General features: G+C 43.8%; 7 protein-coding genes across 11 annotated transcripts; 5 read left to right on the plus strand and 2 right to left on the minus strand.

Annotated features, from left to right (window-relative positions):
• Nucleotides 1-22,861: 22,861 nt before the first annotated feature.
• LOC138969572 (complement C1q-like protein 3) lies at nt 22,862-39,164 on the plus strand. 3 transcript variants are annotated; one of them, XM_070342415.1, is made up of 4 exons: nt 22,862-24,140; nt 33,760-33,995; nt 36,057-36,238; nt 38,670-39,164. In XM_070342415.1, exons 2-4 carry the CDS (start codon nt 33,782-33,784, stop codon nt 38,892-38,894), a joined length of 621 nt encoding a protein of 206 aa, XP_070198516.1. In that variant the 5' UTR covers nt 22,862-24,140; nt 33,760-33,781; the 3' UTR covers nt 38,895-39,164. The 3 variants fall into 3 exon arrangements, with proteins under 3 accessions (XP_070198516.1, XP_070198515.1, XP_070198517.1); XM_070342414.1 differs by having other exon boundaries at nt 22,863-24,140; nt 33,763-33,995; XM_070342416.1 differs by lacking the exon at nt 22,862-24,140 and adding an exon at nt 30,556-30,697 and having other exon boundaries at nt 33,763-33,995.
• Nucleotides 39,165-40,257: 1,093 nt separating this feature from the next.
• LOC138968059 (uncharacterized) lies at nt 40,258-43,922 on the plus strand. Its single transcript, XM_070340623.1, has 3 exons — nt 40,258-40,273; nt 42,572-43,434; nt 43,701-43,922. Exons 1-3 carry the CDS (start codon nt 40,258-40,260, stop codon nt 43,920-43,922), a joined length of 1,101 nt encoding a protein of 366 aa, XP_070196724.1.
• Nucleotides 43,923-51,571: 7,649 nt separating this feature from the next.
• Nucleotides 51,572-61,208, minus strand: LOC138969573 (uncharacterized). Of its 3 annotated transcripts, none has more exons than XM_070342417.1 (4): nt 61,059-61,208; nt 54,937-55,847; nt 53,904-54,085; nt 51,572-53,045 (listed from the first exon to the last, which is right to left on the minus strand). In XM_070342417.1, exons 2-4 carry the CDS (start codon nt 55,817-55,819, stop codon nt 52,821-52,823), a joined length of 1,290 nt encoding a protein of 429 aa, XP_070198518.1. In that variant the 5' UTR covers nt 55,820-55,847; nt 61,059-61,208; the 3' UTR covers nt 51,572-52,820. The 3 variants fall into 3 exon arrangements, with proteins under 3 accessions (XP_070198518.1, XP_070198520.1, XP_070198519.1); XM_070342419.1 differs by having other exon boundaries at nt 54,937-55,844; nt 61,059-61,207; XM_070342418.1 differs by having other exon boundaries at nt 61,066-61,206.
• A 38,569-nt stretch (nt 61,209-99,777) lies between these two features.
• Nucleotides 99,778-100,440, plus strand: LOC138968060 (uncharacterized). The gene has a single exon (XM_070340624.1). The coding sequence runs from the start codon at nt 99,778-99,780 to the stop codon at nt 100,438-100,440; it is 663 nt and encodes a 220-aa protein (XP_070196725.1).
• A 9,334-nt stretch (nt 100,441-109,774) lies between these two features.
• LOC138968061 (uncharacterized) lies at nt 109,775-110,146 on the minus strand. The gene has a single exon (XM_070340626.1). It carries the CDS (start codon nt 110,144-110,146, stop codon nt 109,775-109,777), a length of 372 nt encoding a protein of 123 aa, XP_070196727.1.
• A 2,347-nt stretch (nt 110,147-112,493) lies between these two features.
• LOC138968210 (uncharacterized) lies at nt 112,494-113,441 on the plus strand. Its single transcript, XM_070340763.1, has one exon. It carries the CDS (start codon nt 112,497-112,499, stop codon nt 113,391-113,393), a length of 897 nt encoding a protein of 298 aa, XP_070196864.1. The 5' UTR covers nt 112,494-112,496; the 3' UTR covers nt 113,394-113,441.
• A 2,329-nt stretch (nt 113,442-115,770) lies between these two features.
• LOC138968062 (mucin-19-like) lies at nt 115,771-133,898 on the plus strand. The gene is made up of 9 exons (XM_070340627.1): nt 115,771-116,017; nt 116,207-116,373; nt 117,354-117,465; nt 117,985-118,123; nt 118,876-118,930; nt 120,266-120,523; nt 120,943-122,198; nt 122,256-131,928; nt 133,815-133,898. The coding sequence occupies exons 1-9, from the start codon at nt 115,771-115,773 to the stop codon at nt 133,896-133,898; spliced, it is 11,991 nt and encodes a 3,996-aa protein (XP_070196728.1).
• The last annotated feature ends 10,281 nt before the right edge of the window (nt 133,899-144,179 follow it).

Consider the following 144,179-nt stretch of genomic DNA (forward strand, 5'->3'; position numbering starts at 1 on the left):
GTAGCTTAACATTTCCAGTTTCAATGATGTGTTGTTTTTCCTCATTTAGGGAGCTCTGGGTCTGGAGCTTTGGTCCATGTCTGACGAGATTCTCTTTGACAATTTCATCATCACGGATGACCTCGAAGTGGCCAAGGAATTTGCAGCCGCCAGCTGGGATATCAAGAGCAACGAAGAACGAGCAGCATCTTCAGCAGGGGTATTCATTCACCGCTTTTTAACTCAAAATAATTTCCAAAAAAATACACAAGACGTTGAGATTGACCTGTTTTGACTGAACAAGCTATCTAACATGTGGACCATGAATTTTTGTATGGTTTATGAGATTGATATGGAGGCTTTTGATTCATTTGAATTTTCTTACTAATAACAAAAAGCTCAGATTATAGAGTGGATTGTTTTTGTTTAAAACAGAGCTAGTGTCAATGAAAAGGTGTTTCAGTTTGTATATATATACGCTTAAACATGTTAACTTTTCTAAAGAGCCTTTCAGCCTTCTCTGTCAATAGTGTAAGAAGCACACGTTGTGTTGAAGAAACAGTGTTACATGTATTTGCTGTGTATGGTGGGCACACAGTATTGACACAGTTCCATGCCATGCTCTAATGTCACCCCCCCTGTTCCAGCGTACGATATTTGAAGCGATAAAAGAGGCGACGGACGAGCGGCCGTGGCTGTGGGCGGTGTTCATCATCGTGGTTGTGTTGCCGGTGGTGTTGATAGTGGCGTACTGTTGTATGGGCAAGGTGAAGGACCCGGACTTTCTGGATGGCGCCTTGCGTTCATACCAGCCTTGGCTTTGGATGTTGTCGGTGTTATCCCCTGGCTGGCTTTCTTCTCTTTGACTCGCCCTCATGTGTATTCACATGGCTCTTTGTGGCTCTCTTGTGTATTCACATGGCTCTTTGTGGCTCTCTTGTGTTTGATTTATCTTCGTGCTTCTGATGTGTAGCTGTCGTGAGACTTGAGCGGGCCTGACCAGCAATGCTAGGCATAGTGAGGATAAACTGATTTTTGAGTCACTTGAGAAAAAGTGACTCTATGTAATCGGTCAGTGTTAGTCTGTCCGGCCGGCCGGCCGGCCGGCCGTCCGTAGACACCACCTTAACGTTGGACTTTTCTCGGAAACTATCAAAGCGATCGGGCTCATATTTTGTTTAGTCGTGACCTCCAATGACCTCTACACTTTAACGATGGTTTCGTTGACCTTTGACCTTTTTCAAGGTCACAGGTCAGCGTCAAAGGAAAAATTAGACATTTTATATCTTTGACAAAGTTCATCGGATGTGATTGAAACTTTGTAGGATTATTCTTTACATCAAAGTATTTACATCTGTAGCCTTTTACGAACGTTATCAGAAAAACAAGGGAGATAACTAGCCTTTTCTGTTCGGCAACACACAACTTAACGTTGGGCTTTTCTCGGAAACTATAAAAGTGACCGGGCTCAAATTTTATGTGAACGTGACTCATTGTGTTGTGAATAGCAATTTCTTCCTGTCCATCTGATGCCTCATATAATATTCAGAACTGCGAAAGTGACTCGATCGAGCGTTTGCTCTTCTTGTTATTTATTTGAATTGACCTTACTAATCTTGGTTAATGCTCAATTTTTGTTAGTAATTGATAGCTGGGGGGGTCGGGTCTGCAATGTCTTGCAGCTCACTGAGTCAAGCAATTCATAATCTTTGTGCTTGCTTCAAAGTTAGTTGAGTGGAATGCGGAGCTGCTCTGGGACTAAAACATTAGGCGTTAACTTCTGAAAATGATACGAAACCCCAAAATGAAATTCCTGGAAACAAAAATGTTATAAGTTTCACATGCTTACCAAGTATTGTTGGTCAGACCGGCAGTGAAGTCAACCAAGTATTGTTGGTCAGACCGGCAGTGAAGTCAACCAAGTATTGTTGGTCAGACCGGCAGTGAAGTCAACCAAGTATTGTTGGTCAGACCGGCAGTGAAGTCAACCAAGTATTGTTGGTCAGACCGGCAGTGAAGTCGACCAAGTATTGTTGGTCAGACCGGCAGTGAAGTCAACCAAGTATTGTTGGTCAGACCGGCAGTGAAGTCGACCAAGTATTGTTGGTCAGACCGGCAGTGAAGTCAACCTGTTCAGTGTTGTTTCCTTTCCCCTTTGGCTTTCGTATTAGTTTGGATGGTTTTTGTTTGTTTGTTTGAATTGAGTTGTGTGTGCCCAGTTACTTGATGTTGTGTGGTTGTACAGTGGGTCTTGCTGTGGCAGTCAGTTTTAAGAGCAGAAGACACATAACTTCTCAAAGATGAACACTTACGGATAAGAACTTGTGCTGTTAACATGTGTCTAAAAGACCGAGCTTGATTAACGATAACGGTACCCCCGGTAATGGAGGGATAGTATTGGTAAACCCAGGGTTCGAGTATACAAATATTTGCCATTACAACTGAAGGCGGACTCATATGAAATGTCAATGTACATGGAAGTTGTAGCCGATGAAAACAAGTGAGAAGAAGAGGTAGGGGGAGAAGAAACCACAGCAGAATTCACTATGCAATTTGTAGACCGTTCACCACCTTGAATTTCCAGCACGGAGGTTGCAGCTGAGATGGCGGCCTGTCTGAATACTGTGTGCCTACCCCCCTGTTGAAGTGTGAGATGTGTTGTGTGGATGCCGTGTTAGCATGGTGTAGAGTGTTTGCTGTGACGCACAGGGCATCTGGCAGACCCTGATGTCAGCGGCCGAGCAGCGCCAGTGGCTGTGGGCTGTGTACGTTGTGGTTCTGCTCCTGCCCATCGTCCTGCTCTCCATCTGTCTCTGCCCCAAGTCAGGCCCCATCAAGGTGCTCGTCCACACAGAGAGATCGGCTTTTGTGTGTGTGTGCGTGTGCGTGTGCGTGTTTACAGTGTGTGTATTTTGGGTGATCGTGTGTGTGAGAGATGTGCGTTTGCACGCATGCATGTGTGTGTGTGTGTGTGTGTGTGTGTGTGTGTGTGTGTGTGTTTTCATGAACTGAAGTGAGAGCAAGAGGTGTGTGTGTGTGTGTTTTCATGAACTGAAGAGAAAGACTGTGTGTGTGTGTGTGTGTGTGTGTGTGTGTGTGTGTGTGTGTGTGTGTGTGTGTGTGTGTGTGTGTGTTAACTGAGGAGATAAAGAGAGATGTACGTTTGCACACATTCATGTGTTTGTAGATATATATATATATACTAGAATGAATACCCGCTTCGCCGGGTAGCCGGCTTCGCCGGGAAGAAGTACTTAGAGCCGTACGCCGGCTTCGCCGGGTCCGAACAATGGACCCGCCAAGCTTAGGTCCCTCCCAGATTCGTGGAATGGGAACAGCACGAAAATGATTCAGTGGCCATAATGCCATTCCTGACCATATCGAGTCCCATCCTTGTCGACGAATGTAACCGTGTTAATCACCTTTGGAGGCGAACTCCACTCAAACAGGACTGAGCAAGTTATGGCTACTAAAAGGAAGGCCAGTACATAAATTTACACAAAAGCCGCCAGACCACATCACAAACAGAACTGAACAATGCACAGGTGTTGCTCACATAGAGACACACACACACACACACACACACGCACACACAAACGCACTCACGCACACACGCACGCACACACACACACACACACAAACACACAGAGAAGCCGTATCTATAGAGAGATAGATGACAGTGTATTTTTCGCGTGGCTATAAATTGATTCGACCTTTGCACTTTTACAGTGAGGATAATTTACGGGTCCAATTTACGTTCTGGACACTGCGTTGACCTTCTAAAAATAGTAACAGTAACAGAACGCCGGGAATATCCGAAGACGCTCCACTCACACTATAGTGCACCATTACGAAGGAAGGGAGGTAAACGCTGAAAACCTGGAGAATATGAGAAGATAAGGAAGAGTTACTTATAATGGTGAAATGAACACAAAAACCAAAATCGATTCAGCGCTGCGCGCTGAGAGCACGTGTTGAAATATCTCATCGATGATATTGTGTCCGGGGTGTAGCTGAATACGGTGTCCAAATTTGAAAAAGATCCACCGAGAACTTTGGCTTTGGTGTGTCGGTATGGGGGCCCGGGTAGCTGAGGTGGAACCAAAATAGCTGAGGTGGAACCAACATCGGTTCAGCGCTGCGCGCTGAGAGCACGTGTTGAAATATCTCATCGATGAGGTTGTGTCCGGGGTCTCTCTGAATAAGCCCACCAAATTTGAAGCAGATCCATCGAGAACTTTGGCCGTGCATGGCGAATACACAAATACACAAATACACAGATACACAGACACACAGACACACAGACACAAGTCGTATATATATATAGATATATATATATATGCAGCTGTGTTTGTGTGTGTATGTGTATGCTCATGCATTATTTGGACAAGTATGATTGTGCATGGGCATGTTTGAGTGTTTATGCAGAGTATCTGACCATTGGTGCAGGTCTAGTTTAAATGTGTTTTATTTGCTTTTGTGTGTGTGGACATGTGAATGTAGCTTTCTTTAATGTCGCACAACTAGATTTGTTTTTCACACTCACTTGGACGTTCATTCCTTGCTGTTGTGTATGTTCTCCTGATTGTTGCCGTTGTTTTTTCGTTCAGAATCTGTATTCAACTATTCAGCCTTTTGTAAAGATAGACTTTGGGATTATAGAACTTCTTTGTATTGTTTTCTTCAGTTTTTTAAAATTTCATTTTTGACTCACATGCGAAGCAAAAGTGAGTCTATGTACTCACCCGAGTCGTCCGTCCGGCCGTCCGGAAAACTTTAACGTTGGATATTTCTTGGACACTATTCAGTCTATCAGTACCAAATTTGGCAAGATGGTGTATGATGACAAGGCCCCAAAAAACATACATAGCATCTTGACCTTGCTTCAAGGTCAAGGTCGCAGGGGCCATAAATGTTGTCTAAAAAACAGCTATTTTTCCCATTTTCTCTGAAGTTTTTGAGATTGAATACCTCACCTATATATGATATATAGGGCAAAGTAAGCCCCATCTTTTGATACCAGTTTGGTTTACCTTGCTTCAAGGTCAAGGTCACAGGAGCTCTTCAAAGTTGGATTGTATACATATTTTGAAGTGACCTTGACCCTGAACTATGGAAGATAACTGTTTCAAACTTAAAAATTAGGTGGGGCACATGTTATGCTTTCATCATGAGACACATTTGGTCACATATGATCAAGGTCAAGGTCACTTTGACCCTTATGAAATGTGACCAAAATAAGGTAGTGAACCACTAAAAGTGACCATATCTCATGGTAGAAAGAGCCAATAAGCACCATTGTACTTCCTATGTCTTGAATTAACAGCTTTGTGTTGCATGACCTTGGATGACCTTGGGTCAAGGTCACATGTATTTTGGTAGGAAAAATGTGTAAAGCAGTTCTTAGTGTATGATGTCATTGCTAGGTTTAGTTATTTGACCTTGACTCTGAAGGTCAAGGTCATGTCAAGGTCAAGCATGTGAGTCGTATGGGCTTTGCCCTTCTTGTTCTTTTTTTTTCTACCCAATTCACATTCAGTAAATGCTTTAGGTATTTATTCAATTTTGGATAACCTTTATTTATATTTCATTTAGCAGGTAAAAGCAGAAATAGAACGAGTCTCTTACATATTTGGAAGCTTATTGCCTGATGCTCACATTTGACAGACTGATGAGTCATCTAAAGTTAACAGCTCTAACTGAAGAACTGATACAATAATATGCAGCAGAAAGAGTGATAACATTTCTGCTCGTAGCTTCTGCTTCTTTCTTCGTGTTTCTGATAAGAAAGAAATCTACAGGCACAGATTATATTCTTAACAATGAGAAATCCAATACAAGACCTGGGGGTAAAAAGGAAGAAAATGTACATGTATCTAGTGTGAATCTTTTGTCAGGTTTAGTTGAAAGACAGCAGTAATGTGAAGACATGAAGCCATCGCTCCTAAAGACAGTGGCAGTAATCTTGTGTTCTCTCATACAGCCGGAGGATGTGAGTGCGCGGCGAAAGAAGACTGACGAGGCCTCCCCTGATGACGAAGAGGAAGAGGAGGAGGAGAAGAAGAAAGACAAGGAAGCCAAGAAAGCTGACGTAGGGGCCGGGGGAGACGGTGAAGGGGATTCCAAGGTCACCCAGGCTGACCTTGAGGCCACAGAGGTGGGTGACGAGACAATACAGAGGAACCTTCCTTTTATGACCTCCAAAAATGTGAGAACATTGGGTCTAACAATGAGGGAGTCTTAAAATGGAGGTCAAGGTGCAGAGGTTATGGAGGTCAAGTTGCACAGGTTATGGAGGTCAAGTTGCACAGGTTATGGAGGTCAAGTTGCACAGGTTATGGAGGTCAAGTTGCACAGGTTATGGAGGTCAAGTTGCACAGGTTATGGAGGTCAAGTTGCACAGGTTATGGAGGTCAAGTTGCACAGGTTATGGAGGTCAAGTTGCACAGGTTATGCAGAGAAAATCTTAAAAAAGCAAGGTCTTAAAGAGGGGTGGTCTGAAATTGGGGGTCTTAAAAAGGAGGGTTCTACTGTACCGTACAATACAACACCACACAATAGTCCAATGGAAAATCACTGTGCAGTACAGGACAGTTCAGTACAACACATCACAGCTTTATTGTCTGTTATTTAGGATCCATGGATAAAGTGTATTTGGCTCGTAATTTTCTTGAACGTTTTTGAGGTTGGCCTTGAAACTTCCTAGGCTTCCAAGTTTTGAGGACTTCACGCTCAATGTAAAACTTCCTACTTTTTATTCGATCCTTGAGTTTGGAACATATTTTTGAAAGAGCATAAAAGTCGGACCATTTGACGTATAACATGAAACTTTGTGAATTGATCATCCATAATTTGAAGTTGATGTAAATCAAATTTGCAGTATTTTGCTGAACACATGAAGGCAATATTGGGGTTACCCTGCATTTCCAGCTGACAGTAGGGTCAAGTTTGGGTCAGAAAGTAGAAAAGTGTTATTTTCTTAATGTCCAATGAGCTACAGCCGCAGATAACTTGTTTGAGGAAGGGGAAGTCACATGAGCATTTGCTTTCCTCAGTGAAAAGGGAACAAAGAAAAGTGAAGTGTGTGTGGTGTTGTGTTATCAGGACGATGTTGACGAAGGAGAGGAAGCTGATGCAGAGGAAGATGAAGATGCCAAAAAATCTCCATCCCCAAAGTAAGTAGTGTGGACACATCATTCGGCTGTTTCCTTCTTTGATTCTTGTCTATTCTGACTTTACTTATTCAACTTGTCACATTGGTTTTCCTCTTTTCAAGCCCTTGTCACATTGGTTTCCCTCTTTTCAAGCCCTTGTCACATTGGTTTCCCTCTTTTCAAGCCCTTGTCACATTGGTTTCCCTCTTTTCAAGCCCTTGTCACATTGGTTTCCCTCTTTTCAAGCCCTTGTCACATTGTTCTCATCATTCTTGTTCTATCTTCTGATCATTCCTGCTGTATTTTGACTTTTCTCATCATTCTTGTTCTATCTTCTGATCATTCCTGCTGTATTTTGACTTTTCTACTTCTTGAAAGCTTCTTACATCAACACAAGCCTGCCTGAAGTTATGAAGTTTCTGTCTGTCTGTCCATCCCTCCCTCCCTTTTGTGTGTGTGGGTGTGAGAGAGAGAGACAGAGAGAGAGAGAGAGAGAGATTTAAACCATTGATGTTTTCTTTCCACAGAAAATCCCCCAGGAGGAGAAAAGCACGCAAGGAGTAGTTAGATCCTGTGCATGAGAATGCGCACGCTTATTCTCAACAAGCCATCAGGAGAGAGAGAGTGAGAAAGTGGGAGCGCTGTGGTTGTGAGCCGTGGTGAGACTGGACCTATTCCCGCCTGTATGAACATCCACCATTTCCAGTCTGGCTGATAGAGCTGTTTGAGTGTTTTGATCAGTGTACATGTAGCTCTGGGTGTTTGTGTCCCCTTCTTTTTATGCAAGCTGGAGGATGGGTGTTAGTGGCTGGCTGTGTAGGCAGCGACCATCAAAGTGTTGTCTCTTGTGTGTGTCAACTTCACTGACTGCGTTTACAAATCTTGAATAAATGATCTTTATGATATTCTATCAAAAGAAGAGTAACAGTGCATTTATTTTGTAAAGAATTGTGAATTACATAGAGAAGTTGAAGTTGTTGTTACACCAGGCAACAAATCTTAAATAGTGAATTACATAGAGAAGTTGAAGTTGTTGTTACACCAGGCAGGGAAGCCTTATTTTATTAAGGTGTTTTTGATGAACATGCAATCCTATGAAATTAAGTGTGGGGAGAAAATCTGTTGTTGTTGGGGGGAGGGGGGGGGGTTGGGGGGTGAGTTTGTGTGTGCATGAGAGAAGGAAGGAGGGGAGGGGGGGGGGGTTGGGGGGTGAGTTGGTGTGTGCATGAGAGAAGGAAGGAGGGGAGGGGGGCTTGGAGAGAGTAGCACGAAGAGAAAATAAAGGAAAAAGAAATGTCCAGACGCTCATTATTTCTTGTCTTTTACATGATACACGTTTTCTGTAAGCTTGTTTCCATTATTCTGTGGATGAGAATTATTTTTGTTTTTGTTGTGTGCAAAGAATGAGGTGTGGATTCTAATAATGCTTTTCATATTTCTAGTGCTGGTTATGTATGACCTAGCTCATATTTACCAGAGTTAAACTGATGAGTTTGATCTTCTAGCTGGTGAACACACTCAGGTATATTAATGTTGGTTTTAAACAAGAAACGATGTACACAAAATACACACAATTCATTCACACGTCCATTGTTGGATGCATTGAAAGATGTGATACACTGATAAGTTAGGAAAACACCCCCTGTTGTCATTATTTCCAACAAGAATAGGGGATATATGGAAGACTTGTGACGTTTTCCATGGTACACTGAATAGCAGTGCAGAGCTCTTCAAGTGTCACATGTAGGGGGGGAAAAAGTATACTTACCTTTTACAGATTTGTTTTATTTTTAAAAAGGTATTTTTGTGTGAAAAGCTTAAAACAGTTCAACAGAATACCAATTCGACTTATGTGATACGTTAACCTCAGTTCATTGTATCATACTTAGTATTTATAGAAAAGAGGTTGTGATCTACTACTAGATCATTTCCTTAGAGGGGTGGTGTATGCATGTTGATGTTCACTTGAACACGATACTTCAGTTACTGCTGCACTTTATTGGTACAGTCCAACCTGTCAGTAACAGCCACCCAAGGTGCGGACCAGCAGAGGTCGTTTTCGACAGGCGATTACTGTGAAGAGGGGAATTTGAGAAAGAAAAAAAACCTCGTTTGAGATCCTTTGGGTGGTGTTTGTGGGCAGGTGGTCGTTATCAAGAGGTGGTTGCCAGGGCAGGTTTGACTGTGTACGTTTTTGCATTTTATTTGAAAATGGAAAGTATTTTGCTTGCTGGGCTAATGTTTCCATTTTAACACTTGACATAATGACAGCAATAAAAGTTAACACGAGATTGACCGAGTGTTGGTGGAAGTACGGCGAACCTGATGAAATGTACACATCTTAGATCTGTGAGGGTTTACTTAGCTTTCTGTTCATGCCTGGCTTAATGCCAAATAGGATTCAGCTTGTGCAAAGATACGTCGTACTATAAAACAGAGATTGCTTGCTGGAGCCAGAAAATGAAGCCGTCTTCAGCACCTAATAATTGAAAATAATTGAAAGGACGTTGAAAAAGCGTCATCAGCTGTCTCATTTCCAAATTACAATGTGCTGGCGAGAAAATTTGGACATACTGAAAGTGTATGATGCCAGGCCGAAGCTGGTCTAGACTGCATTGTGTTACAATTCCTCAGGACACATTTCATGACTTAGATGTCCCCGGGTTTGGCTAAAACTACAAGTTGTGGCTTCCAATTCCGTCATGAAGCCTAAGAGATAGCGAGCAATATCTCTTTTATTGTATTTGTAGCTTGTGTCACATGACGGTCATCTTTGCATTCGGCTTCACTCCTTAAACCTTGCGCACACATATTGATGGTGTTCTCAAGATGAAACAGTCAGTGGTGTTCTCAAGATGAAACAGTCAGTGGTGTTCTCAAGATGAAACAGTCAGTGGTGTTCTCAAGATGAAACAGTCAGTCTTGTTTCATAGTAGGAATACAGTTACAAGGTTTAAACATAAAAACACCCTCCGCATGTAAATCCCACCAACCCTAAAACTATTTTTTCATTTCTAAAAAAAACACCCAACTTTTGACACATTATGCGAACCATACCGAGGCTAAGGGAAGTAACCTTTAAACTCCACTAAATACAAACAAGAAGGGCAAAGCCCATACGACTCACATGCTTGACCTTCTGCTTTACATATTTTTCCTACCAAAATACATGTGACCTTGACCCAAGGTCAAGGTCATCCAAGGTCATGCAACACAAAGCTGTTAATTCAAGATATAGGAAGTACAATGGTGCTTATTGGCTCTTTCTACCATGAGATATGGTCACTTTTAGTGGTTCACTACCTTATTTTGGTCACATTTCATAAGGGTCAAAGTGACCTTGACCTTGATCATATGGGACCAAATGTGTCTCATGATGAAAGCATAACATGTGCCCCACATAATTTTTAAGTTTGAAACAGTTATCTTCCATAGTTCAGGGTCAAGGTCACTTCAAAATATGTATACAATCCAACTTTGAAGAGCTCCTGTGACCTTGACCTTGAAGCAAGGTAAACCAAACTGGTATCAAAAGATGGGGCTTACTTTGCCCTATATATCATATATAGGTGAGGTATTCAATCTCAAAAACTTCAGAGAAAATGTGAAAAATAGCTGTTTTTTAGACAACATTTATGGCCCCTGCGACCTTGACCTTGAAGCAAGGTCAAGATGCTATGTATGTTTTTTGGGGCCTTGTCATCATACACCATCTTGCCAAATTTGGTACTGATAGACTGAATAGTGTCCAAGAAATATTCAACGTTAAAGTTTTCCGGACGGCCGGCCGGACGGACGGACGACTCGGGTGAGTACATAGACTCACTTTTGCTTCGCATGTGAGTCAAAAAACAATCATGTAAAATAAAAAAACGACCTACCGACCCTATCTTTTTTGGTCACGTTACCCTAAACCAACATATATTTTTGCTTGGCCTTAGCCCAGTAAGTGTTTGGGCACCATGAAAGGGGTCTGATGAGGATTGGTGTTTGTGTACAAGTGTTGGTTGCTACATGTAATGATACATCATTTTCATAATGCTGAATGCAGCATGATATTGTCCAGAAAGGCGCAGATGATATGTGTATGTGTGTGTGGAAGGTGATTTTTGTGCCCGTTGAATGGATGGTTTTACCTATAATTCTATTAAGCAGTGAATGTGGAATTGGAGTGATACATTGGTGTGTGTAAGCAGAGAGAGAGAGAGGTGTTATCGATGTACACATGTATCTGTATATAGCCAGACATTGGGTGTCATGTTTCCTTTACTTTCCTCTCATTAGCAGGCTGTAAGCTTTTTCTCTTACCCTAAAACAAGCTTTGCAAATATTTAGTGGTCAAAACATGCTGGAGCTCATTTGATGGAATTTGACTGATCTGTATTTGGGTCCTTGAGATGATTAATTTGACTGATATGTATTTGGGTCCTTGAGATGATTAATTTGACTGATCTGTATTTGGGTCCTGAGATGATTAATTTGATGCTTCTGTAGTTCCCCCAGCAGTGTTGAACTGGAACAGATTTGCTTGTGTCGTTCCTAAACTTCTCTTCATTTGCATCCTTATTTTAGTTGTGGCCTGGTTAGTACCTGCTTTGTGCATGCAGTGCACCCGCTCTGCCGTTTAGTTATGCTGCAAATGGCTTTAAACAGGTCCCCATTAACCATACATTTATACATTTTCTTGAAGGTAAGATATATCAAAGGTACATGGGCCTGTTGAAAAAAGTTCATTATGTCCGAGTTCATTATTTCATCATTGTCTAGTTTGCATCTGCTCTTGCTGTCATCTCGTGAATCAAATTTCAATGCAAGTCACTGTTGGTATCGGCCAAGGAACATATTAGTCACCCCAGTCAAGTTTGTTTTTTGTCCACCTCACTAAAAGTTTTGATTGGCACTCACATAATCACTCTCTTTGGGGAGGTCATAAACAGATTACGTTTTCTCATATATTTTCTGGCCTGAATTTGTTGTCATTTAATGTAGGTATTCCTGTGTTGATTTTGATTCTCATCAATCCTTGTATGGAGATTGATGAGATATTTTCCTGTGTGCGTCTCATGGAGTGTGTGAATTGGTACTTGCTGTTGTACAAGTAGGTGGCTGTTTTTCTGTTGTTGAGAGCGTTAAGTTTGAGAGTTCACACACTTGGTGACATAGATATTTTGCACTATATCAAACTTCTGAGTGTTGATGTTGAGAGACAAGGAATTCCAAATTATTCTGCATAATTTTAATTTAATCTTAGCTGCAAATGTGAATATGTTGTAAAAACAACTTCAGGAAGCCAATAGAAGCCTAGAACTTTCAGTTGGTAAGAATTGGACATCATTGTGCTTTCAGATACATGTACTGTTAAAAGCTTGAATTGGTTTCTGGGAAGATTATATCCTTGCAAACATTGTGACTGATAGTGATAGCATTTATGAAAATCTTACTAATTCATCTCTGAGACTGCACAAGACTTGGAACGACGAGAAGCACTATACCGTAACAGTCCCAAAACCTGAATACTTTAGTCCTGCTGAAACAGCTGTTTGGCTTGAACCCCTGTCCCGTGTGCTGGCTTGAGTGTGGTGACTGATTGTGTGATATCGTGTGAGGCAGCAGTAGCATCATTTGTAATTACGCCAAAGGTATATTTACCACGTCCTCTCATGGCGTAAAGCTAGCATGCAGTTAGGTATGACTGTGCTCACATTCTCGTTTGTTTTGAATGCCTTCCATTTATACATTACATTTCATTTGTTTGTGTTGAAAATAAAACAGAAAAAAGCCACTTTTTGTGACAGTTGTATGTATGCATGTTCAGGGTTTATGATAGTTCCTGAAGGAGTTGTACGATGATGTGTATGTTATTTCAACCAAACACCAAGCTCAACCTGCTGACACAAAAACACAGAAAGAAGGTGATAGAAAAGAAGTCATGCAAAACGAATTCAAAACTGTGAGTCATCTGTTTGCCTTGAAGAATGAAACTTCGCTCACTGGCTAGTAGTTATACCACAACTACAGTAGTACGGCCTGGGATGGTCAAAACTCTTCAATTAAGACAACACTGTCTCTGTGGTCTTGGTAACAAAAGCCAACAGCAAAAAACGGATGTCTGAGTGCATTTTCAATTCAAACACAACACATCTGTGGAAGATAATAATTAATTATAAAGAATGTAATGCAATACTATTTTTTAATCAGGTTGAATTTATAATTTCAAGCAACATTTTATTTACCTAATCAGTAAAATAAAATGTTAGGAATCCAATATACCAGACCGGTTCCAAGATTGCTGGGGGAAAAAAAATTCAACAAATTTTATTTGAAAAATGCGGCGCCACAGTGCGGCCGCATTTTTGTTAGGATGGATATGACGTCATAAAAGGCATTTATCGGAAAAAAAGGGAAAAACGGAAGAAGTCATATTGTTAAGTGTCATGAAGATCTGCTGTGTAATTTTCAGTAAATCGCTGGCCACACACAAACACAAACACACACACTATCACCTCGTCTCGATTCCTGGTGTACTCTAAATTGGGTACATCACGAAGCGTCCCGGTACCGAAGCGTCCCGGTACCGAAGCGTCCCGGTGCCGAAGCGTCCCGGTACCGAAGCGTCCCGGTGCCGAAGCGTCCCGGTACCAGTCACCACGCACATCCTCGGCTCGCATGCCAATGTATTATATAGCAAAGGGAATGCCTGTAATTCACACAGAGCAATCACTTGGTCTTAAACGTGCACAAGACAAAAACTTTCATACTGGTGGAGCGAGCCAGTCTGAAGAGTACTCGGGTCCAGCGCGAGCGTTCTTTATTACCCAAATGAACCCAAACAAACCCAAATTAACCCAAATGATACAATTTAAAAGTCGGAGGCAGAACTGAAAAGACTTTTTCCGAAGTTCACGCTTAATGAAGCCAGAAAGCGTGTGTGATAACAGACATATCCCTCTTGTGAACGGAAGCCTACGGACTTTTCCCCCGAACTTGTACACACGGGTACAGTATTTCCAAATTGGTGTGTTGTGAGTACAGATCTAAAGTAAAGTTGGGGAAAAGTTGGACAAAAAGTGATTTTTTTTTACCGAAAGCAAATCAAGGTCTGTGCAAAATTAAAAAAATCAGTGAAGTCAAGGTCAAATCAAGGTCAAGATTAACCCATATCCTACCAACATTTTTTTTTAGATATTTTTTTATTTTTTTTCGCTTTTTCCCATCACAAACACACTCTCTAACACAAATATAATCATAACATTTGAACTTTTATTTTTCTTATGAGTTTTTGAGGACGCACGCTTGAAGAGTGCATGGTAGCCAACGGGTACGTATAAGTGTTCTCATGATGCACGCTCAGAGAGTGCATGGTATCAAGAGGGTACGTGTTTTTTTATCTCCAAAACTTCACAAACAAATGATACGAACAAACACAAAGTAGTGATGACAAGACCTACAGTTCACAAATAGTTTCTCAAACTCATAAGTTTCAACTTTGAGCTCTGTAGACATGGCAAGTTGAGCAGAGCGTCATGGAAGACCTGCACGCTCAGTGGATGCCGTGAAACGCATTGAAGCACTGATTGTGAAGTCCAACTGTGCATTTCAGGCAGAGTTTCTTGGTGTTCTTCTTGCACAGTGCGCACCGCTTTGTTGTCTGCGATGGACCAGCGAAATGACCGACGCCATCAAACCTGACTTCGTCTGGCACTCTGTGGACGGCAGGCAGAGCAAGTCGAGCAGCACGCCGTGGCATGGCAATGGCTCCATGCCGCATCAGGTAGACTTGCACAATGCGTCGCCGGAAGGCAAGCAAGTCGAGAGGCTCGGCGGTGTGTGCATCTGTTCTCCGGAACAACAGCCACGCATTCTGCATCACGAGTTCCAGCACATGTGCAAAATATGGCCACCACCACTTTTTGGTGCGCAAAGAGATCCGATAGGCATTGATATTTTGATCTGCCCTGTCAACTCCACCCATGGTTGCGTTGTACACTCTGATCAGATCTGGCTGCTCTATCTGAACAAACTGACGTTGTGCTCTTGACCAGCGCCGAACTCGTGCAAGCGGCATCACACGATCGCAGTTGCTCGCCACGGTCACTACACTGTTGTCGTTCCATTCCACAACCAGTACGTTGCTGCGTCGGTCATGACGGAAGTCTAGGGCACCACGGTCTTCTTTGGCGAACCGGGTGGCATCTCTCATTGGGCAGTGTTCTATGCGGTTCTTCCTGATTGTTCCTGTTGCCCCTATGCAGCTCACTCAGCAGTGGAAGAGATGTGAAGAAGTTATCAAACGTCAGGTGATAAGGGCGTTGTGGAAGCTCCGAAATCAGATCTTTGACCACCGTTCCCCCGAGACCAAGACGACCGTATGGTTGACCACCGCCAGCCCCAGTGTACGGTTCGAATTGAACAACGTACCCAAGCGGGTCAGCGAGGGTCCACAGTTTGAAACCAAATCTAATTGGCTTCCCTCGGATGAATTGTTTTGTCAAGTGATGTCCGAAATAGGGGACCATGCTCTCATCGATTGAGAGATGTTGCTGCTCAGGGAAATGCAACAGACACCTCTCGTTGATCATCGAGACGAATGCCCTGACTTTGCTGACCTTGTCGTTTGGGTCCAGTGTGTTGTTGTCTGCAAGGTGGAGAAATCTCATGTGTTCATCGAACCTGTTCCTGCTCATGGCACCAGAGACAGCGGTGTTGTGACAGTCAGTGTTTCTCTCCCAATACATGGTTCTGCGTGGAATCTGGTTGTATCCAGAGAGGAGCAGTATGGCCATAAATGTGCGGAACTCTTGCCTGGTGGTAACAAAGGTGTGGTTCCCTTTGTCTCTCCTCGCGTAAAGATTTGTCTGATCCACGATGTAATCAACCACGTCATCGTCAATAAAGAGTTCAAACATCTCCAAAGGATTGAGGTTTTCATTGAGAAATTGTGCTTGTGGAAGGACAGGCCACTGTTGTTGGAGATTTAGATTTCTTGCAAGATCTTCTTGTCTCCAATTACGCACAGCATGTTGCTGCAGGCGCTGTTGCCTCTGATTCTGTAGCAGGCGGCCTGCAAGCTGTTGCCGGGGCACCGGTACCTGAATAGGAGCAGGTTGATTTCGCTGGCGATTATGTAGGTTACGTAGAGCAGGTGCCTGCTGTGGAGAGGTGGGTACTGATTGTGGAGAGGCGGGTACTGATTGTGGAGAGGCGGGTACTGATTGTGGAGAGGCAGGTACTGATTGTGGAGAGGCGGGTACTGATTGTGGAGAGGCGGGTACTGATTGTGGAGAGGCGGGTACTGGTTGTGGAGAAGCGGGTACTGGTTGTGGAGAGGCAGGTCGTCCAGGCGGGTCTTGACCTAACTCAGTCTCGTCGTTCGGGCCACCCATTCTGACTACCTGTCCATCACTGCGAGTCACTACTCCTTCAGCCTCAGCGTGAAGCTGACGACGGTTCAAATTGTTTACCTGTCCACCCCCATCTTCCTCTCCGCTGTCTTCATCAGATAATTCCCCATCACCTGGGGGAGTGATGTACACAGCTGCATTGAAGAATCCATCTTCCTCGAGTTGACTCAAGACATCATGTACGTTCATCCGTCGTGGGAGTCTGAAAAAGAATGCAAAGAAATAGAGTAACGTCAGTATGTTTGAATAACTTGCAAAGAATTTAGTGTGTTTGGTGCAAGCGAGAGTGTATACAATGTATGTATGAGCCTATATGTAAATGCATGATTGCATACAGAAATATGCACACTTACAAGAATGTATGCATTCATAACCCACAACACCATGCCAGACGGGGAGGGGGACGGGGGGGGGGAAGGACATTGCAGGGGCCCGGGGAGAGCAGAGACACGAACATAGCGTCAAAAGAACACAATACGAACATAGCATCAAAAGAACACAATATTATCATCAAAAGAACAAAAAATAGTGCCCCCCTACGCCGCACCACTGGATCCGCCACTGCATGTTTATTTGAAAGTCAAAAGCATTTTACTATGTGCATGTTTATAGAGTATGTAAGTACACAACACCCAGGGGTCTCTCGCTACCATGCACGCGTGAAGCGTACGTAGCCCAGCACTAAATACAGGGGCCTTTCACTACCATGCACGCTTGGAGCGTGCAGAGACGTTACCTTTTACTTCGATCAAAAGTTCCATGGAACTTTCATCCTACACACAAATTGAATCTAACATGTTTTTCCATAGATGTCCATGCAAATAAAAGTGCAAGCTTTAGCAACATAACTGCTTTTGTAAATAAATGGCACTTACTGAGATTGACGTGAAGATTTCGAAGTCATTTTTCCGAGTCTGCTGCAGAAAAGATGTTTCCACGTGTGAGTTTTGCAAGCAGGAAGCGGGAAGGGGTGTTGGAAAGGTAGACAACTCTATCAGCAATCGCGGCACATCAAAATCAAAAGTGATCTCGCTTTCATTGCCACTAAAACCATCAACTTTTTTAATGCACGTGTGAAGGGTGCATGGTAAGATATGGGTTAAATTTAAAAAAAAAAAAATATGGTTAGTCAAGTCAAGGTCAAATCAAGGTCAACAAGGGCGGATCTGGGGGGGTTACACGGGTTACGTAACCCCCCCCCCCCCCACACCCCCAAAAAAGAGGTAATTTATTGGCTCAGGATGCACCAGATAGCTCTATTTTGCTTCTTTGGATAAAAAAAATTTCCGGGGGGGCATGCCCCCGGACCCCCTAGAGGCTTAGGCGCCTTCGGCGCCGTCAACTTGTATCTTCGCAGTCATTTTGTAACCCCCCCCCCCCCTCCAAAGTGAATTGATCCGCCCTTGGACTCAAGGTTTAAAAAAACCAAACACTCTAAGTCCTGTGACGCGTTATAGTGGGACGCTTTGGTACCGGGACGCTTTGGTACCGGGACGCTTCGGTACCGGGACGCTTTGGTACCGGGACGCTTCGGTACCGGGACGCTTTGGTACCGGGACGCTTCGGGGTGTCCCCCTCTAAATTTCATAACCTTTTAGAATATTATTGGAAATACATATCATGCAATCCTTATTGTATCGTATACAGTCACTGGCCCTTCCCCTTCTTTGCCTTGACTAATCAATTGTATGGGTCATAGTAACCTGTGAGGGCGTAAAACATAAAATAGTCTGTCAGGCTCACTTGGCAGTAGTGATGATCGCTTGTCACGCACGCACATCATATACCAAATGGACCGTTGACGAAGATAAATCGCTGAGACTATGCGATTCAAAACAACACAGGCATACTTTGAACTTTTTGCAAGGCACGGCTGCTTCAAAAACACATTTTTGACTCACGTGCGAAGCAAAAGTGAGTCTATATGACTAAGTGCCAAAAGGTGCGCACGAAAAGCGGACAAAGGGGCTAAAAAATAAAAGTTGACAAACACGACTGATATTGTGATTTTTGTTAAGACAACAGATGCTGGAACCCAATTACGAAAAGAAAAGATAAATTTACCCAAATGATTTTACAAATAACGATAATTTTGTTCGTTATATCATTCAAAACGGCACTGAGTCATAGCATTAAGGTTATCTCGCACGTTTTTAAAGCTAGGGCTTTGAAACTTGGCACACAACCAAAGTATAATGACCTCCAGGTATGGTGCACATCACATTAAACAACATTGAATTTCAAGGTCACAGCGAGGTTACATTTCCTTTGCAAACTGGAAAATTGTCGTTGTCACGCCTTACATGTTTTAATACTAGATCAGTTAGACTTTACATACTTCACATACTTTCAGCATTTTTATAAAACCTCATTAAAAGTGACCTGCTGGTTAATCTTTGTCAAAGTTCAAGGTCACAGCGGGGTCACATCTGGTCCAAATGTGGAATATTTTCAATTTATTCAGCGCGTTTATAGCACGAGCTTTGAAAATACACACAGTTCTAGTGTATAATGTTCACACACGATTAAAGTCTGGTTGAAAAAGTCAAGGTCACAGCAGGGTCGCGTTGAGGTCAAACATATACATTTTTCAATGAGGTTTTCTCATATGTTTTTGAAGCTAGGGCCTTGAAACTTGGCACACTACGCAAGTTAAATTAAACCTCATCAAATTCCAAGGTCACAGTAAGGTTAAAGATCCTTTAAGGATATTTTCTAAAAAAGGTGACCGCCTGGTTAATGTTTGTCAAATTTCAAGGTCACAGCAGTGCCATCTGGCTTAAACTTTGAAAAATTGTCAATTTCTTCAACTAGTTTTATAGTGTTTGAAGTCATTCACACATGATGAAAGTCTGGTTGATAAGATCAAACGTCAAGGTCGCAGCGGGGTCGCATTGAAGTCAGACACATACAATTGTCATTTTCACGAACGCCTTTTAAGCAACACCTTTGAAACTTCACACATTCCAAAGTTTTGATGTTGTTTGGTTATAATCAAAGTGTGGTCAATTTCCATGATTGAGAGCATTCAGAGGGGTCAAGTTGAGGTCACACAAAAGAGATTAAATTGTCGACACAACAGATGAGACTGGCTACCACTGTTTATTTTAATACACTTTTATGCAAATTTTAAATTGTGTTCAACCATATACACCAAACTCACCCAAACTCCTGAAACATCCAAGAAAAGGAAAAATGTGTCCAAGCAAGGAAAAACGCCATTTCTTCAAAGGCTGGAATAACTACAGAGGCAGCCGCGTCATTACACACAATGCAATTACGTCATACATCATACATTTCTATGAGTCATGTTGAATGGAATGGTGGCATGTGCCTCTATTCTAGCTAACAACAAAGCTGAAAAAATGAATATTATCTGTTTGTTTTGTTTGTTTTACCCGTACGAGACCTTTCTGTGACCTTGACATGTGACAAGGATCTACCTTAACTTCTTTAAGTCGGAGTTGAGAGTTGTGTGATGTTTGAAGGCTCTCCCTTTAAAAACAACTGAGATAATGATGCATTTTCGTGTTTTTGATTTGCCCATGTGACCTTGAGATTCGACAAAGGTCAACAAGACTTTAACCGTGTATGGAGGCTATTAAGCCCAAAAATGTGAACTTTCAAGGTTCTTGCTTTGAAAAACTCTGAGAAAAAGGTTATGTTTTTTTTTTTTACCCACACGAGACCCTGCTATGACCTTCACATTTCTCAAGGATCAACCTTGAATTCTCCATGTTGAACAATCATTAAGCAAAAGCGTTGTTTGAAGTTTGAAGGTTCTAGCTTCAAAAATCTCTGAAAAAATATGTTTCATCCGTTTTCTGAACCACATGTGACCCAGCCGTGACCTTGAAATCTGACAAGGGTCAACAAGACTTTTACCATGCATGGGGGCGATTAAACCCCAAATGTGTGTGAAGTTTCAAGGTTTCAACTTAAAAAACGTCTGAGAAAAATATACATTTTCCTTTTTGGACAATGTGTTGCACGCAAGACAACACGACAAACGCTCGTGTTATCATTCTTTTACTTTAAGGTCGACTTGCGTGCCCGCTCTTTCGCTAATCTCAATTAAAATTCATCTTAGAAGTTCGGTTTTATTACGCTTTTAATTAAGAAGATTAAACTAAGACAACAAATAGTTAGTTTTACCCATTAAACTCGATAAGGTAGTGACATTTTATGTTGAACGCAAGAAGGTGTCGCACGCAAGATCTGAAAAGATGTTGACGACATAATTTCAACACTTGATAGCGCAATCGTGGTTCGTGATTTCTTCACAAATTTTGAACACAGAATGTGTCACGTGGTTCCGTAAATGAAGTAGATCTTTGTACATGTAAATTTTGTTTTTAAAAGAAAATAACCGTTAATTACCGAACATTTTGTCGCACGCAAGATATGACGAAATTTTCAAATCGTTTTCAAAAATGCTGTTCAAAAGTTCTGCAGTCTTTGCTGGATTACTTGAAAGACAGCAGTTTGATACACCGTTATCGCTTGACGTGTCGACATCAATTCCAGAGTTTTTGAAAAAGAAATTTAGTAAATATCTGCGATTGAAAAATGTATGCCGTGATGACGAATCATCTTGCGTGCGACACCTTAAAATTCGGTTATCGAAAAAAAAAATTCTCTCGAGATTTAGATTTGACGTTTGGTCTCGTCTGTAAAGCGATGTTTCAGGCATTCAATCAAACTAAATGCAATTCATTTGTGCTTCTTGTTATTTTTCTGTGGCATATTCAAAACACGAGGTATCACGATGTCCTTTTTCAGATGGCCGGTTTTGGCGTTATTTTTGACTTTAAACAAAGATAACTTCAAAACCGTTCAAGTCAGACACACGAAATTATGTCCACTATCTCTTCGCACATTCATCCACACACACACCAATTTTCAGCAGACACACGTTTTTAGAAACATTTTTATTGTAAAACAAAGTCGTCTTCTGTTCTGTGAGCACCTTTTGGCACTTATATGTACTCATCCGAGTCGTCCGTCCGTCCGGCCGTCCCGCCGTCCGGCCGTCCGGAAAACTTTAACGTTGGATATTTCTTGGACACTATTCAGTCTATCAGTACCAAATTTGGCAAGATGGTGTATGATGACAAGGCCCCAAAAAACATACATAGCATCTTGACCTTGCTTCAAGGTCAAGGTCGCAGGGGCCATAAATGTTGTTCAAAAACCAGCTATTTTTCACATTTTTCCCATTTTCTCTGAAGTTTTTGAGATTTAATACCTCACCTATATATGATATATAGGGCAAAGTAAGCCCCATCTTTTGATACCAGTTTGGTTTACCTTGCTTCAAGGTCAAGGTCACAGGAGCTCTTCAAAGTTGGATTGTATACATATTTTGAAGTGACCTTGACCCTGAACTATGGAAGATAACTGTTTCAAACTTAAAAATTATGTGGGGCACATGTTATGCTTTCATCATGAGACACATTTGGTCACATATGATCAAGGTCAAGGTCACTTTGACCCTTATGAAATGTGACCAAAATAAGGTAGTGAACCACTAAAAGTGACCATATCTCATGGTAGAAAGAGCCAATAAGCACCATTATACTTCCTATGTCTTGAATTAACAGCTTTGTGTTGCATGACCTTGGATGACCTTGACCTTGGACATGTATTTTGGTAGGAAAAATGTGTAAAGCAGTTCTTAGTGTATGATGTCATTGCTAGGTTTAGCTGAAGGTCAAGGTCATGTAAAGGTCAAGGTCAAGCATGTGAGTCGTATGGGCTTTGCCCTTCTTGTTCTCTTATGTGTGTACATGGCTATCCAGTTTACGCCGGTGGCTGCATGTACATTTTGTGGACGTAAAGTGAACTCACGCACACCTAACCACACATTGAAATCTACACACACACACACATAACACATCACACACATCATCACACACATCATCACACATCCGCACATAGATAACAACCCACGTACACTTAATTACATGTCCAGTATCAACTAGAAATGTATACTTCATCGATTTAAGATTTGAATAAAACACACACACACACACACACACACACACACACACACACACACACACACACACACACACAACGCATGTATTTGGTCGTACCAGAATCTGAGTTAGGACTGAATGTTGTTTAAACTGCTTGTTAACGAGCCCAAAGTGGTCAATACGCTTGATTGAACACAGACATGGACGCTCTTCAGTCAGTTGAGCTCAGTCATGCTTCAAGGTACTGAACTTGTCAAATCCAGGTGCACGGAGCCCCTGGGGCTTTTAGTCATACCTCAGGCAGCTATCCGTTAGAAGAACTACCAAGTTTCATAGAGTCAAGAACTGCGATTTTTTTTACGAATTAATTTCGTACTCAGACCCGGCTGGTCTTGACCTATTTTTGGATCTAAATTTAGATCAGGTAGATCACCACATCATGCACAAAAAGACACGTCACTAGCAAACTATGTCAGACGTCATCATGAGTTTGTGTAAAACAAAATGGAGGCCGGAATCATTCAGTTGAATCGAACTCCGACCAAACAGCACGTAATAACTAGGTTAATTTATGCACTCGCGTGAAGAAGAAACTGTCGAGCTTCAAAGATGTCGTCGTTGGGTAGTTTTGGGTTTGTTTTACTACCTTAGGAGGATTTTTGAACTGTAAATGCACTCAGCTGCAACAAAAACGCAAAACGAAGACTGTGAGCTGCACTGACCCACTGTGCCTTTCAGGCTCGCTCCCCGCGGGTTAGGGGGAGTCTCATATTGGTTGGGACCAGAAAGAATTTGCCCGATGCTCCCCAGCATGTCGTAAGAGGCGACTAACGGATTCTGTTTCTCCTTTTACCCTTGTTAAGTGTTTCTTGTATAGAATATAGTCAATTTTTGCAAAGATTTTAGTCAAGCAGTATGTAAGAAATGTTTAAGTCCTTTGTACTGGAAACTTGCATTCTCTCAGTAAGGTAATAATATATTGTACTATGTTGCAAGCCCCTGGAGCAAATTTTTGATTAGTGCTTTTGTGAACAAGAAACAATTGACAAGTGGCTCTATCCCATCTCCCCCCTTCCCCCGTCGCGATATAACCTTCGTGGTTGAACTGAAACGACGTTAAACACCAAATAAAGAAAGAAGAAAGCTTCAGGCTCAACCAGCGCGGTGTGGCCGCGACTATGCCCGACCTTGGGATTCAAGCCAGAGATTCTGTTCAAGCCTTGATTTGAAGCACGCTACTGAAAACACACCAAGCCGACTAACACACACACGGGTGTAACGTTCACTCACAAATCCTTACCGCCGTCACATGTTTCGTGACAAGGGGCGAGGGTACACAGGTACTCGAAATTTGATCGGTTGAGTTATAATCAAGGCGTGTACCTTTGCTGTTGATGTGATTGTATGAGGGGTAAGATTGCTGACGAGTTAGCAAGTGAACCCTTGTGATAATCATCTAGTGGTGTCGTTGATAACAACTTGAGTTTCGATAATCGATAATTTAGTCAATCTTTGTGCCATTTGTGAAACAGAGAAAGGACCGTTTCGCTCTGTGTAACCGAAATACTGATACTTTGTGTCGACCGAACACCAACCTGGAGAGTGACACGAGGCATTCATGACAGGTTAGTATCAACTCAATCTGTCAGTATGGAGTGTGGAAAACTGCACAGCTGTTTTCAAAAATAAATAGCTTGCTTGTCTTCTTCTTCTGTCGTCATCTTCTTCTTCTTCTTCTAAGTTCTTGGGCTTCCCCTTCTGTGTACACTCGAATTCATCATGAGTTGACTCTTGCATAAACAGCTGTTTTGTACCCCGCCTTTCAGGCAGCTGTACTCCGGTTTCGAGGGGTAAGTTTGTCTGTAAAGTGGTCTACGGTGTAGCGATGTCAGCTTTCCGCCTCCGTCACCTTTCCGACTCGATATGACTCGAGACTGAAATGTTGTTTCCTGGTCAAATTAAAGATGTAAACTTATTTAAAGACGAAAAGCATGTCAATTTCTTGCATGTGAATGGATGTCACCCAAAATTCGATTTCTTCGAAAACGTCTACCGAATGGCTACTTCCCCTGAATGAGCCATGGAAACTTTTTAGGATGAATCAAATTTCTAAGTTTAAATACAAAAATTGGTTGGACAAATTTGACCCCATGAATGTAAAGTACCCAAGGTCGATCGTCAATACCATGGGTGGGGTTTTGTTGAGTGTTGAGTTTATACAAGATCAACGAGGCCGAATCGGAAAGGTGAGAGTGGCGGAAAGCTGGCATCGTTACACCCGCGTAGTTAGGTCATCGCGCCTTGGTGCTGCCTCGTTATCTATAGTGTGTGTGTGTGTGTGTGTGTCTGTCTGTCTGTGTGTGTGTGTATGTGTGTGTGTGTGTGTGTGTGTGTGTGTGTGTGTGGTCTGTGTGTATGTGTGTTTGGTCTGTGTGTGAGTGTGTGTTTGTGCATTAGTGTGTATGTGTTGTCTATGTCAGTATGTGTGTGCGTCAGTCAGTGTGCGTGTATGTGTGATCTGTGTGTGTAGATCTGTGTATGTGTGTGCGTGTGTGGTCTGTGTGTTTGTATGTGTGTGTGTGTGTGTGTGTGTGTGTGTGCAGGGTTTAGCTTGGAAGAAAAAGACAATGGGACAATTGTCCCCCTCAACCATGATTCTGATGGAACATTACATAGTCGAAGGCAAAACGCACAAAGCAGGCAAGGCGGTCCGAAAATGCTTTTGTCGAAAGATGCAAAATATTGCTATTTAGTGCCATATCAGATGGATGATATGAGAATTTGTCAGTGTATCCGGTTAGTGTGTATGTGTGTGTGTGTGTGTGTGTGTGTGTGTGTGTGTGCGTGTGTTTGTCTATGTTTCGATCGATGATATCGCTTCTGTTGACAGTTGACACAGAGGTAATCGCGCAAGCACACATAGTTCTCAGAATTGGTTGAATACTAATGAATTACATTTTAAAAGCAAATCACATTTTACAAACTCGCGAGTTGCTTGGCTTGGCGCGCATTTTTGCCACTAGCTCATTCCGAACATTGTACTCCCGTGAAAAGTGTGCATGGCATGGGGTGGCGCAGTGGTACGTAATCTCAGTGCGCCCTTTGACGCACTGAAGGCAATTCCAATGGGACATTTTGAGATGCTATGCGCCAGTGCTGCAAGGCGCACTAGTAAATGAAACCCTGCACTGTGTGTGTGTGTGTGTGTGTGTATATAATTATGTGTTTGTGCGTGCGTTCGTGCGTGCATGTAAATGCCAGCGTACGTGCGTGCGTGTACGTGCGTGCTTGCGTACGTGTGTACGCGCGTGCATGTGCGCGCGCGCGCGTGTGTGTGTGTGTTGGTGTGACACACATGTTACAGTCCAACTTTGAGTCAGGCTGTCGATAGCTTGCCTGTAGACACCTCGCCCTAAGTCAATACACAGCCGCTATGAAAGGAGCAGTCAGCACACCTGACGAAGGCACAGGCTGACAAGTGCGAGGGGCAATAGGGTATCGACACACTCCAAACAGGCTGACAAGTGCGAGGGGCAATAGGGTATCCACACACTCCAAACAATAGTTATAGTGATGGGGATACACTTGACCTCCCTACACAACCAACTTAAAGCTGGAATGTAAGCGTGTATTTGTGTGTGTGTGTGTGTGTGTGTGTGTGTGTGTGTGTGCGTGCGTGCGTGCACACGCTGTTGCAAGTGTACATCGTCGTGAGCTCTGATGAGAAGGGGCGATTAATAAGTGTTCCTTATCATTATCATTATCATTATCATTATCATTATTATTATCATTATCCTTATCCTTATTATTATCATTAACTTTATCATTATCTTTATCATTATCATTATGTTATGTGATGCAAAGCACGGCCTTCAAAGACTAAGCCTCTCCTACGTCAGGAAAAAGGACATTTCAGTCAACAGATAACCTGTAAACCTAAACGCGTTGCAGATAACGAGGAGTTGAGCCACGGTTGGGGAACTGTTCCGCACCATATTAGTTGGGATCGACTGTGTTTCAGTTGTGATTAGTCGCACCTGCCACCTGCTTCTGTTCACATGCACTCAACTAAAACACACTCGGGGTTTCTTATTTCGAGTGGTTTGGTTGGATTATTTGTTTTCGTTCAACCCACACGCACGGGTGGGTAACTGTTCCGCATCATTTTGGTTGAGATCTACCGTGTTCGGGTTGTGATGAGTCGCTATTTTCCAGTTGCTCTGGATCGCGCGCGAAATTAGGTTCGTCGACCAGAACTGCCTGACAATACCTGGCGTAAAAACACTAAAAGAAAACCACTAAAACATGCACTTTCGTCAGATTGTGAGTGCTTGTTGATCATTTAGACCCCCGAAACTCATATCCGCATCATTTTAGGTTAGTCCAACCATCCAGTGACGTGATACAGAATACAGAATACACAGAGTAACTTGAAAAATAGTGACTAATCACAACCGGCACACGGTCGATCCCAACCAAAATGGCGCGGAACAGTTCCCCACCCGTGTGTGTGTACGTGTGTGTATTGAACGACTAAAAAAAACTCAATCCAACCAAACCTCTCAAAATAAGAAACGTTTAGTGTGTTTTAGTTGAGTGCATGCGAACAGAAGCAGGTGACATATGCACAAAGCCGGCGAGGTAACATCTTGCATGCGAGATTCATCGACGATATTGATATTGGGCCTAAGCTCAGTATTTGTACCATAAGTGCAAACGTTCCAATAACCTACAGTTCTTGTTTTTGTTTTTTGCTTCTGCAGACAAAAATGAGAACAAAAGACAGACAACTCTGACTTGTCTCTCCTCGCCTGTACGGCTACTTGTATAAAACACAAGACAGACAACTCTGACTTGTCTCTCCTCGCCTGTACGGCTACTTGTATAAAACACAAGACAGACAACTCTGACATGTCTCTCCTCGCCTGTACGGCTACTTGTATAAAACACAAGACAGACAACTCTGACATGTCTCTCCTCGCCTGTACGGCTACTTGTATAAAACACAAGACAGACAACTCTGACATGTCTCTCCTCGCCTGTACGGCTACTTGTATAAAACACAAGACAGACAACTCTGACATGTCTCTCCTCGCCTGTACGGATACTTGTATAAAACACAAGACAGACAACTCTGACATGTCTCTCCTCGCCTGTACGGCTACTTGTATAAAACACAAGACAGACAACTCTGACTTGTCTCTCCTCGCCTGTACGGCTACTTGTATAAAACACAAGACAGACAACTCTGACTTGTCTCTCCTCGCCTGTACGGCTACTTGTATAAAACACAAGACAGACAACTCTGACATGTCTCTCCTCGCCTGTACGGCTACTTGTATAAAACACAAGACAGACAACTCTGACATGTCTCTCCTCGCCTGTACGGCTACTTGTATAAAACACAAGACAGACAACTCTGACATGTCTCTCCTCGCCTGTACGGCTACTTGTATAAAACACAAGACAGACAACTCTGACATGTCTCTCCTCGCCTGTACGGCTACTTGTATAAAACACAAGACAGACAACTCTGACATGTCTCTCCTCGCCTGTACGGCTACTTGTATAAAACACAAGACAGACAACTCTTGACATGTCTCTCCTCGCCTGTACGGCTACTTGTATAAAACACAAGACAGACAACTCTGACATGTCTCTCCTCGCCTGTACGGCTACTTGTATAAAACACAAGACAGACAACTCTGACATGTCTCTCCTCGCCTGTACGGCTACTTGTATAAAACACAAGACAGACAACTCTTGACATGTCTCTCCTCGCCTGTACGGCTACTTGTATAAAACACAAGACAGACAACTCTTGACATGTCTCTCCTCGCCTGTACGGCTACTTGTATAAAACACAAGACAGACAACTCTGACATGTCTCTCCTCGCCTGTACGGCTACTTGTATAAAACACAAGACAGACAACTCTGACATGTCTCTCCTCGCCTGTACGGCTACTTGTATAAAACACAAGACAGACAACTCTGACATGTCTCTCCTCGCCTGTACGGCTACTTGTATAAAACACAAGACAGACAACTCTGACATGTCTCTCCTCGCCTGTACGGCTACTTGTATAAAACACAAGACAGACAACTCTGACATGTCTCTCCTCGCCTGTACGGCTACTTGTATAAAACACAAGACAGACAACTCTGACATGTCTCTCCTCGCCTGTACGGCTACTTGTATAAAACACAAGACAGACAACTCTGACATGTCTCTCCTCGCCTGTACGGCTACTTGTATAAAACACAAGACAGACAACTCTTGACATGTCTCTCCTCGCCTGTACGGCTACTTGTATAAAACACAAGACAGACAACTCTGACATGTCTCTCCTCGCCTGTACGGCTACTTGTATAAAACACAAGACAGACAACTCTGACATGTCTCTCCTCGCCTGTACGGCTACTTGTATAAAACACAAGACAGACAACTCTTGACATGTCTCTCCTCGCCTGTACGGCTACTTGTATAAAACACAAGACAGACAACTCTTGACATGTCTCTCCTCGCCTGTACGGCTACTTGTATAAAACACAAGACAGACAACTCTGACATGTCTCTCCTCGCCTGTACGGCTACTTGTATAAAACACAAGACAGACAACTCTGACATGTCTCTCCTCGCCTGTACGGCTACTTGTATAAAACACAAGACAGACAACTCTGACATGTCTCTCCTCGCCTGTACGGCTACTTGTATAAAACACAAGACAGACAACTCTGACATGTCTCTCCTCGCCTGTACGGCTACTTGTATAAAACAAAAGACAGACAACTCTTGACATGTCTCTCCTCGCCTGTACGGCTACTTGTATAAAACACAAGACAGACAACTCTTGACATGTCTCTCCTCGCCTGTACGGCTACTTGTATAAAACAAAAGACAGACAACTCTTGACATGTCTCTCCTCGCCTGTACGGCTACTTGTATAAAACACAAGACAGACAACTCTTGACATGTCTCTCCTCGCCTGTACGGCTACTTGTATAAAACAAAAGACAGACAACTCTTGACATGTCTCTCCTCGCCTGTACGGCTACTTGTATAAAACACAAGACAGACAACTCTGACATGTCTCTCCTCGCCTGTACGGCTACTTGTATAAAACACAAGACAGACAACTCTGACTTGTCTCTCCTCGCCTGTACGGCTACTTGTATAAAACACAAGACAGACAACTCTGACATGTCTCTCCTCGCCTGTACGGCTACTTGTATAAAACACAAGACAGACAACTCTGACTTGTCTCTCCTCGCCTGTACGGCTACTTGCATAAAACAAAAGTACATGTATATGGGAACGACATTTTTCTACCGGTAAATCAGCGGGAGAGACTGAGCCGCTTCGAGGGTAGAGGTACTAGGTGGTATGAACACTGAGCCGCTTCGAGGGTAGAGGTACTAGGTGGTATGAACACTGAGCCGCTTCGAGGGTAGAGGTACTAGGTGGTATGAACACTGGGCCCACTGTTCACCAGGAAACCGTGTTTGAAGATTGGGCCAGACCCTGTTCATGTGGCCCTGTTTGTGTTAACCGGGCATTTGTCATACTTTACCCGTTGTTGTGTGAACATACTGGTCAACAAATCGTCGGCCGGTCAGGTTTTGTACTTTACCCGTTGTTGTGTGAACATACTGGTCAACAAATCGTCGGCCGGTCAGGTTTTGTACTTTACCCGTTGTTGTGTGAACATACTGGTCAACAAATCGTCGGCCGGTCAGGTTTTGTACTTTACCCGTTGTTGTGTGAACATACTGGTCAACAAATCGTCGGCCGGTCAGGTTTTGTACTTTACCCGTTGTTGTGTGAACATACTGGTCAACAAATCGTCGGCCGGTCAGGTTTTGTACTTTACCCGTTGTTGTGTGAAAATACTGGTCAACAAATCGTCGGCCGGTCAGGTTTTGTACTTTACCCGTTGTTGTGTGAAAATACTGGTCAACAAATCGTCGGCCGGTCAGGTTTTGTATCAGACAGTATCGCTATGGCTACTGTTGTCTTATTTCGCCTTGGTTTGATTGATTTCTGTGATCAAGTGAACAGTTGTTTTGAGTGTGAGTGTATTCTTTTCGGTGATACGGCTGTAGATATAAAACAGCTAGTCCAATCACGAGTTGACTCTTGCATGGATGACTATTCAGGCAGCTGCACTTCGTTTTCAAGGGGTAAGCTTGTCTGTAAAGTGGTCACACCGTGTTTTGTCAGATGGTGTACATGCACGACGAGGACAACCAAGTTTGGACTGACCCAGCCATTATCGCAACAACACGTGTACTCTACACCAAAAGAAAGTGCACATTTTAAAGTGTACATGTTGCATTGACCTAAAATACATTTGAACAGTTGTGTGTGCTCTTAGTGTAGTTTGAGATTGTTTGACGGCGTCTCGAGAACTAGGCCTACATATCCAATCAACTTTGTTGTTGTTGTTTCATAACGATAGCTTCATATTGGTGTGTGTTGTTGTTTCATAACGATAGCTTCATATTGGTGTGTGTTGTTGTTTCATAACGATAGCTTCATATTGGTGTGTGTTGTTGTTTCATAACGATAGCTTCATATTGGTGTGTGTTGTTGTTTCATAACGATAGCTTCATATTGGTGTGTGTGTTGTTGTTTCATAACGATAGCTTCATATTGGTGTGTGTTGTTGTTTCATAACGATAGCTTCATATTGGTGTGTGTTGTTGTTTCATAACGATAGCTTCATATTGGTGTGTGTTGTTGTTTCATAACGATAGCTTCATATTGGTGTGTGTGTTGTTGTTTCATAACGATAGCTTCATATTGGTGTGTGTTGTTGTTTCATAACGATAGCTTCATATTGGTGTGTGTTGTTGTTGTTTCATAACGATAGCTTCATATTGGTGTGTGTGTTGTTGTTTCATAACGATAGCTTCATATTGGTGTGTGTTGTTGTTGTTTCATAACGATAGCTTCATATTGGTGTGTGTTGTTGTTGTTTCATAACGATAGCTTCATATTGGTGTGTGTGTTGTTGTTTCATAACGATAGCTTCATATTGGTGTGTGTTGTTGTTTCATAACGATAGCTTCATATTGGTGTGTGTGTTGTTGTTTCATAACGATAGCTTCATATTGATGTGTGTGTTGTTGTTTCATAACGATAGCTTCATATTGGTGTGTGTTGTTGTTTCATAACGATAGCTTCATATTGGTGTGTGTTGTTGTTGTTTCATAACGATAGCTTCATATTGGTGTGTGTGTTGTTGTTTCATAACGATAGCTTCATATTGGTGTGTGTGTTGTTGTTTCATAACGATAGCTTCATATTGGTGTGTGTGTTGTTGTTTCATAACGATAGCTTCATATTGGTGTGTGTTGTTGTTTCATAACGATAGCTTCATATTGGTGTGTGTTGTTGTTTCATAACGATAGCTTCATATTGGTGTGTGTGTTGTTGTTTCATAACGATAGCTTCATATTGGTGTGTGTGTTGTTGTTTCATAACGATAGCTTCATATTGGTGTGTGTGTTGTTGTTTCATAACGATAGCTTCATATTGGTGTGTGTTGTTGTTTCATAACGATAGCTTCATATTGGTGTGTGTGTTGTTGTTTCATAACGATAGCTTCATATTGGTGTGTGTTGTTGTTTCATAACGATAGCTTCATATTGGTGTGTGTTGTTGTTTCATAACGATAGCTTCATATTGGTGTGTGTTGTTGTTTCATAACGATAGCTTCATATTGGTGTGTGTTGTTGTTTCATAACGATAGCTTCATATTGGTGTGTGTTGTTGTTTCATAACGATAGCTTCATATTGGTGTGTGTGTTCCTTTGCTGGGGCCGGTGTGACGTTTTCATCTTTCGCCGTGTTGATATTTCGCTTCTCGGCCTCGTTGATCTAGTATAAACTCTTCACTGAACAAAAAAACACCCTTCGATAGTACTGATGAGCGACCTTGTGTACCTTACATTCATGGGGCCAAATTTGTCAAACCAATTTGTTTTATTTAACTTAGAAATTTGATTCATCCTAAAATGTTTTCCTTCTTACTCAAGGGACGTAACCACTCAGTACACGTTTTTGAAGAATTCGATTTTGGGGGTGAAATCTATTACATTTTACCACCAATTTTCTTCACATGCAAGAAACTGACATGCTTTTCGTCCATAAATAATTTCACTTCTTAATTTTACCAGGAAACAACATTTCAGTCTTGAGTATATGTCGAGGGGGAAATATGTACATAGGCGAAAGATGAAATCGTGACACCGGCGTGTGATTTCAAGGTCTAAGTTTCATTTAGTGAGCTGTCAGTAGGCTACGTGCTCAGTAATTCAAAGCTGACAAAACATGCAACAGGTAGACTGCACATGAAGACTACATGCATAGTACATTTCACTTGTTTATAGTGTGTGCGTTTGCTTTAGTTGTTGGCAGAACTTATTTCCTGATGAAGCTGCAACAAATTACTTGCAATCACGCGTCTTCATTTTCAGAACTTTACTTGTCGGCGTTGGGGTTTAAGTAAAGGATACGTTTTGTCCTGCAGGAACTTGTTATTTGTTCTGAATAGGTATCAGACAAATGAAACGATAATCGTGATTTCGCCCCTTGTGTGTGTGTGTGTGTGTGTGTGTGTGTGTGTGTGTGTGTGTGTGTGTGTGTGTGTGTGTGTGTGTGTGTGTGTGTGTGTGTGTGTGCATGTGTGTTTCTATACAAGGGCTAACAAACAAACAAACAAACAAACAAACGAATACACAAAGAAAAACAACAACATCGAAAACATAAACAAACGGGAACGGACACTCACAAATACAAACTCAAGTTTAAACCTTGCCAGCTGTTGAAAAGAAGTACGAGGGTTGATCAATAAATACTGACAGGTGTCCTGGTCAAAACATGTTTTACGTGTTCCTTTCACAGTGCTTTCAAGGACATGTGTGTGTGTGTGTGTGTGACCGTTTTAATCTGCTATGTTCACAGCCTACAACTCCCACGTACACTGTCATTTCTTTGTTCCTGAATTTTGAGCAAGAAGTTTGCTTGTATCACAAAATCTAACCTAATTTACCTGAACTGCAATGACATCGACTGTCAGAAAATAACGCCGACTTCCCATGCAGTGAATTTTATTTTAAAATTGAAATGCCACTCTGATGTTTGTTACAGCAGACGATTTTTATTATTTATTCTATTCTCAACATTTACTAGGCAAATCATATCCATTGACGTTACCTAAACTCTTTTCTTTTTTGAGCAGGATGCAGTGAAAAGACACCATGAATCCAGTCGCCATCACTGTCGCGACCTTGACCCTGACCTTGACCTTGATCAGCCACGTGACCTGTTTTCCCTACCTGCATGGCGGATTACGCGCAGAAGACGGCATACCCCTGGACACTGTGGCGAGCGACCTGTCGGACAGACTGACCAAAATGACCGCTCAGCTACAGGCACAGGATGTTCTGATCACCGACCTCAAAACACGACTAGGTAGGGAATCATCCGAAGTGGATAGAAATAGACGAACAGGATGTTGTGATCACCGACCTCAAAACACGACTAGGTAGGGAGTCATCCGAAGTGGATAGAAATAGACGAACAGGATGTTCTGATCACCGACCTCAAAACACGACTAGGTAGGGAGTCATCCGAAGTGGATAGAAATAGACGAACAGGATGTTCTGATCAACGACCTCAAAACACGACTAGGTAGGGAGTCATCCGAAGTGGATAGAAATAGACGAACAGGATGTTCTGATCACCGACCTCAAAACACGACTAGGTAGGGAGTCATCCGAAGTGGATAGAAATAGACGAACAGGATGTTCTGATCACCGACCTCAAAACACGACTAGGTAGGGAGTCATCCGAAGTGGATAGAAATAGACGAACAGGATGTTCTGATCACCGACCTCAAAGCACGACTAGGTAGGGAGTCATCCGAAGTGGATAGAAATAGACGAACAGGATGTTCTGATCACCGACCTCAAAACACGACTAGGTAGGGAGTCATCCGAAGTGGATAGAAATAGACGAACAGGATGTTCTGATCACCGACCTCAAAACACGACTAGGTAGGGAGTCATCCGAAGTGGATAGAAATAGACGAACAGGATGTTGTGATCACCGACCTCAAAACACGACTAGGTAGGGAGTCATCCGAAGTGGATAGAAATAGACGAACAGGATGTTGTGATCACCGACCTCAAAACACGACTAGGTAGGGAGTCATCCGAAGTGGATAGAAATAGACGAACAGGATGTTGTGATCACCGACCTCAAAGCACGACTAGGTAGGGAGTCATCCGAAGTGGATAGAAATAGACGAACAGGATGTTCTGATCACCGACCTCAAAACACGACTAGGTAGGGAGTCATCCGAAGTGGATAGAAATAGACGAACAGGATGTTCTGATCACCGACCTCAAAGCACGACTAGGTAGGGAGTCATCCGAAGTGGATAGAAATAGACGAACAGGATGTTCTGATCACCGACCTCAAAACACGACTAGGTAGGGAGTCATCCGAAGTGGATAGAAATAGACGAACAGGATGTTCTGATCACCGACCTCAAAACACGACTAGGTAGGGAGTCATCCGAAGTGGATAGAAATAGACGAACAGGATGTTGTGATCACCGACCTCAAAACACGACTAGGTAGGGAGTCATCCGAAGTGGATAGAAATAGACGAACAGGATGTTCTGATCACCGACCTCAAAACACGACTAGGTAGGGAGTCATCCGAAGTGGATAGAAATAGACGAACAGGATGTTGTGATCACCGACCTCAAAACACGACTAGGTAGGGAGTCATCCGAAGTGGATAGAAATAGACGAACAGGATGTTGTGATCACCGACCTCAAAACACGACTAGGTAGGGAGTCATCCGAAGTGGATAGAAATAGACGAACAGGATGTTCTGATCAGCGACCTCAAAACACGACTAGGTAGGGAGTCATCCGAAGTGGATAGAAATAGACGAACAGGATGTTGTGATCAGCGACCTCAAAACACGACTAGGTAGGGAGTCATCCGAAGTGGATAGAAATAGACGAACAGGATGTTCTGATCAGCGACCTCAAAACACGACTAGGTAGGGAGTCATCCGAAGTGGATAGAAATAGACGAACAGGATAGTCAAAAGACAAAATCTGTAATAATCTAGTAGTCTAAGTGTAATAATCTAGTAGAAGTGTAATGCCTTTGGCATAGTCGTCAAGCATACCCCAAGCGACGGACAAATTGGCCGTCTCTCTCTCTGTCTCTCACACACACCCACACCCATTCTCTCTTTTCTCCCTCTTCTTCCTCTCTCTTTGCCACACACACACACACACACGTACACATACACGCACACACACGAAAACGCACGCTATATCCTTACCCCCCCCCCCCCCACTTGTCCTCAAGGAGACATAAAATACCCCTTTCAAAAGCAAAATGACAGCATCCGAGGGGCCCTGACTCCAGTCGTTGTCTTGACGGCCACGTTCTCTAGAGCTGACATCCGGGGTTCTTCCCTTAATTGTCTCCGTCTGTCCCCTGCAGCCAACGTGCTGACTCCAGCCGTTGTCTTCACGGCCACGTTCTCCAGAGTTGACATCCGTGGGCTTGACGACCAGCAGGTGCTCAAGTTCGACAAGGTCCTCACCAACGTTGGCCAGGGTTACAGCCCGGACACAGGGCTCTTCACTGCCCCGGAGCATGGGACGTACATCTTCAACGTTCACGTGAGTTGGTGTGTGGACAGAGAGTGAAGGGAATCGATTCAGACGCTGGTTATTGTTGCTTGTAAATGTTCATGAATGAAGCTTGTTAAACATGCTCTTCGCTGCACCACAGTCTGGCATTTACACCGTCAACGTTTATCATGTGAGTTGGGTTGTATTAGGAACAATGGTGTCAATTTTGGTATGAAAGTACAAGGTTGTTGGTGCATGTCAAGACAATAGCAATGGCTGGTGCTCTGGGTTGTGGCTATTGTGCATGTCAAGACAATAGCAATGGCTGGTGCTCTGGGTTGTGGCTATTGTGCATGTCAAGACAATAGCAATGGCTGGTGCTCTGGGTTGTGGCTATTGTGCATGTCAAGACAATAGCAATGGCTGGTGCTCTGGGTTGTGGCTATTGTGCATGTCAAGACAATAGCAATGGCTGGTGCTCTGGGTTGTGGCTATTGTGCATGTCAAGACAATAGCAATGGCTGGTGCTCTGGGTTGTGGCTATTGTGCATGTCAAGACAATAGCAATGGCTGGTGCTCTGGGTTGTGGCTATTGTGCATGTCTGCGAGCAGCGAATGGAGGAAATAGATTCACATGCTGGTTGCTACACGTTCATGAATGAAGCTTGTAAAACATGTTAATTTCACACTCGAGTATTTCAATCGTTCTGTAAAAATCGAACTGATCCGTGCATTGCTGAGAGTGTACAATGACGTATTTGAATTTCTCCGGGAGGAAATGTAATCCCCGTGATACAAACACGACAAACAAAGAGTGCATGCACTGACATGATGACAGAAGTATTGAAAGCCCCAGTCCGTCTCAAATGGTTTACAGAACGATTTAAATCTTCTCATGAAAAAAGCAGTTCTAACCTTATCGAACACACTTGCAATAGCATCTAATAGAATTAAATGACACAGTTCGTTTGAATGGCCGCGTAAACCACACACCTGTTGTCGTGGTTTATCTAACCCCTGAGCCATCGTGAACACTTTCCTTTTCTTCACACTTTAGTAGTCAGTTTGTGATTTCAATGCGACTCGCTGTATCTGCAATAGCACGTTATTGTGTACCTCTGAATCTTCTTCTCTTCTTGTCGTTTGCCTAAAGGGCGAGCACCATATCGATGTTCAGTTCTGTCTCCACGTGTCATGCTGGCAGATAATGCGTGATACAGTGATTTGTTCGAGAAGCGCCATGCAGGCTCCATACCTCCGTCTTCAGCCCTCTATGTTTTCTGTAGGGGTTGCCCCGCCCTTAGCTCCTGGCCCATATGTCCTACCCTGAGAGCGCAAGGGGGATTGTTTCTCTGAGGATCCCACCCCGTAGCCAGAGGTTTTACCGCGCCTATTGTCTGCGTGATGAACCCGCCATACTAGATGCATGGGGTATTTCATGGATGAAAACAGAGCCACCTGTTGCCCCACCCGTCTCCTGGTAGGATCACCGCCAGTTCGTCTGCGACTGCTTATTCGTCCAGTCGAGCCTAGCTAACCCCCATATCTGTGGGATATTCCCCTATCCGCCACCTGGGGACGCATTTGGTTGGGGACGGTCGCCCAACCGAGAATTCCCCACACAAGGTGTGGAGAGACTCAGCCTGTCCAAGAATCTAAAACGCAACAAACGGCTGAGAGTCACATGACCTGAGCGGTGGCGGTTGACCGTTCAAAGAAACTGGCGACATGCATAACATTCGTCTGCTACGAGAACCACGTTTTGCCGGACACACTTCCGGGCTATCTTTTTTTAAACTGTCAAAACTTCGAGTTGTACTGATCTTGTCTTGATGAAAAAAGAAATCTTTTATGATTTAAGAATGTTTGTGTAACAAGCTGTCAATTTATTATTTAGGTTTTAAAAGTTAGGTCTAGCGCCAAAACGCGTCGTCCGATTGTTTGATCAGACAATTCGGCTGGCCAAGCAAAAATAAATTCTTTGAAAATTGCTTGCTCTTTACGTAGGGCACCTAGGATGTTCTCAAGCGGTGAGTGTTTAAGCGAAAGGGTGTTTGTACTGTGTGTAAAAGCCTGACAGTGTCTGTGATGGTTTACGGGAGGCTGACTGTGCCTTTAAACACACAAGCGTGCTCGAAATGACAACACTAGAAACAGCAAATCGAATCCTCCCGAGGAGTATAATGACTTCATATTCTTGCCCGCTTAATAGTTTTATTGATATTTTGTTGGTTCTTTTTAAAGGACAATTGTATAAACTCATATCCTGTTTGTTTTCAATCTGATGACTGGAATAAAAGGAACTTTCTCTAACGAGCAGACCCCCCCCCCCCCCCCTCTATTTGTTTTTGTTCTTGGTGCGCGCTAGTGCTTATTGTTCGTGTGTCAAACGCAACCTCGTCTACCCTTCAGCACAATATGCCTACAGGACCTTCATCAGCTCATATATATATATATATACATGTCTTGACTGTGCCAGGTGGCCCGTCACCCGTCGGACACACACAGCTGTGTAGAGGTGGACTTGTACCGCGGCCTCCAGCACCACGTGACCACGGCCTCTTCCTGTGCAATCAACGACACCCGGGCCTCCAAGATGGCCGCCTTCCAGCTGGAGAAAGGTGACACGGTGCACGTCCAGATGAGATCAGGTGACCTGCTGCTGGGAAACCTGCACACCTCCATGTCCGCCATCAAAGTCTAGCTGTTGTCAAAGTTTGCGTCGTGTCTGCAAAACTGAACGCTTGAAAAACGTCGACAAGTGTGTTAACGAGATTAAGATGTGTGTGTGTGTCAGCAAATCTGTGACAGCAAAGTTTCATAACGGAGGCAGGGAGGAGGAAAAGGGGGGAGGGGATTGGAGGGGCGTCACCGTACACAATCACTAGTTATCGGTTCTTTACTGCCAAGGACAACGCGCAGCATGTGACTTGACACCACTTCAAAAGATGTCTTGACAGACGGCAACCTTGAACTGTCCCTCTCCCCGCCTCTTAACTGTGTGTGTGTGTGTGTGTGTGTGTGTGTGTGTGTGTGTGTGTGTGTGTTAGCGTGTTTGATGGTCGTACACTCCTGTGTGCTTGCTATGAAGCTCTTGTCGTGGTGCTTACAGTCCTGTGTGCTTGCTATGAAGCTCTTGTCGTGGTGCTTGCAGTCCTGTGTGCTTGCTATGAAGCTCTTGTCGTGGTGCTTGCAGTCCTGTGTGCTTGCTATGAAGCTCTTGTCGTGGTGCTTACAGTCCTGTGTGCTTGCTATGAAGCTCTTGTCGTGGTGCTTACAGTCCTGTGTGCTTGCTATGAAGCTCTTGTCGTGGTGCCTGCAGTCCTGTGTGCTTGCTATAAAGCTCTTGTCGTGATGTTTACAGTCCTGTGTGCTTGCTATGAAGCTCTTGTCGTGGTGCTTGCAGTCCTGTCCAATGCTCAGAGAACTGAACGCCACAAAACCGTCATCTATGCAAAACTAAACGAGATTCGTGGACGGGCTTTTTTGATGGGTATATATATACTTTTACATGTATGTCTGGCATGAAAGTACAGATGTGGTGCTAAGAGTTCTGGTATATGTCCTCACTCCGTTATGTATGTGTTCCATGTCTGAGTAAAGTTCGCATGTGCTTATTCAGGAAAAGCAGGGATTAGCCTGGAAGAAAAAGACAATGGGACAATTGTCCCCCTCAACCAAATTCTGATGGGACATTACATAGTTGAAGGCAAAACGCACAAAGCACGCTAGGCGGTCCGAAAATGCTTTTGTCCAAAGATGCAAAATAGTGCTATTTGGTGCCATATGATGATATGAGAATTTGCCAGTCTATCTGGTTAGTGTGTGTGTGTGTGTGTGTGTGTGTGTGTGTTTGTCTATGTTTCGATCGATATCGCTTCTGTTGACAGTTTCAACAGAGGTAGCCTAATCGCGCAAGCACAGATAGTTATCAGAATTGGTTGAATACTAATGAATTACATTTTAAAAGCAAATCACATTGCATTTTACAAACTCGCAAGTTGCTCGGCTTGGCGTGCGTTTTTGCCTAGCTCATTCCGAACATTGTACTCCCGTGAAAAGTGTGCATGGGGTGGCGCAGTGGTACGTAATCTCAGTGCGCCCTTTGACGCACTGAAGGCAATTCCAATGGGACATTTTGAGATGTTATGCGCCAATGGCGCAAGGCGCACTAGTAAATGAAACCCTGCGGAAAAGGGTACCTTGGCACAACCAATGACTAATCATCTTATAATGCTTTCTGTCTATCATGCTTCTGGATGAGATTGGAATTCTGAGTCCAGAAAGGCCGGTTGTTCTATCCAGTGAACTTCTGGATGAGATTAAAAATTCTGATTCTATCCAGCTAGAATTGGAATCTAGCCATGACATACATGAGTTTACAGACAATTTAAAAAAATTGTGAATCACAGTACCATGTTTTTGACGGTTTTGTCTAATATCCTTGCAGCAAGTATGGTTTTGCATGATACAAAAGTTGCTGCTTTTCAAGCAAATACAACATAAAAAAAAACATAAAAAAAGGCATTTCACGTTTTAGCCAACATTTTCATTTTCAAAGATACAACCGATTCCAAAGCACAGTATGTTATTGTTAACTTCTTCTACAAGTGTTAGTAAAAAAAAAAGATAGTTATCTTCTTCACAAAAACACGCACTCGTACTCAAACCATGATAAAAAATGTGTGCCGATACTCACTTTTCCCTGTTATCCCAGTCAGCAGGTTTCTTGTCGTTAGGATCTTCAATTTCTTTGGGAGGGTATATGTCCTCACTCAGTTATGTATGTGTTCCATGTCGACAAGCTGACATCTATGTAGCCTACGGCTGGATACTAAAATTTTAAAAAAGCGTCACCCATGCAAAAGTGTAGGAGATTCCTAGACGTGCTTTTTGGATGGCTGTATTTTACTTGTAGAGTGAGTTTTCTTTTTTCGTTCCATGTCCACAAAAACCACACGCTACAAAAACAACACCTATATTTTTTATATACACAAACCTGGATGCCAGAAAAGCGTCATCTATGCCAACGTATACGAGATTCGTGAACGCGCTTCGGATAGTTATATACTTCAGTGTGTGGTAACATGTAAAACAATGTACTTGTGGCACGTAAAACTCTTCTCCATTGCCACAGAAGTGAACACTATGCCCGGTGTAACACGAGAAAAGTACTCCCACGAGATTTTAACTCCGTAAATAATAATAATAATAAGAGATTTTGGTTCCGTTTTCGAAAAAACCCACCCAGACTATTCTTGTCATTCGATCGTCTATGTGTGATCTGATGACCAAGATGTAACTGTGACTGTGAATTCTGCAGTTTATGTATTGGTTGGTGTGTTTGTTTGTTTGTTTGTTTGCTTAACGCCCAGCCGACCACGAAGGGCCATATCAGGGCGGTGCTGCTTTGACATATAACGTGCGCCACACACAAGACAGAAGTCGCAGCACAGGCTTCATGTCTCACCGGATCATAAACTACTCACAAAAAGTTAAGGATCACTTGCACACAAATTCGTAACTTTCCAAATAAGAAAAAATCTTGTTTTCGACCGCTCTTGTGATCAATACCTTCATCAGTAGGCATTCCATAATGATAACCCAAGAAATGAGCAAGATAACTAAACAAAACAATTTGTCCCGAATAAACAACAGATTTGACTTTCTCATCAAATGCAAAAGTACAAAGTTTTGCCTATTCTGAATTTTCGTCGATTTTTTAATTGGTACCTTCCGTTTTTGTCAGTTCGAATTTGGGGTATCTTTATTTGTGAGGCGGCCACGTGACCCCTGTAAAAGGAAACTTTTATTCGAAAAGTGTTCCAGATAGCCAAGTTAAATTCGTGTGATGGTATATTGAAATAAATTACAAGGGAATGAAGATTTAGTAGAAGTACAAAAATGGTGCAATAATTGTTTGTTTAGTTAACTCGTCTCACCTTCCACAAATACACGTGTGTGACACAGGCCGTAAGAACTGCGACACATTTATTTTCTTATAATTAGTTTATTGTGTTATATAAAAATGTAAAAAAAAGGAGGTGGGTGATTTGCCCCAGAAAATTATACGTTATTTGAATTTTGGACCAACATATGACATTTGACACAGATCTCGGCAGTCATTATTCTATCTCGGCAGTCATTATTCTATCTCGGCAGTCATTATTCTACGAGACCGTGCTCGCGGTCCAAGTTATGATTATCCAGATCTGCGTCAAATGATCGATGTATCGATCCAATTTTGTTAGAATTCCTTTTTATACGGTCGAACTCACACGAACATGCCCTCTTCTGTAGCCAGACGTCAGATGTGAGTTCCAGTCGGCTTCACATCGTAGCTTAAAGAAGGGAACTCCAATGTTATCGATACATTTTTAGATGCTGTGGAAACACCGGTGGCTTTCACCGCGTACTTCACGGCACACGCCATCACCGGACTAGGGAACGGACAGGTCCTGAAGTTTGACACAGTTCTGTACAACGCGGGGTCTGGCTACAACCCCGTCACGGGGCTCTTCACGGCCCCTTCCTCGGGCACATATATCTTCTACTTCACAGCCCCTTCCTCGGGCACATATATCTTCTACTTCACGGCCCCTTCCTCGGGCACATATATCTTCTACTTCACGGCCCCTTCCTCGGGCACATATATCTTCTACTTCACAGCCCCTTCCTCGGGCACATATATCTTCTACTTCACGGCCCCTTCCTCGGGCACATATATCTTCTACTTCACGACCCCTTCCTCGGGCACATATATCTTCTACTTCACGGCCCCTTCCTCGGGCACATATATCTTCTACTTCACGGCCCCTTCCTCGGGCACATATATCTTCTACTTCACGACCCCTTCCTCGGGCACATATATCTTCTACTTCACGGCCCCTTCCTCGGGCACATATATCTTCTACTTCGCGGCCCCTTCCTCGGGCACATATATCTTCTACTTCACGGCCCCTTCCTCGGGCACATATATCTTCTACTTCGCGGCCCCTTCCTCGGGCACATATATCTTCTACTTCACGGCCCCTTCCTCGGGCACATATATCTTCTACTTCGCGGTCCCTTCCTCGGGCACATATATCTTCTACTTCGCGGTCCCTTCCTCGGGCACATATATCTTCTACTTCGCGGCCCCTTCCTCGGGCACATATATCTTCTACTTCACGGCCCCTTCCTCGGGCACATATATCTTCTACTTCGCGGCCCCTTCCTCGGGCACATATATCTTCTACTTCACGGTGAGAAAACCATGTAACATTAATCGTGTGTGTGTGTGTGTGTGTGTGTGTGTGTGTGTGTGTGTGTGTGTGTGTGTGTGTATGTATATGTTGTGCGTGTGGTGTGTGTGTGTGTGTGTGTGTATGTATGTTATGCATGTGGTGTGTATGTGTGTGTAGGTGTATGTATATGTTGTGTGTATGTGTGAGTATGTAAACAAGCGTACGTGCGTGCGCTCATATCGACGTTTCTTTACCCATTTTGCTTTGTGAATGCATGCAAACAGGTGATGCGACAAGCCGATGATAATGCAATGTACGCAAGCCTCGTGAAAGGCACCAAGACTCTAACAGGGACCCAGGTCTGCTGTTCAAACTACGCCTCGTCGTCGTCTGCAGCCACACTTCACCTCCTGCAAGGAGAGACAATCCACGTACAGACAAGTACTGGCAGCGTCAATGGGGAGTCGTACACGACCTTTTCTGGGGCAAAGTTGTCCCCCTTGTAAAGAAGTTTATACAGATACCTCCCTTTCTAGCGCAAACGATGTGAGCCACCACGGATCTGTCCAGTCTTAATCACGAGATCTGTCCAGTCTTAATCACGAGATCTGTCCAGTCTTAATCACGAGATCTGTCCAGTCTTAATCACGAGATCTGTCCAGTCTTAGATCTGTCCAGTCTTAATCACGAGATGTGTCCAGTCTTAATCACGAGATGTGTCCAGTCTTAGATCTGTCCAGTCTTAATCACGAGATCTGTCCAGTCTTAATCACGAGATGTGTCCAGTCTTAATCACGAGATCTGTCCTGTCTTAATCACGAGATGTGTCCAGTCTTAATCACGAGATGTGTCCAGTCTTAATCACGAGATCTGTCCAGTCTTAATCACGAGATCTGTCCAGTCCTAATCACGAGATCTGTCCAGTCTTAATCACGAGATGTGTCCAGTCTTAATCACGAGATCTGTCCAGTCTTAATCACGAGATGTGTCCAGTCTTAATCACGAGATCTGTCCTGTCTTAATCACGAGATCTGTCCAGTCTTAATCACGAGATCTGTCCAGTCCTAATCACGAGATGTGTCCAGTCTTAATCACGAGATGTGTCCAGTCTTAATCACGAGATGTGTCCAGTCTTAATCACGAGATAAGAAACACGCTGTATGTGGACACAGACCCAAACTCCACAAGTCTGGTTTTTTGCACCCCGCACGCGGGAGCGGTAAGTTGAGTGGGGTTTGTGTCTCGATAAAACAGCTTCTTCTATAAACATTTCGTAACTTTGCACATTAAGATATGTCTTGTTAGATCTGTTAGTGTTTCTTCTACACGCCGATGTACTTTTTGGGTGCATATTTTGTATATTATAGCCGTGATTCTGTAAAATATCACGCCTGTAACTGCACAGAAGCAAATTTCGTAGCATTCGCAACAAATTACTGGTGTAAACTTTAATGTGAAGAACTGCCATCAGTTCCACAAAAACCTGAACCTTTCTGCAGTACTGAGGCCGAGTTTTAAGCTTCTAGGACCTTGCAGACAACGAAAAGCATTCTATTGGAGAATGAGAATTATCCTACAACTTCTGTGTTTGCCCCCCGAAGCTGCCGTGTTTCTCCCCCGCAGCTGCCGTGTTTGCCCACCGTTTGTGTTTGACCACCGACCCTGCACACTCATGTTTATGTGTTTACTCAGGTATTGTTTTTATAAACACATTTTATAATAATTGTGTGTTTCAGCACGTATGGATTATAAATGCTACCGGTGTGGAACAACTTTTGTCATCTTCCATGAAATTATCGCCCATAACGTCGCCTGAAGCGACCAGTTCGTGGAAAAGAATATATGTAGGCCTATCCAACTGTCCACTTCTTTTTAGTTGGGTAATTACGTCTGGCAACAGTTTCTGAACCTGTTGTTGTGCATTTGCTTCTGTAGGATCTTCCTCAATTGAAGAATCGTCATTTGAAATGAGAACAATATTGTGCGAATCCTTTGCAACTATTCTTTGTCCGCCTTTCAGAACATCTGCCGGAATGACTTTATAATCGTGCCCTGCATACGATTGTTTCCCAGTGTTACTGTTGACGGTCAAAATTCTAATTTTGAGCTGCTTATCGGGGTGTTCATTGACGTTATGGGCGATAATTTCATGGAAGATGGCAAAACTTGTTCCACACTGGTAGCATTTATAATCCATACGTGCTGAAACACACAAATATTATAAAATGTGTTTATAAAAACAATACCTGAGTAAACACATAAACATGAGTGTGCAGGGTCGGTGGTCAAACACAAACGGTGGGCAAACACGGCAGCTGCGGGGGAGAAACACGGCAGCTTCGGTGGGCAAACACAGAAGTTGTAGGATAATTCTCATTCTCCAATAGAATGCTTTTCGTTGTCTGCAAGGTCCTAGAAGCTTAAAACTCGGCCTCAGTACTGCAGAAAGGTTCAGGTTTTTGTGGAACTGATGGCAGTTCTTCACATTAAAGTTTACACCAGTAATTTGTTGCGAATGCTACGAAATTTGCTTCTGTGCAATTACAGGCGTGATATTTTACAGAATCACGGCTATATTATACAAAATATGCACCCAAAAAGTACATCGGCGTGTAGAAGAAACACTAACAGATCTAACAAGACATATCTTAATGTGCAAAGTTACGAAATGTTTATAGAAGAAGCTGTTTTATCGAGACACAAACCCCACTCAACTTACCGCTCCAGCGTGCGGGGTGCAAACACCCGTGCGGCACGCAACACACCGCTGCGAAGGAGTCTACAGTGTGAGATAGGCTTCGATGTTTGAAGTTTTCGTTTCAAGGCATTTAAATGTCATATCTTTCCATTCGTTAAATTAGACAAAGAAGAGATTGGGCGACTTCTGTAAAGGACAACCGTTAAGTTTCAAGTCTTGTGTCCACCATTTGTGAAACTGACGTCAAACTGCTTCAGGTCTAGGTGCAGGATAATACGTTTGTCAGTTTCCAAGTCGGACACGTGGTTTCGTTTGCCATGTAACACTGCTCTGTTATTTTTTTCACTTCTGCGATGTATAATTAATATTCGTCTTTATAAAATGGGCCCTTTGCTCATACTACTCTTTATCGCTGATTGCTTACGTGTATTTGTCCATACAACTAAAATGATCCTCGTTAGTATCTGAGGCAGAAGCAAATAAACAAACCAAGTTGGTTGATGTTCGAAATAAAGAGCTAAATAAAAAAAAAAATCAGTGTGCATCCTTGCGTTGTAAGCATTTTTGTTTTGTGTGTGTGTGTGTGTGTGTGTGTGTGTGTGTGTGTGTGTGTGTGTGTGTGTGTGTGTGTATGTACAGGTGATGGCATGGTGGTTGTGATTCTTATCAATCAAAATATTCCTTACCCCGATATTTTCTTGTCATCTCCAAAGTCAAGGGATCTACATGATTTTTTTTATATATTATTTTATTTTATTACTTTATTGTCCCATCGCTGGAAAATTCGGGTCGCTTCCTCCCAGTGGAAAGCTAGCAGCAACAGATTCGCGCTACCCCAAAGTCAAGGGATCTATTAGATTAAAAAAAAAAATCATTACTTTATTGTCCCATCGATGGGAAATTCGGGTCGCTTCCTCCCAGTGGAAACCTAGCAGCAACAGAGTCGCGCTACCCCAAAGTCAAAGGATCTATTAGATATTTTTTATGACTTTATTGTCCCATCACTGGGAAATTCGGTTTTTTTTGTAATGCTAAAAATCGTAATATTTTATCTATCGGGCCCAAACCACCCCCACCACCCAGCATAGAGGCTCTAAACAACAAATATTAATAATAATAAAAGGCATGTATTACTTTGTGGAATGCGATATTTTTACATTTTTACAAATCGCGGTTATAGGTTCGACGTAATTTGTTAAATATGTTTACATTTTGACAAATCACAGGTTAACAGCAACACCAAGGAGAAAATGTGTTTGTGAAAAAGACTTGGAGGTCAGTGTCCTTTCGGAAACACACACACACACACACACACACACTAGCGCACGCAAACATACTATCAAGCTTTTTAAAAGCATAATACATACACTAGGATATCACGTTTTGTAAATCAAATTCAAAAGGTAATTGAAAGCTAATTTCTGGAAGTGCGACGCTTTGTTTTCTGTCTCATAATTCTATGCCTGCTGATTACCAGAATAGGAGAGTGCATGGTATGAGTAACTATTACCCTTTTACGTTCATGGTATGAAGGAAAGCTCTTCGGGGAGATAACAATTATGCATGTATCCTATTCGACATAGTTCTGACCTGCAGCTTGCGCACAGCTGATTGTACAACATTTGTATTATCAACAAACGATTATGTGACCCGTTCTCATAAAATGATAGATAGGTCGCTGGTGGTCAGCCGCTCAGCGAGCAGAATAAGGTGGTGAGGGTCAATATGGTTGAAATTCACTTTATCCCCGAGTACGCTAGTACTAGGGTCCAGCAGACTTTAATTGTCTGTGTGTGTGTCTCGACTTAACAGCTTATTGCTGGGAAACTACTGGGCGCAGTTCGTTCAAAAGTTGATACACTAACTTGATAATAGGTCCGATTGATCGTATTAAAACTTCATAATGTTACCTGGGACCTAAATGCGAAATAAACCACAAAAAAACGACTTGGCGGTGGGAGGAATTCGCGGTGCAACAGCCAGCCAGGCAGTCTGATAGAACGGTGCAAGGTCTCGGCAAACCAAGACTATGCCATACTCGTAGCAAAGCCGCCGAATGGTACCGTAAACCAAGAATAGTGACGTAAGAAAATAGAATGTCGTCTTTTGATTTGGAACGTGACGTGTTTTAGAATGGAGATGTGGTAGTGTGTGTGTGTGTGTGTGTGTGAGAGAGAGAGAGAGAGGGAGAGAGAGAAAGAGTGAGGGAGAGAGAGAGAGAGAGAGAGTGTGTGTGTGTGTGTGTGTGTGTGTGTGTGTGTGTGTGTGTGTGTGTGTGTGTGTGTGTGAATGTCTGAAGAGTACTCGGGTCCAGCGCGAGCGTTTTTTTATTGCTGTTTCCGCGAGAACTGTGCTTCATTTGCCACATACTGCCTGCATTTAGTCAACATTATCCTACAAATGTGTTAAACTTGATTTGTAATAATAATAATAATAATATAATAATAAATGAGCATTTATGTAGCGCAACATCATAACTTTACAATTATGCTCTTTGCGCTTGACACATTTAAAATTAAAGCACAGTTATACAAGCATTTACATCTACATTCATAGTCAACAACGCTTAATTAAAAGCATACACCATCAATCATACATTACAAAAAATTCTTCCACAAACTAAGTAATAAAAACATGAATAAAATAGGTAGTGAAAACAAGGAAATACCAGCTGAAAACCCTTAATCAAACAAAACATGTTATCAACAATACTGAAAACAGCCCTAGATGTTTATATACATTATCACTAAAACAACAAATACACCACATGTAGCCTACTGATGGACTGAGAAAACAAAATCAGGGGTTGTATTTCTTGAAGAGGTGTATTTTAAGTGCTCGTTTGAATGCTTGGGGTGACTGAGAGTGGCGGATGTGAAAGGGGAGAGAATTCCATTGTGTGGGTGCGCAGAAAGTGAAAGTGCGTTGTCCGTATGTTTTGGTTTTGGTGTGTGGAATGGTAAGGATGCGATAGTCAGAAGAGGCACTGAGTTGTCTTGCTGGAGAATAGACGGTGAGGAGTTCAGAGAAGTAAGCAGGAGACGAGCCAGAAAAGAAGTTTAAAGCAGAGGGTGGACAGTTTGTAGTCAATGCGGGCTTGAATAGGTAACCAGTGCAGTGTGTGAAGAAGTGGTGTTGCGTGATCTCGTTTTCGTGCTTTGAGAATGAGGCGTGCTGCCGAGTTTTGGACTTTTTGTAGTTTATGCAGGAGGTACAGAGGACAGCCAGAGAGAAGAGAATTGAAGTAGTCAAGTTTAGAAAGAACAAAGGCATAGACAAGAGTGTTAGTTGTTTGAGAGGAGAGTGTGTGGCGAATGGTGCTGATCTTACGAAGCTCAAAATAAGCTGCTCTACAGACTAAAGATATATGTTTGTTAAGGGTCATGTCAGATGAAAGGGTGAATCCAAGGTTTCTAGCTGATGGTGAGAAAAGAATGTCGGTGTTGCCTACTTGAACAGAAACAGGTTGGGTATTGATAGGGGAAGGGCCCCTAATAATTATGGACCACTTTTTGTTTATTGCTGATAACTAGCTTGTTTTCTTGCGAAGAAGTTTCATTTTGTGGTTGGCAGTCCTTCTCTCTTAGTTTAACCGTTAGGCCTAATTAGAGTTAAATAGCTTTGATAGACAGTCAGCAAAAATTAAATACAGAAAAAATCACAAATGGTCCATATTAGGAGCCTGGGCGCCCAATATGGACCAGTGAAGCGGCCTTCACGAATCACTGTATAAAGCCCCCAATACTTCAAAATAACATGATACAACTTAGTGTGCAAGTCAGACTAATTCAAATATGCTTTAGATTTAGCTGTTTCGGGTTGATGAGAGCATTATTTGAAGCACACCAGAAAACTGAAGAAGCTTATCAAAAACAGAGTGAAAATAAGTGAAATTATCAACTTCCACAAAAAAAGACTATTTGTTATATTTTTTTGAAATCTCAGGGCAAGTTATAGGTTATTTTCAGCAAGCTTCTTAATGAATTAATTAAAATTGCCTTTATTTTTTTCGATTTGTTGAAGGTGGTCCATATTAGGGGACTCACACATACTTTGAGGTTTTGCTATTATTTTTTGTTTGCAGTAGAAACTCGGGGTACACACTGTTAAAATGTAACAAATACTGTCTTAGCTGTCATATATAGCCATTTTTGTGTTATGAAAGCTTTGGCTGTGGACAGAAACGAGTCCGTTCTATGCGGCACATTTAGAGTGAACGCTGCCAAAAGTGAAAAAAAGCGAAAAAGCCAAACGGTTTTGAGGTTTGTGTTTCTGCAACTGTTTTGACATGTGCAACTTATCCAGAGAGGGTGAATAAAGCGAATGAAATTGTTTTGAGCGCTCTAGCGCCGTTAGTTTGTCAGAACAGGAGGTGGTTCATATTAGGAGCCGGTCCATATTAGGAGCCTTTCCCCTACCTACTGTCGATCCGAAGTGTCCCTTTCTTGTAAACAAAGGCCACACAAAGCCACATTGTCAAACTGATTATTTGCAGAACCCCCGCTTATCATACATCGTTGGAACGGTCTAGGACTGAATTTTGATCTGGTGCACCAACACTTTCACAAAAACCAAATCATAAAGTTGTAACGGCCTCAAAAAATCTTTCTTGTCTTATTTCTATGCTCTTTAATACTATTTTTCACCATTTGCTAAGCTATGAAGCATGTTTTACCTAGGCTGCTAGGGGGAAAATACCTGTTTTCAGTGTGACAACTTCTAAAGTTAACCACTAACAAATAAACTTACACATAGCTGTTCGGCAAATGTTTGTTGCATGGCACACACTGACATGAAAGTGGAAGATTTTTTTCTCTCTAGAGAAACTACATATCAAGTTACACTTTTTGTGCTCTTCCATTCCAGTTGACAATCAATTGTTAACGCTTGTTATAAGAAACAGTAGAACGAAAACAGATTGGATAGAATGAAAAAATGTACTGGTGATGTCATTTGGGACATACTGACATGAAAACGTCACCTTTTGTCATTGTCTCAAATACATGTGTTGCGCAAACCAGAGATAAACACACACTGTAGCTTTGCTAAAAGACATGCTATTGGGTGGGTCAGTTTCATGCGTTACTTGAAGTTTTTTTGTTCGTTTCCCTGTGGTTATTTAGTTGTAGTTTTGGTTCTGCTCAGACTTTTCGGTTCGTTCGTCTTCAAATTTCACTCAAACACTGTGACACAGCGTGTACTGTCGTTGTCTGGGAAACACCAATGAGAGGAGGCGAAGAAACTCCGAGCGTTCCCATTGGGTTTGCTTTTGATTATCCATTTGTAATCTTCTGGCATCCATATAAAACGGCAATTGTTTTTTGTAACTAACGAACATTGTTTTTTCTTACCCAGCTGGTTATGATGAATGAATAGTCGCGAAAATGACGACAAAGAACTTAGCACTACGTCACCAAGGTTGAGACTTCAAAGTTAGAAGACACAAATGTTCTTGGGTAAGCTTTTGCAATTTATTCACCGAAACTTCCTGAGTATATAGGAAACACAAAACGTGTCACTGGATACATTTTGTTCACTTAAAACTAAAAGGACAATTAGGTGTGACCAAAAATGTTATGTACACTGATCGAAAGATCGTAAGAAAATACACAAGTTCCACTTCTTGGGCTCTTCTACTTTGTACTTCATTTGATACGCAATTTTGAACAATTTATTGGACTATTAACAAGATAACAGATTCACCAGAATAAAACACAAATAATATATGCTGGTAATGCTGGTTTGTGACACGGAAATGAAAATATTTATACCCTTTTGTCACAGGCACAAAGGTAAAACTGGCACATGGTTTAAATTGGCACATGGTTTAAATTGGCACATGGTTTAAACTGGCACATGGTTTAAATTGGCACATGGTTTAAATTGCTATCATCTCTCACAGACACAAGCCATTCAGTGCAATCTTGGAAAGGGTATGCTGGTGACGTCACGGGTTATCTCCAAAACGTCACGAAGGTTGGTCATTGTTTTCATCGTCCCAATAACCAATATGGCAATCCGGGACCGATGGAAGTTATTTTTCTTTCTGTTTACATGGTAAGTTGCCATGCTCAAAGACTAGCTTCGTTTGGCTCAATCACAGTAAAAGTGTACAAGGTTCTTAAAAGCTCATGCCTTTTCACATTTGTTTCTTCAAAACTTGTTAACAATCTTCATCTTACACTTCTAAAGACAATGACCAACTCCCGCCGACAAACATGTTCAGTACAATGGGTACGAGGGTTACGTTGGAAGCTTGGAGAAGTGTCTTCACAAGTACATGCCCCCGAACAGGCTGTTGTAAAGTTGGTTGGTTGGTTGGTTATTGGTTTTTATCATCCCTACAACCTGTACGGCAGTTCGTGGAAGATGCAAGTTTGTTTCTTTTAGCAGTTCACATGACAGCAGCCATGCTTAAAACTTACTTCACAGTACAAATGTATAAGGTTCTAAAAAGCTCTCGTGTTTCTTTCACATTTAATAACTTCAAATAGTGTTAACAGTCTTGATCTCCTTTTAAAAGTTACACATCTTGTCCTGGAATAAAATCTTCAGAGTTTCTGCACTGTAATGTTTGTCTCAAATGTCCTGTACGTCCACACACTGGTGGTAAAGTATGTCTTCAACTCGTCAGACAGCGGCTAGCTGGAAGCCAGAGAAAGAGGTGTACATGTCCCCGAACAGGCTGGTGGTAAAGTATACGTCATCACACAGCGGCTAGCTGGAAGCCAGAGAAAGAGGTGTACATGTCCCCGAACAGGCTGGACCCGTGGTTGATGCGCACGTGCACCGTGTGGCCCTCCGTCAGCCGCTGGGTGACCATGGCCGTCCCTGTCCCGTAACTGGAGCAACAGCCGCTAGCCCTGGCCAGCATTGTCTCCCCTGTGTATATGTCTGCATGCACCGCCTGGTCGTCTTTATGGCGCATCACCTGTGGGAGGTCATCAACGGATCTTTCAGTTTATGTCACAGGCATATAAGACATCATTAAGCTGCCCCTAACTGCCCCTAACTGCCCCTGACTGCCCCTAACTGCACCTGACTGCCCCTAACTGCCCCTGACTGCCCCTAACTGCACCTGACTGCCCCTAACTGCCCCTAACTGCACCTGACTGCCCCTAACTGCCCCTGACTGCCCCTAACTGCACCTGACTGCCCCTAACTGCCCCTAACTGCACCTGACTGCCCCTAACTGCCCCTGACTGCCCCTAACTGCACCTGACTGCCCCTAACTGCCCCTGACTGCCCCTGACTGCCCCTAACTGCACCTGACTGCCCCTAACTGCCCCTGACTGCCCCTAACTGCACCTTAAATGCTGTCAGTTTTCACTTGTTTTGGAAAAAAAAGGCAAACTGTCTGTTCATGTGTGTGCGTGTGTGTAAGTACGTGTTTGTGTGTATATGTTTGTGTTAGCGTGTACGTACGCGCGCGCGTGTGTGTGTGTGTGTGTGTGTGACAGAGAGAGAGAGAGAGAGAGAGAGAGAGAGAGAGAGAGAGAGAGAGAGAGAGAGAGGGTTTAAACGATGCACTGATTGAATCTTGAGTTTATTTTGTACCTATTCTGTGTTGGTGTGTGTGTGTGTGAGTGTGTGACAGAGAGAGAGAGAGAGAGAGAGAGAGAGAGAGAGGGGGGGGGGGGGGCAGGGGTTGAAACGATGCACTGATTGAATCTTAATTTTGTTTTGTATTGCTTGAACCCAGGAGATCCATACAGAACCTATTCTGTTATGTTTTTTTCTTTGTTTGTGGTTTTGTTTTTAAATTCATAATAATTATTTCCCAACTGACCTGAAGATAGAAGACATAGGTCCCAGACGAGGGAGCAGTGAAGAGGCCTGTAGTCAGGTTGTAGCCAGACCCTTGGTTGTACACGACGTTGTCAAACGCTAGCGTGTGTCCCAGGGACAGCGCAGTCAAGCTTTCTGACGAAAACCTGGCCGTGAAAGCCACTGGCCTCTCCATGGCACCATCTGAAATTGGTATAGGCACGTACGTTTGATGATTACTGAGAGCTAGCTTTCAACGGTGTGAAGTCGGACATAAAAAACACACCTCCCCAACTCCCCGTTTCCCCTTTACTCTTTCTGAATCTTCCAACCCTTTCTTCTGCACAGTAGCCAACGCTACGGCTTCTTCGTGTGGTCAAGCAGTTTTGGGCAACAGCAACATTTAATGATGGACAGTGACAGAGACCACTGCTGCGGGGAAGTGCTATGCTTGGTCATCTTCATTCTTCAATGACTGGGCGCGTTTACACTTATTTTTCGGATGGTCCGCAAGTGTGTTGAGTCAACCTTGGCCAAATACCTCAATCGCCTTCGATAATTTGGCTAAAGTGGGCTACTAGGGCCGTTTGCCAACTCAAAGCAAAGGATATGCTAGTGCACAGAAAGGGATTGTTACTGTTACTGCTTCTGACTTCGGTCAACTGTCGACAGAAAGACACTATATAAACACTGTAAACAAAAGACACAATATAAACACTGTTAACTAAAGACACTATATAAACACTGTTAACTAAAGACACTATATAAACACTGTAAACTAAAGACACTATATAAACACTGTAAACTAAAGTGTTCCACTTTTGAACACACTTTGTGTAACCAGTTGTGAACACTAACAAACGTAGCACACATTGTAAACACTATATAGTGTTTACCGTGTATGTTACGTTTTCTAGCAAAATTATATAGAAGTTCACACCGGGTTACAAACATTGTCTTCAGAAGTGTATCACTTCCGTTTAGAATGCACTGCTGATAAACATTGGGAAAAAGCAAAAGAAGATTGACACTGCTGATCGAGTACTGATACTTACCCACCGAAGCTTGCCCGGCCGGTATGGAGTTGAGCCCAAGCAAGCCTTGCCTGAGACGGGAGGTCTCCGTGCCGTGCGCCGTGGTGAGGTTCCTGAGGCTGGTGATCTCCCTGTTCTGTTGGGTCAGCGTTCTCTTGACGCTGCCCAGCTCCTGGTCCAGAGCGTGCAGCCTGTAGTCCATGCCTGTGCTGAGTGGCGGCGGGTTGTTCTTCAGGCTGCTGATCACCGTGTCCTGTGCGTGCACACACGCGGCCAGCTCCGCCTTGTTAGCGCTCAGGGTATCTGCCAGTTTGAGCACGTCAGCGCTGAGCGCCAACAGGCGACTGTTCACAGCGGTCTCCACTTCCATCAGGCGACTTTCCAGGGCTGTGTTCAGTACGTGCAGCGCGTCGAATGCCGCTTTCTGCTCCAGAAAACGAGCGTCCGTCGCCTTGTGCTGTTCCTGGAGTCGCGTGTCCACCAGGCTGACGGTGTCGGTGTGCAGGGCCTGCAGGCGAGTGTCCATCAGAGTGACCAGCTCCAGCAGGCGGTTGTCCAGTGTCGGGTGCAGCTTGACCAGCCGCTCGTCCAACGCTTGGTTCTGTCGCTGCACGGTGTCAAGTGTCACCTGCTGCTCGTAAAAGCGATTGTCCAGGTCGGCGTTCTGGGCTTGCAAACGATTGTCGAGTGCGGCGTTTTGCTCGATGAGACGAGAGTCAAGCACATCGTTCTGCTCGAGGAGGCGACTGTCTAACACCGTCAGCTGTTTGTTGAGGCAGGCAGCCAGCGTCGTGTCGCTGCCTGTCCCTGTCCCCTCATCCCCAGTAGCTCTTGGGCTTCGCGGAGTCCTGCCCTCAGTACAGGCTAGCGTGCAGAGGGAAAGCACCACCAAGACAACTTTCATACTGATGCCGTCACACTGCACGGAGCTTCTGAAACATACAACGTCCTTCATACTGATGCCGTTCACACTGCACGGAGCTTCTGAAACATACAACGTCCTTCATACTGATGCCATTCTGATTCACACTGCATGGAGCTTCTGAAACATACAACGTCCTTCATACTGATGCCGTTCACACTGCACGGAGCTTCTGAAACATACAACGTCCTTCATACTGATGCCGTTCACACTGCACGGAGCTTCTGAAACATACAACGTCCTTCATACTGATGCCGTTCACACTGCACGGAGCTTCTGAAACATACAACACCCTTCATACTGATGCCGTTCACACTGCACGGAGCTTCTGAAACATACGACACCCTTCATACTGATGCCGTTCACACTGCACGGAGCTTCTGAAACATACAACACCCTTCATACTGATGCCGTTCACACTGCACGGAGCTTCTGAAACATACAACACCCTTCATACTGATGCCGTTCATACTGCACGGAGCTTCTGAAACATACAACGTCCTTCATACTGATGCTGTTCACACTGCACGGAGCTTCTGAAACATACAACACACTTCATACTGATGCCGTTCACACTGCACGGAGCTTCTGAAACATACAACACCCTTCATACTGATGCCGTTCACACTGCACGGAGCTTCTGAAACATACAACACCCTTCATACTGATGACGTTTACACTGCACGGAGCTTCTGAAACATACAACGTCCTTCATACTGATGACGTTTACACTGCACGGAGCTTCTGAAACATACAACACCCTTCATACTGATGCCGTTCACACTGCACGGAGCTTCTGAAACATACAACACCCTTCATACTGATGCTGTTCACACTGCACGGAGCTTCTGAAACATACAACACCCTTCATACTGATGCCGTTCACACTGCACGGAGCTTCTGAAACATACAACACCCTTCATACTGATGCCGTTCACACTGCACGGAGCTTCTGAAACATACAACGTCCTTCATACTGATGCCATTCTGATTCACACTGCACGGAGCTTCTGAAACATACAACGTCCTTCATACTGATGCCATTCACACTGCACGGAGCTTCTGAAACATACAACGTCCTTCATACTGATGCCATTCTGATTCACACTGCACGGAGCTTCTGAAACATACAACGTCCTTCATACTGATGCCATTCTGATTCACACTGCACGGAGCTTCTGAAACATACAACGTCCTTCATACTGATGCCATTCACACTGCACGGAGCTTCTGAAACATACGACACCCTTCATACTGATGCCGTTTACACTGCACGGAGCTTCTGAAACATACAACACCCTTCATACTGATGACGTTCATAGACCCTGTTCCTAGATAGTTCTTTTTTTAGTATAACGTTATTTACTGTCTCTCTTTTTCTTTACTGATTTCTTCTTTTTACATTTAGTCAAGTTTTGTTGTTTCTGTCGTCTCCACTTCTTTATTAAAGTATTGTATTTGTAGCTGGAGAAGGGCTCCTAATATGGACCGGCTCCTAATATGGACCAGCTCCTGTTCTGACAAACTAACGGCGCTAGAGCGCTCAAAACAATTTCATTCGTTGTATTCACCCTCTGTGGATAACTTGCACATGTCAAAACAGTTGCAGAAACACAAACTTCAAAACCGTTAGGCTAGTTTTGGCAGCGTTCATTCTAAATTTGCCGCCTAAAACGGACTCGTTTTTGTCCACAGACAAAGCTGTTATTCATTAAGAAGCTTGCTGAAAATAACCTATAACTAGCCCTCGAGATTTCAAAAATATATATATCAAATAGTCTTCTTTCGTGGTAGTTGATAACCTTACTTATTTTCACTCTGTTTTGGATAAGCTTCTTTAGTTTTCTGGTTTGTTTCAAATAATGCTCTCATCAACCCAAAAGAGATAAATCTAAAGCATGGATGAATTGCATATTTTAATTAGTCTGACTTACACACAAAGTTGTATCATGTTATTTTGAAGTATATGGGACTTTTTACAATGATTAGTGAAGGCCTCTTCACAGGTCCATATTGTGCGCCGACGCTCCAAACATGGATCATTTATCATTTTTTCTGTATCTAATGTTTGCTGAACGTCTACCAAAACTCATTCATTCTAATTCGGCTTAACGGTCAACCTAAGGGAGAAGGACTACCTACCAGACACAAAATGAAACTTCTTCGCAAGAAAACAAGCTAGTTATCAGCATAAAACAAGCTAGTTATCAGCATAAAACAAGCTAGTTATCAGCATAAAACAAGCTAGTTATCAGCATAAAACAAGCTAGTTATCAGCATAAAACAAGCTAGTTATCAGCATAAAACAAGCTAGTTATCAGCATAAACAATTGAGTTATCAGCATAAAACAAGCTATTTATCAGCATAAAACAAGCTAGTTATCAGCATAAAACAAGTGAGTTATCAGCATAAAACAAGTGAGTTATCAGCATGAAACAAGCTAGTTATCAGCATAAAACAAAAAGTGGTCCCTATTAGAAGCCCTTCCCCAACGTCGAAACCGGTTTTTCAGAAATTGTTCAGAAATTAATTCGATTTTTTAAAATTCCAACTCACCTCAGCAAGCAGTGAGTGAGGATGTTGATTGTTGGTGTGTGGGGATGTTGATTGTTGGTGTGTGGGGATGTTGATTGTTGGTGTGTGGGGATGTTGATTGTTGGTGTGTGGGCAAGCAGTCAGTGAGGATGTTGATTGTTGGTGTGTGAGCAAGCAGTCAGTGAGGATGTTGATTGTTGGTGTGTGAGCAAGCAGTCAGTGAGGATGTTGATTGTTGGTGTGTGAGCAAGCAGTGAGTGAGGATGTTGATTGTTGGTGTGTGAGCAAGCAGTGAGTGAGGATGTTGATTGTTGGTGTGTGAGCAAGCAGTGAGTGAGGATGTTGATTGTTGGTGTGTGAGCAAGCAGTGAGTGAGGATGTTGATTGTTGGTGTGTGAGCAAGCAGTGAGTGAGGATGTTGATTGTTGGTATGTGAGCAAGCAGTGAGTGAGGATGTTGATTGTTGGTGTGTGGGCAAGCAGTGAGTGAGGATGTTGATTGTTGGTGTGTGAGCAAGCAGTGAGTGAGGATGTTGATTGTTGGTGTGTGAGCAAGCAGTGAGTGAGGATGTTGATTGTTGGTGTGTGAGCAAGCAGTGAGTGAGGATGTTGATTGTTGGTGTGTGAGCAAGCAGAGAGTGAGGATGTTGATTGTTGGTGTGTGAGCAAGCAGAGAGTGAGGATGTTGATTGTTGGTGTGTGAGCAAGCAGAGAGTGAGGATGTTGATTGTTGGTGTGTGAGCAAGCAGTGAGTGAGGATGTTGATTGTTGGTATGTGGGCAAGCAGAGAGATGCCACGTAAAAGCCTGGCGGGATCCGAGATGGTTGGTTTGGTTTGGTTTTTGGGTTTCAATGTCCCTTCAGCAGATGCTAGCTGCTATTCGAGACCGATGCAGTTATTTTCTTTTTCACTTCACATGGCAAGTTCTACGTTTCAGACTATTTACATTCAGATCTATCACTGTAAAAGAAGGTTCTATAAAAATTAATCACTTTCACTTCTGGTACTTTAAATCTTGTAGGATCCGAGATGGTAGTCTTAACTCTTTTCACGTGTGCCTTTAAAACAAGGCGTCTGCATTACCAGAGTCTCTGGCATTACCTATACATTACGGATTTCGGGCAAAAGAGGACTGCACAGCCGGTTTGTGTCTCCAAGCTGGTTTAGCTTTCATAACACCTGCCGGACGGTTTGTGTCTCCAAGCTGGTTTAGCTTTCATAACACCTGCCGGACGGTTTGTGTCTCCAAGCTGGTTTAGCTTTCATAACACCTGCCGGACGGTTTGTGTCTCCAAGCTGGTTTAGCTTTCATAACACCTGCCGGACGGTTTGTGTCTCCAAGCTGGTTTAGCTTTCATAACACCTGCCGGACGGGCGCAGTGGCCTAGTGGATAAGAAATCTGCCTCCTAATCGGCTGGTCGTGAGGTCAAATCCCCGTCGCTGCCGCCTGGTGGGTTAAGGGTGGAGATATTTCCGATCTCCCAGGTCAATATATGTGCAGACCTGCTAGTGCCTTATCCCCCGTCGTGTGTACACGCAAGCACAAGACCACGTGTGCACGTAAAGATCATGTAGGGGGAAGGGCTCCTAATATGGACCGCTTTTTGTTTCATGCTAAGAACTAGCTTGTTTTCTTGCGAAGAAGTTTCATTTTGTGTTTGGTAGTCCTTCTCTCCTAGGTGTGGCCTAATCAGAGTGAAATCGCTTTGATAGATATTCAGCCAAAATTAAATACAGAAAAAAATCACAAATGGTCCATATTAGGAGCCTGGGCGCCTAATATGGACCAGTGAAGCGGCCTTCACGAATCACTGTAAAAAGCCCCCTATACTTCAAAATAACATGATACAACTTAGTGTACAAGTCAGACTAATTAAAATATGCTTTAGATTTATCTGTTTCGGGATGATGAGAGCATTATTTGAAGCACACAGGGAAACTAAAGAAGCTTATCAAAAACAGAGTAAAAATAAGTGAAATTATCAACTTCCACGAAAAGAAGACTTTTTGTTATATTTTTTTCAATCTCGAGGGCTAGTTATAGGTTATTTCCAGCAAGCTTTTTACTGAATTAATGAAAATAGCCTTTAGCTTTTATTTTCTTCGATTTGTTGAAGGTGGTACATATTAGGGGACTCGCACATACTTTGAAATTTTGCTATTATTTTTTGTAGTAGAAACTCGGGGTCAACACTGCTAATATGTAACATAGCTGTCATATGTAGCAATTTGTGTGTGATAAAAGCTTTGGCTGTGGACAGAACGAGTCCGTTTTAGGCGGCAAATTTAGAGTGAACGCTGCCAAAAGTGAAAAAACCCAGAAAAAGCCTAACGGTTTTGAGATTTGTGTTTCTGCAACTGTTTTGACATGTGCAAGTTATCCAGAGAGGGTAAATACAGCGAATAAACCTTTTTTGAGCGCTCTAGCGCCGTTAGTTTGTCAGAACAGGAGGTGGTCCATATTATGAGCCGGTCCATATTAGAAGCCCTTCCCCTAATCCATGTCAGAGTTCGGTGGGTTATAGAAACACGAAAATACCAAGCATGTTTTCCCCGAAAGCGGCGTATGGCTGCCTGAATGGCGGGATAAAAACGGTAATACAGGTAAAAATCCACTCGTGCAAAAACATGAGTGAACGCGGGAGTTTCAGCCCATGAACGAAGAAGAAGAAGATAACACCTACCTTTGACCTTTGACCTTTGACTTTGGTTCTGCTGATAGTCTCGCTTCCAACTCGCACGTGCTCTCATGTCACGAGAGGTAAGAAAGTTCCTCGTAAGCCATAATTCGTCCACTTATATAATGTTGTTCCCCATAGCCTGCACAGAAACATCGACACGCAATAACCACCTGCTGGAACTTTCGGCGCTTTCATTGCTGCGATTAAAATAAAGACAGCGTCCATATTCTGCACCTCTGGGGTCTATAAAACCGAAAACAAGAACACGCATGGAAATGGTCATGGAACCAAACTTCTTTTTTTTCTTCTAGCTCTCTGAATTCTTTTCCGACTGGTCATGTAGAAGCATATACGCTGCGTCTACTTTCTACTGTTGTCAGAAAACAAAGGCGGTCTACTTTCTACTGTTGTCAGAAAACAAAGGCGGTCTACTTTCTACTGTTGTCAGAAAACAAAGGCGGTCTACTTTCTACTGTTGTCAGAAAACAAAGGCGGTCTACTTTCTACTGTTGTCAGAAAACAAAGGCGAATGTTTGCCCCTTGATTTTAATGTCCCTAGAGTATTCAGGAAGAAATAAACAATGCCATGTTTCTGGAAAGTGCTTGACTTGCTCTTTGTTTCCAAGCTGCCCTCCTTCCATATGTGACTGTGACACTGAGCAATGTGTGTGTGTGTGTGTGTGTGTGTGTGTGTGTGTTCGTGTGTTTTACGTATAGCGCACACACGCGAGAATGTGATACTTCGCATGAAAGTGTTTCTGGGTCGCAGGACCCGCGAGTTATCTGGACGTGCCAGCTGGATCCCAGATGTGTGAAACGTTACACCCTCCGCACTCCCCAGTAATCAGCGAGCATAAAATCGCAACAAAGCACATGGGGCGATTGATAAAGCGAATAGGATGCGAGCTTTCTGCCCCTGTTGATTGACCCTCCCCCCCCCCCCCCCCGACCAAAGACGCATCATAACTAAATGTTAGTGTATCGATTAGTGCTTCCCATTAACAGAAAGCCTTTCATTGTTATTTGAACTACAAATCATGAAACGAAAAGAGCCAAATGACAGTAGTCGCGCTAGCCGGCTATCTTCCAACGTCGCATGTTTTAGCAACCACGCACATCTGCAAACTAACACACACACACACACAGAGAAGAAACAACTTAGCTGAGAGGGAGGGAGGGGGTACGGGGGGGTGGGGGGTCGCGAAGTAGATGTTTCCTGTTCCTCGAAGTTCAGCTAACCAGTTTGCGTAAATTTGGGATACTGACGCGGTCATTTCTGTATTTGGTGCGAAGGCCTGCAGCAAAAGAACTTTGTTTGTATCCCGACAGGGCGATAGGTATAATTTAGCGTGTCCTCTCATTGTTGGCGTCGGCAGGTAATGGACTTGGCAAAAAGAGGTCGCGCGTTTGTGTGTGTGTTTAAGGGGATTATATCTGAGAAGAGAACTGTCTCAAATTGCCACAAGAGCTAAACAGTTCAGATCGGGGGTTGTAATTATGTGACCATACACCAGGAATACCTTAACATAAACGTTTGAACGCCAGGTTACTCAAATTGAAAACGGCTGTGTTTTGAGTGTTCATCCCAGACTTCTCTTTGTGACGTTCTTTGCGCGAGTCCCAATTTTCGTCCTACCTTTCGATCCTTAGTAATTCATGCACTATTCCTAGAGATGCAAACTTGAAATTGAGAACTACAGAGCTCGTTTTGTGAGTTGAATAGATGACAACACACACGAGGATAGTCTTAGAATTAGTTCTAGAGCGTTCTACTTTTCAAATCTGAATGCTGTGTTTGGTAGTCATTGCAGACCGTGATATTCTCAAACTGACACTGTTGGTTCTGTTAGCTGGGCGAAGCTAACAGCTCGTTGATTAAAATTCCTTTAATTATTTGGCATAGTTTCGGAGCAGTTTTGATCAAATAATTGCAGCGAATGTCCCTTGAACTTTCTAAGGTCCAAATCGTTAAAAAAAAAAAAAAAAATCCAAAATGGTGCCTCCGGTATACCATCTTTAAGTGTGTTTATCGTCACTACAATCGATATTGCTATTCGGGAAAGATGGAGGCTTGTTTCCATTCTGAGTTTGCATGGTGTACGTGTACGTGTGTGTGTGTTCGTAGGTGGGCGAGTGTGCGTATGTAACAATGTGTGTATGCGTGCGTGTGTGTGTGTGTGGACGTGCATTTGTGCTCTTGTGTGTGTGGTGTTGTTGTTCTATGCTCGGGTGGTTGTTGAATGCTTCTCAGTCAAACTGGTCACACGCAATAAAAGGGAGTCGAGCAAGCGAAGTCAGTTCTTGGTGTTTACTTCACAAAGGTTTCCGCTCGACTGCTGAGCTCTTTCTCGAGTCTCGCGGTCTCACGTGATCATACATTGCCACGCGTCTTATTAGTGCAAAAGCCCCAAACAACCCAACAGGCGCGCAACATCAACAATGCAATAGACAGTCATCGTCTCACATACACCCCCCGGGACATGCAACGGCGTCCCGCCGTTGACCAAGTGTCATCAACGACAGAATATTATAAGTCAATTTGCACAAACAATTCTTAAAGACAAAACGTAAGGCAAAACCACACAGACAAATCGTAAGGTGCATCAATGGGAAGCCATACTATATCCAAAAATATAAACTGTGCACAACACTCGCCAAAACATAGGGTGCCAAATGACAACATATCTACACACTGAAAACCATCACACTGAAACCCAAGTTGCGAAAAAGATCCCCAGTCAATTTCATTTAAGCCTTTCGTTTAGGCTAAAAAGTTACTCTCTAAAATGTCCGTCGTGGCCAAATACATTCACCCTTTTCGTTACAACCACCCAAAAACAACGAACATACACCACAACAAAAAAATATAATAATAAAAAAATAAAAATAAAATTTCAGGAAATAATGTACATGTCCGAAATTTGTCCTATGGCAGCAACTTTTTCTTTATCTTTTCCCTGCATACAAAAACACCCAAGCACACCTAAGAGTGTTTTGACATACCATCAAAATTAAACTGCAATCACAAAAACAATGTAGCCTTGACTATGCACTGATTCCATTGCAGCATCAAATCTTGGAAAAAACAAACAAAAACATCTCATCAAAACTAAACTGCAATCACAAAACAATGTAGCCTTGACTACGCATTGATTTCATTGCAGCAGCAAATCTTGAGAAAACACAAAAACATACCATCAAAATTAAACTGCAATCACAAAACAATGTAGCCTTGACTACATATTGATTTCATTGCAGCAGCAAATCTTGAAAAAAACACAAAAACATACAATCAAAATTAAACTGCAATCACAAAACAATGTAGCCTTGACTACGCATTGACTTAATTGCAGCAGCAAATCTTGAAAATAACACAAAACAAAAACTGACACAAGTTCAGCCCAAAACAACACAATGCACAACAAAACACTAACAGGTTATCTCCCTTTGATCACACCATGCTGCTTCACCATTGACAAATCAGACAAGCACAACCAATTTCCAGAAAGAAAAAAACAAAACAAAGAATCCGGTATAAAATTGATCTTAAAAATGTATCCATTATTCCTTTGTCCTTTCCTACAATTGACTATTCTGCAGCAACCACTGACAATTTCAGCCTTGACTGAACACTGTCCTTTACTACAAGTCTAATTGGAAATGTTATCTCCCTTTACACAAAGCACAAATACGTAAAAATTTTACAAACGTTAAATTTTCGGTTTCTGCAACCAAATCATACAATAATATTATACACTGTCTACAAAAAACAAACACTTGCTAGCTCTATAATTTATCGACGCCCTCCTCCAAAAAGTCAAAAAATAAATTAGCACCGACAAAAATAACAGAACCTCACAAAAAAAGAAAAACACAAAAAAATACATTACAACTGTCAAAATTGAAACAACTATGGTCACGACAACAATTCCAAAATCACTTGTCATGCAAATCAATTCTCTCATGCAAAACGTTTAAATCAACTTATATCAATGCTCTCCAAAAAAATAATCAGCTGACAATTCCAGGTTGTGTCAAAATTTGATTATCACTGCTTCCATAAAATTCATTCTAAACATTTTAAATGAAGGAACAAATCATCTCTACAATTGTTTATCATAAAGATTTTTTGAACAAACACCGTGTTTTCATTAGTCATAATGTTCTTTTCTTCCTCTCAAATCTCTTCCATTACAACATTATACAAGTACCCAGAAAAGTTACTTCCCCTTTCATCATATGAAAAGACCACACACAAATAAAACGTTGCTATTCTAAAAACTAGTTTAGTCCATCAAACGCAAACTCCAATAACTAACATTTGCAATTTTCAGTCTGTCAGCGTACACTAAACATTACCCATCACAAATTTACATGTTATATCCAACTTGAGATCAATGACCTTCCATTTGCAATATCCACTACAATAGCGAAAGCTACCAATTAATGATTACAAATGTATCTCTATTTCCCAAAAAGAACTCATTCTTTTCTAAGGATAACCCCTTCATCTGTACCAAAACAGAAACAATGCCACCGTGCCATGCTGATGAAAAACCATCCTCCCATCTTCTCATTTTGCACATGAACATAGCAAAACATTTTTTGCGTCAACCTTCAATTTTCTAAAACATTCTTAAAACAATTGTGCATTTTCATATCAAAGCACTACCAATAACACACCGTGACAGCCGTTTACTGTCACCTTTGCAAAAATAACACAAAAGGTATGGAGCACCATTTCCACCAAAACTAAGTATGTCCCCCACATAAGTCTGTTCTATTCATAACACACTCTACATAAATGTACTTCTCTTGCAACAAAGCTTGCTTGAGGTGCACACCAATGACTGATCTCTCACAGAGCGCTTATCTTCACACCTGTTTGAGATCCCGAGCGAAACTGCTGAATTTGTCCATCATATCTAACACAAACTGCTGGTTTCTGTCTCTATCACCTTGTCCATGTACAACCCTCACCTGATCACCAACCTCAATCTGCCTCACTGACCTAGGTAAATTGTGCGGGTTGCTGTGTCGGCCTGCTGTGGCCCTACTTGAACGTCTCACTTCCTGCGCTGGCAGTTGGGGTGCTGCCGCAGCGGCCATTTCTTGAGGATTAACTGGCTGAGGTAACATGCCTACCCATGTGTCAAACTCATCTGATGAATCTGAAAAGTGTCTGGCACCTATTTCTGGTTCCGATTCTGACGGTTCTTCGTCACTGTCTACCGGTTCCTGACTGTACTTTTCTGGTACTCTTTTCAGTTCATTTCTGTGAACTCTCTTCGCTCTTCCAGTTTCCTTACTGACCACCGTGTACACATTGTCTCTCACGTTTTCCACAACAAACTCTTCCTTCCTCCATTTGTCCTGGATTTTGTTTCTACCTGGAGGTCGGTTTCTCAGCAGTACTCTCTCTCCTTTCTGAACAGGGTCTACTTTGACCTGCCTATCAAACCGAGCTTTTCTCTTGTCGGCTTCTTCTTGTATCCTTCTCCTGACATGTTTGTACGCTAGGTCCAAGCTATGACGGTGTTGCAACACCCAATCTGGACAAGGTATCAGTGGCTCTGCTATTGAGTCTACGGGTAGGCGCGGTTTTCGCCCAAACATGAGAAAGTAGGGAGACAGCCCTGTGGTAGCGTGGGGTGTAGCATTGTAAGCGAAAACCACCTGCGACAAATGCTCTGGCCACCTTTTTTTCTTACTCTCCGGTAGTGTTCTCAGCAGATCGTGCATGGTTCTGTTGAAACGTTCGGTTTGACCATTGCCCTGTGGTCTGTAGGGTGTTGTCCGAGATTTCTCTATCCCGTACGTCCTACACAACTCTGCTATCACCTGCGACTCAAAGTTTCTTCCTTGGTCACTATGAAGTCTCTGTGGAATGCCTAGCTTATGAAACCATTCACGGACTAGAACGTTCGCAGTCGTTTCTGCGGTTTGGTTTCTGGTGGGAACGGCTACAGTAAACTTTGTGAACATGTCAGTAATGACCAAAACGTTCTCTCTACCATCAGATGCTGGCTCTAGGACCGTGAAATCTATCGCAACAATCTCCAAAGGGCGCGTAGCTATCATGGGTGTTAACTGGGCCCTAACTGCAGGGATTTGGGCTTTGGCCGTCAGGCAACGACTACAGAGTTTGCAATAATCAAATACATCTGCCGTCATTCCTAACCAAAAATAACGCTCCCTTGCTAGCTGTGTGGTTCTTTCCACCCCCTGATGCCCCATGTGGTCATGCAACTGTTCCAAGATCATCTTGCTTCTGTTCTTTGGAATGACCAACTGAAAACTTTGCTGTTGCCCTGGCGTTTTCACTATGCGATAAAGTACCCCTTCCTTTATCACCAACCGCTTCCATTGTTTCAACAATTTCACGGTCCCTAGGCTCTCTGCTTGCCTTTATGCTCGGGTGGTTGTTGAATGCTTCTCAGTCAAACTGGTCACACGCAATAAAAGGGAGTCGAGCAAGCGAAGTCAGTTCTTGGTGTTTACTTCACAAAGGTTTCCGCTCGACTGCTGTCACAAGAGGAGGAAGGGAAAGTGAAAGTGGTGGCATACGCCAGTCGGCGACTGAAACCGACAGAGAGAAACATGCAGAACTACTCTAGCAGGAAGCTTGAACTATTGGCCTTGAAATGGGCAGTGACTGAAAAATTCAAAGAATACTTGCTAGGTTCAAAGTTTGTAGTGTGGACGGACAATAACCCATTGACACATTTGCAGAACGCAAAGCTGGGGGCAGTCGAACAGAGGTGGGTAGCAGATTTAGCACCTTTTGACTTTGAACTCAAATTCAGACGAGGGAAAGACAATGGCAACGCAGATGCACTCTCAAGAATGGGTTGGATGGAAGTCCAACAAGTAGTGGAAGAAGTGACCAACACAACTACTATCCCAGTAGAAGTCAGAGAGGTGGTAGCTGAAGAGGTGTTTGTCTACAGTCAGGACATAGACAATACTGGAACTGGACCCGCACAAAGCACAGAGCTGCGTAACATGCAGCAGCAGGATGTAGACATTGCAAGAGCGATGAGGTATGTTGCGAAACAGCAAAAGCCGACCCGAACATAGAACAACAACACCACAAATGGCGTCGTCGACAGCGGACAGCGGTGAAGCCAGAGACAACACCAAAATCGACAGCGGACAGCGGTGAAGCCAGAGACAACGACAAAATGGACAGCGGACAGCGGTTACAGTGAAGCCAGAAACAACAACACAACAAATGGCGTCGTAGCTGTGTAGCTGTGCCAACCAGCGCATAACCCGTTGCGCTGCCAGCGAGGCGAAGTTTTCGACTGCCAGAGTAAAACCTACACCGGTTGCAGTGAAGCCATCGTCCGTCGTAGCTGTGTAGCTGTGCCAACCAGCGCATAACCAGTTGCGCTGCCAGCGAGGCGAAGTTTTCAAGTGCCACGTGAGTTTTCAACTGCCAGACAGCGGTTACAGCGAAGGTCAAGTGAGTTGTCCGGCTGACCAACTGTCGCAGTGTGAACGTGAGGTTCAGAGACCGGCATGGCCAACGAAAGCAACAGTATGATGCAGGTGATTAGAAAATAAACTATGGGTGCAGTATAGAAAGAAAATAACCCCACTATATTTGATTTATTAGTATGACGCAGAGAATGCAGTTAAGAAAGTGAAGATACTGTGATGACCAAGAAATAGTAGATACATTCGTTGGTAAATGATAGATATATAAGTATGTACTGCGTGTAGTGGCAGTAAATGAGAGGGTTGAAGAAAAGAGGCCAGGACTTGCACTACAGCTGGAAGAATTTTTGAATGTACTGGATAAAAGGGGTGTAATTAGAAATTGTTGTTGGATATAATTATATCATGTTGTGGTTTGCATTGCGGTGCATTGAATAAGTATTGCAATTGTGAAGGGTCTTTGTCAGGTGTTGGCAGTTTACACCGTCAATGTAGGCTACAGGCTCTCGCCGTTTACACGATATTTTTTTCCCCCAAGAAAGTTAGTTAGTTAGTTAGCTGTTGCTTTTCGGGTCCAGCGGACCATAATAGGCCAAATCAGGACCCCACAAGTTAATCATTGCACATTTTTAGATTAAAACACTTCTAATACATAAAATCCGTAACGTCACCCGAAGGCAACCAAAAAGTCAAAGCAAAACCCTATATGTCAAATAAACTAGGTTGTTTTAAAATTCAAATCTTAAAATAAAGACCAGACTCTTTTAAAAACTCAAAAAGAGCTGAAGAGTTGACCTCTGTAAAAATACTTTTCAAGCTCGAGGTGCCAAAATACTTTTCTCGTTGATCATACAGATCAGCACACTCGGTGAGAAAATGACTCACAGTAAAACCAGTATCACAGGCGTGGCACCATGGTGCCTCTTCTCTTTTAAGCAGATGAACATGAGTGAGATAAGTGTGACCAGTATGTAACCTGGCCAAAACACTTTCTTCTTTTCTACTTGAAGCCACTAAAGGAAGTGGCTTTAAAAGGTCAGGAAGAGTTTTATACAATTTGTTTTCCGTGCAGGCAGACCAACGGTCTTGCCAGAGTTTTAAGCTGTAACAAAGTGTCTTCCTACGCAAGTCAGTAAAAGGAACAGACTGCTCAGGGAGACGAGGAACCGCCAAATCTAGAGCATCCTTTGCTGCCTTGTCAGCAACCTCGTTGCCATTTATGCCCATATGACTGGGCGCCCACATAAAATTGATAATCTTGCCTTCAGAAATAATGAAGGTCGTGAATGTCGACTAAAAAAGGATGAGTAAACTTTCTGGTGGATATCGCTTCAAGAGCTGAAAGCGAATCAGATACAATCAAAAAAGACTGATGTCTGGATTGATAAATTAATTTTAATGCCAAAATGATGGCCCTAAGTTCCGCCGAATACACCGACGAACCATTAGGGATCCGGAGTTGAAGTGGTTGATGTAATTTCTTGTTAGAAACTGCTGCCGCAGCAGCTGAATCATCTTTGAGAGAGCCGTCAGTAAAAATAAATTCATACTCTGTGTACTTTGAGCACTGTTCAAGAAACAGCTGCCTAAAGACAGAGTCCGAGGTTTCATTCTTCTTGAAAGAAGTTAGGGAAAAATTGACGGTTGGGTTTTCCAACTGCCAGGGTGGAGTGTTTGTTGTCAAAGGATCGTCACAGACGGAATCAATATCTATAACAGCCCTTTCACATTCAGAAAGCATACGTATGCCGAAAGTTGGTATTTCAGTAGGTTTGGCTAAAAATTTGTCCTTCAGAATGGGATTAATAACACATTCATGAGCAGGGTTTTCGGGGTTTGCCTTTAGCTTAAGGTAGTAGTTCATGGAAAGCCGGAGTCTGCGGATCTCCAGAGGAGGTTCTCGCGACTCGGCATACAAACTATCCACTGGTGTTGTGCGAAAAGCACCCAAACAAACTCTCAGACCCTGATGATGGATGGGATCTAAGGCCTTGAGGACATTTCTCTTTGCAGAACCATAAACAATACAACCGTAGTCCAGCTGTGGACGGACAAGAGACCGATACAGACGTAACAATGTTGCTCTATCAGCCCCCCAATCCGTGTGACTAATAACTTTGAGAACGTTGAGACCCTTTTGACATTTGGTTCTTAAATACTTGATGTGGGGTAAAAAAGTAAGGTTGCTGTCAAAAATCAGACCAAGAAATTTGACTTGTTTAGAAACTTTAATCTTATGGTTGTTTATGAAAAGAGAAGGCTGAAGAACTTGATGTTTTTTCCTGTGGAAATGAATACATTCGGTTTTAGCCAGGGAAAATTTGAACCCATTCTCTTGAACCCATTTTTGAATTTTGGAAATACACAGCTGAAGCTGCCGTTCAACCCCAGCTAATGTTCTTCCCTTGGCAGAAATTTGAAAATCATCAACAAAAAGAGATTTGTCTATGCCAGACTGGACGTGTTTGATGATGTTATTGATTTTAATGTTAAAAAGTAACGGTGATAAAATACTCCCTTGAGGAACTCCCATCTCCTGTTCAAAAGAATCGGAGAAAGTAGAACCTACTCGGACCTTAAACTCCCTTTCGGCAAGAAAATTTGAAATAAAAATGGGAAGATTCCCATCAAACCCTAAGGTTTTAAGATCTGATAAAATACCATGCTTCCACGTTGTGTCATACGCCTTTTCCAAATCGAACAAGACGGACACAACGTGCTCTCCGCTTACCAGAGCGTTACGAACAAACGATTCAAAACGAATCAAATGATCCGTTGTACTCTTATGTTTTCGGAAACCGCACTGGACTATGTCCAAAGCGTCGATCCTTTCCAAGTGCCACAGTAACCGCTCATGCACCAGTCTCTCCATCGTCTTACAAAGACAGCTGGTTAAGGCAATCGGCCGATAATTATTTGGATCCGAATGATCCTTTCCGGGTTTCGGAATGGGAATAATTATGGCCTTTCGCCAGTCAGGAGGAAAAGTTCCAGTAGACCAGATATGATTAAAAATAGTTAAAAGAACTGTCAGGACGTTTTCAGGGAGATGACCCAAAAGTTGATAATGGATATCATCCTGCCCTGTAGCTGAGTCATTGGATTTTAGAATGGCATCCTTTAACTCGTACATCGAGAAAGGAGAATTGTAATCTTCCAAATTGGCAGAATCAAAGGAAACGGGGGTAGCTTCAGATTTATCTTTAACTTTTTGAAACTCTTCAGAATAATGTTCTGAAGAAGAGTTATGATTTATTGTTGAAGCCAAGATATTCGCCACATTTTTCTTGTTGGTTATTACTCGACCATGTTGTTTGAGGCATTGGACAACCTCTTTACGATTTTTACCTTTAATCTTACGGATAATCTGCCATACCTTCTTGCTTGAAGTTTTGAAATTAAGTTTAGAACAGAAATTGCGCCAAGAGGCTTTTTTACTCTTTTTGTAAATAAAACGGCTTTGAGCTCGAAGTTTTTGGTGAGCGATCTTATTGGCTGACGTAGGGTATTGGAACATATGCCGTTGAGCTCGTTTACGCTCCTGATTGACAGCTTGGCACTCTTCGTTAAACCAAGGTGTTTTTGGACCTTTGGGTTTAGAGGAAGATTTGGGTATGCTGTCTTTTGCACATTGCACCAAAAGGGTGGAAAAAGTTAAAGCCGGGTCTTCAGAATTTAGAACTTCTGGGGTTATTTGTCTTGAATTAGAAAGACGAAATAAATCCCAGTTAGCTTTAGAAAACTTCCAGTGTGGAAGGGCTTCCTCGCCCTGATCCTCCTCAAAACTGACAAAACAGGGAAAATGGTCACTTCCACACAGATCCGAATGGACAGACCATTTCAAATCAAGAAATAAAGATGGGTGGCAGATAGCTAAGTCCAAATGAGATTCTTCTCCAGATTGAGTTAAAAAAGTACCCGCTCCGGAATTTAAAAGACACAAATCCAAGTTATCGATGACATCTTCGATAATCTTTCCTTGAATGTTGGAAGATTCGCTCCCCCAACGTCGGGAATGGCCGTTAAAATCCCCTACCAAAAGGAACGGGGTTGGTAATTGGTGTATTAAGTTTTCTAGGTCATTTTTTGTGACCGTAGTAGATGGCGACAGATACAAGGAACAAACAGTTATAGCTCTATTACAAGAAATGCGAGCCGCTATTGCCTCAAGGTTAGTGTCCAATTGGACCTGATTAAAAAGGAAATCAGAACGGATACAAAGTGCACTACCGCGACCTGTAGACCGCAATAAGCAGCTATACCCAGGCAGTGATATATTTTTGTTAGGGCCTATAAGCGTCTCCTGTAAACAGATTGCAATAGGATTACTTTTCAAAAGGAGATGAAGTTCCTCTTGATTGGCATTAAGACCTCTGATATTCCATTGTATTATAGAAGCCATTAAAAATGTTTAGTATTTTAAAAACAAATAAAACTTTATTCAGTGCCCGATCCTCCACCCCCCTCCGACGCAGGGTAGAACCGGTTTGATTCATCCATTTCCGATTCCCCACCCTCGTCAGACAAGAGGGAGAAAGGGTTTGTCAAAGAAATGAGCGATTTGTCTCCCTTTTTTATTCGGGTAGGCAAGTCAGGCCTGACCCTGGCCTTGGGAGACCTCGAGGATCTTCCCTCAGAGTTTGATCTTGGCGGGTGGGAGGAAAGATCCGATCTGCCGATCGAACCCGTCCGCCCAACCCCCGAAGACCCGGCCGAATGAGTGGAGGATTTTTTCCCCCATTTGGTTTGGGTTTTAGCGGCTTTATGCACGGCCGCCTGCGTGACGTTAGTGACGCCAGTCGGAACTGTTGTCTGAACCTTCACACTCTCGGCAACCGTAGCCGCCTTTTCACTGGTATCGGCAGCAACAGCCGCCTTTACTCCACCCTGGTTAATATTTGTCACGACAGTCTCAAGACGATCAATCTTTTTAATGAGAGTGTCCAAGATTGTAGTCACCTTAGTGAGAAAGCTCTCAAGAGACGAAGGTGTAGTCGGTGTCGCAGAAGGAGTACTAACAGCCCTGGCGTATGTGGACACCGAGGGCTGTGCCATCTGGGACATGACCTTTTGTTTCGCCTCACCGAAAGAGCATCCCTCCGTTGTTCTCATCTTTTGAATGGCTTCCTCCGTTTTCCACTGGGGACATTCTTTTGAAGCAGAGGAGTGTTTACCCCCACAGTTGTGACACTGTTTGGGTCCCTCGCATTCACCCTCATGTTTTTCCTTTGTGCAATCTCTGCACATTTCCTTCCCCCTGCAGTTTTTGCTACCGTGGCCAAACCGTTGGCAACGATAACAACGCAGAGGGGAAGGGATGTACAGAGAAACCGGAATACTTTCAAACAGAACAACAACTCTTTTGGGTGCAACAGCTGTACAGAAAGTTAGGAAGAGAGTGTTTGTTTCCACTCTCTTTCCTTCTTTATCCGTTCTGGACACTCTGTGAACGTCGATAACTCCTTGTGATGCCAACCCATCCTTCAACTCCGCACAGCTCATACCTTGGAAGTGGTATGAGCGTGCCACACCCCGAGAGGTGTTCAGGTATGAGTGGCTCGTCACGGAAATCGTGAAGGAGCTCGATCCAACGCTCAGGGCGGAACCATGGCGGGACAAAAGAAGATCCGATACCTTCCTGGTGGGGCAATCCACCAAGAAGCTACCATCCTTCTGACGTTTCACTGACTGAACTGATGAGGAAACCCCCTGAAACCACTTCTCGAGAATAAAAGGTGAAATCTTTCTTTGACTAACACTCTCAAAATGAACTACGAGGAATCGGGACCAAGCCCCCTTCACACCTGCTGTAGAGGCAGCAGCTTCTGCTTCGTTATCACTGTCAGAATCTCTATCATTAACAGCTTTTCTCTTCTTATACAAAGTTTGAAGATTAGAGGTTTTCATAGCGCGCAGGCTCAATGAGGTGGGAAATACACGGTCACCCTTGTGAGAGCCCCCGTGACAAGGGAGGGGCCTAAAACTGTCATTTGGCGTCGACCCAAACTGAAACCAAACGCATGTGCTTACGACTGAATATTAAGGTGTCAGCCATTCATCCCCTGGTCACACATGACAAACTCGGGATTCACCATGCTTTAGAAAATAAGTGAAGAATTTTATGGGTGAGAAAAGGAAAGTAAAAGGACTTTGGGGAGGCAGAAATAGAGAAGAAACAAGAAAAAGAACCTAATTAGGTTCACGGCATCGAGAGTGATGCGACCTTCTCTCTGAAGTTAGCAGAGAAGGCTCCCCCATCCACCACCCGGGGGACGCGCCTCTACGCCAATTAGGGGGCGCGAGGTCCCCCAAGAAAGGTACTGTTACCAGAGTACACTTGGCACATATTTGGACTGCTGATATAACTAGGGATTGTTTTATAAGACATTTTAAAATGAAAGGAGTGCAGGTTAGGTGGAATGATTGATGGTAGGGTGATGCCTGAGTGGACAAGAAATTCTGTGTCATGACATTTTGGGTTGATTGAGTATGACATTTTGACTTTGAACAGTCAGACTTGATTTGACTGATTATATTGTGTTATTTTGGCGTTACTTTTTGATGTTATGTTGGGACTTGAAAATTTTTGCAGAAATTTGTTTGGGTGATAGTTTGGTATTAATTTTTTTTGAATTTGTGTTATATATTTAGTCATGGAGTCCGCTGGGCAAGAACCAGACACTGTAGAGTCTTTAAAAGAGGAATTGGCAAAATTGAAGTTAGAAATGTCAGGAAAAAATGTTGTGTACATGAGAAAAGAAAAAACATTGTATAAATTCACAGGCAGAGGGGACGAGAATGTGGTACAGTGGATAGAAGACTGCAAAAGAGTCCTAGAACAAAATGCTGTGAAAGACGTGAAAGGTTTTGTGTTGGAACACCTGAGTGGTGTGGCCGCCAAAGAAGTCAAGTTGAGTGTGGGTAAAGCAGAGGGGGTGGACAAGATTTTCCACGTATTGAGGGAACATTTTTCGGGGGTGGGGTCCTCTCACGAAATACTGGGACAGTTCTATGGTAGACGGCAACGCGCAGATGAAGATGTTCGTGAATTTTCGTTCGGACTTAGAGATTTACAAGAGAAAGTGCTCGCACTTAAGACATCAGTTTTCCCCAACCCGGATGAGGCTATTAGAGATCGGTTTATAGCTGGAGTCAGAGATACGATCCTGAGGAGAGAGTTAAAGAAAACCGTACAAGAAAAGAAGGGCATGACTTTCGTTGATGCGAGGCAAATCGCCTTACAGTGGAGCATGGATGTACCCCCCTCCCCAACCCCAGTAGAGGCATTTAGGGTTGACGCAGGGTGATGGTCGTCAGGGTCAGAGTGATGATGGTCGTCACGGTCAGAGTGATGATCGTCACGGTCAGAGTGATGATGGTCGTCAAGGTCAGAGTGATGATGATCGTCAAGGTCAGAGTGATAATGATCATCAAGGTCAGAGTGATGATGATCGTCAGGGTCAGAGTCATGATGATCGTCAAGGTCAGAGTCATGATGATTATCAGGGTCATAGTCATGATGATCATCAGGGTCAGAGTGATAATGATCGTCAAGGTCAGAGTGATGATGGTCGTCAAGGTCAGAGTGATGATGATTGTCAAGGTCTGAGTGTTCGTCGGGGTCCGTCTGATAGTCTACAAACTTGCCCTGATGACCAACACTTAGGTCATGATGTTGAATATCTCCCTCGGGAGATACAAAAGATGCTCATTCTTTATTTGCTGGCAAAGTCACCAGCCAGTCGCTATACCCTTGGTGAACTCTTTTTTCAGGAACATGGTTTCCAGTGTTCCGCTTCCTCGTATCTATATTAACAGTACAGTTCTTTCTACAGTCCCGAATCCTGTTAGTGTAAGGAGGCTGGTACAGGCAGCCGGCCGAGGGAGCGGCCTTGCACTTGAGATCAGAAGAAACCTGGCTAACCCAAGGTGGTACAACGACAAAATTTTATATGGATGTCTTCACTCGTAGAATTTCTTGAAAAACATGATTCAAAAAACTTCTCGATGTTATCGATTGATTTGTTGGAATAATTGTATGGGAACCAAATACTTGATCCATATGTCAAGATTGGATTCACTAAAGAATCAAATAAATGTAAAGCAGTATCAATTTGAACATTTTCTTTTCTAAACATTCTCCTAAGCAAATGGCTTGCTTTATTGGCTTGTTTACATTGATGTTCTTGAGCTTTTTGTAAAGAACCATTTTGATTAAATACTATTCCTAACTATTTATACTGATCTGCAATTGCAAAGGCAGGGTTGTTGGTATATTTGACAATTGGAATGAAACGGCAAAATCGGTCAACTCATTTCCAAAGGCCGTGCACAAGAGCTACAAGACCCTAACGGAAGCCGAAAATGCCATGCGTCTGGCAGGAATACTGAAGCCAACCATCTATAAAGGTGCTGATCAGCAAGATGAGAACACCGCCAACAACAACAACAACAACAGTATACAAGTGAGTGATGAATAAACTCTGGTGAAAGCGAGATATCATGATCAGAACGAAGAAGAGAACGGCAGTGACCCTGGCAACCATCATAGCTACCATGGAACAGATGACAAAGATTCGAAAGAAACACGCTCAGAACATCTACGAAGCCTCACATGTGCAGATTGCAAAAGGAAAATCCCTTGGAAATCAACAAAACTGCCTGTGTATCAAATATGCCTTTTTTCACGGAAACAAAGACGATACACATGTGAGAGATGTGCAGTTGAGACACTCGATGAGAAAATCATAGAAGATGTCTCAAAAGTCATAAGTACCGAATCTCAGCAAACAACAACATCAGTGGAAGCGGCTGCCACGAATGAAGGCCTTCAGGGTACAGGGTGACCCAAAAAAAAGAGTACCCAAACAAAACGTCATAAATTGAACAAAAATAAAGCAATCTTCATAAAATTTATTTACACACACAAGTAGCCTCTGCATGATTTGCACAGAAAATTTTAGCGTTCTAGCTTGTCTTTCAGGAAAGTTATGCTCATTCTACAGAACATGCTCCAAATGGCCTCCGCGCCGCAGCAGGCAAACTTGAACTCGCCGCGCAAAGTTATCAATCACCCGCACACACTCCTGTTGCGAGATTCTGCGAATGGTTGTTGTGATGGCTCTCTTGAGTTCTGTGATTGTCTGTGGGTTGTTCCTGTAGACGTTGTCTTTCAGGAACCCCCAAAGATAGAAATCTGGGGGATTTAAATCCGGGGGAGGCCATTTGGAGCATGTTCTGTAGAATGAGCATAACTTTCCTGAAAGACAAGCTAGAACGCTAAAATTTTCTGTGCAAATCATGCAGAGGCTACTTGTGTGTGTAAATAAATTTTATGAAGATTGCTTTATTTTTGTTCAATTTATGACGTTTTGTTTGGGTACTCTTTTTTTTGGGTCACCCTGTACTTTAGATCATTTGATGATTGAAATGTCACAAACAAAAAGGCTTGAACAAAACCTGGAGAATGCGATGCTCAATGTAGTCGAAACGCTTGAGAACAACGACAGAAACCACAATGAAGAATTTCAAGAACTGTCAGACAACATAAAACATTCAAATTCAACCGCGGCCTTCGGCCTTGGTCGATAAAGATGAAACAAAAGACGATATGGTCCCCTTGGACCAACAAAAAAGCTGGTCTGTCAACAAGCCACCAAACATCTTATAATATATACAATGTATATGTCACAGTGGAAATGAGAATCCAGTGAGAATCCGAATCGCACTAGTGGAGATTGGAATTCCAGTTTGCACTAGGGCAAACTAGAATTCTCATCTCCACTGGATATTTGTTAGTGAAGATTGGAATTCCAGTTTGCCCCAGTGCAAACGGGAATCTAGTTTCAGTGGAGATGGGAATTCCAGTTTTCACTAGGGGAAATAGGAATTGGGGGAAATAATGTGTTCAAAGGTTTATAATTTAAGTTATTGAGACATCCCAGTGCACCAAGGGATTTATAGAGCAAATCGAGAAAATTCATTATTGAACGAAGCGCAATCACCTAGGTTAGGAAAGGGGGGAGAAAATTGCTAACGCCCTGACCCAGGGTCGAACTCGCAACCTCTCGCTTCCGAGCGCAAGTGCGTTACCACTCGGCCACCCAGTTCTTACCTTTTCTTTTAATAGATGATTGTCATTTGTTTTACCTCATGTCTGCCCTGCGTGTGATGGTGTGATCGTGACTGCTGTAGTGTGGGCGTGTGTGTGTTGGTGTGTATGTCAGTGATTGTGTGGGCGTGTGTGTGTGTGTGTCAGTGTGTGTATGGGTGTGTGTGTGTGCGTGATTTTACCAACACTACGCTAAATTCCTTGTGCTTTAAATGTTTTTTTAATGTCACTTGGCTCAATAAATACTGTATTCTGTATTCTGTATTCTGTATAAAACTTATTACCAGCCTGCCTCATGCGTGCAGACTTTCTTTCTTTCTTTATTTGGTGTTTTACGTCATTTTCAACCACGAAGGCTATATCGCGACGGGGGAAGTGGGAAGATGGGATAGAGCCACTTGTCAATTGCTTCTTGTTCACAAAAGCACTATTCAAAAATTTAGCTCAGTACAATATGTAGAGGTTACATGCCGAGTCTCAGTGATTATCAAAAATAATGGTCGAAGTTAGCGGATCATGAAAAATGCGAGCTTTAGCGAGCTTTTTCATGACCGCGAACTGAGACCATTATTTTTTATAATCACTGAGACGAGGTGTGTAACCTCTTTATTCCTCCTTTCTTCAGTTATTCAAAGAAAAGAGGAGTTTTTTTGCGAAAGTTTGATCGAATCCTATTCTCTCAACCAGTCAACCTGCGCAGGCGATCGATTAATGCGCGGTTGTATAGTTCCGTGCAAATCATTCCATTCTGTTAACACTTCTTGTCAGTTTTCCTATTTTGGGCTAAAATCAAGTACACAGATATGCTGTTATTCTGCTGTGGCGGCAAAGGCAGATATTGTGTGTTCTGTTTATGTTTTGGTATCGCTTAGGATAATGTTTTTCGTCAAATGGGACTAGCAGACGAACTTTTGCACCCGTGTTCCAACGTTAAAAACTGTATGAAGTTCAGTTTTCTGGGGAAAATAGTGTATGAAACCCCTTTATGTTGTTTAAATTGATGAGATGTGTGCATTTGGTTGCGTGTGATCTGTTTATTAAATGAAATATTGTTGAAAACTGACCGTCGGATTGCAGTCTGTTGTCGAAGGAACTGAGTGAAAAGAAGGGGAACTACTCTTGTCGCTAGACAAAGTATGAGTTACTTGCCTTGGGAAATTGCTTGTGATGAACGGCAGATGAGATTCAGAAAACAACCGAACTCATGGATTTTATATGGAGATTCATGTGTTCAGGCCTGTAGTTGTTAATTTAAATGCGGTATGTTTGTATTGTTTGCTCCAGAGATGTATACTTCGTACATTAGAGCGTTCGAAACTTTTCAGTCGCAAAAAGTAGTACCGAAACAGAACAACCTCTCAACCCATTGCACTATCGAGGATTCAGGCTGTTGCTGGGTCGTTATTTGTTTGGTTGCTGGGTGATTATCGAAAAATAACTACCCCTACAAGTTTACAGAGGTAAAGAAGCAGAGGGGGGAATAAATTACCTTACTGGGAGAATGCAAGTTTCCAGTACAAAGGATATAACATTTCTTATGTGAGACGATGACTGTCCATGACATTGTTGCGCGCTTGTTGGTTTGTTTTGCGCATTGCACTAATAAGATGTGTGCCTGTATGATCACGTGAGACCGCGAGACTTGTGAAAGATCTCGGCAGTCGAGCGGGAACCTTTGCGAAGTAAAGAACAAGAAATGACTTCGCTTGCTCGACTCACTTTTATTGCGTTTGACTGAGAAGCTTTCACCAACCAACAACCACCAGAACAAATAGAACAACAACACCACAAATGGCGTCGTCGACTGTACGGCCCGACTGAACAGAAGAAAGCCAGAAAGGACACCGGGCGGGGACCTGTGGTAGCTGTGTAGCTGTGCCAACCAGCGCATGACCCGTTGCGCTGCCAGCGAAGCGAAGTTTTCGACTGCCAGAGTAAAACCTTCACCGGTTGCAGTGAAGCCATCGTCCGTCGTAGCTGTGTAGCTGTGCCAAACAGCGCATAACCCGTTGCGCTGCCAGCGAGGCAAAATTTTCAACTGCCAGACAGCGGTTACAGTGAAGGTCGAGCGAGTTGTCCGGCTGACCAGCTGTCGCAGTGTGAACGTGGGGTTCAGAGACCGGCATGGCCAACGAAAGCAACAGTATAGTTAGTTAGTTAGCTGTTGCTTTTCGGGTCCAGCGGACCATAATAGGCCAAATCAGGACCCCACAAGTTAATCATTGCACATTTTTAGATTAAAACACTTCTAATACATAAAATCCGTAACGTCACCCGAAGGCAACCAAAAAGTCAAAGCAAAACCCTATATGTCAAATAAACTAGGTTGTTTTAAAATTCAAATCTTAAAATAAAGACCAGACTCTTTTAAAAACTCAAAAAGAGCTGAAGAGCTGACCTCTGTAAAAATACTTTTCAAGCTCGAGGTGCCAAAATACTTTTCTCGTTGATCATACAGATCAGCACACTCGGTGAGAAAATGACTCACAGTAAAACCAGTATCACAGGCGTGGCACCATGGTGCCTCTTCTCTTTTAAGCAGATGAACATGAGTGAGATAAGTGTGACCAGTATGTAACCTGGCCAAAACACTTTCTTCTTTTCTACTTGAAGCCACTAAAGGAAGTGGCTTTAAAAGGTCAGGAAGAGTTTTATACAATTTGTTTTCCGTGCAGGCAGACCAACGGTCTTGCCAGAGTTTTAAGCTGTAACAAAGTGTCTTCCTACGCAAGTCAGTAAAAGGAACAGACTGCTCAGGGAGACGAGGAACCGCCAAATCTAGAGCATCCTTTGCTGCCTTGTCAGCAACCTCGTTGCCATTTATGCCCATATGACTGGGCGCCCACATAAAATTGATAATCTTGCCTTCAGAAATAAGCTTAGTATGAAGGTCGTGAATGTCGACTAAAAAAGGATGAGTAAACTTTCTGGTGGATATCGCTTCAAGAGCTGAAAGCGAATCAGATACAATCAAAAAAGACTGATGTCTGGATTGATAAATTAATTTTAATGCCAAAATGATGGCCCTAAGTTCCGCCGAATACACCGACGAACCATTAGGGATCCGGAGTTGAAGTGGTTGATGTAATTTCTTGTTAGAAACTGCTGCCGCAGCAGCTGAATCATCTTTGAGAGAGCCGTCAGTAAAAATAAATTCATACTCTGTGTACTTTGAGCACTGTTCAAGAAACAGCTGCCTAAAGACAGAGTCCGAGGTTTCATTCTTCTTGAAAGAAGTTAGGGAAAAATTGACGGTTGGGTTTTCCAACTGCCAGGGTGGAGTGTTTGTTGTCAAAGGATCGTCACAGACGGAATCAATATCTATAACAGCCCTTTCACATTCAGAAAGCATACGTATGCCGAAAGTTGGTATTTCAGTAGGTTTGGCTAAAAATTTGTCCTTCAGAATGGGATTAATAACACATTCATGAGCAGGGTTTTCGGGGTTTGCCTTTAGCTTAAGGTAGTAGTTCATGGAAAGCCGGAGTCTGCGGATCTCCAGAGGAGGTTCTCGCGACTCGGCATACAAACTATCCACTGGTGTTGTGCGAAAAGCACCCAAACAAACTCTCAGACCCTGATGGTGGATGGGATCTAAGGCCTTGAGGACATTTCTCTTTGCAGAACCATAAACAATACAACCGTAGTCCAGCTGTGGACGGACAAGAGACCGATACAGACGTAACAATGTTGCTCTATCAGCCCCCCAATCCGTGTGACTAATAACTTTGAGAACGTTGAGACCCTTTTGACATTTGGTTCTTAAATACTTGATGTGGGGTAAAAAAGTAAGGTTGCTGTCAAAAATCAGACCAAGAAATTTGACTTGTTTAGAAACTTTAATCTTATGGTTGTTTATGAAAAGAGAAGGCTGAAGAACTTGATGTTTTTTCCTGTGGAAATGAATACATTCGGTTTTAGCCAGGGAAAATTTGAACCCATTCTCTTGAACCCATTTTTGAATTTTGGAAATACACAGCTGAAGCTGCCGTTCAACCCCAGCTAATGTTCTTCCCTTGGCAGAAATTTGAAAATCATCAACAAAAAGAGATTTGTCTATGCCAGACTGGACGTGTTTGATGATGTTATTGATTTTAATGTTAAAAAGTAACGGTGATAAAATACTCCCTTGAGGAACTCCCATCTCCTGTTCAAAAGAATCGGAGAAAGTAGAACCTACTCGGACCTTAAACTCCCTTTCGGCAAGAAAATTTGAAATAAAAATGGGAAGATTCCCATCAAACCCTAAGGTTTTAAGATCTGATAAAATACCATGCTTCCACGTTGTGTCATACGCCTTTTCCAAATCGAACAAGACGGACACAACGTGCTCTCCGCTTACCAGAGCGTTACGAACAAACGATTCAAAACGAATCAAATGATCCGTTGTACTCTTATGTTTTCGGAAACCGCACTGGACTATGTCCAAAGCGTCGATCCTTTCCAAGTGCCACAGTAACCGCTCATGCACCAGTCTCTCCATCGTCTTACAAAGACAACTGGTTAAGGCAATTGGCCGATAATTATTTGGATCCGAATGATCCTTTCCGGGTTTCGGAATGGGAATAATTATGGCCTTTCGCCAGTCAGGAGGAAAAGTTCCAGTAGACCAGATATGATTAAAAATAGTTAAAAGAACTGTCAGGACGTTTTCAGGGAGATGACCCAAAAGTTGATAATGGATATCATCCTGCCCTGTAGCTGAGTCATTGGATTTTAGAATGGCATCCTTTAACTCGTACATCGAGAAAGGAGAATTGTAATCTTCCAAATTGGCAGAATCAAAGGAAACGGGGGTAGCTTCAGATTTATCTTTAACTTTTTGAAACTCTTCAGAATAATGTTCTGAAGAAGAGTTATGATTTATTGTTGAAGCCAAGATATTCGCCACATTTTTCTTGTTGGTTATTACTCGACCATGTTGTTTGAGGCATTGGACAACCTCTTTACGATTTTTACCTTTAATCTTACGGATAATCTGCCATACCTTCTTGCTTGAAGTTTTGAAATTAAGTTTAGAACAGAAATTGCGCCAAGAGGCTTTTTTACTCTTTTTGTAAATAAAACGGCTTAATTTTGAGCTCGAAGTTTTTGGTGAGCGATCTTATTGGCTGACGTAGGGTATTGGAACATATGCCGTTGAGCTCGTTTACGCTCCTGATTGACAGCTTGGCACTCTTCGTTAAACCAAGGTGTTTTTGGACCTTTGGGTTTAGAGGAAGATTTGGGTATGCTGTCTTTTGCACATTGCACCAAAAGGGTGGAAAAAGTTAAAGCCGGGTCTTCAGAATTTAGAACTTCTGGGGTTATTTGTCTTGAAGTAGAAAGACGAAATAAATCCCAGTTAGCTTTAGAAAACTTCCAGTGTGGAAGGGCTTCCTCGCCCTGATCCTCCTCAAAACTGACAAAACAGGGAAAATGGTCACTTCCACACAGATCCGAATGGACAGACCATTTCAAATCAAGAAATAAAGATGGGTGGCAGATAGCTAAGTCCAAATGAGATTCTTCTCCAGATTGAGTTAAAAAAGTACCCGCTCCGGAATTTAAAAGACACAAATCCAAGTTATCGATGACATCTTCGATAATCTTTCCTTGAATGTTGGAAGATTCGCTCCCCCAACGTCGGGAATGGCCGTTAAAATCCCCTACCAAAAGGAACGGGGTTGGTAATTGGTGTATTAAGTTTTCTAGGTCATTTTTTGTGACCGTAGTAGATGGCGACAGATACAAGGAACAAACAGTTATAGCTCTATTACAAGAAATGCGAGCCGCTATTGCCTCAAGGTTAGTGTCCAATTGGACCTGATTAAAAAGGAAATCAGAACGGATACAAAGTGCACTACCGCGACCTGTAGACCGCAATAAGCAGCTATACCCAGGCAGTGATATATTTTTGTTAGGGCCTATAAGCGTCTCCTGTAAACAGATTGCAATAGGATTACTTTTCAAAGGGAGATGAAGTTCCTCTTGATTGGCATTAAGACCTCTGATATTCCATTGTATTATAGAAGCCATTAAAAATGTTTAGTATTTTAAAAACAAATAAAACTTTATTCAGTGCCCGATCCTCCACCCCCCTCCGACGCAGGGTAGAACCGGTTTGATTCATCCATTTCCGATTCCCCACCCTCGTCAGACAAGAGGGAGAAAGGGTTTGTCAAAGAAATGAGCGATTTGTCTCCCTTTTTTATTCGGGTAGGCAAGTCAGGCCTGACCCTGGCCTTGGGAGACCTCGAGGATCTTCCCTCAGAGTTTGATCTTGGCGGGTGGGAGGAAAGATCCGATCTGCCGATCGAACCCGTCCGCCCAACCCCCGAAGACCCGGCCGAATGAGTGGAGGATTTTTTCCCCCATTTGGTTTGGGTTTTAGCGGCTTTATGCACGGCCGCCTGCGTGACGTTAGTGACGCCAGTCGGAACTGTTGTCTGAACCTTCACACTCTCGGCAACCGTAGCCGCCTTTTCACTGGTATCGGCAGCAACAGCCGCCTTTACTCCACCCTGGTTAATATTTGCCACGACAGTCTCAAGACGATCAATCTTTTTAATGAGAGTGTCCAAGATTGTAGTCACCTTAGTGAGAAAGCTCTCAAGAGACGAAGGTGTAGTCGGTGTCGCAGAAGGAGTACTAACAGCCCTGGCGTATGTGGACACCGAGGGCTGTGCCATCTGGGACATGACCTTTTGTTTCGCCTCACCGAAAGAGCATCCCTCCGTTGTTCTCATCTTTTGAATGGCTTCCTCCGTTTTCCACTGGGGACATTCTTTTGAAGCAGAGGAGTGTTTACCCCCACAGTTGTGACACTGTTTGGGTCCCTCGCATTCACCCTCATGTTTTTCCTTTGTGCAATCTCTGCACATTTCCTTCCCCCTGCAGTTTTTGCTACCGTGGCCAAACCGTTGGCAACGATAACAACGCAGAGGGGAAGGGATGTACAGAGAAACCGGAATACTTTCAAACAGAACAACAACTCTTTTGGGTGCAACAGCTGTACAGAAAGTTAGGAAGAGAGTGTTTGTTTCCACTCTCTTTCCTTCTTTATCCGTTCTGGACACTCTGTGAACGTCGATAACTCCTTGTGATGCCAACCCATCCTTCAACTCCGCACAGCTCATACCTTGGAAGTGGTATGAGCGTGCCACACCCCGAGAGGTGTTCAGGTATGAGTGGCTCGTCACGGAAATCGTGAAGGAGCTCGATCCAACGCTCAGGGCGGAACCATGGCGGGACAAAAGAAGATCCGATACCTTCCTGGTGGGGCAATCCACCAAGAAGCTACCATCCTTCTGACGTTTCACTGACTGAACTGATGAGGAAACCCCCTGAAACCACTTCTCGAGAATAAAAGGTGAAATCTTTCTTTGACTAACACTCTCAAAATGAACTACGAGGAATCGGGACCAAGCCCCCTTCACACCTGCTGTAGAGGCAGCAGCTTCTGCTTCGTTATCACTGTCAGAATCTCTATCATTAACAGCTTTTCTCTTCTTATACAAAGTTTGAAGATTAGAGGTTTTCATAGCGCGCAGGCTCAATGAGGTGGGAAATACACGGTCACCCTTGTGAGAGCCCCCGTGACAAGGGAGGGGCCTAAAACTGTCATTTGGCGTCGACCCAAACTGAAACCAAACGCATGTGCTTACGACTGAATATTAAGGTGTCAGCCATTCATCCCCTGGTCACACATGACAAACTCGGGATTCACCATGCTTTAGAAAATAAGTGAAGAATTTTATGGGTGAGAAAAGGAAAGTAAAAGGACTTTGGGGAGGCAGAAATAGAGAAGAAACAAGAAAAAGAACCTAATTAGGTTCACGGCATCGAGAGTGATGCGACCTTCTCTCTGAAGTTAGCAGAGAAGGCTCCCCCATCCACCACCCGGGGGACGCGCCTCTACGCCAATTAGGGGGCGCGAGGTCCCCCAAGAAAGGTACTGTTACCAGAGTACACTTGGCACATATTTGGACTGCTGATATAACTAGGGATTGTTTTATAAGACATTTTAAAATGAAAGGAGTGCAGGTTAGGTGGAATGATTGATGGTAGGGTGATGCCTGAGTGGACAAGAAATTCTGTGTCATGACATTTTGGGTTGATTGAGTATGACATTTTGACTTTGAACAGTCAGACTTGATTTGACTGATTATATTGTGTTATTTTGGCGTTACTTTTTGATGTTATGTTGGGACTTGAAAATTTTTGCAGAAATTTGTTTGGGTGATAGTTTGGTATTAATTTTTTTTGAATTTGTGTTATATATTTAGTCATGGAGTCCGCTGGGCAAGAACCAGACACTGTAGAGTCTTTAAAAGAGGAATTGGCAAAATTGAAGTTAGAAATGTCAGGAAAAAATGTTGTGTACATGAGAAAAGAAAAAACATTGTATAAATTCACAGGCAGAGGGGACGAGAATGTGGTACAGTGGATAGAAGACTGCAAAAGAGTCCTAGAACAAAATGCTGTGAAAGACGTGAAAGGTTTTGTGTTGGAACACCTGAGTGGTGTGGCCGCCAAAGAAGTCAAGTTGAGTGTGGGTAAAGCAGAGGGGGTGGACAAGATTTTCCACGTATTGAGGGAACATTTTTCGGGGGTGGGGTCCTCTCACGAAATACTGGGACAGTTCTATGGTAGACGGCAACGCGCAGATGAAGATGTTCGTGAATTTTCGTTCGGACTTAGAGATTTACAAGAGAAAGTGCTCGCACTTAAGACATCAGTTTTCCCCAACCCGGATGAGGCTATTAGAGATCAGTTTATAGCTGGAGTCAGAGATACGATCCTGAGGAGAGAGTTAAAGAAAACCGTACAAGAAAAGAAGGGCATGACTTTCGTTGATGCGAGGCAAATCGCCTTACAGTGGAGCATGGATGTACCCCCCTCCCCAACCCCAGTAGAGGCATTTAGGGTTGACGCAGGGTGATGGTCGTCAGGGTCAGAGTGATGATGGTCGTCACGGTCAGAGTGATGATCGTCACGGTCAGAGTGATGATGGTCGTCAAGGTCAGAGTGATGATGATCGTCAAGGTCAGAGTGATAATGATCATCAAGGTCAGAGTGATGATGATCGTCAGGGTCAGAGTCATGATGATCGTCAAGGTCAGAGTCATGATGATTATCAGGGTCATAGTCATGATGATCATCAGGGTCAGAGTGATAATGATCGTCAAGGTCAGAGTGATGATGGTCGTCAAGGTCAGAGTGATGATGATTGTCAAGGTCTGAGTGTTCGTCGGGGTCCGTCTGATAGTCTACAAACTTGCCCTGATGACCAACACTTAGGTCATGATGTTGAATATCTCCCTCGGGAGATACAAAAGATGCTCATTCTTTATTTGCTGGCAAAGTCACCAGCCAGTCGCTATACCCTTGGTGAACTCTTTTTTCAGGAACATGGTTTCCAGTGTTCCGCTTCCTCGTATCTATATTAACAGTACAGTTCTTTCTACAGTCCCGAATCCTGTTAGTGTAAGGAGGCTGGTACAGGCAGCCGGCCGAGGGAGCGGCCTTGCACTTGAGATCAGAAGAAACCTGGCTAACCCAAGGTGGTACAACGACAAAATTTTATATGGATGTCTTCACTCGTAGAATTTCTTGAAAAACATGATTCAAAAAACTTCTCGATGTTATCGATTGATTTGTTGGAATAATTGTATGGGAACCAAATACTTGATCCATATGTCAAGATTGGATTCACTAAAGAATCAAATAAATGTAAAGCAGTATCAATTTGAACATTTTCTTTTCTAAACATTCTCCTAAGCAAATGGCTTGCTTTATTGGCTTGTTTACATTGATGTTCTTGAGCTTTTTGTAAAGAACCATTTTGATTAAATACTATTCCTAACTATTTATACTGATCTGCAATTGCAAAGGCAGGGTTGTTGGTATATTTGACAATTGGAATGAAACGGCAAAATCGGTCAACTCATTTCCAAAGGCCGTGCACAAGAGCTACAAGACCCTAACGGAAGCCGAAAATGCCATGCGTCTGGCAGGAATACTGAAGCCAACCATCTATAAAGGTGCTGATCAGCAAGATGAGAACACCGCCAACAACAACAACAACAACAACAGTATACAAGTGAGTGATGAAGAAACTCTGGTGAAAGCGAGATATCATGATCAGAACGAAGAAGAGAACGGCAGTGACCCTGGCAACCATCATAGCTACCATGGAACAGATGACAAAGATTCGAAAGAAACACGCTCAGAACATCTACGAAGCCTCACATGTGCAGATTGCAAAAGGAAAATCCCTTGGAAATCAACAAAACTGCCTGTGTATCAAATATGCCTTTTTTCACGGAAACAAAGACGATACACATGTGAGAGATGTGCAGTTGAGACACTCGATGAGAAAATCATAGAAGATGTCTCAAAAGTCATAAGTACCGAATCTCAGCAAACAACAACATCAGTGGAAGCGGCTGCCACGAATGAAGGCCTTCAGGGTACAGGGTGACCCAAAAAAAAGAGTACCCAAACAAAACGTCATAAATTGAACAAAAATAAAGCAATCTTCATAAAATTTATTTACACACACAAGTAGCCTCTGCATGATTTGCACAGAAAATTTTAGCGTTCTAGCTTGTCTTTCAGGAAAGTTATGCTCATTCTACAGAACATGCTCCAAATGGCCTCCGCGCCGCAGCAGGCAAACTTGAACTCGCCGCGCAAAGTTATCAATCACCCGCACACACTCCTGTTGCGAGATTCTGCGAATGGTTGTTGTGATGGCTCTCTTGAGTTCTGTGATTGTCTGTGGGTTGTTCCTGTAGACGTTGTCTTTCAGGAACCCCCAAAGATAGAAATCTGGGGGATTTAAATCCGGGGGAGGCCATTTGGAGCATGTTCTGTAGAATGAGCATAACTTTCCTGAAAGACAAGCTAGAACGCTAAAATTTTCTGTGCAAATCATGCAGAGGCTACTTGTGTGTGTAAATAAATTTTATGAAGATTGCTTTATTTTTGTTCAATTTATGACGTTTTGTTTGGGTACTCTTTTTTTTGGGTCACCCTGTACTTTAGATCATTTGATGATTGAAATGTCACAAACAAAAAGGCTTGAACAAAACCTGGAGAATGCGATGCTCAATGTAGTCGAAACGCTTGAGAACAACGACAGAAACCACAATGAAGAATTTCAAGAACTGTCAGACAACATAAAACATTCAAATTCAACCGCGGCCTTCGGCCTTGGTCGATAAAGATGAAACAAAAGACGATATGGTCCCCTTGGACCAACAAAAAAGCTGGTCTGTCAACAAGCCACCAAACATCTTATAATATATACAATGTATATGTCACAGTGGAAATGAGAATCCAGTGAGAATCCGAATCGCACTAGTGGAGATTGGAATTCCAGTTTGCACTAGGGCAAACTAGAATTCTCATCTCCACTGGATATTTGTTAGTGAAGATTGGAATTCCAGTTTGCCCCAGTGCAAACGGGAATCTAGTTTCAGTGGAGATGGGAATTCCAGTTTTCACTAGGGGAAATAGGAATTGGGGGAAATAATGTGTTCAAAGGTTTATAATTTAAGTTATTGAGACATCCCAGTGCACCAAGGGATTTATAGAGCAAATCGAGAAAATTCATTATTGAACGAAGCGCAATCACCTAGGTTAGGAAAGGGGGGAGAAAATTGCTAACGCCCTGACCCAGGGTCGAACTCGCAACCTCTCGCTTCCGAGCGCAAGTGCGTTACCACTCGGCCACCCAGTTCTTACCTTTTCTTTTAATAGATGATTGTCATTTGTTTTACCTCATGTCTGCCCTGCGTGTGATGGTGTGATCGTGACTGCTGTAGTGTGGGCGTGTGTGTGTTGGTGTGTATGTCAGTGATTGTGTGGGCGTGTGTGTGTGTGTGTCAGTGTGTGTATGGGTGTGTGTGTGTGCGTGATTTTACCAACACTACGCTAAATTCCTTGTGCTTTAAATGTTTTTTTAATGTCACTTGGCTCAATAAATACTGTATTCTGTATTCTGTATTCTGTATAAAACTTATTACCAGCCTGCCTCATGCGTGCAGACTTTCTTTCTTTCTTTATTTGGTGTTTTACGTCATTTTCAACCACGAAGGCTATATCGCGACGGGGGAAGTGGGAAGATGGGATAGAGCCACTTGTCAATTGCTTCTTGTTCACAAAAGCACTATTCAAAAATTTAGCTCAGTACAATATGTAGAGGTTACATGCCGAGTCTCAGTGATTATCAAAAATAATGGTCGAAGTTAGCGGATCATGAAAAATGCGAGCTTTAGCGAGCTTTTTCATGACCGCGAACTGAGACCATTATTTTTTATAATCACTGAGACGAGGTGTGTAACCTCTTTATTCCTCCTTTCTTCAGTTATTCAAAGAAAAGAGGAGTTTTTTTGCGAAAGTTTGATCGAATCCTATTCTCTCAACCAGTCAACCTGCGCAGGCGATCGATTAATGCGCGGTTGTATAGTTCCGTGCAAATCATTCCATTCTGTTAACACTTCTTGTCAGTTTTCCTATTTTGGGCTAAAATCAAGTACACAGATATGCTGTTATTCTGCTGTGGCGGCAAAGGCAGATATTGTGTGTTCTGTTTATGTTTTGGTATCGCTTAGGATAATGTTTTTCGTCAAATGGGACTAGCAGACGAACTTTTGCACCCGTGTTCCAACGTTAAAAACTGTATGAAGTTCAGTTTTCTGGGGAAAATAGTGTATGAAACCCCTTTATGTTGTTTAAATTGATGAGATGTGTGCATTTGGTTGCGTGTGATCTGTTTATTAAATGAAATATTGTTGAAAACTGACCGTCGGATTGCAGTCTGTTGTCGAAGGAACTGAGTGAAAAGAAGGGGAACTACTCTTGTCGCTAGACAAAGTATGAGTTACTTGCCTTGGGAAATTGCTTGTGATGAACGGCAGATGAGATTCAGAAAACAACCGAACTCATGGATTTTATATGGAGATTCATGTGTTCAGGCCTGTAGTTGTTAATTTAAATGCGGTATGTTTGTATTGTTTGCTCCAGAGATGTATACTTCGTACATTAGAGCGTTCGAAACTTTTCAGTCGCAAAAAGTAGTACCGAAACAGAACAACCTCTCAACCCATTGCACTATCGAGGATTCAGGCTGTTGCTGGGTCGTTATTTGTTTGGTTGCTGGGTGATTATCGAAAAATAACTACCCCTACAAGTTTACAGAGGTAAAGAAGCAGAGGGGGGAATAAATTACCTTACTGGGAGAATGCAAGTTTCCAGTACAAAGGATATAACATTTCTTATGTGAGACGATGACTGTCCATGACATTGTTGCGCGCTTGTTGGTTTGTTTTGCGCATTGCACTAATAAGACGTGTGCCTGTATGATCACGTGAGACCGCGAGACTTGTAAAAGATCTCGGCAGTCGAGCGGGAACCTTTGCGAAGTAAAGAACAAGAAATGACTTCGCTTGCTCGACTCACTTTTATTGCGTTTGACTGAGAAGCTTTCACCAACCAACAACCACCAGAACAAATAGAACAACAACACCACAAATGGCGTCGTCGACTGTACGGACTGAACGGAACAGAAGAAAGCCAAAAAGGACACCGGGCGGGGACCTGTCGTAGCTGTGTAGCTGTGCCAACCAGCGCATGACCCGTTGCGCTGCCAGCGAAGCGAAGTTTTCGACTGCCAGAGTAAAACCTTCACCGGTTGCAGTGAAGCCATCGTCCGTCGTAGCTGTGTAGCTGTGCCAAACAGCGCATAACCCGTTGCGCTGCCAGCGAGGCAAAATTTTCAACTGCCAGACAGCGGTTACAGTGAAGGTCGAGCGAGTTGTCCGGCTGACCAGCTGTCGCAGTGTGAACGTGGGGTTCAGAGACCGGCATGGCCAACGAAAGCAACAGTATAGTTAGTTAGTTAGCTGTTGCTTTTCGGGTCCAGCGGACCATAATAGGCCAAATCAGGACCCCACAAGTTAATCATTGCACATTTTTAGATTAAAACACTTCTAATACATAAAATCCGTAACGTCACCCGAAGGCAACCAAAAAGTCAAAGCAAAACCCTATATGTCAAATAAACTAGGTTGTTTTAAAATTCAAATCTTAAAATAAAGACCAGACTCTTTTAAAAACTCAAAAAGAGCTGAAGAGCTGACCTCTGTAAAAATACTTTTCAAGCTCGAGGTGCCAAAATACTTTTCTCGTTGATCATACAGATCAGCACACTCGGTGAGAAAATGACTCACAGTAAAACCAGTATCACAGGCGTGGCACCATGGTGCCTCTTCTCTTTTAAGCAGATGAACATGAGTGAGATAAGTGTGACCAGTATGTAACCTGGCCAAAACACTTTCTTCTTTTCTACTTGAAGCCACTAAAGGAAGTGGCTTTAAAAGGTCAGGAAGAGTTTTATACAATTTGTTTTCCGTGCAGGCAGACCAACGGTCTTGCCAGAGTTTTAAGCTGTAACAAAGTGTCTTCCTACGCAAGTCAGTAAAAGGAACAGACTGCTCAGGGAGACGAGGAACCGCCAAATCTAGAGCATCCTTTGCTGCCTTGTCAGCAACCTCGTTGCCATTTATGCCCATATGACTGGGCGCCCACATAAAATTGATAATCTTGCCTTCAGAAATAAGCTTAGTATGAAGGTCGTGAATGTCGACTAAAAAAGGATGAGTAAACTTTCTGGTGGATATCGCTTCAAGAGCTGAAAGCGAATCAGATACAATCAAAAAAGACTGATGTCTGGATTGATAAATTAATTTTAATGCCAAAATGATGGCCCTAAGTTCCGCCGAATACACCGACGAACCATTAGGGATCCGGAGTTGAAGTGGTTGATGTAATTTCTTGTTAGAAACTGCTGCCGCAGCAGCTGAATCATCTTTGAGAGAGCCGTCAGTAAAAATAAATTCATACTCTGTGTACTTTGAGCACTGTTCAAGAAACAGCTGCCTAAAGACAGAGTCCGAGGTTTCATTCTTCTTGAAAGAAGTTAGGGAAAAATTGACGGTTGGGTTTTCCAACTGCCAGGGTGGAGTGTTTGTTGTCAAAGGATCGTCACAGACGGAATCAATATCTATAACAGCCCTTTCACATTCAGAAAGCATACGTATGCCGAAAGTTGGTATTTCAGTAGGTTTGGCTAAAAATTTGTCCTTCAGAATGGGATTAATAACACATTCATGAGCAGGGTTTTCGGGGTTTGCCTTTAGCTTAAGGTAGTAGTTCATGGAAAGCCGGAGTCTGCGGATCTCCAGAGGAGGTTCTCGCGACTCGGCATACAAACTATCCACTGGTGTTGTGCGAAAAGCACCCAAACAAACTCTCAGACCCTGATGGTGGATGGGATCTAAGGCCTTGAGGACATTTCTCTTTGCAGAACCATAAACAATACAACCGTAGTCCAGCTGTGGACGGACAAGAGACCGATACAGACGTAACAATGTTGCTCTATCAGCCCCCCAATCCGTGTGACTAATAACTTTGAGAACGTTGAGACCCTTTTGACATTTGGTTCTTAAATACTTGATGTGGGGTAAAAAAGTAAGGTTGCTGTCAAAAATCAGACCAAGAAATTTGACTTGTTTAGAAACTTTAATCTTATGGTTGTTTATGAAAAGAGAAGGCTGAAGAACTTGATGTTTTTTCCTGTGGAAATGAATACATTCGGTTTTAGCCAGGGAAAATTTGAACCCATTCTCTTGAACCCATTTTTGAATTTTGGAAATACACAGCTGAAGCTGCCGTTCAACCCCAGCTAATGTTCTTCCCTTGGCAGAAATTTGAAAATCATCAACAAAAAGAGATTTGTCTATGCCAGACTGGACGTGTTTGATGATGTTATTGATTTTAATGTTAAAAAGTAACGGTGATAAAATACTCCCTTGAGGAACTCCCATCTCCTGTTCAAAAGAATCGGAGAAAGTAGAACCTACTCGGACCTTAAACTCCCTTTCGGCAAGAAAATTTGAAATAAAAATGGGAAGATTCCCATCAAACCCTAAGGTTTTAAGATCTGATAAAATACCATGCTTCCACGTTGTGTCATACGCCTTTTCCAAATCGAACAAGACGGACACAACGTGCTCTCCGCTTACCAGAGCGTTACGAACAAACGATTCAAAACGAATCAAATGATCCGTTGTACTCTTATGTTTTCGGAAACCGCACTGGACTATGTCCAAAGCGTCGATCCTTTCCAAGTGCCACAGTAACCGCTCATGCACCAGTCTCTCCATCGTCTTACAAAGACAACTGGTTAAGGCAATTGGCCGATAATTATTTGGATCCGAATGATCCTTTCCGGGTTTCGGAATGGGAATAATTATGGCCTTTCGCCAGTCAGGAGGAAAAGTTCCAGTAGACCAGATATGATTAAAAATAGTTAAAAGAACTGTCAGGACGTTTTCAGGGAGATGACCCAAAAGTTGATAATGGATATCATCCTGCCCTGTAGCTGAGTCATTGGATTTTAGAATGGCATCCTTTAACTCGTACATCGAGAAAGGAGAATTGTAATCTTCCAAATTGGCAGAATCAAAGGAAACGGGGGTAGCTTCAGATTTATCTTTAACTTTTTGAAACTCTTCAGAATAATGTTCTGAAGAAGAGTTATGATTTATTGTTGAAGCCAAGATATTCGCCACATTTTTCTTGTTGGTTATTACTCGACCATGTTGTTTGAGGCATTGGACAACCTCTTTACGATTTTTACCTTTAATCTTACGGATAATCTGCCATACCTTCTTGCTTGAAGTTTTGAAATTAAGTTTAGAACAGAAATTGCGCCAAGAGGCTTTTTTACTCTTTTTGTAAATAAAACGGCTTAATTTTGAGCTCGAAGTTTTTGGTGAGCGATCTTATTGGCTGACGTAGGGTATTGGAACATATGCCGTTGAGCTCGTTTACGCTCCTGATTGACAGCTTGGCACTCTTCGTTAAACCAAGGTGTTTTTGGACCTTTGGGTTTAGAGGAAGATTTGGGTATGCTGTCTTTTGCACATTGCACCAAAAGGGTGGAAAAAGTTAAAGCCGGGTCTTCAGAATTTAGAACTTCTGGGGTTATTTGTCTTGAAGTAGAAAGACGAAATAAATCCCAGTTAGCTTTAGAAAACTTCCAGTGTGGAAGGGCTTCCTCGCCCTGATCCTCCTCAAAACTGACAAAACAGGGAAAATGGTCACTTCCACACAGATCCGAATGGACAGACCATTTCAAATCAAGAAATAAAGATGGGTGGCAGATAGCTAAGTCCAAATGAGATTCTTCTCCAGATTGAGTTAAAAAAGTACCCGCTCCGGAATTTAAAAGACACAAATCCAAGTTATCGATGACATCTTCGATAATCTTTCCTTGAATGTTGGAAGATTCGCTCCCCCAACGTCGGGAATGGCCGTTAAAATCCCCTACCAAAAGGAACGGGGTTGGTAATTGGTGTATTAAGTTTTCTAGGTCATTTTTTGTGACCGTAGTAGATGGCGACAGATACAAGGAACAAACAGTTATAGCTCTATTACAAGAAATGCGAGCCGCTATTGCCTCAAGGTTAGTGTCCAATTGGACCTGATTAAAAAGGAAATCAGAACGGATACAAAGTGCACTACCGCGACCTGTAGACCGCAATAAGCAGCTATACCCAGGCAGTGATATATTTTTGTTAGGGCCTATAAGCGTCTCCTGTAAACAGATTGCAATAGGATTACTTTTCAAAGGGAGATGAAGTTCCTCTTGATTGGCATTAAGACCTCTGATATTCCATTGTATTATAGAAGCCATTAAAAATGTTTAGTATTTTAAAAACAAATAAAACTTTATTCAGTGCCCGATCCTCCACCCCCCTCCGACGCAGGGTAGAACCGGTTTGATTCATCCATTTCCGATTCCCCACCCTCGTCAGACAAGAGGGAGAAAGGGTTTGTCAAAGAAATGAGCGATTTGTCTCCCTTTTTTATTCGGGTAGGCAAGTCAGGCCTGACCCTGGCCTTGGGAGACCTCGAGGATCTTCCCTCAGAGTTTGATCTTGGCGGGTGGGAGGAAAGATCCGATCTGCCGATCGAACCCGTCCGCCCAACCCCCGAAGACCCGGCCGAATGAGTGGAGGATTTTTTCCCCCATTTGGTTTGGGTTTTAGCGGCTTTATGCACGGCCGCCTGCGTGACGTTAGTGACGCCAGTCGGAACTGTTGTCTGAACCTTCACACTCTCGGCAACCGTAGCCGCCTTTTCACTGGTATCGGCAGCAACAGCCGCCTTTACTCCACCCTGGTTAATATTTGCCACGACAGTCTCAAGACGATCAATCTTTTTAATGAGAGTGTCCAAGATTGTAGTCACCTTAGTGAGAAAGCTCTCAAGAGACGAAGGTGTAGTCGGTGTCGCAGAAGGAGTACTAACAGCCCTGGCGTATGTGGACACCGAGGGCTGTGCCATCTGGGACATGACCTTTTGTTTCGCCTCACCGAAAGAGCATCCCTCCGTTGTTCTCATCTTTTGAATGGCTTCCTCCGTTTTCCACTGGGGACATTCTTTTGAAGCAGAGGAGTGTTTACCCCCACAGTTGTGACACTGTTTGGGTCCCTCGCATTCACCCTCATGTTTTTCCTTTGTGCAATCTCTGCACATTTCCTTCCCCCTGCAGTTTTTGCTACCGTGGCCAAACCGTTGGCAACGATAACAACGCAGAGGGGAAGGGATGTACAGAGAAACCGGAATACTTTCAAACAGAACAACAACTCTTTTGGGTGCAACAGCTGTACAGAAAGTTAGGAAGAGAGTGTTTGTTTCCACTCTCTTTCCTTCTTTATCCGTTCTGGACACTCTGTGAACGTCGATAACTCCTTGTGATGCCAACCCATCCTTCAACTCCGCACAGCTCATACCTTGGAAGTGGTATGAGCGTGCCACACCCCGAGAGGTGTTCAGGTATGAGTGGCTCGTCACGGAAATCGTGAAGGAGCTCGATCCAACGCTCAGGGCGGAACCATGGCGGGACAAAAGAAGATCCGATACCTTCCTGGTGGGGCAATCCACCAAGAAGCTACCATCCTTCTGACGTTTCACTGACTGAACTGATGAGGAAACCCCCTGAAACCACTTCTCGAGAATAAAAGGTGAAATCTTTCTTTGACTAACACTCTCAAAATGAACTACGAGGAATCGGGACCAAGCCCCCTTCACACCTGCTGTAGAGGCAGCAGCTTCTGCTTCGTTATCACTGTCAGAATCTCTATCATTAACAGCTTTTCTCTTCTTATACAAAGTTTGAAGATTAGAGGTTTTCATAGCGCGCAGGCTCAATGAGGTGGGAAATACACGGTCACCCTTGTGAGAGCCCCCGTGACAAGGGAGGGGCCTAAAACTGTCATTTGGCGTCGACCCAAACTGAAACCAAACGCATGTGCTTACGACTGAATATTAAGGTGTCAGCCATTCATCCCCTGGTCACACATGACAAACTCGGGATTCACCATGCTTTAGAAAATAAGTGAAGAATTTTATGGGTGAGAAAAGGAAAGTAAAAGGACTTTGGGGAGGCAGAAATAGAGAAGAAACAAGAAAAAGAACCTAATTAGGTTCACGGCATCGAGAGTGATGCGACCTTCTCTCTGAAGTTAGCAGAGAAGGCTCCCCCATCCACCACCCGGGGGACGCGCCTCTACGCCAATTAGGGGGCGCGAGGAAGCAACAGTATGATGCAGGTGATTAGAAAATAAACTATGGGTGCAGTATAGAAAGAAACAAGAAGGGCAAAGCCCATACGACTCGCATGCTTGACCTTGACATGACCTTGACCTTCAGGGTCAAGGTCAAATAACTAAACCTAGCAATGACATCATACACTAAGAACTGCTTTACACATTTTTCCTACCAAAATACATGTGACCTTGACCCAAGGTCAAGGTCATCCAAGGTCATGCAACACAAAGCTGTTAATTCAAGACATAGGAAGTACAATGGTGCTTATTGGCTCTTTCTACCATGAGATATGGTCACTTTTAGTGGTTCACTACCTTATTTTGGTCACATATCATAAGGGTCAAAGTGACCTTGACCTTGATCATAAGTGACCAAATGTGTCTCATGATGAAAGCATAACATGTGCCCCACATAATTTTTAAGTTTGAAACAGTTATCTTCCATAGTTCAGGGTCAAGGTCACTTCAAAATATGTATACAATCCAACTTTGAAGAGCTCCTGTGACCTTGACCTTGAAGCAAGGTAAACCAAACTGGTATCAAAAGATGGGGCTTACTTTGCCCTATATATCATATATAGGTGAGGTATTGAATCTCAAAAACTTCAGAGAAAATGTGAAAAATGTGAAAAATAGCTGGTTTTTAGACAACATTTATGGCCCCTGCGACCTTGACCTTGAAGCAAGGTCAAGATGCTATGTATTTTTTTGGGGTCTTGTCATCATACACCATCTTGCCAAATTTGGTACTGATAGACTGAATAGTGTCCAAGAAATATCCAACGTTAAAGTTTTCCGAGCCGGTGTAACGATTACATCTTTCCCCTATGTACATCTTTCGATCCCGGTCACTGCGCATGCCCAAAACTGTGACGCCACTTCCGCTGTGGTGAGCTTTCGACACCTTACTTTGTGAGCGGAAATGCTACCTGTTTTTGCGTGCTACTCCAACAATTTGACTACCATGGAGGACTTTGCTGAACGAATGGCTGCAGTAGTGAACTACAAGCGTACTGGCGAACACAAGCCAGGATGGGGGAAAAATAAACAGAAAACAACCTTGAATCAGTGCAATACGCACGTGTTGCGAGGTAAACGATAATTTGTCAAATGTTACATTTTTTTCTTTTGTTCTTGACTCTAAGTCTGACTGGTCATAAAAAGTGACAACAGGGATAGTATTAGTAGGCAAGTGGCGTTCAGCGACCATAATCAATGCACTCCAGGAGCAAATTCATATGCTTCCGCTTGCTTTCTAAATGAAAAGTGATGTAAGCATGTTACTCTAGTCATGTACCAGTAACCATGTGTTCTGTTTGCCTTCCAAATCAATGTCTCGTTTTCAAACTGGCACTTTGCCAACGCTTGGTGTACTTTCGAAGGATCCTTGACCTTCACACTTTTGGAGAAGAATAAGTCTACTAGTATACATGTATGTCCAGTTTGGTTAGTTGGGACCATTGACAAGAAGAGTCCCCCACAGTCACACTACGATAACAGGATGGACAAGCTCCTGGATTTGATCCCAATGATGCAGAACCTTGGCACCCGACTGGAACACCTGGAATCTGGACTGATGGGTAAGAAACTAGAGGAGAAGATAGAGGAGGTTGTGGATAGAAAGCTAGCAGAGATGATGGAGGAACAGAAAGAAGTAGAGAAGAGAAAAAACAACTTGATCCTAGTGAACGTGAAGGAAAGTACCAGAATAGAGATTGAAGAGAAGAAGGAGGATGATATAGAAGCGGCCAAACACATTTTTGGTATGCTGGTGGATATCGAAGAGGGAGATGTTGTTGAACCTGTCAGACTGGGAAAGGTGGGGGGCAGCGCCCCTAGAATGCTCAGAGTCACAATCAGAAATGAGGAGAAAAAGAAGGAAATAATGAGAAAAGCTCCCACCCTGAATCGAGGAACAAATGACAGAAACAAAAAAGTGTACATTAATCATGACCAAACTCCCATGCAGAGGCAGAAGTACAAGGACCTAAGGGTGGAGCTGGACCAAAGAGCGGCCGCAGGAGAGAAGAACCTGGTGATCAGACAGGGGAAGATTGTGGAGCGCAAGACACGGACCAAGACTGTTGACAACAACGAACAGACTGCCGTGAAGGACGACGCCACTGCTGCCAGCAAAGGCACGTCCAATGGCCGTCCCGAATGACTGAACAAAAGAAATGTAAATAGTGTACATAAAACTAAGGAAACAACAAGTCGCGAAAGGCGAAAATACAATATTTAGTCAAGTAGCTGTCGAACTCACAGAATGAAACTGAACGCAATGCCATTTTTCAGCAAGACCGTATACTCGTAGTATCGTCAGTCCACCGCTCATGGCAAAGGCAGTGAAATTGACAAGAAGAGCGGGGTATTAGTTGCGCTAAGAAGGATAGCACGCGTTTCTGTACCTCTCTTTGTTTTAACTTTCTGAGCGTGTTTTTAATCCAAACATATCATATCTATATGTTTTTGGAATCAGGAACCGACAAGGAATAAGATGAAAGTGTTTTTAAATTGATTTCGACAATTTGATTTTGATAATTTTTATATATTTAATTTTCAGAGCTTGTTTTTAATCCGAATATAACATATTTATATGTTTTTGGAATCAGCAAATGATGGAGAATAAAATAAACGTAAATTTGGATCGTTTTATAAAAAAATTTTTTTTTTTACAATTTTCAGATTTTTAATGACCAAAGTCATTAATTAATTTTTAAGCCACCAAGCTGAAATGCAATACCGAAGTCCGGGCTTCGTCAAAGATTACTTGACCAAAATTTCAACCAATTTGGTTGAAAAATGAGGGCGTGACAGTGCCGCCTCAACTTTCACGAAAAGCCGGATATGACGTCATCAAAGACATTTATCAAAAAAATGAAAAAAACGTTCGGGGATTTCATACCCAGGAACTCTCATGTCAAATTTCATAAAGATCGGTCCAGTAGTTTAGTCTGAATCGCTCTACACACACACACACACACACACGCACAGACACACATACACCACGACCCTCGTTTCGATTCCCCCTCGATGTTAAAATATTTAGTCAAAACTTGACTAAATATAAAAAGAAAAAAACAGAAGGTAAATAGTGGTACAGACGCATGTAAAGTTGTTTACTCAAATGTTGATGGTTTCTTGAACAAGAAGGATGAGTTTATGACTTACAGACCAGTAAGCTTAACCTGTGTAACATGCAAGGTATTGGAGTCTCTTGTTCGGGATTCTATAGTGTCTTATCTCACAGACAATAATTTATATGCTGACTGCCAGCATGGTTTTAGAAAAAGACGTTCTTGTGTCACTCAACTCATAGAGGTCATGGAAGACCTCACAAAATTTGTTGATGAAGGTGAAGCCATAGATATTATTTACTGTGACTTTAAGAAGGCTTTCGATACTGTGCCGCATGAGAGATTACTCCTAAAGCTTGCTTCGTATGGGCTTAGTTCCAGCGTCCTTTCCTGGATTCGGTCATTCCTGAGTGGCCGGTCCCAGAGGGTACGAGTTGGACAGGCAACGTCGAACCAAGCAGCAGTTCTCAGCGGAATTCCACAGGGCAGCGTTTTGGGGCCGGTTCTATTTACAGTGTTTATAGGTTGGTTGGTTGGTTGGTTTTTGGGGTTTAATGTCTCTTCAGCAGATGCTAGCTGCTATTCGAGACCGATGCAGTTATTTTCTTTTCCCTTCATATGGCAAGTTCTACGTTTCAGACTATTTACATTCAAATCTATCACTGTAAAAGAAGGTTCTAAAAATTAATAATTTTCACTTCTGGTACTTTAAATCTTGTAAAAAATCTTGATCTCTTTTAAAAAGTTAAAAATCTTGTCCGGGGGAACATCCCGGAATAAAACCTTCAGTGTTTCCGCATTGTAGTGTTTGTCTCGAAATTCTTGAACGTCTACACATTTTGTGAGAACATGTTCTAATGTCCATGGTTCGTCACATCCAAAACAGTATGGTGGATCTTCACCTTTCAGCAGATACGAATGTGTAATGTGACTGTGCCCAATGTGTAAGCGACAGAGAACTGTCTCTTCTTTCCTGTTGAGGCGACATTGGGGTAGGCTGTCCGACAGCTGGGGGACGATCTTATGAAGTTTATTTTCTTCACATTCGTCCCATTCACTCTGCCATAGGTACTTTATGTACATGTTGGTGCGAGTTCTGAAATCTGAATGCTTTGTGTGTTTGTCAGTGATGAGTCTTTCTCTGGCTTCTTTAGCAGCTTGATCAGCTGCAGAGTTGCCTCTAATTCCAACATGGGATGGCACCCATGCAAACACAATCCTTTTGCCTTCTTCAATCAGAGATGCATGTAGCTCTTGGATTTCGACCAACAGTGGGTGATCTAGCTGAGTTCTCTTCACGGCGGTAAGAGCCGATAGGGAATCCGACAGAATCAGGAAGTCTTTCTTTTTTGACTGATATACCTGTTTCAGAGCTAGCTGTAAAGCTTTCAACTCTGCAGAAAATACAGAACTGTCATCCGGAAGACGGGCCGAAAAGGCCCTATCGAGTTTAGGGCCAGTGACAGAAGCTGATGCCACTTTACTTTCAGCTTTGGACCCATCAGTGTATATTCGTTGATGGGAAGGAAACTCGGTACAGAACTGGCTAAAACACTGTTTAAAAATCAAATCATTTGTCTCTGACTTCTTTAACCTTGTCAGATCGAGTCGAACAACTGGATCTGGCAATGTCCATGGAGGTGTTTCTGTCCATCGATTTTCACTAACATGATCGAGTTTTATCTTTGATTCGGCCAGATGTGACTGAATCCGAGAAGACAGAGGTGCTCGATCATTTGGGTGACTTTCAAAAAATTCAGAGCATTGTGGTTGAAATACGCATTGGTAGGCTGGATTTGTAGGCATAGCTTTCAGTTTCAACACATAATTTAGGGTGAGTTTCAGGCGTCGCAGCCTCAGAGAGGGTTCTTTGGCCTCAAAATATAAGGACTGTACTGGAGACGTCCTGAAAGCTCCCAGACAAAGACGTATACCCTGGTGGTGTATTGTGTCTAATAGCCTTAGGTTGGATTTTGCGGCTCCACCATAGACGACACAACCATAGTCCAACTTGGATCGGATTAAAGCACGGTAAAGTCTGAGTAGGACTGTGCGGTCAGCACCCCAGTCCGTATGAGAAACCACTTTCAATACATCCAGAGCTTTCAGACATGATGTTCTCAGATACTGGATATGTTTAAGGAATGTTAGTCGACGGTCAAAGGTCAGTCCTAGGAATTTAAATTCTTCAACAACCTTGACAGGATTACCATTCAGGACCAGAGAGGGTTCTGGCATGGCTCCCCTTTGTTTGCAAAGATGCATACAGACAGTTTTGCTGGTGGAAAATTTGAAACCGTTCTCTGTTACCCATTTTTGCACCTTGTCGATACATAATTGAAGCTGCCTTTCCACTCTATGTAGGGATTTGCCACGCACACAAAGTGCAAAGTCATCAACAAACAAGGATGACTCGGATCCTTTCAGTACTGCCTTTACTATGTTATTGATTTTGATGTTGAACAACATGGGTGATAGAATGCTTCCTTGAGGAACACCCATCTCTTGTTGACAGAACTCTGATAGGTTGGGACCGACCCGTACTGTAAAAAATCGATTACTTAGAAATCCTTCCACAAAAACAGGGAGACGTCCACGAAAACCCATTTCATGCAAATCAGCTAAAATACCGTGTTTCCAGGTCGTGTCGTAAGCCTTCTCGAGATCAAAAAATATAGCTAGTACATGTTCAGATCTCGCAAAGGCCTCTCGAACGAAGGTCTCAAAACGTACCAAATGATCAGTGGTGCTGTGTCCCTTTCGGAAGCCACATTGCACATCACTTAAGAGGTTTTGTTTTTCTAGGTACCACACCATCCTAGCGTTGACCAATCGCTCCATGGTTTTACACAGACAGCTGGTCAAGGCTATCGGACGGTAGTTGCTGGGGTTTGTATGATCTTTACCTGGTTTTGGAATGGGGACAATCATCGCTTCTTGCCATGAAGGTGGAAAGGATCCACTCTCCCATATGTGGTTAAAAACCTTCAGCAAGACCAGAAGACAACTTTCTGGTAGGTGTGTGAGGAACTGATAATGTATTCCGTCCAGCCCCGTTGCTGAGTTGTTGCATTTTTGTAAGGCTTGTTTGAGTTCAGTTATACTGAACAACTTGTTGTAGTTCTCCTCATTCTGAGATGAGAAGTTTATGGGTTTACGTTCTTGGGTGGCTTTGATTTTTTGAAAATCTGTGCAGTAATTTTCTGTTGATGAGTTTTTTTCCATTGTTGAAGCCAGAACGTTTGCTACTTCATTCTTTTGGGTTATAAGGGATCCATTTACCACAAGGTGGTTAATTGATGCAGATCCTTTTTTCCCTTTGATTTTACGAATAGCATTCCAAACTTTACTTGATGATACCTTAGAGTTTAAGTTTGAGCAAAAAGACCTCCAGGATGTTCTTTTAGAATGTTTTATGACAGTGCGACTCTTAGCGCGAAATCTGAAGAAAGTCAACTTCTTGCTAAGGGTCGGGCATCTGTAGAACCTGTGTAGACTTCTCTTTCGCTCAGATCGGGCTTCTTGGCATTCTTTATTAAACCATGGCACTTTAATGCGGTTGTTTGAAGATGTTTTTGGGATGTACTCAGTGGCAATGTCTTGTAGAGTGTTTGTAAAAATAGATGATGGGTCGTCACTTCCATCAAAGACAGTGTCTTCTGTGAGTTGGACAGAACATTCGGCAGTAAAAGACAGCCAGTTTGCCTTGTTCAGGTTCCATCTCTGGGGGGAAGCTTCTTCCAATCCATCTATTTGAGACATCAAGATAGGGAAATGATCGCTACCACATGTGTCATCATAGACTTTAAATTCAAAGTCTAGAACAAGAGAGGTGTCGCAAATAACTAGATCTAGTATGGACTTGCATCCTGTTGCTGGATGGAGATACGTTGGTACTCCATCGTTTAAAACGCATAGATTACGATTGTCTAAAAAATCTTCTAGAATTCGTCCTCTCGTACTTAGAGAGTTGCTGCCCCATAAAGGGGAATGAGCGTTAAAATCTCCCATTAAAACAAAAGGAGCTGGAAGCTGATCAATAAGATTTTCAAGATCGTGCTTCGTGTAACATTTTGATGGTGACAGATATACACTGCAGAGAGTGATGGTTTTATCTAATGTCACTCGTGCTGCGACGGCTTGAATGTTTGTACATAGGTTGATCTCACTACAAAGTACACTTTTCTTAATCAAAAGAGCAACTCCCCCAGACGTGTTATTGTCTGAATGGTTTCTAAAAACATTGTATCCAGATACATTAAAATCTTTGTTTGGTTTCAGCATTGTTTCCTGTAATGCTGTAGCAACAGGATGAAATTTGTGTAAAAGTAGACATAATTCTTCATAGTTAGCTTGGACCCCTCTACAATTCCATTGAATAAAATTGGCTATGTTTGTTTAGTTTTAAGAAGTTTCTGCCTCCATACCCTCTTCGTCGGATAAACTCCCAAAATGATTGTATAGTGTGATGGGATTTTTCTCCATTTTTGGGGTGCGAGGCGATCTTTGGGGCAGAGTAACTTTTCCCTTGTCCGGAGGTGTTCGTGGTGTGGATTGAGTAAGGTCCACTACCTCCACTACCTCGACGGCCCCCTTCCTGTGAGTTCCACAGGGTCTCCAGTTGGGGCGGTGAAGCAAACCTCACCAGGAGACCCCATAGAGTCTCCAGTGGGGATAGCCCCACCTGTGCTTTCATCTGTCTGTGTACAAATACTTTTGTTTCTTGTGGGCTCTGTCCTTTTCAACATGGACGGGCCTGCCTGGACACCCACAGACCTATATGAAATACTGGTCTGGGTGGGTGTTGACTTTGTTGCAGGTCTTTGACTGACTGCTGCCGCAAAACTTTTCTGGAAGGAAAAAACATTAGTTTTTTCAACCTCCTTCCTGGCGTCTGAGAAAGACATCTTTTTCTCCGTTTTTGTTTTTTGAATGGCCTGTTCAAACTTGTATTTTGGACATTCTCTGGAGGACGGGGAATGGTTTCCCTTACAGTTTGTGCAGGTGGGTGGTGATGTGCAGGGACCTTCGTGAGGATCTCCGCCACACCTCTCGCACACTGCCTTCTGTTTACATCCAGCCTTTGAATGTCCAAATCTTTGGCATTGGAAACATCTCATTGGTGATGGAATATACAAAGTCACTCTTATTTGAACAAATCCCACTTTTATTTTCTCTGGGATGGTTGGTGTACAAAAAGTGACGAAAAGGGTGTTGGTGGGTACTCTGATATCGCCCTTCCTGATCAACACCCGGTACACATCAATGACACCTTGATCCTTTAGACCTTCTTTTATTTCAGCCTCACTGAGGCCCTCCAGCTCTCGGCATCGGATGACTCCTTTGCTGGTGTTCAGGCCTCTGTGAGGACTGACCTTGACCGGTCTATCAACAAATTTCTGACCATTCAGACGGAGAAGACCATCTGATGCCTTTTTTGAAGGGCATTCAATCAGTAGAGAACCATTTCGAAGCCTCTTAATGTTGTCTATCGTTGATGATACTCCTGCAATAACCTTCTGTATCGCAAAAGGCGAAAGTTTGGAGATGGGCTGTGCCTCATCTGCTGTCTCAACAACAATGAAACGGGGCCAGGCCTCGCTGATGTTGTTCTTTGTTGCTCTGACTCGGACTTCATCGTCAGAGTCAGAGTCAACGCAGTATCTTCGTTTGTTTCGGTTTTGGGTGTTTGAAAAAAAGAAAAAAAAGAAGAGGTGGCCATGTTTGAGGCCTTTATCTTCGTCGCATCTGATCCCCACCCACCACGGAGCCCAACAAGGGGACGCTTAGGTGGAGCGGTTATCCAACTCCAGAGCGCCAAGGATACAGATGGATATACGCAGCGATAAGAGAAAACATATGGTATCAATCTGTAATAGGAGATTTAACTCTTTCCAAGCGGAAACGGGTTAGGTAACAACTTGGCATAATGTTCGTCAACTCTTTCCAAGCGGAAACGGATTAGGTAACAACTTGGCATAGTGTTTGTCCCGACTACCGCCGCCCCCTCCTACCGCCGCTTGCTCCTTTAGCCAAAGGTCCGATGCAATATGCTCAAGACATATACCCAGACTTGACCAGCCGATTGATTGAAACGGGTAAGCCTTCTTCAACCTCCTGTCTTAGATAAAGACTGGGCCAAAATGATGTGTTGGCGCTACAAAGTCGCAACTAAGTAAACCCCTCAATCATCAGGTCACCAGCCCAAACCGGTACAGGTCGCAGCGCACGGCAAACACGCTGGGTCTTAAGAAGACCACAGAGAAATAAGGATGTGGAAAAGAAGACTTTTGGGAAGTGAAATAAAGGTGACGGATCCAGTCAGGTAGAAATAAGACAAGAAAGGAATCAGAAAACTGCAGGGAATAGTAGGGAGAGTTTTTTGGAAGGAAATATAGGTGAAAGGACTGGTAAGGCAGAAATAAGACAAAAGAAGAGAAGTAAAGGGGTGGGGTAGCTTGGTGGAAACACTCCCGCCGCGTGAAGGCGACCCCATGGGAGCAGTGTTTATAAATGACTTACCAGATGTGGTTAGTGGTATAGTGAAGATATTTGCGGATGATACAAAGCTGTACAATAAAGCAACAAACAGTTCAGTCATGCAAAAAGACATACACTTACTTCAGGATTGGACAAATAAATGGAATGTATTTTTTAATGTTTCAAAGTGCAATGTTCTGCATTCTGGTAAAAAGAATCCCAAATATGACTACGTGATGACTGTCAATGATGCTATTGAAAAAATAAATGAATGTGATGAGGAAAAGGACATCGGTGTTGTTTTCGACAGCAATTTGTCATTCGACCCGCATATTCGAGGAGTTGTGTCAAAAGCTAATCAGAGGATTGGCATTATCAAACGAACGTTCTCATTTCTTGACAAGGACACCTTCTTAAAGCTATACAAAGCCTTTGTGAGACCACTGGTGGAATATGCAAATGTGGTGTGGAGCCCATTCCTCAAGAGACAGTCTCAAACAATTGAGAGGGTGCAGCGTCGAGCAACTAAAATTCTAAAGGAGTGCCGGGATAAGTCTTACGCGGACAGACTCAAATACTTAGACCTCCACTCTCTGAAGGGAAGGAGGACAAGGGGTGACCTAATACAAACATATAGAATTATAAATGGGGTGGATGATATTGACATGCACAAAATATTCACATTCAAGCAGACAGACAACACCAGAAACAGCCAGGGAAAAATCTTTGTTCAACACTGTAAGACTAACAAGCGCAAGTTTTCGTTTTCTCATAGAGTTGCTAACAATTGGAATGCACTACCCGCTAACATAAAATTCGCACCCACAGTAGACGCCTTCAAAAACTTCTTGGACAATTCTCCAAAATTTCTTAACCTTTTTTACGACTTTGATTGAAAGCATTGAAAGAATAGGGATTTAGGCATGCAAAATATCTGACAAAGAAGGGGCACCAATAAGGCCTCGCGGCCTTCGGCTAACAAATATAGCCGCCCCTATATACTACTACTACTACACAGATGAGTCAGACTCAGAAACATTATTTGTTCGTCAAACGTGTTCCTCAACGTTTGACTTTGCTTACATTTACAAGTTCAATGTACTAGATCTAAGTTTAGTAAAAAGGCATACATAATACTATTTTTGGGTCTCCCATGCAGTGGACAAATATTCTTTCTAAGATGAGTTCAACAACTGGTGGTTCACAGTGAAAAGACTAAAGAACATTTAACAGATAACGTTGTACTGGTAGCCACTGACATTGACAATGATTTCAACATGTTCATCACAATGTTGTGGTCATTACCAGTGTTCTCGTGCCTAATGTAGTCCTGTGTGACTGTGATGCAATTTTGTCACTGTGGATCCATGGATTTCAATGTGTTCGTCCATTTGATAGTGTCGAGTTGGGTGGCGTAGAATGCTCCGTTACACTTATGCCAGTAAATCATGGTCATTTTGTCCCAGGTAGTAGTAGTTTTGGGCCAGGCGTTGTTGCCTAGGCCACGCAGCCCATAATTTGTCCCATGCTTTGGTTGCATACTAACTACTACTAGTACTATTGAAGTTTAGTTTCTTCATAATTTGTAAAAATCATCGAATCTTTCTAATAAGTTTGAGGACTTATTGTCCAAGAGATTTAAAAAACCGTTACCGTAACTCATTGTCTCTAAGGTACGGATATATCCATACCCACTCATATGGCTCTAACTGACAAGGTGCGGATATATCCGCTCAGACTGTTAGTGTAAGCTTCAGTCGCTTCCTGTAACGTCCATCTAACGCCTGCATTCTAGCGTGTTGATACACAGTTACTACAAATCTGAGTGACCTGCTGCAGCACAGCTGGTCTTGGCTACAAAAATCTTGGTCAACATAGGTGGGGTAGAAAGTCTAAAGTGCTTTGTTCAAATTTGAGCGTATCTGTTTGAAATTGCAATGATCACATCTTTGTGTCCCAGGTGGTGTCTTGTACTACCGTGGTGGTGTCTTGTACTACCGTGGTGGTGTCTTGTACTACCGTGGTGGTGTCTTGTACTACCGTGGTGGTGTCTTGTACTACCGTGGTGGTGTCTTGTACTACCGTGGTGGTGTCTTGTACTACCGTGGTGGTGTCTTGTACTACCGTGGTGGTGTCTTGTAGTACCGTGGTGGTGTCTTGTACTACCGTGGTGGTGTCTTGTACTACCGTGGTGGTGTCTTGTACTACCGTGGCAGTGTGAAGAACCCAGGACCACTGAGGGAGGTCATCACCACTGTTGAACGGGTGCAGGAGATACTGCGACACAACCACTCTGTACCGATGGGCGGCCATAGCGGTGTGACAGCAACCGTGAAAAAGATCAGCAAGCATTACTGGTGGAATGGCATTCAGAGAGATGTTGAGGCATTTGTGAGTATATTATTACCTAATTAGCAAGACTGCGAGAGAGAAAAGTGCGTCATAAGCAAGAGAGATTTCTCCTTATTTTGTGTGTCTCTTGTCTCAAATGCCCATGGGGGATTGAGTGAATTTTTGGCATAATATATATGTTTAGGGTTGTGCTAATTTTAGAAGATCTAGACAAGCTTCACAAGGACCAAATATTGGTGAGACAAGAAGGCTTGTTTGGTTATTTTTTCCTTATTTGTTTTTATCTGTGGACGACGCAGTAGCTTTAGCATTGCACTCAGTCCTTCAGCACCTTGAATCTGCCAACTCGTATGCCCGCATACTTTTTCTGGACTTCAGCTCTGCATTCAACACCATTGTGCCATACCAGCTGTTTGAAAAGTTGCAAAAACTCAAGGTTCCTGATACATTGTGTAAATGGACACTAGACTTTCTGTTAAATAGAACTCAGGTTGTCAAGATTAACAACATGTTCTCTGCCCCACTCACACTGAACACAGGTGCTCCACAAGGCTGCGTGCTGTCACCTCTTTTGTTCACCCTTTTTACTAATGACTGCGTTTCAAACCATGATTCTGTCTTATTTTTAAAGTTTTCTGATGACACAACTATTGAGGGACTAATTCGCAACTCTGACCAAGTCTGCTTATAGAGAAGAGATTAGGGCTATGGTCGACTGGTGCGATGCTCACAACCTACAACTTAATGTTCAAAAGACTAAAGAAATGATTGTAGATTTCAGGAAAAAAAAGACCCCTCTGACTCCTCTATCAATCAAAAATCAAAATGTCGACACTGTCGAACACTTCAAATTTCTGGGCACCACTCTTTCTAATACCCTCACGTGGGAGCTAAACTCAAATCAAATAATCAAAAAGGCCCAGCAGCGCATCTACTTTCTGACAGTTAAAAAATTCGGCTTGAAGCAAGAAATCTTAATCCAGTTCTATAGGGCTACGATTGAAAGCATTTTGTCTTTTTCCATCACTGTCTGGTTTAGTAGGGCTAGTGAGGCAGAGCAGATCAACCTAAGCAGAGTTGTACGAACAGCTTCCAAGATTGTGGGTTGTGAGCTTCCTTCCATTGCCTCCATATACACATCCCGAAGCGCTCAGAAGGTCAAAAAGATTCTGGCAGACAACTCGCACCCTGCTTACAAGCTGTTCCGGCCCCTACCCTCGGTCAGGCGTTTTCGCTCGATCAGGACAAGCACCACGCGTTTCAGAGACAGTTTTTATCCAAGTGCAGTGCGTGTCCTGGCTCCTTAAGTCCTCTAACTGCCGTTCTTAGTTAAAATTGAGCTTTTACTCAAGTGTAGTATTGTAATAAATGTTTTGGTTTTAAAATTATCAGGATTTGTGATTTTAGTTATTGTCGTCATAACTGATGTCTGATACATATATAATTCTTACTGATACTTCTATACTGTTTATTTTACGCATATATACAATTGATGGTTAAACATGTTTTGTTAAGGAGGAGAATGCTTGTGCGTGTGTGCTGTTGTGGGTTTTGTGTGGGGAATGTATGCGGGCGTGCGTGAGCGTGTGTGTGACTGAGATTGCAAGCGATGTTTGGAAGGGCGTGTATGGATTGAGTGATTGTACTCTGGCCAAAACATGTCCCTAGTGTACTGCACATGGTTGAAATAAAGTCTTATGTCTTATGTCTTATATATATAATATATATTTAAACCAAGGTAATGTACACAAACAGATGTGCTGGGGATGTCATGACCATTATTCGTCAAATTTAGGGTCATCATTCCCAACAGTAATGTAGAAATATGTAAAGATTCAGTAATCTGCTTTCATTCTCTTTCATTTATTATATGAAAGAACAGACAACTTACAAAACATACACATTGTTTGGGAAATTCCATGACGTCATCTAATTAATATTAATATTGGTCACGTGTGTAAAACAACGCGGAACTGTCCGCCATCTTGTGTCACCAGCCTAGCACGTACACTGATGTAACTGAGTGGTTCCAGAAAGATAATAAACCTCACGCCTAACTAAACTAAAGTCTTGTTGTGTTAGTAGTATGACGTGAAACTACAGCATCCAACACATGGTGTCAGAAAGTAGAGGAATTCTAGGAACACAGTGACAGTGACAGTGACAATGGCTTTCAAACCACCTGCAAATTTCAACTTCAGAGAACCGGCAAACTGGCCGCAGTGGCGTGGCACGTTTCAACGCTTCAGAAGCGCGAGCGAACTCTTTAAAAAAAGACGAAGAGGTACAGGTTAGTAGCCTTATCTATAGCATGGGGTCCGACGCAGAAAGGATTTTCGAGCGTTTCGAATTAGCACCCGATGACGCGAAAAAATTTGATGTGGTGCTAGAGAAATATAACCAATACTTTCTACCACAGAAAAATGTCATCCATGAGAGAGCTACGTTCCACAAACGCAATCAGCGGGAAGATGAAAGCATCGAAGAGTATGTGCGCCAGTTATACGAACTCTCGGAAAACTGTGAGTTTGCCGACAAAGAAAATACGATCAGAGACAGACTAGTGTTGGGCATACGTGATCCGGAGGTATCAGAAAAACTGCAACTCGAAAGCACTTTGACATTACCAAAGGCGGTTCAGATCGCTCGTCAGAATGAACTGATAAAATCGCAGATTCAGGAGCAACGAGGCCAAGGAAAAACGTCTGTTGACTCCGTCAGGGGCAGATCTAGATTTCGGAGTGGAAAGTTCCGACAGCATACGAGGGGTGGTCAAAACAGTTTGACAGGTGAACAAAGACATATGAGGGGCAGTCAAAAAGTTTCAAGAGGTCGCAGTTTTTCACAGTTTTCTCAGCACAGTGATGGTCAAGAGTGTGGGAAATGTGGCAGAGACCATCCTAAAGATGGACAGTGTCCAGCACGCGGACAGCAATGCAGGCGATGTAAGCGCAAAGGACATTTTGCTCGTATGTGCCGCAGCGTTCGTGAGGTTGAGACAGAACATGAAGAGGATGAGTTTTTTGTGGATTCGGTGATTGCTGACAACTCAAAACCTTGGACGACAGTTCTGAAAATCAAAGACATTGATGTCCGGTTCAAGATCGACACAGGAGCAGATCTGACTATCATCAATGAGAAGACTTTTGATCGTTTCAAGAACAAACCAAAGCTGTCAGCTACACGCGTACAGTTGACCTCTCCATGAGGAAGACTGAGTACAAAAGGAGAATTCTTCACAAAGACAAACTTGAAAGGCCAGACATTCAAGTTCAGAGTGATTGTTGTCAGGAACAGCCTAGGTAACAATCTCTTGAGCAGAAATGCAGCAGAGAAAATGGGTCTTGTCAAACGTCTAGAAGAAATTCATGCTGATGTTTTTGGAAAAACAGGACTTCTGAAGACAGAACCAGTCAAAATCAACATGAAACCTGGAAACCAACCATACTGTGTGACAACTGCACGTCGCGTTCCATTTCCTTTACAGAAGAAGGTGAAGGCAGAGCTTGAGAGAATGCAAGCAGCAGGCATCATAAAAGAAGTGAAAGAGACAACTGATTGGTGTGCGCCCATGGTCCCAGTCGTCAAACCAAATGGGAGTGTGAGAATCTGTGTCAACTTCAAAAGACTGAATGAAGGAGTGAAGCGACCCCATTGCATGCTACCAAATCTTGATGACATTGCACCGAAAATGGTAGGGTCAAAGTTCTTCACGACCCTAGACGCTTCATCAGGATTCTTCCAGATTCCTCTGCAGGAAGACAGCTCTCTTCTCACCACATTCATGACTCCGTTTGGTCGTTTTGCGTTCCAGCGAGTTCCGATGGGCATCTCTCTGGGGCCCGAGTGTTTCCAGACCAAGATGAAGGAGACACTAGAAGGTCTGGAGGGTTGCGACGCCATCATGGATGACACGATCATTTTTGGTCGTACCGAAGAGGAGCATGACAGAAGACTGGATGCAGTTCTCAAGAGGATAGAAGAAAGAGGACTGAAACTGAACAGAGAAAAGTGCAAGTTCAAGAAGACAGAAGTGAAATACTTCGGGCACATCATCAGCGAACACGGAGTTCGTCCAGATCCGGAGAAAGTCAAGGCAATCAGATATGCAGCCTCCATCATCACTGACAGAACTCAGAACGGTATGTGGTATGTTTAACTACCTCAGCAAGTTTGTCCCTGGATTAGCAACAGATCTGAAGCCCATCACAGACTTAATGAAAGCAGATACAGCGTGGGCTTGGAGAGATGAACAGCAGAAGGCGTTTGAGGCGGTGAAAAAGAAGATTTCATCGACTTCAGCACTGGAGTTCTACCACCCAGACAGGAAGACAGTAGTGAGTGCCGACAGCAGTAGCTACGGAATGGGAGCCACACTTATGCAGTGGAAAGGTGGTCAGCTAGTACCGATTGCGTACGCATCCAGAACACTCACAGACGCAGAAAGACGTTATGCTCAGATTGAGAAAGAATGCTTGGCGTCAACATGGGCTTGCGAAAAATTTGCAAAGTACCTGATTGGCTTGGACAGTTTTGATCTGCTGACTGACCACAAGCCACTCGTTCCTTTGATGACCTCAAAGGATTTGGATCGTGCACCAGTTAGGTGTCAGAGACTCCTCCTGAGACTGATGCGATTCAATGCGAAAGTGCAGCATGTGCCTGGAAAAAACCTCGTCATAGCAGATGCACTTTCAAGAAGTCCGCTGACAGTCACAAAAGAAGACAAAGACTTGAGTGAGGTTGTGTCGGCATACGTGGATTTTGTGGAAGAGTCTTGGCCCATCGCCGAGAGTCGCCTCGACGTCCTGAGAGCAGCAACGGTCCATGATGCTGAACTTCAGCAAGTGATCCAGTATGTCTGCAATGGTTGGCCTCCGTCGGTGTCAGCTAACTTGCAGGCCTACCAGCAAGTACAGGGAGAACTTTCATTCATCAGGGGCTTACTGGTGTGTGGAAAGAGAGTCGTCATCCCAGTGAGTGAACGTCCAGATCTCCTGAAGAAGCTGCATGAATCTCACCAAGGTCTCCACAAATGTCGTGAGAGAGCACAAATGAGTGTGTGGTGGCCAGGTCTCAGCCGAGATTTGAAGACATTTATTGAAAATTGCAGTGAATGCAGACAACATCGACCAAGCCAGCGGAGTGAGCCACTGAAACCAACAGTGCTTCCAGAGCGGCCCTGGCAACAGCTAGGGATGGACCTTCTCTCATTTGAGGGAAAAGACTACATGGTGGTTGTTGACTATTACTCCAGGTGGCTGGAAATTCTTCGTCTGATCAGTACCACATCAGCAGCAGTTATTGCAAAGCTACGATCGATTTTCATGACACATGGGTTCCCAGAAGTTGTGAAATCTGACAACGGTACCCAGTTCCAGAGCAAGGAATTCAGGGATTTCGCCAAAGAGTTTGACTTTCGTACCAGTACGAGCAGTCCAGTTTTCCCTCAGGCAAATGGGGAAGCTGAAAGCGGTGTGAAGATCGCCAAGAAGATTCTGTGACAGTCATCGCCAGACATAGCTCTGCTCAACTACAGAGCTACACCGCACAGCAGTACAGGTGTCAGTCCGTCACAGGCGCTGATGGGCAGGCAGCTGCGTACGCGACTTCCCGTGCTTCCGGAAGTTTTGGTTCCACAACCAGTCAGCGATGCAGACATCCGGCAAGCAGATCAACAGGCGAAAGACAACTACAAGTTCAGCTATGACAAGAGGCACGGAGCTACACCTCTGTCAAAGCTGGTACCAGGTGATCAAGTGTTGGTCAAGACTGACGCTGAAAGCACTTGGAAGAAGAAAAGAACAGTTGTGGCAGCTGATGCTGACAACCGTACTTATCTGATTAACTCACCCTCTACAGGCCTCGTCCTGATATGGCTCTGCGTAGTCGGCTGGACGTTAAGCAACAAATAAACAAACAAACAAACAAACAAACCCTCTACAGGTGTCCTCCGGCGAAACAGAAAACATCTGCAGCAAATCCCATCGCCGCGTCACGACATCATTCCTGCTTCACCAGAACATTCCCCAGCAGCATCAGATTCAAAGGACATCACTTCATCATCTGATTCCAAGGACATCGGAGATTCCAAGGACATCAACAGGCGTGTCACCAGAGCAGTTGGTGGCTACACAGCTGCTAAGCCTCTCCGTTACAGGGAGGAAGAAGTGCCGTGCTGCCATTGTGTGATGGCAGAAAAGCAGAGCAAATTGTGGTGAAATTTGTGTGAAGTGCATTGAGCACTTGGTGGTGAAGTTTAGTTTATTCAAGTTTTATAATGCGATAGAACTTCAGGCGGAAGTGAATCAAAGCTTATGTTTTCTTTCTTTCGTTAATCTATCTTTCTTTCTTTCGTAAAGAAAACAAGAGCTTTGGTTATGAATGTGTGAAGTTTTCTCTATAATTTCATTTGTTCAAGTTTAGAGTTTCATTGGAATTGAGCGTTAAGTTCTATTTAATGCCAAGATGTATTCCTTTTTAATTTCTTTGCTTTTCAGTAGTAAAGGATGAAAGGAGAACTGGGCAAGCATGTGAATGACAGAGAGAGAAAGCATTATATAGAATGATGATTGGATGAGTATGAGAGGAGAGTGAATCTTAAGAAACTTTCCATAATTTTGCAAAATTTCGTTTTAAGCTTGTTTCTAATTAGATGTTTGTTTGTTTGAAAAACAAAGACTTTGCAGTGAGCTTTAAGGGACCTGAAAACTGGAAAACTGACTTTGTGAAAGTGTTTCTGTCTGAAAAAGAAATTTGAAAATTACATTGACACTATAACAGAGACATTTAAGAATAATGCATTTTCCTTTTAAGGAGGGAGATGTTTGGGAAATTCCATGACGTCATCTAATTAATATTAATATTGGTCACGTGTGTAAAACAACGCGGAACTGTCCGCCATCTTGTGTCACCAGCCTAGCACGTACACTGATGTAACTGAGTGGTTCCAGAAAGATAATAAACCTCACGCCTAACTAAACTAACGTCTTGTTGTGTTAGTAGTATGAAGTGAAACTACAGCATCCAGCACACACATACATTTATATTGTGCAATATAACTGGAAACCAATTTTCAAAGCGGGCAAATAAATATTCATACACTTATACAGGTAGATTGTCTGAGCACATGACTTCTTGTGGTAGAAAATATGACTGTGTTGTTCAGATCTCTACCTGCGAGGCCTGCCAGTGCTTTGAAAAGCTCAAGACACAAGCACCAACGCTGAAACAGATTGTCGTTGTGGAGCCATTGGAGCTTGTGGGGATTGACCTGATTGGTGTGTATTACTACTTCTTGAGATTACATTATAGTGCTTGTGATGCGGACGCACTTCACAAAGGGCTTGATTTTCTTTTTCTTGTTTTTTACATCTCGGAATGGAGGACAAAGTATCACTTGATGGTGTACGCAAGAGATCAGTTTTTGCATATATGGTCTTTGCGCTTGAGCAAGAGAGAAATCTCGTCGCTTTTTTGCCATGAGCCCGGTTTTCTCCTTTAGACTAGATCAGCTTTCTCGTAGGCTGACATGTCTGGAGTTGAACCTGTTTTCTCATGACTTTCATGCAGCTGCTCTCTTTTCAGTAAGCATCTCTCTTAAAATATATGATTAAAAAAGCTCAAATTACTGCTGCGTATTGTGTTGATCTATTATTCATTGTGTACTTAAACGTCATTTTCTTTGCATTGTAGATGATGACATGATAGCAATTTTACAGTTTATAATAACACCACTGATGTTCTTGAGTATGAATTCTTATACCTGGACTAACAAGTTATTATTTGATGTTTTTTAGGACCATTACCGTTGACCAACCAAGGGCATCGGTATGTGCTCACCATGACGGATTACTTCACCAAGTGGGTGGACATGTATCCATTGGCCACCAAGGAAGGGAAAGGAGTCTGCTCAGCAATCAAGACCTTTATCACTCGGTAAGTTTTGAGCCTCTCCTTAATTTATAAAGCACTTGTCTTTCACTTATTTATTTTCAAAGCTGCAAACAGCTGCTGCATTTTAAGGCAAAGGTTAGAATTGCAACGCTCAAACAATTTATTAAAAGCATGTTACAGTTTGCTCTTTATGTGAGAGTTCTCGTACTCATTTTTGAATCTTACACCATGTAGCGGTCAGAACTTGTGTCATATAACATTATCCTCACTGTAAACTGACACTGCAGACTCTCACTATTGGCCATTGTGTTTCTTGTTTATCTGAAATAACTTCAAAAATGTACATATTCTCATGTCAAATTATGGATGTGCAAATGCATTGTAGAATTATGATGCACTAACAGTAACACACCATTTGCTTCAGGGGAAAAAATAATAATAGTGAATTGTTACACTTGAGGTTTCACAGGGGTTGGCAGGTCTGCATGTTACTCCCTACTGAGTAATCATTGCTTCGGCAATGAGCTTAGTTTGTCTGTCACATGTTTTTATAAATATTAACGCTGTAGGGTTTGCTGACCTCCCAACTTGTGACCTTCTTCCATATATATACCAGGTATATGAAACTTTTTTTTCTTCTGATTCATGACTTGGAGCTAAGTGAGTGTTGCTTTTCTTTTATCTATTTAAATGCCCGATAATGTGTATTGCAGGTATTCACTTTGATTGCTTGTCCACGTGTTATTTGACTCGCTTAAGTGGATTTAGTTTTTATAATGATGATAATTTTTCAGATGGGGGGCTCCGAAACGTATATTGTCGGACCAAGGCAAGGAATTTGTGAATCAGGTAATATTCTTATTTCAATCAAATTCACATTGAAAATATTGGTGTGTCTTAGTTAGTTAGTATTCATCAGTGTCCATCCGTATGGGCGGCCGTCCATGAATGAAACCCTTACGTTTTTACAAATATTTTTGAAATGAGAATTTCAAATTCTAGGGTTTGAGAATCTCCCGTCATAATCCCTGTTTGGGTGACCCTTGACACATTTTGGGGTCACAGAAAAACTCTAATTTGGGGTTTTCTCTGATAAGCAAATGCCTCAACATTTCAACCAAATGTAGATGTTAATCAGATGACATCAATTAAATTGGGCTTTTTTGGGTCAAATTTTAAGGTTACAAAATGTTTGTTGGAGATTATATAACCACAGAAAATATCCCCTGAGCTATTAAGAAAATACATTTTGACCTCATCACACTATTGGTGATGATATGTTTAGATTTTATACTAAATTATTGTGTCTGGGTACCATATTTTATTTTAGTGAGCCCAAAATCAATGTTTTTTTATAAAACATTTTTTGTTACTCTTTTCAAAATGTGCAGTGTTTGGTATGATGGTGGTGGGAAGTAGGTCTAGGGTGGTGCAAGTTTGTTTGTTTATTTGTTGCTTAACGTCCAGCCGACTACGCAGAGCCATATCAGGACGAGGAAGGGGGGGATGAAGGGGGCCACTTGTCAAGCGATTCCTGTTTACAAATGCACTAACCCATTACTTGTGTCCCAGCAGGCTTTAGTAAAACTAAATTAATACCTACTGGAAGATTACCAGTTTCCAGTATGTTAAAATAGGCTTAACCTATCTACTGCTGGACTTACATCAGAACACTAACAGATTAAACTATACATGAATCGCGAGACAAGCGGCAAGAGAAGAGATTTTTGGAAAAAATACAGGTGAATGAGCAAGAAGGCAGAAAAAAGAAAAGAATTCATGAAGAAAAAGAGAGCATGACAGGAAAGAGGAACCAAAAATCTACCTAACAGCAAACTAGAAAGCTCCTGCGGTTCCAAAAACAGGAGGGGCCTTTAATTTCATAACCGCAGTGCCCCACTGCGGGAGTGGTGCAAGTTGTATCTGTGGGATATTCTAAGGATTGGATGACTAAATGTGTTGAGAGTTTGCTTGAACATTTCTTTGAGTATTCTATCAGGTAATGTGTGTGGGGGAGGGGTGTTTGCAATGAAGTATGATAAAGGCATTAAAGGGGACTTATGAAAGCATTTGCTTTTCTAGTTTAAGTGAAGCTAAATCAATATCTTTTTTGCTTACAAAATGTAAGCTGTATGTGTACATGAAGCTTTGTGTGACATTATTTTTACTTTTCATCCTTAACAGTTGAACAAAGAAGTTTGCAACATGTTCGGAATACGACGCTCCGTAACCTCAGCCTACCACCCGCAGTGCAACGGTCTAGACGAGAGAACAAACCAGACCGTCAAGACCAGGCTAGGCAAGCTGGTGGATGAGCATGGCTTGGGGTGGGACACATTCCTTGATGATGTGGCCTACTCGCTGAGAATCCAGGACCAGGCTTCTACGGAGTTTTCACCTTTTTTTTTGATGTTTGGACGCCACCCCCGACAAATGTTGCAGGTTTGTTCATTTCTGTGGGCTGTATTATTTGCTGATACTTTTTCAGTGTGAATTGTCGCAGTGCCAAATATGCGCCATATGATGTTTTACCTGTTACGGCGTTCTGATGTTTACAAGATAATAATAATAATAATAATAATAAATAACTTTTCTATAGCGCGAGTCCCATCAATTGGCTCCAGGCGCTTTACAAATTCATTATAGAATAAACTAGCACAAATCAACAAGCATACAAAGCATACATTTAACTGAGACATAACACCAAGATCTCAGGCACTAAGGCCCAAAAAAAAAAAATGCTCTTATAAGTGCTGTGGACACTACTTATCCATCTCTTTCTACATTTATTGCTATCTTAGGCATTGCTCGAAAGGGTAACATTCTTGCTTGTCCATAATACTATTCTTTGGAACCTGCAGATGGGTGACGAGGACGTGGAGACAGAAGACGTGGCAGCATCAACTGCTGCTGCGCCAACTCTCAGTTCCGGAACATCTGCTGCCACGCCTGCGCCAACCATCAGTTCGTTACCATCTGCTGCCACGCCTGCGCCAACCATCAGTTCTGTACCATCTGCTGCCACGCCTGCACCAAAGATCAGTTCTGTACCATCTGTTGCCACGCCTGCACCAAAGATCAGTTCTGTACCATCTGCTGCCACGCCTGCGCCAACCATCAGTTCGTTACCATCTGCTGCCACGCCTGCGCCAACCATAAGTTCTGTACCATCTGCTGCCACGTCTGCGCTAACAATCCGTTCTGTACCATCTGCTGCCACGGCTGCGCCAACCATCAGTTCTGTACCATCTGCTGCCACGCCTGCGCCAACCATCAGTGCTGTACCATCTGTTGCCATGCCTGCACCAACGATCAGTTCTGTACCATCTGCTGCCACGCCTGCGCCAACCATCAGTTCGTTACCATCTGCTGCCACGCCTGCGCCAACCATCAGTTCGTTACCATCTGCTGCCATGCCTGCACCAAAGATCAGTTCTGTACCATCTGCTGCCACGCCTGCGCCAACCATCAGTTCTGTACCATCTGTTGCCATGCCTGCACCAAAGATCAGTTCTGTACCATCTGCTGCCATGCCTGCACCAAAGATCAGTTCTGTACCATCTGCTGCCACGCCTGCGCCAACCATCAGTTCGTTACCATCTGCTGCCATGCCTGCACCAAAGAGCAGTTCTGTACCATCTGCTGCCACGCCTGCGCCAACCATCAGTTCTGTACCATCTGCTGCCATGCCTGCGCCAAACATCAGTTCGTTACCATCTGCTGCCACGCCTGTGCCAACCATCAGTTCTGTACCATCTGCTGCCATGCCTGCGCCAACCATCAGTTCTGTACCATCTGCGGCCATGCCTGCGCCAAACATCAGTTCGTTACCATCTGTTGCCACGCCTGCGCCAACCATCAGTTCTGTACCATCTGCTGCCACGCCTGCGCCAAACATCAGTTCTGTACCATCTGTTGCCACGCCTGCACCAAAGATCAGTTCTGTACCATCTGCTGCCACGCCTGCGCCAACCATCAGTTCTGTACCATCTGTTGCCACTCCTGCGCCAACCATCAGTTCTGTACCATCTGTTGCCACGCCTGCGCCAACCATCAGTTCTGTACCATCTGCTGCCACGCCTGCGCCAACCATCAGTTCTGTACCATCTGCTGCCACGCCTGCGCCAACCATCAGTTCTGTACCATCTGCTGCCACGCCTGCGCCAAACATCAGTTCTGTACCATCTGCTGCCACGCCTGCGCCAACCATCAGTTCTGTACCATCTGCTGCCACGCCTGCGCAAACCATCAGTTCTGTACCATCTGCTGCCATGCCTGCGCTAACCATCAGTTCTGTACCATCTGTTGCCACGCCTGCGCCAACCATCAGTTCTGTACCATCTGTTGCCACGCCTGCGCCAACCATCAGTTCTGTACCATCTGTTGCCACGCCTGCACCAAAGATTAGTTCTGTACCATCTGTTGCCACGCCTGCACCAAAGATCAGTTCTGTACCATCTGTTGCCATGCCTGCACCAAAGATCAGTTCTGTACCATCTGCTGCCATGCCTGCACCAAAGATCAGTTCTGTACCATCTGCTGCCATGCCTGCACCAAAGGTCAGTTCTGTACCATCTGCTGCCACGCCTGCACCAAAGATCAGTTCTGTACCATCTGCTGCCACGCCTGCACCAACCATCAGTTCTGTACCATCTGTTGCCATGCCTGCACCAAAGATCAGTTCTGTACCATCTGCTGCCATGCCTGCACCAAAGATCAGTTCTGTACCATCTGCTGCCACGCCTGCGCCAACCATCAGTTCTGTACCATCTGCTGCCACGCCTGCACCAACGATCAGTTCTGTACCATCTGTTGCCACGCCTGCACCAAAGATCAGTTCTGTACCATCTGCTGCCACGCCTGCGCCAACCATCAGTTCGTTACCATCTGCTGCCACGCCTGCGCCAACCATAAGTTCTGTACCATCTGCTGCCACGTCTGCGCTAACGATCCGTTCTGTACCATCTGCTGCCACGCCTGCGTCAACCATCAGTTCTGTACCATCTGCTGCCACGCCTGCGCCAACCATCAGTGCTGTACCATCTGTTGCCATGCCTGCACCAACGATCAGTTCTGTACCATCTGCTGCCACGCCTGCGCCAACCATCAGTTCGTTACCATTTGCTGCCACGCCTGTGCCAACCATCAGTTCGTTACCATCTGCTGCCATGCCTGCACCAAAGATCAGTTCTGTACCATCTGCTGCCACGCCTGCGCCAACCATCAGTTCTGTACCATCTGTTGCCATGCCTGCACCAAAGATCAGTTCTGTACCATCTGCTGCCATGCCTGCACCAAAGATCAGTTCTGTTTCATCTGCTGCCACGCCTGCGCCAACCATCAGTTCGTTACCATCTGCTGCCATGCCTGCACCAAAGATCAGTTCTGTGCCATCTGCTGCCACGCCTGCGCCAACCATCAGTTCTGTACCATCTGCTGCCATGCCTGCGCCAAACATCAGTTCGTTACCATCTGCTGCCACGCCTGTGCCAACCATCAGTTCTGTACCATCTGCTGCCATGCCTGCGCCAACCATCAGTTCTGTACCATCTGCGGCCATGCCTGCGCCAAACATCAGTTCGTTACCATCTGTTGCCACGCCTGCGCCAACCATCAGTTCTGTACCATCTGCTGCCACGCCTGCACCAACCATCAGTTCTGTACCATCTGTTGCCATGCCTGCACCAAAGATCAGTTCTGTACCATCTGCTGCCATGCCTGCACCAAAGATCAGTTCTGTACCATCTGCTGCCACGCCTGCGCCAACAATCAGTTCTGTACCATCTGTTGCCATGCCTGCACCAAAGATCAGTTCTGTACCATCTGCTGCCATGCCTGCACCAAAGATCAGTTCTGTTTCATCTGCTGCCACGCCTGCGCCAACCATCAGTTCGTTACCATCTGCTGCCATGCCTGCACCAAAGATCAGTTCTGTACCATCTGCTGCCACGCCTGCGCCAACCATCAGTTCTCTACCATCTGCTGCCATGCCTGCGCCAAACATCAGTTCGTTACCATCTGCTGCCACGCCTGCGCCAACCATCAGTTCTGTACCATCTGCTGCCACGCCTGCGCCAACCATCAGTTCTGTACCATCTGCTGCCATGCCTGAGCCAACCATCAGTTCTGTACCATCTGTTGCCACGCCTGCACCAAAGATCAGTTCTGTACCATCTGTTGCCACGCCTGTGCCAACCATCAGTTCGTTACCATCTGCTGCCATGCCTGCACCAAAGATCAGTTCTGTACCATCTGCTGCCACGCCTGCGCCAACCATCAGTTCTGTACCATCTGTTGCCACGCCTGCACCAAAGATCAGTTCTGTACCATCTGTTGCCATGCCTGCACCAACCATCAGTTCTGTACCATCTGTTGCCACGCCTGCACCAAAGATCAGTTCTGTACCATCTGTTGCCATGCCTGCACCCACCATCAGTTCTGTACCATCTGTTGCCACGCCTGCACCAAAGATCAGTTCTGTACTATCTGCTGCCACGCCTGCGCCAACCATCAGTTCGTTACCATCTGCTGCCATGCCTGCACCAAAGATCAGTTCTGTACCATCTGCTGCCACGCCTGTGCCAACCATCAGTTCTGTACCATCTGCTGCCACGCCTGCGCCAACCATCAGTTCTCTACCATCTGCTGCCATGCCTGTGCCAAACATCAGTTCGTTACCATCTGCTGCCACGCCTGTGCCAACCATCAGTTCTGTACCATCTGCTGCCATGCCTGCGCCAACCATCAGTTCTGTACCATCTGCGGCCATGCCTGCGCCAAACATCAGTTCGTTACCATCTGCTGCCACGCCTGCGCCAACCATCAGTTCTGTACCATCTGCTGCCACGCCTGCACCAACCATCAGTTCTGTACCATCTGTTGCCATGCCTGCACCAAAGATCAGTTCTGTACCATCTGCTGCCATGCCTGCACCAAAGATCAGTTCTGTACCATCTGCTGCCATGCCTGCGCCAACCATCAGTTCTGTACCATCTGTTGCCATGCCTGCACCAAAGATCAGTTCTGTACCATCTGCTGCCATGCCTGCACCAAAGATCAGTTCTGTACCATCTGCTGCCACGCCTGCGCCAACCATCAGTTCGTTACCATCTGCTGCCATGCCTGCACCAAAGATCAGTTCTGTACCATCTGCTGCCACGCCTGCGCCAACCATCAGTTCTGTACCATCTGCTGCCATGCCTGCGCCAAACATCAGTTCGTTACCATCTGCTGCCACGCCTGTGCCAACCATCAGTTCTGTACCATCTGCTGCCATGCCTGCGCCAACCATCAGTTCTGTACCATCTGCTGCCATGCCTGCACCAAAGATCAGTTCTGTACCATCTGTTGCCACGCCTGCACCAAAGATCAGTTCTGTACCATCTGCTGCCACGCCTGTGCCAACCATCAGTTCGTTACCATCTGCTGCCATGCCTGCACCAAAGATCAGTTCTGTACCATCTGCTGCCACGCCTGCGCCAACCATCAGTTCTGTACCATCTGTTGCCACGCCTGCACCAAAGATCAGTTCTGTACCATCTGTTGCCATGCCTGCACCAACCATCAGTTCTGTACCATCTGTTGCCACGCCTGCACCAAAGATCAGTTCTGTACCATCTGTTGCCATGCCTGCACCAACCATCAGTTCTGTACCATCTGTTGCCACGCCTGCACCAAAGATCAGTTCTGTACCATCTGCTGCCACGCCTGCGCCAACCATCAGTTCGTTACCATCTGCTGCCATGCCTGCACCAAAGATCAGTTCTGTACCATCTGCTGCCACGCCTGCGCCAACCATCAGTTCTGTACCATCTGTTGCCATGCCTGCACCAAAGATCAGTTCTGTACCATCTGCTGCCATGCCTGCACCAACGATCAGTTCTGTACCATTTGCTGCCACGCCTGCACCAAAGATCAGTTCTGTACCATCTGCTGCCACGCCTGCGCCAACCATCAGTTCTGTACCATCTGCTGCCATGCCTGCACCAAAGATCAGTTCTGTACCATCTGTTGCCACGCCTGCGCCAACCATCAGTTCTGTACCATCTGTTGCCACGCTTGCGCCAACCATCAGTTCGTTACCATCTGCTGCCATGCCTGCACCAAAGATCAGTTCTGTACCATCTGTTGCCACGCCTGCGCCAACCATCAGTTCTGTACCATCTGTTGCCACGCCTGCGCCAACCATCAGTTCTGTACCATCTGTTGCCACGCCTGCACCAAAGATCAGTTCTGTACCATCTGTTGCCATGCCTGCACCAAAGATCAGTTCTGTACCATCTGCTGCCATGCCTGCACCAAAGATCAGTTCTGTACCATCTGCTGCCATGCCTGCACCAAAGATCAGTTCTGTACCATCTGCTGCCACGCCTGCACCAAAGATCAGTTCTGTACCATCTGCTGCCACGCCTGCACCAAAGATCAGTTCTGTACCATCTGCTGCCAGGCCTGCACCAAAGATCAGTTCTGTACCATCTGCTGCCACGCCTGCACCAACGATCAGTTCTGTACCATCTGTAGCCACGCCTGCACCAAAGATCAGTTCTGTACCATCTGCTGCCACACCTGCGCCAACGATCAGTTCTGTACCATCTGTTGCCACGCCTGCACCAAAGATCAGTTCTGTACCATCTGCTGCCACGCCTGCGCCAACCATAAGTTCTGTACCATCTGCTGCCACGTCTGCGCTAACGATCCGTTCTGTACCATCTGCTGCCACGGCTGCGCCAACCATCAGTTCTGTACCATCTGCTGCCACGCCTGCGCCAACCATCAGTGCTGTACCATCTGTTGCCATGCCTGCACCAACGATCAGTTCTGTACCATCTGCTGCCACGCCTGCGCCAACCATCAGTTCGTTACCATCTGCTGCCACGCCTGCGCCAACCATCAGTTCGTTACCATCTGCTGCCATGCCTGCACCAAAGATCAGTTCTGTACCATCTGTTGCCACGCCTGCGCCAACCATCAGTTCTGTACCATCTGTTGCCATGCCTGCACCAAAGATCAGTTCTGTACCATCTGCTGCCATGCCTGCACCAAAGATCAGTTCTGTACCATCTGTTGCCACGCCTGCGCCAACCATCAGTTCGTTACCATCTGCTGCCATGCCTGCACCAAAGATCAGTTCTGTACCATCTGCTGCCACGCCTGCGCCAACCATCAGTTCTCTACCATCTGCTGCCATGCCTGTGCCAAACATCAGTTCGTTACCATCTGCTGCCACGCCTGTGCCAACCATCAGTTCTGTACCATCTGCTGCCATGCCTGCGCCAACCATCAGTTCTGTACCATCTGCTGCCACGCCTGCGCCAAACATCAGTTCGTTACCATCTGCTGCCACGCCTGCGCCAACCATCAGTTCTGTACCATCTGCTGCCACGCCTGCGCCAAACATCAGTTCTGTACCATCTGTTGCCACGCCTGCACCAAAGATCAGTTCTGTACCATCTGCTGCCACGCCTGCGCCAACCATCAGTTCTGTACCATCTGTTGCCACTCCTGCGCCAACCATCAGTTCTGTACCATCTGTTGCCACGCCTGCGCCAACCATCAGTTCTGTACCATCTGCTGCCATGCCTGCGCCAACCATCAGTTCTGTACCATCTGCTGCCACGCCTGCGCCAACCATCAGTTCTGTACCATCTGCTGCCACGCCTGCGCCAAACATCAGTTCTGTACCATCTGCTGCCACGCCTGCGCCAACCATCAGTTCTGTACCATCTGCTGCCACGCCTGCGCAAACCATCAGTTCTGTACCATCTGCTGCCATGCCTGCGCTAACCATCAGTTCTGTACCATCTGTTGCCCCGCCTGCGCCAACCATCAGTTCTGTACCATCTGTTGCCACGCCTGCACCAACCATCAGTTCTGTACCATCTGTTGCCACGCCTGCACCAAAGATTAGTTCTGTACCATCTGTTGCCACGCCTGCACCAAAGATCAGTTCTGTACCATCTGTTGCCATGCCTGCATCAAAGATCAGTTCTGTACCATCTGCTGACATGCCTGCACCAAAGATCAGTTCTGTACCATCTGCTGCCATGCCTGCACCAAAGATCAGTTCTGTACCATCTGCTGCCACGCCTGCACCAAAGATCAGTTCTGTACCATCTGCTGCCACGCCTGCACCAACCATCAGTTCTGTACCATCTGTTGCCATGCCTGCACCAAAGATCAGTTCTGTACCATCTGCTGCCATGCCTGCACCAAAGATCAGTTCTGTACCATCTGCTGCCACGCCTGCGCCAACCATCAGTTCTGTACCATCTGCTGCCACGCCTGCACCAAAGATCAGTTCTGTACCATCTGTTGCCACGCCTGCACCAAAGATCAGTTCTGTACCATCTGCTGCTAGGCCTGCGCCAACCATCAGTTCGTTACCATCTGCTGCCACGCCTGCGCCAACCATAAGTTCTGTACCATCTGCTGCCACGTCTGCGCTAACGATCCGTTCTGTACCATCTGCTGCCACGCCTGCGTCAACCATCAGTTCTGTACCATCTGCTGCCACGCCTGCGCCAACCATCAGTGCTGTACCATCTGTTGCCATGCCTGCACCAACGATCAGTTCTGTACCATCTGCTGCCACGCCTGCGCCAACCATCAGTTCGTTACCATTTGCTGCCACGCCTGCGCCAACCATCAGTTCGTTACCATCTGCTGCCATGCCTGCACCAAAGATCAGTTCTGTACCATCTGCTGCCACGCCTGCGCCAACCATCAGTTCTGTACCATCTGTTGCCATGCCTGCACCAAAGATCAGTTCTGTACCATCTGCTGCCATGCCTGCACCAAAGATCAGTTCTGTACCATCTGCTGCCACGCCTGCGCCAACCATCAGTTCGTTACCATCTGCTGCCATGCCTGCACCAAAGATCAGTTCTGTACCATCTGCTGCCACGCCTGCGCCAACCATCAGTTCTCTACCATCTGCTGCCATGCCTGTGCCAAACATCAGTTCGTTACCATCTGCTGCCACGCCTGTGCCAACCATCAGTTCTGTACCATCTGTTGCCACGCCTGTGCCAACCATCAGTTCTGTACCATCTGCTGCCATGCCTGCGCCAAACATCAGTTCGTTACCATCTGCTGCCACGCCTGCGCCAACCATCAGTTCTGTACCATCTGCTGCCACGCCTGCACCAACCATCAGTTCTGTACCATCTGTTGCCATGCCTGCACCAAAGATCAGTTCTGTACCATCTGCTGCCATGCCTGCACCAAAGATCAGTTCTGTACCATCTGCTGCCACGCCTGCGCCAACCATCAGTTCTGTACCATCTGTTGCCATGCCTGCACCAAAGATCAGTTCTGTACCATCTGCTGCCATGCCTGCACCAAAGATCAGTTCTGTACCATCTGCTGCCACGCCTGCACCAACCATAAGTTCTGTACCATCTGCTGCCATGCCTGCGCCAAACATCAGTTCGTTACCATCTGCTGCCACGCCTGTGCCAACCATCAGTTCTGTACCATCTGCTGCCATGCCTGCGCCAACCATCAGTTCTGTACCATCTGCTGCCATGCCTGCGCCAAACATCAGTTCGTTACCATCTGCTGCCACGCCTGCTGCCACGCCTGCGCCAAACATCAGTTCTGTACCATCCGTTGCCACGCCTGCACCAAAGATCAGTTCTGTACCATCTGCTGCCACGCCTGCGCCAACCATCAGTTCTGTACCATCTGTTGCCACGCCTGCGCCAACCATCAGTTCTGTACCATCAGTTGCCACGCCTGCGCCAACCATCAGTTCTGTACCATCTGCTGCCACGCCTGCGCCAACTATCAGTTCTGTACCATCTGCTGCCACGCCTGCGCCAACCATCAGTTCTGTACCATCTGCTGCCACGCCTGCGCCAACCATCAGTTCTGTACCATCTGCTGCCATGCCTGCGCCAACCATCAGTTCTGTACCATCTGTTGCCACGCCTGCAGCAAAGATCAGTTCTGTACCATCTGCTGCCACGCCTGCGCCAACCATCAGTTCGTTACCATCTGCTGCCATGCCTGCACCAAAGATCAGTTCTGTACCATCTGCTGCCACGCCTGCGCCAACCATCAGTTCTGTACCATCTGTTGCCACGCCTGCACCAAAGATCAGTTCTGTACCATCTGTTGCCATGCCTGCACCAACCATCAGTTCTGTACCATCTGTTGCCACGCCTGCGCCAACCATCAGTTCTGTACCATCTGTTGCCACGCCTGCACCAACCATCAGTTCTGTACCATCTGTTGCCACGCCTGCACCAAAGATCAGTTCTGTACTATCTGCTGCCACGCCTGCGCCAACCATCAGTTCGTTACCATCTGCTGCCATGCCTGCGCCAACCATCAGTTCTGTACCATCTGTTGCCACACCTGCGCCAACCATCAGTTCTGTACCATCTGTTGCCATGCCTGCACCAAAGATCAGTTCTGTACCATCTGCTGCCAGGCCTGCACCAAAGATCAGTTCTGTACCATCTGCTGCCAGGCCTGCACCAAAGATCAGTTCTGTACCATCTGCTGCCACGCCTGCGCCAACCATCAGTTCTGTACCATCTGCTGCCATGCCTGCACCAAAGATCAGTTCTGTACCATCTGTTGCCACGCCTGCGCCAACCATCAGTTCTGTACCATCTGTTGCCACGCTTGCGCCAACCATCAGTTCGTTACCATCTGCTGCCATGCCTGCACCAAAGATCAGTTCTGTACCATCTGTTGCCACGCCTGCGCCAACCATCAGTTCTGTACCATCTGTTGCCATGCCTGCACCAACCATCAGTTCTGTACCATCTGTTGCCACGCCTGCACCAAAGATCAGTTCTGTACCATCTGTTGCCATGCCTGCACCAAAGATCAGTTCTGTACCATCTGCTGCCATGCCTGCACCAAAGATCAGTTCTGTTACATCTGCTGCCATGCCTGCACCAAAGATCAGTTCTGTACCATCTGCTGCCACGCCTGCACCAAAGATCAGTTCTGTACCATCTGCTGCCACGCCTGCACCAAAGATCAGTTCTGTACCATCTGCTGCCACGCCTGCACCAAAGATCAGTTCTGTACCATCTGCTGCCACGCCTGCACCAACGATCAGTTCTGTACCATCTGTAGCCACGCCTGCACCAAAGATCAGTTCTGTACCATCTGCTGCCACACCTGCGCCAACGATCAGTTCTGTACCATCTGTTGCCACGCCTGCACCAAAGATCAGTTCTGTACCATCTGCTGCCACGCCTGCGCCAACCATCAGTTCGTTACCATCTGCTGCCATGCCTGCACCAAAGATCAGTTCAGGACCATCTGCTGCCATGCCTGCGCCAACCATCAGTTCTGTACCATCTGCTGCCACGCCTGCGCCAACGATCAGTTCTGTACCATCTGTTGCCACGCCTGCGCCAACCATCAGTTCGTTACCATCTGCTGCCACGCCTGCGCCAACCATCAGTTCGTTACCATCTGCTGCCACGCCTGCGCCAACCATCAGTTCGTTACCATCTGCTGCAACGCTTGCGCCAACGATCAGTTCTGTACCATCTGTTGCCACGCCTGCACCAAAGATCAGTTCTGTACCATCTGCTGCCATGCCTGCACCAAAGATCAGTTCTGTACCATCTGCTGCCATGCCTGCACCAAAGATCAGTTCAGGACCATCTGCTGCCATGCCTGCGCCAACCATCAGTTCTGTACCATCTGCTGCCAGGCCTGCGCCAACGATCAGTTCTGTACCATCTGTTGCCACACCGGCGCCAACGATCAGTTCAGGACCATCTGCTGCCACGCTTGCGCCAACGCAGATAGCCGAACCAAGTATTCGTGCCAGGGTTGGCATTATGGAGATGCACACAGATGTGTGCTATCAAAAGGTGTGTTTTCATGTAGCATTTTCTATTACAAACATGTCCCAAAACATACAGTTCAACGCAGCAGTGGTCCTGGTACAGCTCTGGCATTCTTTTTGTCACCTGAGTAATTGGTCAGAATTAGGATTCATGTGTCCGGTCATATGTCCCTCTGATGGCTTCTTCTATGGGGTAAGGTGGTTCAGGGAAAACCTCAAAGAGAGATAACTGGCGGAAACCTTTCTATTGGCAATCTGGTGGCTGCTCCGCCTGGCGTCTGGCATTATGGGGTTAGTGCTAGGACTGGTTGGTCCGGTGTCAGAATAATGTGACTGGGTGAGACATGAAGCCTGTGCTGCGACTTCTGTCTTGTGTGTGACGCACGTTATATGTCAAAGCAGCACCGCCCTGATATGGCCCTTCGTGATCGGCTGGGCGTTAAGCAAACAAATAAATGATTTTGCTTATATTGAGGTACGAGCAACTATTTTTAAGTGTTGCTTAGTACAGATCAACTCTACTACATTCAGCCATTGGATAGTGAAACAGATGATTAAAGCTGAATCTAAGAAAATGACAGTACCTTCAAATAATATTATAGTGTAAATAAATCCCTGCGCCTTGAATATGTGCGCGATATAAATTGCATAAAAATTAAAAATTAAAATAAAAAATCCCTGCGATTAGAACTGTACCCACGGTATACGCGCAATATAAGCCTCATATTGATTGATTGATAAATGTAACATACAATTATTTGTGCTTTATCTGCAAATATTTAATAATTTGGACACTTGACTGGAAAATCAAATGCTGCAATTGAAAGACAGGAGTACCGAGATGTTTATTCATGAGAAATTAAAAAGGTTTTTAGAAAAGTCTAAACATTGTTACACTTTTTTTTAGACACCTTGACAGATTCTTGGCCATATAAAGATGGCAGATGAGACAAATATAGTTGAAAAGGCCATTTTTTTATCATTGGCTGTGTGTGTGCAAGACAATAGTTTTGGTGGTAATAACAAATTGCGGAGCACAATGGTGATATTTGTGTTAGACTTTTGTTTGTCAGGATTTTGTGTAAAATGCACACAATTTTTGTGTAAAACCCTTCTGCACAAACAAGGTTATGTTTGTGATCATTACGAATTGCAGTGGACTAAGGTGATATTGGTGTTTGCCTTTTGTTTGTCAGGATTTTGTGTAATACCCTACCCTACCTATTTTTATTTGCATGTGTCTGGAATGTTGTCAATTTCCTGCTGGAAAACCCATGGACACAACAGCATGTTGAGTGTGTGTCTCGTAGAGTGTCTGTGTGTGGCTGTGAACAAATGTGATAGTTGCTCAGAGTTCGTAAAGTTAAGCAGAGTGATGAAGAGATGCCAACTGTTACACTTTCAGCGTTGCAGCCTAAGGTTTAGGAAACATATTGTTATGCCAAGCGTAAAATTGCTTCACACTAACAAATAACCACAAGCTAGCAACAGTTTGCCCTTTCTCTGAATCCTGGGCTGATGAGTTTAAAAAAATTACCAACCAGGAAGTTGGATTGGTTGACATTCATGATTGCTTGTGATTTCAACCAATGTGTCCTCATCGGCTACTCTAAATTATTGCACCCAAGGGTTGGCAATTCTGGTTATGGTGTTCACTGTCCATTTTATTAAAAACTTAATACATGTGATGTACAATCGGATCATATTTTTATGATTGGAATTACAGGTGAGATGTATGAGCATTTGTTCGTCATGTCAACACTCAAAATGAAGTTAGGGCAAAAGGAAATGGTGTTACATACTTTTTGCTTGTGATATAGAAATGATGTTTTACAATATACGAGTCATGTTGGTAATGTCTCCAAAGAAATTCTGCCTTTGTTTTACTTTATCTGTGCGTTTATCTTTTAGTCAAGTTTTGACAGTTCCAACACATCCTGCTTGCCGTGGGGTGATCAGAGACAGTTCCAACACATCCTGCTTGCCGTGGGATGATCAGAGACAGTTCCAACACATCCTGCTTGCCGTGGGATGATCAGAGACAGTTCCAACACATCCTGCTTGCCGTGGGATGATCAGAGACAGTTCCAACACATCCTGCTTGCCGTGGGATGATCAGAGACAGTTCCAACACATCCTGCTTGCCGTGGGGTGATCAGAGACAGTTCCAACACATCCTGCTTGCCGTGGGGTGATCAGAGACAGTTCCAACACATCCTGCTTGCCGTGGGGTGATCAGAGACAGTTCCAACACATCCTGCTTGCCGTGGGATGATCAGAGACAGTTCCAACACATCCTGCTTGCCGTGGGATGATCAGAGACAGTTCCAACACATCCTGCTTGCCGTGGGGTGATCAGAGACAGTTCCAACACATCCTGCTTGCCGTGGGATGATCAGAGACAGTTCCAACACATCCTGCTTGCCGTGGGGTGATCAGAGACAGTTCCAACACATCCTGCTTGCCGTGGGGTGATCAGAGACAGTTCCAACACATCCTGCTTGCCGTGGGGTGATCAGAGACAGTTCCAACACATCCTGCTTGCCGTGGGATGATCAGAGACAGTTCCAACACATCCTGCTTGCCGTGGGATGATCAGAGACAGTTCCAACACATCCTGCTTGCCGTGGGGTGATCAGAGACAGTTCCAACACATCCTGCTTGCCGTGGGATGATCAGAGACAGTTCCAACACATCCTGCTTGCCGTGGGATGATCAGAGACAGTTCCAACACATCCTGCTTGCCGTGGGATGATCAGAGACAGTTCCAACACATGGTTGGTTGGTTGGTTTTTGGGGTTTAATGTCTCTTCAGCAGATGCTAGCTGCTATTCGAGACCGATGCAGTTATTTTCTTTTCCCTTCATATGGCAAGTTCTACGTTTCAGACTATTTACATTCAAATCTATCACTGTAAAAGAAGGTTCTAAAAATTAATCATTTTCACTTCTGGTACTTTAAATCTTGTAAAAAATCTTGATCTCTTTTAAAAAGTTAAAAATCTTGTCCGGGGGAACATCCCGGAATAAAACCTTCAATGTTTCCGCATTGTAGTGTTTGTCTCGAAATTCTTGAACGTCTACACATTTTGTGAGAACATGTTCTAATGTCCATGGTTCGTCACATCCAAAACAGTATGGTGGATCTTCACCTTTCAGCAGATACGAATGTGTAATGTGACTGTGCCCAATGTGTAAGCGACAGAGAACTGTCTCTTCTTTCCTGTTGAGGCGACATTGGGGTAGGCTGTCCGACAGCTGGGGGACGATCTTATGAAGTTTATTTTCTTCACATTCGTCCCATTCACTCTGCCATAGGTACTTTATGTACATGTTGGTGCGAGTTCTGAAATCTGAATGCTTTGTGTGTTTGTCAGTGATGAGTCTTTCTCTGGCTTCTTTAGCAGCTTGATCAGCTGCAGAGTTGCCTCTAATTCCAACATGGGATGGCACCCATGCAAACACAATCCTTTTGCCTTCTTCAATCAGAGATGCATGTAGCTCTTGGATTTCGACCAACAGTGGGTGATCTAGCTGAGTTCTCTTCACGGCGGTAAGAGCCGATAGGGAATCCGACAGAATCAGGAAGTCTTTCTTTTTTGACTGATATACCTGTTTCAGAGCTAGCTGTAAAGCTTTCAACTCTGCAGAAAATACAGAACTGTCATCCGGAAGACGGGCCGAAAAGGCCCTATCGAGTTTAGGACCTGTGACAGAAGCTGATGCCACTTTACTTTCAGCTTTGGACCCATCAGTGTATATTCGTTGATGGGAAGGAAACTCGGTACAGAACTGGCTAAAACACTGTTTAAAAATCAAATCATTTGTCTCTGACTTCTTTAACCTTGTCAGATCGAGTCGAACAACTGGATCTGGCAATGTCCATGGTGGTGTTTCTGTCCATCGATTTTCACTAACATGATCGAGTTTTATCTTTGATTCGGCCAGATGTGACTGAATCCGAGAAGACAGAGGTGCTCGATCATTTGGGTGACTTTCAAAAAATTCAGAGCATTGTGGTTGAAATACGCATTGGTAGGCTGGATTTGTAGGCATAGCTTTCAGTTTCAACACATAATTTAGGGTGAGTTTCAGGCGTCGCAGCCTCAGAGAGGGTTCTTTGGCCTCAAAATATAAGGACTGTACTGGAGACGTCCTGAAAGCTCCCAGACAAAGACGTATACCCTGGTGGTGTATTGTGTCTAATAGCCTTAGGTTGGATTTTGCGGCTCCACCATAGACGACACAACCATAGTCCAACTTGGATCGGATTAAAGCACGGTAAAGTCTGAGTAGGACTGTGCGGTCAGCACCCCAGTCCGTATGAGAAACCACTTTCAATACATCCAGAGCTTTCAGACATGATGTTCTCAGATACTGGATATGTTTAAGGAATGTTAGTCGACGGTCAAAGGTCAGTCCTAGGAATTTAAATTCTTCAACAACCTTGACAGGATTACCATTCAGGACCAGAGAGGGTTCTGGCATGGCTCCCCTTTGTTTGCAAAGATGCATACAGACAGTTTTGCTGGTGGAAAATTTGAAACCGTTCTCCGTTACCCATTTTTGCACCTTGTCTATACATAATTGAAGCTGCCTTTCCACTCTATGTAGGGATTTGCCACGCACACAAAGTGCAAAGTCATCAACAAACAAGGATGACTCGGATCCTTTCAGTACTGCCTTTACTATGTTATTGATTTTGATGTTGAACAACATGGGTGATAGAATGCTTCCTTGAGGAACACCCATCTCTTGTTGACAGAACTCTGATAGGTTGGGACCGACCCGTACTGTAAAAAATCGATTACTTAGAAATCCTTCCACAAAAACAGGGAGACGTCCACGAAAACCCATTTCATGCAAATCAGCTAAAATACCGTGTTTCCAGGTCGTGGTTGGTTGGTTGGTTTTTGGGGTTTAATGTCTCTTCAGCAGATGCTAGCTGCTATTCGAGACCGATGCAGTTATTTTCTTTTCCCTTCATATGGCAAGTTCTACGTTTCAGACTATTTACATTCAAATCTATCACTGTAAAAGAAGGTTCTAAAAATTAATCATTTTCACTTCTGGTACTTTAAATCTTGTAAAAAATCTTGATCTCTTTTAAAAAGTTAAAAATCTTGTCCGGGGGAACATCCCGGAATAAAACCTTCAATGTTTCCGCATTGTAGTGTTTGTCTCGAAATTCTTGAACGTCTACACATTTTGTGAGAACATGTTCTAATGTCCATGGTTCGTCACATCCAAAACAGTATGGTGGATCTTCACCTTTCAGCAGATACGAATGTGTAATGTGACTGTGCCCAATGTGTAAGCGACAGAGAACTGTCTCTTCTTTCCTGTTGAGGCGACATTGGGGTAGGCTGTCCGACAGCTGGGGGACGATCTTATGAAGTTTATTTTCTTCACATTCGTCCCATTCACTCTGCCATAGGTACTTTATGTACATGTTGGTGCGAGTTCTGAAATCTGAATGCTTTGTGTGTTTGTCAGTGATGAGTCTTTCTCTGGCTTCTTTAGCAGCTTGATCAGCTGCAGAGTTGCCTCTAATTCCAACATGGGATGGCACCCATGCAAACACAATCCTTTTGCCTTCTTCAATCAGAGATGCATGTAGCTCTTGGATTTCGACCAACAGTGGGTGATCTAGCTGAGTTCTCTTCACGGCGGTAAGAGCCGATAGGGAATCCGACAGAATCAGGAAGTCTTTCTTTTTTGACTGATATACCTGTTTCAGAGCTAGCTGTAAAGCTTTCAACTCTGCAGAAAATACAGAACTGTCATCCGGAAGACGGGCCGAAAAGGCCCTATCGAGTTTAGGACCTGTGACAGAAGCTGATGCCACTTTACTTTCAGCTTTGGACCCATCAGTGTATATTCGTTGATGGGAAGGAAACTCGGTACAGAACTGGCTAAAACACTGTTTAAAAATCAAATCATTTGTCTCTGACTTCTTTAACCTTGTCAGATCGAGTCGAACAACTGGATCTGGCAATGTCCATGGTGGTGTTTCTGTCCATCGATTTTCACTAACATGATCGAGTTTTATCTTTGATTCGGCCAGATGTGACTGAATCCGGGAAGACAGAGGTGCTCGATCATTTGGGTGACTTTAAAAAAATTCAGAGCATTGTGGTTGAAATACGCATTGGTAGGCTGGATTTGTAGGCATAGCTTTCAGTTTCAACACATAATTTAGGGTGAGTTTCAGGCGTCGCAGCCTCAGAGAGGGTTCTTTGGCCTCAAAATATAAGGACTGTACTGGAGACGTCCTGAAAGCTCCCAGACAAAGACGTATACCCTGGTGGTGTATTGTGTCTAATAGCCTTAGGTTGGATTTTGCGGCTCCACCATAGACGACACAACCATAGTCCAACTTGGATCGGATTAAAGCACGGTAAAGTCTGAGTAGGACTGTGCGGTCAGCACCCCAGTCCGTATGAGAAACCACTTTCAATACATCCAGAGCTTTCAGACATGATGTTCTCAGATACTGGATATGTTTAAGGAATGTTAGTCGACGGTCAAAGGTCAGTCCTAGGAATTTAAATTCTTCAACAACCTTGACAGGATTACCATTCAGGACCAGAGAGGGTTCTGGCATGGCTCCCCTTTGTTTGCAAAGATGCATACAGACAGTTTTGCTGGTGGAAAATTTGAAACCGTTCTCCGTTACCCATTTTTGCACCTTGTCTATACATAATTGAAGCTGCCTTTCCACTCTATGTAGGGATTTGCCACGCACACAAAGTGCAAAGTCATCAACAAACAAGGATGACTCGGATCCTTTCAGTACTGCCTTTACTATGTTATTGATTTTGATGTTGAACAACATGGGTGATAGAATGCTTCCTTGAGGAACACCCATCTCTTGTTGACAGAACTCTGATAGGTTGGGACCGACCCGTACTGTAAAAAATCGATTACTTAGAAATCCTTCCACAAAAACAGGGAGACGTCCACGAAAACCCATTTCATGCAAATCAGCTAAAATGCCGTGTTTCCAGGTCGTGTCGTAAGCCTTCTCGAGGTCAAAAAATATAGCTAGTACATGTTCAGATCTCACAAAGGCCTCTCGAACGAAGGTCTCAAAACGTACCAAATGATCAGTGGTGCTGTGTCCCTTTCGGAAGCCACATTGCACATCACTTAAGAGGTTTTGTTTTTCTAGGTACCACACCATCCTAGCGTTGACCAATCTCTCCATGGTTTTACACAGACAGCTGGTCAAGGCTATCGGACGGTAGTTGCTGGGGTTTGTATGATCTTTACCTGGTTTTGGAATGGGGACAATCATCGCTTCTTGCCATGAAGGTGGAAAGGATCCACTCTCCCATATGTGGTTAAAAACCTTCAGCAAGACCAGAAGACAACTTTCTGGTAGGTGTGTGAGGAACTGATAATGTATTCCGTCCAGCCCCGTTGCTGAGTTGTTGCATTTTTGTAAGGCTTGTTTGAGTTCAGTTATACTGAACAACTTGTTGTAGTTCTCCTCATTCTGAGATGAGAAGTTTATGGGTTTACGTTCTTGGGTGGCTTTGATTTTTTGAAAATCTGTGCAGTAATTTTCTGTTGATGAGTTTTTTTCCATTGTTGAAGCCAGAACGTTTGCTACTTCATTCTTTTGGGTTATAAGGGATCCATTTACCACAAGGTGGTTAATTGATGCAGATCCTTTTTTCCCTTTGATTTTACGAATAGCATTCCAAACTTTACTTGATGATACCTTAGAGTTTAAGTTTGAGCAAAAAGACCTCCAGGATGTTCTTTTAGAATGTTTTATGACAGTGCGACTCTTAGCGCGAAATCTGAAGAAAGTCAACTTCTTGCCAAGGGTCGGGCATCTGTAGAACCTGTGTAGACTTCTCTTTCGCTCAGATCGGGCTTCTTGGCATTCTTTATTAAACCATGGCACTTTAATGCGGTTGTTTGAAGATGTTTTTGGGATGTACTCAGTGGCAATGTCTTGTAGAGTGTTTGTAAAAATAGATGATGGGTCGTCACTTCCTTCAAAGACAGTGTCTTCTGTGAGTTGGACAGAACATTCGGCAGTAAAAGACAGCCAGTTTGCCTTGTTCAGGTTCCATCTCTGGGGGGAAGCTTCTTCCAATCCATCTATTTGAGACATCAAGATAGGGAAATGATCGCTACCACATGTGTCATCATAGACTTTAAATTCAAAGTCTAGAACAAGAGAGGTGTCGCAAATAACTAGATCTAGTATGGACTTGCATCCTGTTGCTGGATGGAGATATGTTGGTACTCCATCGTTTAAAACGCATAGATTACGATTGTCTAAAAAATCTTCTAGAATTCGTCCTCTCGTACTTAGAGAGTTGCTGCCCCATAAAGGGGAATGAGCGTTAAAATCTCCCATTAAAACAAAGGGAGCTGGAAGCTGATCAATAAGATTTTCAAGATCGTGCTTCGTGTAACATTTGGATGGTGACAGATATACACTGCAGAGAGTGATGGTTTTATCTAATGTCACTCGTGCTGCGACGGCTTGAATGTTTGTACATAGGTTGATCTCACTACAAAGTACACTTTTCTTAATCAAAAGAGCAACTCCCCCAGACGTGTTATTGTCTGAATGGTTTCTAAAAACATTGTATCCAGATACATTAAAATCTTTGTTTGGTTTCAGCATTGTTTCCTGTAATGCTGTAGCAACAGGATGAAATTTGTGTAAAAGTAGACATAATTCTTCATAGTTAGCTTGGACCCCTCTACAATTCCATTGAATAAAATTGGCTATGTTTGTTTAGTTTTAAGAAATTTCTGCCTCCATACCCTCTTCGTCGGATAAACTCCCAAAATGATTGTATAGTGTGATGGGATTTTTCTCCATTTTTGGGGTGCGAGGCGATCTTTGGGGCAGAGTAACTTTTCCCTTGTCCGGAGGTGTTCGTGGTGTGGATTGAGTAAGGTCCACTACCTCCACTACCTCGACGGCCCCCTTCCTGTGAGTTGCCCTGTGAACGGGCTTCTGGGTTGGGGTGGTGAAGCGAACCTCACCAGGAGACCCCATAGGGTCCTCAATTGGGGTGGTGAAGCGAACCTCACCAGGAGCCCCCACAGGGTCTCCAGTTGGGGCGGTGAAGCAAACCTCACCAGGAGACCCCATAGAGTCTCCAGTGGGGATAGCCCCACCTGTGCTTTCATCTGTCTGTGTACAAATACTTTTGTTTCTTGTGGGCTCTGTCCTTTTCAACATGGACGGGCCTGCCTGGACACCCACAGACCTATATGAAATACTGGTCTGGGTGGGTGTTGACTTTGTTGCAGGTCTTTGACTGACTGCTGCCGCAAAACTTTTCTGGAAGGAAAAAACATTCGTTTTTTCAACCTCCTTCCTGGCGTCTGAGAAAGACATCTTTTTCTCCGTTTTTGTTTTTTGAATGGCCTGTTCAAACTTGTATTTTGGACATTCTCTGGAGGACGGGGAATGGTTTCCCTTACAGTTTGTGCAGGTGGGTGGTGATGTGCAGGGACCTTCGTGAGGATCTCCGCCACACCTCTCGCACACTGCCTTCTGTTTACATCCAGCCTTTGAATGTCCAAATCTTTGGCATTGGAAACATCTCATTGGTGATGGAATATACAAAGTCACTCTTATTTGAACAAATCCCACTTTTATTTTCTCAGGGATGGTTGGGGTACAAAAAGTGACGAAAAGGGTGTTGGTGGGTACTCTGATATCGCCCTTCCTGATCAACACCCGGTACACATCAATGACACCTTGATCCTTTAGACCTTCTTTTATTTCAGCCTCACTGAGGCCCTCCAGCTCTCGGCATCGGATGACTCCTTTGCTGGTGTTCAGGCCTCTGTGAGGACTGACCTTGACCGGTCTATCAACAAATTTCTGACCATTCAGACGGAGAAGACCATCTGATGCCTTTTTTGAAGGACATTCAATCAGTAGAGAACCATTACGAAGCCTCTTAATGTTGTCTATCGTTGATGATACTCCTGCAATAACCTTCTGTATCGCAAAAGGCGAAAGTTTGGAGATGGGCTGTGCCTCATCTGCAGTCTCAACAACAATGAAACGGGGCCAGGCCTCGCTGATGTTGTTCTTTGTTGCTCTGACTCGGACTTCATCGTCAGAGTCAGAGTCAACGCAGTATCTTCGTTTGTTTCCGTTTCGGGTGCTTGAAAAAAAAGAAGAAAAAGAAGAGGTGGCCATGTTTGAGGCCTTTATCTTCGTCGCATCTGATCCCCACCCACCACGGAGCCCAACAAGGGGACGCTTAGGTGGAGCGGTTATCCAACTCCAGAGCGCCAAGGATACAGATGGATATACGCAGCGATAAGAGGAAACATATGGTATCAATCTGTAATAGGAGATTTAACTCTTTCCAAGCGGAAACGGGTTAGGTAACAACTTGGCATAATGTTCGTCAACTCTTTCCAAGCGGAAACGGATTAGGTAACAACTTGGCATAGTGTTTGTCCCGACTACCGCCGCCCCCTCCTACCGCCGCTTGCTCCTTTAGCCAAAGGTCCGATGCAATATGCTCAAGACATATACCCAGACTTGACCAGCCGATTGATTGAAGCGGGTAAGCCTTTTTCAACCTCCTGTCTTAGATAAAGACTGGGCCAAAATGATGTGTTGGCGCTACAAAGTCGCAACTAAGTAAACCCCTCAATCATCAGGTCACCAGCCCAAACCGGTACAGGTCGCAGCGCACGGCAAACACGCTGGGTCTTAAGAAGACCACAGAGAAATAAGGATGTGGAAAAGAAGACTTTTGGGAAGTGAAATAAAGGTGACGGATCCAGTCAGGTAGAAATAAGACAAGAAAGGAATCAGAAAACTGCAGGGAATAGTAGGGAGAGTTTTTTGGAAGGAAATATAGGTGAAAGGACTGGTAAGGCAGAAATAAGACAAAAGAAGAGAAGTAAAGGGGTGGGGTAGCTTGGTGGAAACACTCCCGCCGCGTGAAGGCGACCCCATGGGAGCGTTCCAACACATCCTGCTTGCCGTGGGATGATCAGAGACAGTTCCAACACATCCTGCTTGCCGTGGGATGATCAGAGACAGTTCCAACACATCCTGCTTGCCGTGGGGTGATCAGAGACAGTTCCAACACATCCTGCTTGCCGTGGGATGATCAGAGACAGTTCCAACACATCCTGCTTGCCGTGGGGTGATCAGAGACAGTTCCAACACATCCTGCTTGCCGTGGGATGATCAGAGACAGTTCCAACACATCCTGCTTGCCGTGGGATGATCAGAGACAGTTCCAACACATCCTGCTTGCCGTGGGGTGATCAGAGACAGTTCCAACACATCCTGCTTGCCGTGGGATGATCAGAGACAGTTCCAACACATCCTGCTTGCCGTGGGGTGATCAGAGACAGTTCCAACACATCCTGCTTGCCGTGGGATGATCAGAGACAGTTCCAACACATCCTGCTTGCCGTGGGATGATCAGAGACAGTTCCAACACATCCTGCTTGCCGTGGGATGATCAGAGACAGTTCCAACACATCCTGCTTGCCGTGGGGTGATCAGAGACAGTTCCAACACATCCTGCTTGCCGTGGGGTGATCAGAGACAGTTCCAACACATCCTGCTTGCAGTGGGATGATCAGAGAACATGTTTCCCTCTTTATCTCCACTGCGCAGGCTGCAAAATCCCTCACGATGTTTTCAGACAGGCCAGGCACCGGTTGTCCCGGAGGTGGTAATGTTTTAACATAGACAGGGAATCGTAACGAGGGTCTTGGTGTGTGTGTGTGTGTGTGTGTGTGTGTGTAGAGCAATTCAGAGGAAACTACTGGACCAATCTTCATACAATTTTACATGAGTTCCTGGGTATGATATCCTCAGACGTTTTTTTTCCATTTTGTCGATAAATGTCTTTGATGACACCATGTCTGTCTTTTTGTGGCAGCACTGTCACGCCCTCATTTTTTAATCATATAGATGGACATTTTGGCAAAATAATGAGGTTGGAAATTAAAAATCTGAAAATTGTAATTAAAATTAATTTTTTTATTAAACGATCCATAAATATTTTAGAATAAATTTAAATATAATTTCATCTCATTCCTTGTCGGTTCCCGATTCCAAAAACATATAAATAGATATGATATATTTGAATTAAAAACAAGCTCAAAAAGTTTTTAAAAAAAATTAAAAAAAAGAACAGGGTTACAAAAAAACATGCTTATCCTGCTGCACAAATATTTTGGAATCAATTTAAAAATAATTTCATCTCATTCCTTGTCGGTTCCTGATTCCAAAAACATATAAATA

The sequence above is a fragment of the Littorina saxatilis genome, linkage group LG6, assembly GCF_037325665.1.
Source record: "Littorina saxatilis isolate snail1 linkage group LG6, US_GU_Lsax_2.0, whole genome shotgun sequence".
In the NCBI taxonomy this organism is placed as follows: domain Eukaryota; kingdom Metazoa; phylum Mollusca; class Gastropoda; order Littorinimorpha; family Littorinidae; genus Littorina; species Littorina saxatilis.

Excerpts from the sequence above, each read along its gene's own strand:
- LOC138969572 (XM_070342415.1), top strand. The coding sequence starts at position 33,782 with ATGAATCCAGTCGCCATCACTGTCGCGACCTTGACCCTGACCTTGACC. Across the intron at positions 33,996-36,056 it reads CGACCTCAAAACACGACTAG|CCAACGTGCTGACTCCAGCC; the intron begins GTAGGGAATCAT and ends TGTCCCCTGCAG. Across the intron at positions 36,239-38,669 it reads CGTACATCTTCAACGTTCAC|GTGGCCCGTCACCCGTCGGA; the intron begins GTGAGTTGGTGT and ends TGACTGTGCCAG.
- LOC138968210 (XM_070340763.1), top strand. The coding sequence starts at position 112,497 with ATGGGGTCCGACGCAGAAAGGATTTTCGAGCGTTTCGAATTAGCACCC.
- LOC138968061 (XM_070340626.1), bottom strand. The coding sequence starts at position 110,146 with ATGGCCGCCCATCGGTACAGAGTGGTTGTGTCGCAGTATCTCCTGCAC.
- LOC138968059 (XM_070340623.1), top strand. Across the intron at positions 43,435-43,700 it reads CATATATCTTCTACTTCACG|GTGATGCGACAAGCCGATGA; the intron begins GTGAGAAAACCA and ends GCATGCAAACAG.
- LOC138969573 (XM_070342417.1), bottom strand. The coding sequence starts at position 55,819 with ATGAAAGTTGTCTTGGTGGTGCTTTCCCTCTGCACGCTAGCCTGTACT. Across the intron at positions 54,086-54,936 it reads GGCCGGGCAAGCTTCGGTGG|ATGGTGCCATGGAGAGGCCA; the intron begins GTAAGTATCAGT and ends TACCAATTTCAG. Across the intron at positions 53,046-53,903 it reads CCTATGTCTTCTATCTTCAG|GTGATGCGCCATAAAGACGA; the intron begins GTCAGTTGGGAA and ends GACCTCCCACAG.
- LOC138968060 (XM_070340624.1), top strand. The coding sequence starts at position 99,778 with ATGGACAAGCTCCTGGATTTGATCCCAATGATGCAGAACCTTGGCACC.
- LOC138968062 (XM_070340627.1), top strand. The coding sequence starts at position 115,771 with ATGGGCAGGCAGCTGCGTACGCGACTTCCCGTGCTTCCGGAAGTTTTG. Across the intron at positions 118,931-120,265 it reads GCAAGGAATTTGTGAATCAG|TTGAACAAAGAAGTTTGCAA; the intron begins GTAATATTCTTA and ends CATCCTTAACAG. Across the intron at positions 120,524-120,942 it reads ACCCCCGACAAATGTTGCAG|ATGGGTGACGAGGACGTGGA; the intron begins GTTTGTTCATTT and ends TGGAACCTGCAG.